General features: G+C 40.4%; 2 protein-coding genes across 3 annotated transcripts; one reads left to right on the plus strand and one right to left on the minus strand.

Annotated features, from left to right (window-relative positions):
* The first annotated feature begins 9,315 nt into the window (after positions 1-9,315).
* MYPN (myopalladin) lies at positions 9,316-103,663 on the plus strand. Of its 2 annotated transcripts, XM_007524165.2 has the most exons (20): positions 9,316-9,652; positions 18,575-19,477; positions 32,592-32,767; positions 36,738-36,789; positions 40,572-40,686; positions 42,520-42,591; positions 51,676-51,817; positions 54,629-54,652; positions 57,024-57,140; positions 68,901-69,273; positions 76,091-76,672; positions 77,448-77,586; positions 86,357-86,578; positions 87,168-87,317; positions 88,830-88,912; positions 90,905-91,031; positions 93,481-93,688; positions 97,770-97,935; positions 98,471-98,604; positions 103,348-103,663. In XM_007524165.2, exons 2-20 carry the CDS (start codon positions 18,576-18,578, stop codon positions 103,515-103,517), a joined length of 3,954 nt encoding a protein of 1,317 aa, XP_007524227.1. In that variant the 5' UTR covers positions 9,316-9,652; position 18,575; the 3' UTR covers positions 103,518-103,663. The 2 variants fall into 2 exon arrangements, with proteins under 2 accessions (XP_007524227.1, XP_060050675.1); XM_060194692.1 differs by lacking the exon at positions 18,575-19,477 and having other exon boundaries at positions 9,322-9,652.
* A 14,232-nt stretch (positions 103,664-117,895) lies between these two features.
* On the minus strand, positions 117,896-119,893 carry ATOH7 (atonal bHLH transcription factor 7). The gene is made up of 2 exons (XM_060194785.1): positions 118,973-119,893; positions 117,896-118,010 (listed from the first exon to the last, which is right to left on the minus strand). The coding sequence occupies exon 1, from the start codon at positions 119,623-119,625 to the stop codon at positions 119,167-119,169; it is 459 nt and encodes a 152-aa protein (XP_060050768.1). The 5' UTR covers positions 119,626-119,893; the 3' UTR covers positions 117,896-118,010; positions 118,973-119,166.
* Positions 119,894-144,179: the final 24,286 nt, after the last annotated feature.

Genomic DNA, 144,179 nt, shown 5'->3' on the forward strand with positions numbered 1-144,179 from the left:
TTTTGGAAATATTATAAAATATATATATAATATAAACATATTAATATTAATTAATTAATTAATATTAATATTAATTAATTAATTAATATTAATTAATTATTTAATTTATTAAATAAATAATATAAAATATATTTTGGAATATATTAAAGGAAACCTGACCAGGTTTCCTTTAATTTTTTTTGCACAGAATTTAGAAACATGAATATTTGACTACTTTCATTTGGCATGAACAGACAGAATCATTCTTTAATTCTGACTCAGCGACTTACTTATTGTGTGACATTGGACAAATGTCTAAGCTCTTTCTAAACTCCAGATGGTTGTAAATTGTTGAAGAAATACATAAAATAATGTACACTGTCCATAAAGAGCTTAACAGTGTCTAGCATGTAGCTAAGTAATGTTGACTTCTTTCTCTTTTTAAAAACTTTAAAAAATATTTATTTATTCTATTTGTTGCCCTTGTTTTATTGTTGTAGTTATTGATGTCATTATTGGATAGGACAGAGAGAAATGGAAAGAGGAGGGGAAGACAGAGAGGGGATGAGAAAGATAGACACCTGCAGACCTGCTTCACTGTCTGTGAAGCGACTTCCCTGCAGGTGGGGAGCCGGGGGCTTGAACTGGGATCCTTATGCTGGTCCTTGCACTTTGTGCCATTTGCGCATAACCTGCTGCACTACTGCCTGACTCCCCTTTCTTTTTCTTTTTTTAAATTTTTATTTATAAAGAGGAAACACTGACAAAAACCATAGGATAAGAGGGGTACAACTCCACACAATTCCCACCACCAGAACTCCATATCCCATCCCCTCCCCTGATAGCTTTCTTACTCTTTATCCCTCTTGGATGTGAGGGCGATCTGGCTGTGACATCTGTCACCCCATGATCTCCAGGGTGGATTCTTTATCCCTCTGGGAGTATGGACACAGTGTCATTATGGGGTGCAGAAGGTGGGAGGTCTGGCTTCTATTATTACTTCCCCACTGAACATGGGCATTGACAGGTTGATCCACACTCCTAGCCTGTCTCTTTCCCTAGTGGGCAGGGCTCTGGAGAAGCGGAGCTCCAGGACACATTGGTGGGGTTATCTACCCAGGGAAGTTTGGCTGGCATCATGGTAGCATCTGGAACCTGGTGGCTTAAAGAAGAGTTAACATGTCAAGCCAAACAAGTTGTTGACTAATCATGAACCTAAAGGCTAGAATAGTGCAGATGGAGATTTGGAGGTCTCTGTTTTGTAGATAGTTAGTAGGCCTATTTTAGTTAAATTCCAAAGGGCCCATGACTATTTCTTTAAACAGTCATATTAACATGGTGAGAAATGGTAATCAATAATACAATTTTAAGAGTACATACATGATACTGTTTTAGATTCAGTAATTTAATATTGGTCACAGGATGCTCTTTAAAAAAATTGGGAATAGATTTTCTTCTTGCTAGTAATACTTCCTTAAAAGCATACAATTTGATAAGGTCTATAGATTCAGAGCACAAAGGAAGCTCACTGCAGTTTCTTGGAACCAACATAATAAAGTTTTAGTCTCATTACTGCGACATTAAGGGAAAAAACCTTAAATATCATATTAACTGATTTTATATTTACTTTAATGTATTGACTATATTCTTAGTTTTGCTTCAAATAAGGGTGTTTCTGCATATTAACATGCATCCTGTGTCTAGCTATGTTATGCATTCCTTATACTCTGTTCATTAAAACTTGGCCATTCTTATCCTTCCCATCTACTCTAAAGAAAAAATAAGAAAGTCTGTTTCCTTAGTCCTCTTAGTCATTACCCACCCCCACCATCCCTCCAGGCTAAGGACACCGTGCAGACGGAGTTATTAAAGTTGATCTGAAAGAGCAATGTGTTCTGAATGGCTGTCCCTGGAGCTGCCACAGAACCCGGGAAATGCCCTTCGTTACTTGGCAGGGCAGTATCACATTTCCTTCATGCTGCTTTCGTGACTGACACAAGTTGAGCAGTCAGACTCTGGACCTCAGCTCGTCCTGGTTGATTGAGAGGATAGTGCTTTTTCTAAAGTGGATAGCAACAAATTTACTTTTCCAGATATTGATTTTACATCAGTATTCTGTTTACATTTTTTAAAGTTTTTTTTTTTTTTTCTCCTCCAGGGTTATTGCTGGGCTCGGTGCCTGCACCATGAATCCACCGCTCCTGGAGGCCATTTTTTTCCCCCTTTTGTTGCCCTTGTTGTAGCTTCGTTGTGGTTATTATTATTGCCCTTGTTGACGCAATTCATTGTTGGATAGGACAGAGAGAAATGGAGAGAGGAGGGGAAGACAGAGAAGGGGAGAGAAAGACACCTGCAGACCTGCTTCACCGCCTGTGAAGCGACTCCCCTGCAGGTGGGAAGCCGGGGGCTCGAACCGAGATCCTTACGCCGGTCCCTGCGCTTTGCGCCGCATGCGCTTAACCACTGCGCCACCGCCCGACCCCCGTTTACATTTTTTAATGAATTAACTGCTGAACTTAGGGTTTTTTTGTGCATTTTAATTTTTACAATCATTTTCAAACATTTAAATGAAAAACAAATCTCATATGAATTTAATTGCATTTCTCAAGTATATTATACTATGGGATTTGTGAAAGAACATATATATGCATATATCTATCTATATCTATCTATCTATGTATCTATCTTTAGGAATGGTCAAGAACTTGTCTGATGTATCTTTTTCATTCAAAATTAATAGAAAAGGGCCTGGGCAGTGGTGCACCTGGTTAAACACACATATCACCATGGGCAAAGACTGGGTTTAGAGGCCCTGCTCTTCAGGGAACATTTCATGAGTGGTGAAGCAGGTTTACAGGTGTCTCTCTTTCTCTTCCCCTCTTTATCTCTCCTCTCCTCTCAGTTTCTCTCTGTCCTGCCAAATAAAAATAGAAAGGAAAAAATGGCTGCAGGGATAGATGAGTTTGTAGTGCAATGCCCCAACAATAACCTTAGTGGAAAAAAAATTTTAATTAAATTAATATAAAATACAGACTGTCTCTAAAACTCACAACACATATGTACACAGACACACACACAGACACACACACATCTATGTTTTTAGAGATGGTCAAGAATTTGGTGTATCTTTTTCATTCAAAATTAATAGATGAAAGAGGATCTTTTGAGGACTTATCTCAATATAAACCTATGAACTTCAACAAAACTTGTTGAAACTTTGGTATGTGGAATCAATTTCTTTTAAAGAATTAAAATCCATAACAATATGTGAAAATAAAAAATACAAAATTTGATATGAATCCACTAGCACCGAAATTCTGATCTGCTTATTCTCCAAGTGAAGACTTCCTCTGTCATAGATCTTCCAGATTCCTTGGCATCCGTGTGGGTTGTCCCAGTGTGAGTAAATGGTTTCTGTAGCTGAGTGACTGAATTAAGTTAACAGCTGAGGGCAGACGCAGGATCATGTTCAAACTGTAATAAATACGTTTTGGGTTGACCACTCAACTTTATGGGAGAGGATTAGACATGTACCCTTTGTTTGCTTATTATTTACAATTTTTTTTTCTCTCTCTCTATATATATATATGTATAAGTGACAAGAATTACATTCTATAAAGTAAACTAGTATATCTGAACTAGGAAAAAAAATCTCAACTAGTAGGTTTTTGTATAACACACAAAACATTTATACTGAAGCTAAGTGTAACATTTATACTGAAGCTAAGTGTAACATTTATACTGAAGCTAAGCAGGATAGAGGCTGCATTATTTGGGAGCAGAAAGTAATGAAAAAAAAACCAGCAATAGAATGTGAGTTTCATGTAATGTAAGGTATTTGTTGGATATTACTTGTCTACAATACTTATTTCCACTATTTATTCTACTTTATTTTATTTTATTTACCACTAGTGTTATTGCTCAGTGACTGCACAAAGCTCTTGGCAGCCTTTTCCCCCCACATATTTGATAGGAGAGAAACTGAGCGGGCAGAGGGAGATAGAGGAGTGGGGGAGAGACAGACAGACACCTGCAGTACTAGCTTCACCACTTGCGAAGCTTCCCCCACACAGGTGGGGAGTGGGAACTCAAACTCAGGACCTTTCACTTGGTAACATGTACTGTTAACCATCATGCCACTGTTCAGTCCCCCTATATCCGCCTTTAAAAAAAATCCAAAACTTTTTTTGTTGTTGTTTATTTATTGATTAGTAAGAGAATGAGAAAGAACCAGAAGATCACTCTGGCACATATGACACTGGGGAGTGGACACAGGACCTCATGCTTACAGGCCCATCACTTTATCCACGATGCCACCTCTGGGTCACTTGAAACATTTGGTATACAGCTTGTATTTGAAAATGACATAATTGGGTGAGATGAGATAGCATAAAGGTTATGCCTTAGGCTCCAAGGTCCCAAGTTCAATTCCCTGTACCACCATAAGTCAGAGCTGAGTAGTGCTCTGGTAAGGAAAAAGAAAAAGAAAAAAGAAAAAAAAAGCCCTACTCAATAACTATTAAGGAAGGAAGGAAGGAAGGAAGGAAGGAAGGAAGGAAGGAAGGAAGGAAGGAAGGGGGAGGCGGGTGGCAGCACAGTGGGTTAAGCGCATGTGGCACGAAGCACAGGGACCTGCATAAGGATCCCGGTTCGAGCCCCAGGCTCCCCACCTGCAGGGGAGTCGCTTCACAGGCGGTGAAGCAGGTCTGTAGGTGTCTGTCTTTCTCTCCCCCTCTCTGTCTTCCCCTCCTCTCTCCACTTCTCTCTGTCCTATCCAACAACGACGACAACAATAATAACTACAACAGCAATAAAAAATAAGGGCAACAAAAGGGAAAATAAATAAAATTTAAAAAAAATTTTAAAAAGGAAGGAAGGAAGGAAGGAAGGAAGGAAGGAAGGAATGAGGGAAGGGATCCAAGAGATGGCACTAAAGCATGAGGTCCTGAGTTCAGTCCCCAGCACCAGAGTGATGTCTGGTTCTTTCTCTCTCTCCTCCTATCTTTCTCATTAATAAATAAAATAAAAAGAGAAAAAAAGAGAAAATGTTACAGTAACAATGAAAAAAAAGTTAACCGGGGGAGTCGGGGCGGTAGCGCAGCGGGTTAAGTGCACGTGGCTCAAAGTGCAAGAACTGGTGGAAGGATCCAGGTTCGAGCCCCTGGCTCCCCACCTGCAGGGGAGTCGCTTTACAGGCGGTGAGGCAGGTCTGCAGGTGTCTGTCTTTCTCTCTGCCTCTCTGTCTTCCCCTCCTCTCTCCATTTCTCTCTGTCCTATCCAACAACAACAACATCAATAACAACAATAATAACTACAACAATAAAACAACAAGGGCGACTAAAGGGAATAAATAAATATTTTAAAAAAAGTTAACCAGGAAGTGATGCTGAATTCTGAAGTAGGAGGTCCTGAGTTCAATCCCAAGCATTGTATGTGCCAGAGTGATGCTCTGGTTCTCTTTCCATTCTCATTAATAAACAGATCTTTAAAAAAAAATTAGAGAAATTTCTATTCATAAATTCTTTGACTTCTTCTATAGCTTTAAAAAGATTTTAAAACAATTTTAATTCTTGCTAATTATTCCTAATTTTACTGCCTAGATAACTCCATATTATCTTTTCATGTGTCTCCTCACACCTCAGTATTTTATACTTTGGTGAAAGGTAGAATACGAGACTTAATGTGGTAAAGCTATCAGGGCAGTGAAAATGTGTTCCCTGTGGAAAGTCAAATTGTAGCACATTTAATTTGCTACCTGAAAGAGAGACTCAGCTTTTCTATATACTCTTTCTAAGACCTTGTAGCACCTATGCTGATTATGCATCAAGACCTTAGTTTTGTAGCATAAGGAAATCCTCTCCTTAAATAAAACATTAATGTTACAGACCGGGAGATAGTGCAGCGAGGCAACATGCCACACTTGGATGCATGAGACCCCAAATTCTGTCTCTGCCACCAAATATGTGAGGGTGATGCTCTGTTGTTTTGTCTGTGTTTGTTTGGTCTCTCTGCTCTTTCTGTTCTGGTGTGTTCTCTTTCTCTCTACTCTTTTTCATTAATAAATATTTTAAAAAGAAAACACCAAAGCATCCACACAGAGAGAAAATGCAGAGACAATGTAGTATTTGCACAATATTAGACAAGAGAGTAACTGACCCTCTACATTGAAGGTCTGGATTTTTGCAGTAATGAGAGTATCTTCTTCACACCATTGACTTGATTTTGTGTCCATTTTCTTCCCATAAGAGTTTTTTTTTAATCTACCATATTAGTTTAAAATATTCCTCACATCAAATTAAGAAGACATCACACATCAAAAGGAAATGCCAGAAGGGTAAAAAGGAAACCCAGTAACTGGAAGAAGATAATTGTACATCTGACAAGGGGTTGATGACCAACATACATAAGCAAAGGATGCCACTTAACAACAACCACAAAAACCCAAGTCATGCAATAAAAAGTGGGGACATGATCTGAATAGGTAGTTTTCTAAAGAAGATATATGGTCCACCAGACATTTAAGAAATGTTCCACTTCACTTATTATTAGAGAAATGAAAAATTAAGATCACATTGGAATTCCACCTTGCACCTGTAAGAATGGTATACAACAGCAAAACAGAAGGCAACGAGTGGTGGAAGAAGGGGAAAAAAGGGGGGAAGGGGGGAGAGAAAGAAACTCTGTTACACTGTTGATGGGGGTGCAAACTGGTACAGCCTCTGTGGAAAACAGTTTGGAGAGTCGTAAAGGAAATAAAAATGGACTGGCCCAAGAGGTGGTGCAATGGATAAGGCATTGGATTCTCAAATCTGAGGTCTTGAATTCAATCCCTAGGATTGTGTGTGTGAGAGTTTTGCTTTGGTTCTCTCTCTTCCCCCTTTCCTCTCTTGCATTAATTAATTAATTAATCTTTCAAAAAATAAAATGGAAATACTTCATGATCCAGTCATGCCACTCTGAGCATATATCCAAAGAACATGAAAACACTAATTCAAAGGGTTATACACAACCCTATGTTCTTTTTTTAAATTCCTTTATTGAGGAATTAATGTTTTACATTCAACAGTAAATACAATAGTTTGTACATATGTAGCATTTCTCAGTTTTCCATATACAACCCTATGTTCATAACTGCATTGTTATGAACAACCAAGGAATAGAAGCAATCTAACTGTCTACTGATAGATGACTGAGTAAAGAAATTATGGGATATATATTCAACAGAATGATACTCTGAAATTTAAAGTACTGTACCCTTCAAGACTTAATAAGTAGAGGCAAAGGCAATTACTTGATGGTTTTACTCATATGTGAAAATATAGACATTAAAGCACACAAACTTGCAACATATATACACATTTGGATATATATCTAAACTATCCCTCAGACTTTGTGAGAATTATGGTGATTTTGGGCTTTATGAAGGCAAAGGGGACACAGATAGCTGGTGGTGGGCATGGTGTTTAGCTATACTCCTGTAATCTTATAATTCTGCTTTTAAAAAATTCATTTATTAGTGAGAAAGAAGAGAGAGACCAGAGAATCGTTCCAGTACATTTGATATTGAAGATCAAGTTTAAGACCTTGTGCTTGAGAATCCAATGCTTTGTCCTTTGCACCACTTCCTGGGTCATTTCTTATAATCTTATAAATCACTATTAAGTCTCTACTAAGATAATAGTTTCTGACTAGTGGTCTGGGAGGTGGCGCAGTGGCTAAGGCACTAAACTCTCAAGCCTGAGGTCCCGAGTTCAATCCCCGGCAGCACATGTACCAGAGTGATGGCTGGTCCTTTCCTCCTATCTTTCTCACGAATAAATAAATAAATTCTTTTTTAAAGAATAGTTTCTGATTATTCTTTTCTGATAAGGTTCATTTAAACTAATTTGTTTTAACAGGTCAGTGGTTATTCCTCTCCATTTTCTCTGTGATCTCAAGTTAGCATTTAACATTCATTATCTTCTCTACTTTCGCTTGCCTTCTGGACAATTAAAATATGCTCAGCTTGGGACTGGCTGGTGGTGCACCTGGTTGAGCCCACACATTGCCAGACACAAGGATCTGGGTTTGAGCCCTTGCTCCCCACATACAAGGGGGATGCTTCATGAGTAATGAGGCAAGTCTGCAGGTTTTAATTTTTCTTTTCCCTTCTTTAATTCCCCATCTCCTCTCAATTTCTTTCTCTGTCCTATAAAATAAATAAATTTTAAATAAAATTTAAAAAAAAAGAAAGAATGGCCACTAGGAACAGTGGATTCATAGTGCCTGCACTGAGCCCTAGTGATAACCTTGGTGGTTAATTAATTAATTACTTAATTAATTAACAATAAAAAAACATTCAGCACAAAAGCATTAGACCTGAGTCTGTGTTGAGTCTGGGTAGTGGCGTACCTGACAGAGCACACATTACCATGGGGAAACCCAGGTTCAAGCCTCTCCTCCCCACTTGAGGGAGGGACGCTTTGTGAGTGGTGGAACAGTGCTGCAGTGGTTTCTCCTTTTTTGTATCATTCTCTATAAAAAGTAATAAATAAATAAATAAATAAATAAGACATTAGACCTCAAAGTCATATTTGTTTTTCATGACCAAATTTCCCAAAGTGTATAATGTTACAGGAGAATAAATTTTTCATTAGTTGAAATTAAGGTTTTTGGAAATTTATTTATTTACTTATTGGATAGAAACAGAGAGAAACTGAGGGGGGGAGAGGTAGAGAGGGAGGGAGGCAGACACTTGAAACTCTACTTCACCACTTGTGAAGTTTTCCCCTACAGATGGGGACTAGGGACTTGAACCCAGTTCTTACGCTCTGTAATGTGTGCGCTCAACTAGGTGAGCCACCTCCTGAACCCGGTTCTTGAAAATTAAGACTTTGGATATATATTTAAAATAATGCCATTGGGGGAGTCGGGCGGCAGCACAGCGGGGTAAGCGCACGTGGCTCAAAGCACAAGGGCCGGCTCGGTTTGAGCCCCAGCTCCCACCTGCGAGAAGTCCCTTCACAGGCGGTGAAACAGGTCTGCAGGTGTCTGTCTTTTTCTCCCCCTCTCTGTGTTCCCCTCCTCTCTCCATTTCTCTCTGTCCTAGCCAACAACGACTACATCAATAACAACAACAATAACAACTACAACAATAAAACAACAAGGGCAGCAAAAAGGAATAAATAAATTTTTAAAAAAAATTATGTCATTTTCTTTGACAGATGGAACATAGAGTGACACACTTAGTATTACCCCCAACTATGAATCAATCAACAACTGGGGTTTCTAGTTATCGGTCAAATTCCATAGGTAGAAAAATTGATTGGATCCCTCACCCTGCCACCTCCCATAGGTGCTGTCCTAAGATGGAATCCCTTTACTCAGTATTCTCCTGTCCAATCAGGTGGAATGTTTCACAGGCACATGGTTTATACAGCTCAAAATAACTTGGGACCTGTGAGCTGACAAATGCTCTGGCCCCGGTGGTGACAGGTTGTCCAGCTTCTTACAGCCATCTTCACTGAAACTAAGGTTAACTCCTGAGTATCTGTGGACGGCTTCTCTCTACTTCCAAGGGCGTGAAGAATTTTCTTATCCTCCTGTGCTTCCATCTAGAGGTTCTTGGATAATTATCATCACGGTGGAGTACATAGGTTGGACATCCTCATCTGGGTCAACTAAAAAAAGAAAGGTAATAGCCATATTTAAGTTCTCAAGTGTGTTTTGATAACAAGGCACTGACAATGAGAAAAAAAAAATTAAAGACATAACTACTGCTGTTTAGAGAGAAGCCTAGAATAACTTTTTAAATTATGTATGACAGGACACAAAATTATGTGAAGTATGAAGTCTTTGGCATGTGAAGATTTTGTGGATTGATTAGACTAATAGAAATCACAACCTGCTTGGGTCTGAAGGGTAAATATTTCGATAGAGGGAGTCTATATTGTGTATATTGCAGTCTAGTAACATAATGATGTTTGTGTGAAAATATATGTACAGTTTGCTTATTTCCTTTTAATAGAAATCGAATCTAAAAAAATGACTCCATCATTAAAGACTTTCATTTAATTTTTTTATCATGTAAATGGATATGCTTTCTATATTTAGCATTGGGAGATCAGCTCCCTGGATTAATGTACACAACAGCTGCAGAAAGTCTTGCTCAAAGGACATTGCTGCTTCTTTCTCCTTTCCCTCCCTTGCTCACTATCTCTCTTTTTCTCCTTCTCTTGCTCTCTTTCTCTCTCTCCTTTTTCAGCTGCATCAGAATGACACTTGAGAACCAGTGGCAAATGTTTGGCTTGATACATTGCACTACGAGCAGTACTTAAATGCACATTTTGAAGTCTATTTTAAAAACCATATAAGCAAAGGGGAGCATATCTTTGGTTAAAAATCTGTATTTATACCTCACAAAAGTGAATATTACAGTAATAGTGTGAAGATACTATGTTATCTTAACAAAATATTTTTATTCATACTTGTTAAGGACACTAGTGCCAATCAATGCAAAAGAAACAAAGTAGATATCCAATTATCTCCTCTTAAAAAATTTACTTTATTTTGATGAAAAAGAGATATAGAGAGAAAGACACAGGAAGACCAGAACACTGCTGAGCTCTGGTTTATGGTGGTGCTGGGGATTGAATCTAAGACCTTGGAGCCTCAGGCATGAAAGTCTTTTGCATAACATAATGCTGTCTCCTCAACACAAAAAACTTACAATTCGATTGCTTTCACATTGGTGAGGATGAAGTAAATGCTACATGTCTTCAACTAAAATTTTATATTTGGGAGTAAACAAATTATATACATTGCAGAATCTTTTAATAATGAGTTGTGAAAATACAATTGGAGGGGGAAACCATTTGGATATTATTCAAATTCTGGATGTTTGTCTGCATTCTACTTATAGAATATAGCTATGGCTACTGGAATTTATGATCATGTGTTAAAATCCCAATATTCCAATATATAATTTAGAATGCAGACTGCTACATGTTTATGTTATATTGTACAAGGATAATGTTTCTATTACAATGTATTTTAAAAGCATATATTCAGTGGAAAGGAGTCAGGACCACATTTCATGAACACAGAATTTCAGTGGTTGTTTTTTTTTTTTTACCCAAGCAAGGCTTTGGAATTTATGGTATAATTTTTCAAATTCACTTTTTAATAGGAGGACAACTTATAAATCAAATTTCATTGTAAGAGGTCTTTCATGAACTGAAGCTAGTATATGGAGAGATGATAGCTGTATTTCTGAATGTTGATTCTTTTAGTAGTAGGAGTAATGAACTCACCTCACTAGTCTGAAAGTATGAAAGTATGAGACAAATGACACTGCTAAGAAATTATTTCCTTCATTGACAACAAAGTGCACTACCACCTGGATCCAAAAATGAAAATATTAAAGAGAATGAAGAAGAATAAAATGTTAATATTTTCTTATTTAAAATGAATCTGTGTGTTTGGGAAGGTGACTCAGTGGTCAAGCACAGAACTTGCATGTGTGAGGCTTGCTCAAGTTCAATCACCTGCAATGTATTTGTAGAATGCTGTTCTGATACCCTTCTCCCTCTCTCCCTCTCATTCAATCAACATATAAATAGTTTAATGAATCTTTAAATTGATGAGAATTGACAATCCCATCTTTCTTTTGGAATTTTTATAAGATTTTTAATATATATATTATCTATTTACTGGATAAAGACAGAAAGGGGAGATAAGGATAAGAGGAAAAGAGAAATATCTGCAGCACTATTTCACCCTTCATGAAGCTTACCCCCTGTAGATAAGGAGCAGAGGCTTGAACTCAGGTCCTAACCCATGGTAACCTGTTTGTTCAATCAAGTGCGCCACCACCTGATATTTAAAAAGTAGTTTGTACTCAGCTTTTCAGGACTAATTCCAGGACTAATCCTATGTAATAGGATTTGCTTCTTATCTCATCAAAAGTTTCTCCCCGAAGAACTCAATGGTTAGCCCTTCCACCCCAATATACTGTTCTTGGTTTCTTAAGGAAAGAGATAAAGGGGAAAGGCACTACAGTATCACTCCCCCATTCAGAGTTCCCCTAGTGCTGTCTATGAAACTACCATACAGTGCTGGAGCTCAGACCCAGGGTTCAAGCACAGGAGGACATGAATTCTATCTAACGGGCTTTCCCCAGACCTTAGTCTATATTCTTTATTTTATTTACTTATTTATTGCCATCAGAGAGTTCAGTACTTACATGACTCCACCACTACTGATGGCCACTTTTTTTATATAGTGGTGAGAGACAGAAAGAGATAGAGAGGGAGAGAGGCAGAGGGAGAAGATGAGACAACATAGCACTGCTCCACTGCTGGTGACACTTCCCTCCATGCAGGAGCTCTCATGTGGTGACCCAAGGCTCAAAAGCAGGACCTTGCACATGGTGACATAGATGCTCTACTGGATAAGACACCTTCTGCTCCTTTTAAAAAAATTCTAACAACTGATTTAACCGTGTTTTATAAGATTATACAGTTTCAGGGGTATGACATCAAGCCCATACCTGGTATAAATCACCACACCATTGGCTAAAGTTCTGCACTTAGCCCTAGCGTAAGTAACTAATACAGTTCTCATAAAGTCTAAGCGACAGTTTGATAATTTTTTTCTTACAAGTTAATTTACTTTAGTTCTCTAGACTCCACGGATGAGTGAAATCATTTGATATTTGTCCTTCACCTGTTTATCTATTTCACTTAGCATACTCAACTCCAGTTCCATGCATATTATTTCAAATTATATAATCTCATCTCTTTTTTTTTTTGCCTCCAGGGTTATCACTGGAGCTCAGTGCCAGCATTATGAATGCACTGCTCCTGGCAGCCTTTTTTTAATTTTCCATTTTATTGGGTAGAACAGAAAGAAATTGAGAGTGAAAGAGGAAATAGAGAGAGAGAAAGATAGACACCTGCAGACCTATTTTCACCTCTTGTGAAGTATCCTTCCTGCAGGTGGGGAGCTGGCCATTAGAACCAACCCATCCTTGTGCAGGCCCTTTCGCTTAATACTATGTGTGCTTAACCAGATGTGCTACCTCCTGGCCTCCATAATCTCATCTTTTTTTTTTAAGTTTTATTTATTTATTTATTTATTTGGATAGAGACAGAGAGAAATAAACAGAGGAATAGGGAGGTAGAGAAGGAGAAAAAAACAGAGAGACAACTGCTGCACTGTTTCGCCACTTGTGAAGCTTCCCCCTACAGGTGGGGACCAGGGGCTTGAACCTGCAACCTTGTGCACTGTACCATGTGCACTCAGCCAGGTGCACCACCACCTGACCTCCTAATCTCATCTTTTTTTTTTATTGCACAGTAGTATTGTATTCAATATATATATGATAATTTCTTTATTCAGTAATCTGCTGTTGGGTATTTAGGTTGCTTCCATATTTTGCTATTGTAAAGAATGCAGTTATGAACATAGCATAAGATCAGGTAGGGAGACTGGGACAGGAAGGAGCTTGAACAAAGAGAATATGTACAAAGATCTAAAGATCTAAGGCAGCAGTTTGCTCATAAGACTACATGCTGTTGCTGTTTTCAATAAAAGTAAATATGTTGGGTTAACTATAAACCTAGAATTCAGTTTCTCTTCGAAGTTTACCCTTGGAAATAGTCATTTCACTAGTTCTGTTTCCATTTTTTTTATCATGGCATGTGTCTATAGTTATTATTCTATCCTAGTAACAGTAGAAACTACTATATATTGACTTTTTACTAACTGCCAAGCACATTTAGTCATTACTTCAGCCTGTGAGATGGCTACTGTTATTGTTCCAGTTTTATAGGTGAATGAACCGAGTTATCCTGAGGTTAAAGTCAATTTTTCAAGTTTATACAGAGAGGCTATGTCAGAATTGGAATGAAATTCACCTAACTTCAAAGTGTCAGGTAATATATATATATATATATATGTATATATATATATATACATATATATATGTATATATATATATATATATCAGTGTAAGTCACTAAAGGAATCACTTATTTTGAACCTGAATTTTGTTATAATAATTTTTGTGACCATGAGTACCAGAATAAGCACACATTTACATCTGAATTGACTTCTTCAGAAAAAAAATCTAGTGGCAGAATATGTACTTACATGAATACTTTCTTCTGGATTTCCACCAGAAGTATACACATTTTGAAAGTTTGTCAACATTAACATTACCTGTACCTAAATCTTGTTTTTTTACCAACACGTGTGAGTGCCCATTATGGTGGCTGACACTGTTTTAAAAGATTTGATTTCATGATATTACTAGCCCTTGCTTCCCCAGGGAATCAGTACTGTGTATTACAGGTGATAAATCCAAAGATCTGAGAAGTTAAATATTTTTCTGAAAGTCATACAACTACTGAGAGGTAAAACCAGAATCTGAAGCCAGATCTACCTAATCCCAAGGCCAATGCTTATTGCATGTTGCCTCAAGATAAAAATTATCTTGAGCATGAAACAGCTCCTGGATTTGAGCCTCCTCTAGCCACCACAGTGAGAGCACCATGTAAGAATCAGGAGGCTAAAACTTGGGCCAGGAAGGCAGCTGGATTTTCTCCCTTACACTGTTTTTTTTTTTTTTCTTAATGAGTCACAGAAAAAGTACATTAACACACAATGCACACTCATGTGCAATTAATAGAAGGCCTTCTTGATTTATAAAGCGCTTAATCTTCCCCCTTGTAGATTTTAAGATTTATTTTTTACTTATATAATAGAAAGAGTTTTACATGAGACCAGAGGGAAGAGGTGGAGGGGAGAGAGCACACTCCAGTATATTTGGTGCTGAGGATCCAAACAGGAACCTCAAGCATGTAATTCCAATATCCTATAGATGAGCCATTTCCCCATTTTTTTTTAAATTTCTTTATTGGGGAATTGTTTTACAATCAACAGTAAATACAATAGTTTGTACATGCATAACATTTCCCAGTTTTCCATATAACAGTACAACCCCCACTAGCTAGGTCCTCTGTCATCCTTCTTAGTTAGATCTGTATTCTCCCCATCCACCCACCAGAGTCTTTTACTTTGGTGCAATACGCCAATTCCAGTTGATGCTCTACTTGTGTTTTCTTTTCCGATCTTGTTTTTCAACTTCTGCCTGAGAGTGAGATCATCCCATATTCATCCTTCTGTTTCTGACTTATTTCACTTAACATGAATTTTTCAAGGTCCATCCAAGATCGGCTGAAAACGGTGAAGTCACCATTTTTTATAGCTGAGTAATATATATATATATATATATATATCACAACTTGCTCAGCCACTCATCTGTTGTTGGACACCATTTCCCCAGTTTTAAGATATACAGAAATCCAAACTAACTTAATAAAATAATTGATCCACAAATGAGACTTGATATATATATTCCAAATCATCTTAGAGGGAGACATAATGGTTCACGGGACAGTTGTTTATACATAGGTTCGATTTCTTATCTTTTATTAATAGAAACACTATAGACTTTGGTGTCCTAAAGCAATTATAAATTGAATATATACTAGGGCCATGGAGAAGGAGCCCTAAAGCAGGCTTATAGATACCACTCAGATGCTTGATTAACCCCTTAACTATCTTTTTCAGAAACATAGCGCTACTTTTGATTAAAATGTAGTGCTACCCTTCATTTTTAATCAGCATGTCAATTACATTTTCAGATACCTTGTGTTACATATCTTTAGCTGTTCTACACAGTTAATACGTAAATGAGACCATTATTCAGTTCATACAGCTATTACATTTTACTTTATTTTATTTATTTATTTATAAAATGGAAACACTGACAAAAACATAAGATAAGAGGGGTATAATTCCCACCACTAGAGCTACTTATCCCATCCCTTCCCCTGATAGCTTTTCTATTCTTTAACCCCGTGGGAGTATGGACCCAGGGTCATTATGGGGTGCAGAAGATAGAAGGTCTGGCTTTTGTAATTGCTTCTCCGCTGAACATAGGCAATGGCAGGTCAATCCATACTCCCAACGTGTCTCTCTCTTTCCCTAGTGGGGAAGGGGTCTGAGGAAGCAGGGATCCAGGACACACTGGTTGGGTCATCTGTCCAGGGAAGTCCAGTTGGTACCATGCTAGCATCTGGAACCTGGTGGCTGAAAAAGAGTTAATATATAAAGTCATACAAATTGTTGATTAATCACGAACCTGAAGGCTGGAATATTGCAGATGAAGATTTGGGGTCTCCATTTTGGAAATAGCTAGCAGGTCTATCCTAGGTACATTCCAAAGGGCTAATAACTAATTAACTAATTCCAAACTAATAACTTTATTAGTTTTTGCCTGAGCGTGACATTTGATATGCAGGTGGACCCAAGTTGTTGTCTGGAGAGATGATGTCATGGCTGGAAAAGGGGCTAGAAAGCTGGATCAGGGAAGAGAGTAGCTCCCAAATATGGGAAAAGTGTATTAATATTGTTGACTGTAAACCCCATCGATCTGACTTGTGGCCCATATTCAGCATAGGAGCCTATGTAGCCTCTACATCCCTATAGGTTCGTATCTGTTACATTTTCATAAATGATTTGGTATGTCGTTCAGTGCTTCATTTTTATTTGTGTTTATTTTGGCATAGCCTGGATTTCTCACATGTATGATTTCAGTCTTCTTGGGACACTTTTTTACTCAGAGAAGCAGAGAGCAGGGAAGCAGAAGACAGAAAGGCAGATATATCATAGCACCAGAAATTTCCCCAGTGCCATGGTATCAGTCATGTGATATTGGAGTTTGATTCTGGCCACATGCATAGCAAGGCACTACCCTACTTACCTCTTTGGCTCTAATGAAATTTATAAGTAGTCATATAATTAAATTTAATTATTATTCAACTCTTTAATAAACTATTTTGTTATCCTGGATATGGCTCCAGTGCTTGATAGTTTCATATATACTGTGATGAATATCTTTACAGGTAAATCTTTGAACCCATTCAACAACTTTGGGTTTTCAATGAAACTTTTTAAAAATACAAAAAACTTTACCCAAATAAATTGCTCCAGAAGTGGTAACCTCAGGCTGTATCAAACACACTGACAAATATTTTGCTATAGATGATCTTCTTAACTATTGCTGTCTCAGTGTGACCACCTGTGACGCCAGTTTGCACTCGGCATGAGATAGCACTCTGAAAGTATAAGAGGCTAGGTAGCTCCGAGGAAGTCTTGTTTGTGATAAATGACATTCACAAATCCTATGAAAGGAAAAGAGTGGACTGAGATTCTTTTGCCATAGAGTCTTAAAGACAGAAGAGTTTTAGGAGATTACTTATTTCTTCATCTTCCTAGAACAAACCCCAGCACACAGTAGGAAAGAATAACAAATACTCTATATTTCCACTGCCATCTCTAAGTGATTGGTGGTAACTGAAGGAGTGGAGTATTAAGACAGTCAAAGCCAGTAAGAAGAGTACTGTAACCAGTTAGCTGCCTCTGTTAAGGAGAGAGCAAAATACAGCAGCCTATGGGTCATAACTTGACATCCTCCAGTAAATATGTGAACGAATAAGTCGATATAACGCTAATTATATAAAATTTATTTTTGTTTCCAAAGTCCCTAGTCCAGGGAACACTGAAATAAAACTGTTCTACTATTTTCTTAAACTCTAAAATGCATTTTAACTGATAATCTCTTCATATAATTATTGATAAAAAACCAAAAGCCAGGAAATGGGTATATATGAAAAATGTCTTACCACTTACTTCACTCCTTGCCTCACTTATCTTTTCTTAACCAGTGTTAACTTAAGAGATGTTTCAAAACCACAGTTTAATTCCTGTCTTAGTAGTGATTACATTAGTTCTACCTTATTTGAAAAATCTAAATCATTTCTCAAGAACATATCAAATCTATAAACATCATTGAAAGTATTTATACAACATTTGTCTCCAGTCAAAAAAACAAAGGAATTATTTATCTGTATAAGCTTTTTTTATTTGTATAAGCTTGATCAAGCTTTTATTCTCAGTAACTAGATGAATCATGTCAATGTCTTCTCATTTTTATTATTTTATTACTTTCAAGGTAAAAGGGAGAGGATAAAGAGCAAATCTCTGTGTATGGGCACGTTGGTATAAAGCCAGAACACTTTTACAGATATTATTAAAATGATATACAGAAATTATAGTTAATGCTACTGAAGCTATGGCATAGCTTTCATAATTATACTTTCACATAAAGAATTTACTGAAGTCCCCACCTGCAGAAGACAGGGGGTAGGGTCTCACTAACTTAGAAGCAAAGCTGCAGCTGTCTCTCTTTCTCCCTCTCCTTCCCCTCTCAATTTCTCTCTGTTTTTATCAAACATATAAACGATGTTTTTAAAAAAGAATTTAATAAAGTGATTGCTACTCATATTTTTATATTAAATTTCAGGGAAAATCTTCCCCTATTTCTTTTATAATTTGAAAATTATCTAAGTTTTTTAAATTTCTAAGTGTCAAAATTGGGCATTTTTTTCATTTTGAGTTTTAATATCTTAACAATTTATCAGTCTGAAATATAGACTTGTTCTCTAGAAATGATCCAACCTTTTTTGCTATTATTACTCTGTGACAGCATGCAAGACGACAGCATAGAAGCCTCTACTTCCATATCTCAACTTCTAAGAGAGAGCTATTTAGCTGAAACTAGACATAACGGAAACCATGAAAGGAGTCTAGCAGAGCCTTCCTCAAATCCTTTCCATTTTGGCGGTCCTTCTATAGCTGCTGAAGGAGGCGGAGGCCAAGATGACCTTCCAGATCTTTCAGCCTTTCTGAGCCAAGAAGAATTAGATGAAAGTGTCAATCTGGCAAGATTGGCCATCAACCATGACCCTTTGGAGAAAGCAGATGAAGTTCAAACTAGAAAACGTCTGTCCTCTGAGCAGACGAAACGCCCATCTAAATCAAGTTTTGACCCTAATTTCTGCCAAGATAACTCTAGAAGTTCTGTTAACTCTAATGAGAGCCATCAGGAAGCAAAAAGACCACAATATAGCTCTGAAACCCAGTCGAAAAAAGTGTTCTTGAATAAGGCTGCCGACTTCATTGAAGAGCTGTCCTCCATTTTCAAAGCTCATAGCTCCAAAAGGATTAGACCACGTGCTTGCAAAAACCACAAGAATAAATCGGAATCTTCAAACAAAGTTGTGCAGGGAAATAACTCCAGCTTCTCAGACCTATCAGAAAGAAGAGAAAGAGCTTCTGTCCCCATCCCTATCCCTGCAGATACCAGGGATAATGAAGTGAATCATGCCCTTGAACAACAGGAAGCTAAGAGACGTGAAGCCGAGCAGACTGCCGTTGGAGCAGCTGGTGGAGACACCAGTCCAGAGTCTTCACCGTCATCTTTGTACTATGAAGAACCTCTGGGGCAACCTCCTAGGTTCACTCAAAAGTTACGGAGCAGAGAAGTTCCAGAAGGCACCAGAGTGCAGTTGGATTGCATAGTGGTAGGAATTCCACCACCTCAAGTAAGGTAAAAATGTCCTATTACTAGTATTTAGCTTTCCACATGCCGTGACCTTTCAAAGAGTTATGGCTTCAAAAATTATATTTGACTTTGAGAAAAACAATCTAAAGTATCACTACTGAGTAGAACTATGTACTAGCCATACATGTAATTTAAAATTTTCCAATACCCACATTTTTTTTTAAGTTTGAAGTGAATTGGGCTGGCAAAATAGACCACCTAGATAGTGTACCCACTTGGTCATGCGTGTTACTCAGGTTCAAACCCGGCTGCCAGGGCACTGGAAGAAGCATCAGTGATAATGGTATATTTCCCTCTGTCTCTCTGTTCCCTCCTTTCTGTCTGAAAGGAAAAGTCAGCTTGGAGTGGTGAAGCCCTAGTGATGACAAAAATATATATTAGGGTGGATTAATTCTTGAAATATATATTATGTAATCAATGTGTTAAAATATTATCATTTCAACATATAATAGTATCCTGAGAGGGATACTATTAAGTAGCATCTATCTGCCCAGTCTAAGTCAATGAGTAAGTTATGATATACACACAACTTACTTAAATTAGGAGTCCTGCAAAACCCACAAATTTCTGGACATAGAGGAAATTTCCCTACTCAAATTTCCCTGAATCAAACTAGATCATTTCAGGACTCAGTTTCTCCATTCTTGACTCAGACAATCTCAGATACAAATGATTGCTTTATTTTCTAGTGAGAAAAATTAGATACTTGTCACAACTTCCCCACTCCAAATCAACGTAATTCTGTATTCATCTACAAACTACGTAGTCAATTACAAATTTAACAACGGAAAAAAGAAAAGACGTTCATATGTAGCTTTGCTGTGGTAATACTAATTTTACCTGTGAGGAATTTTACTGATTGAATTCATGTCTATAGTTTAATCACTATTTTGGTGGCAGGAAATTAGTAGTTATTCACTAAATATTTCCTGAATGAATTACTAATTTAATTCATGACTGCAATTAAGAAAAAAATGGGGGTAGGGGAGTGACATAGAAGTTTATCTATAGTGATAAGGCTCTCTAATCTTAAAAGCACTAAATTTTTAGCTATTAGAAAAAGTTGTGTGTGTGTGTGTGTGTGTGTGTGTACATTGTTACCAGGAGCAGAGGAGTCAACTTGCAGGCACTGAGTCCCAGCTATGGCCCTGGTGTCAAAAACAATCATTTTTCCACATGTTGCTGATTCACAAATTAATTGGGTAGAAATTATTTTGTTTTTATCTAGGATACAAGCTAGGATCTTATATATTATTGAAGTTAGCACTTTTGAAAGCTTATTGATCTTAGACACAGCTTTATTGGAGGATTTGTCTTAGAAAATGAAATATATTCATATAATCACAGATGAAAGAGTCTGCAGGAATTTGCAGCAAATGGTCATGATCCCTTTTTATATCCTGACTCCAAATTCTTTTCCCAGGAATGTACAGCTGGGCCATACTGAGTAAGTTTGCTTGTATGCAACCGTATGAAGCCACACAATTTACCTTTTTTTTTTCTTTTTTTTCTTTATTTAAGAAAGGAGACATTAACAAAACTATAGAATAAGAGGGGTACAATTCCGCACAATTCCCATAACCCGATCTCCACATCCCACCCCCTCCCCTGATATCCCTCCCATTCTCCATCTCTCTGGGAGTCTGGATCCACGGTCGTTGTGGGTTGCAGAGGGTGGAAGGTCTGGCTTCTGTACTTGCTTCCTCGCTGAACATGGGTGTTGACTGGTCGATCCATACTCCCAGTCTGTCTCTCTTAGATGATATAGAAGAATGTAAACATTGTGTAAATAATTATAGGTCATACGTAATATAAAATATCTAAGAATAAAAGGCAATTTTTTCATTATTTAAGAGTTCTTCCTTTAGAAAAAAATCTAGATGCCTACATTCATTCATCAAATATCAAATGGTTGTTAGTCACGATGTACTGTTGTAGGCACTAAGATTAAAGCTGCAAACAAACAAACAAAAAATTCTCACATTCATGGATCTTAGAGTCTAGTAAAGAAGACAGGTCATAAGCAAAATCTCTACAAATAATTGTATAGTTTACATAATTGTAATTGTGACAACGGTTATAAAGAAGGGTGCATATTGTAAAGAGAATGAAACTTTCAAAAATGTTTATTCAGCATTCATTTTTTATAAAAGACATCTTTGTGTATTTTATGAAATTTTCTTTTCTTGTTTATTTGCAAGAGTTTTAAAAATAAGATGATTATGCCAATCACATGACATGTGTTCTGAAAATCAATTTGATTTATCTTTTTATTTTAGGTATGGTCTTTTTGGGTGATTAGATGTTCTTGACTCTAGTGTTTAATTTGTTAATTTCCCCTCTATTTTATAGTTGTTGTCTGGGTCTAGTTTAAATGTTTTCTAATCTCAAAGTTATAAAGATATCCTTGTATATTGTCCCATAAAAGACTTAACAATTTTTGCCTTTCAATTTAAGGTTGTTTTTTTATATATATTTTATTTTATATATTTAGGGTAGAAATAGAGAGAAATTGAGAAGAAAGGGGGAGAGAGAGACACCTGCAGCACTGCTTCACCACTCAAGAAACTTCCTCCCTGCAGGTGGAGGGACCAGGGGCCTGCACTGAGTCCTTGCATATTGTAACATGTGTGCTTTACCAGGTGTGCCACCACCCAGCCCCAATTTAAGTTTTTGATAAATTTAAGTTTGATTTTGTGCATAGTACAAAGGAGAGAACCCATTTTAAATTTATTATTGCATAGTCAATTATTCCAGTTTATTGACAAGTAGATTTTTCCCCACTGACCTATCATGCCAACTATATTATAAAGTTCTATAACTATACAGACTTAGTTCTGTGCTTTTTGTTATTTTTTTTCTGTGGCTAAATTATCTTACTAAATTTCTTATAATCCTTGATCTTCCATATTTTCATTTTAAAGATTTTTGTCTCTACTTTTATTCTTTTTAAAATTTTTTAAAAAAATTTATTTATTCCCTTTTATTGCCCTTGTTGTTTTATTGTTGTAGTTATTATTGATGTCGTTGTTGTTGGATAGGATAGAGAGAGATGAGAGAGGAGGGGAAGACAGAGAGGGGGAGAGAAAAAACAGACACCTGCAGACCTGCTTCACTGACTTCCCTGCAGGTGGGGAGAGGGGGGCTCGAACCCAGATCATTACTCAGGTTCTTGCGCTTTGCGCCACGTGCACTTAACCCGCTGCGCTACCTGCGCTACTGTGCGATTCCCAGTCTCTGTTTTTATTCTACAACATAAATTTTAGAAACGTCTTGTCAAACTACTCAAAAATTTTTCTAAATCTATTGAGATATTTAGAATTGTTTCTATTTTTAATTTATTTTATTAGTGATTTAATATTGATTTTCAAAATTATGGGACAACAGGGGGTGTAACTCCACACCATTCCCACCATGAAAGTTCCGAGTCCCCATCCCCCGCATTGGAAATTACAGTAGCCCTCCCAAGGAGAGGTGTTTCTATGTATCTTTCTTCTCTTTCTCACTCTCTCAAAACTTGTTTAAAATTTGTGCTGTGGTGGTGGCTGAGGGCTGCTTACATGTGTGAGATGCTGGCTCTAGTCCCCAGCAACATGAAAAACGTAGTAAAATATAGGCATATCCTCCCCCCACAACTTATACAGCCACCATCCATGAGTAAGCTATAGTTACCTGGCATACTGGCAAACTTCAGCTTTCTTTAAAACTCTGTAACTGTCAAACAGGACATCCAAAATATTTAATTGCATCATCAAATCTAATATAACTGAGTCCCAGTGGAAGACATCTACTAATTGTTTAGTATCCAATACACACCAGTTGCATTCCATATATGACAAATGGTGAGAATGTCACCAATATATGAAATTGACAAGTATGAGAATGTCAGTAATTGCACTGCCTTTCGGCTGTTTCAGGCTCTACTTAGCTCTTCATTTAAGAGCTCAGATGTTATTAGACAGAACTGGTTGAAGGTAACTCAAGGAAAGGTCTTTTCTGACCACCACCACCCTGACCCCCCAAAAAAAACCTCTTGAAAAATGAAAAAGAAACAGACCTGAGGGTACAATAATCCTGATTTGAATCCAGTCTTCTAACATTCATATTACATTTTCTGAATAGCTATGACAAGCCACACACTGTGTTAAAGGCCATATAAACAAGTGGCAAACAAAACAAACTTGACAATCTCTGTCCCGTGGCTGGCCTTTATTTTCGAAATGAACCTACAAATGAGTATATAATTATAAACGATGCAGGTTCTGGGAAGCAAACAATCAGGACATTAGGAGAGTGAATAATAGAAGGTGAGTAGGAACATTGGAAGGGCTGGGTCAGGGTTAAAGAGAGGTTCTGACTAATCATTCTTTTAATGAGCATTACCACTGATGAGTCAGAGTAACGCATTTAAATTACATTTAGAGTCACTCGTGGGTTAAAACACTGAATCATAATACTTATGAAAACCATATTTTTGTTTAAGTATTAACCTAATAGCAGAATGATGATATGCATCCAAAATATTATGTCTGGAAAAATTGTCTCATTAGTGTCTACATTTCCAGAATTAGTAGCCAAGTGGATTAGCAGAACTGACAAGCTATTCTTTTTTCTTTTTCTTTTTTTGCCTCCAGGGTTATCACTGGTGCTCAGTGTTGGCACTACAAATCCTGGCAGCCATGTTTTCCATCTTATTGGCTAGGACAGAGAGAAGTTGAGAGAGGAAGGGGAGACAGAGAGGGAGAGAGAAAGACAGACACCTGCAGGCCCATTTCAGCACTTGTAAAGCGTCCCCCTGCAGGTGGGGAGTGATGATGGGGGACTCGAACCCAGTTCCTTGCACTAGTACTATATGTGCCCAGCCCCCCTTGACAAGCTATTCTTAAAACCTTAAAGTTAGATCTTTATCATTTGAGGCCTGCCCTACTTTCCCAGATCACTGACTCTTTTTTCTATATCTAAACTACTATACTTTTATTTTAAAATCACTTGATTGAGAAAATATTGGTTTCTGAGACTTTTGCTGTTACAGAGGCAGCGTCCCATCTCCCCCAAGATAGTTGTCAACACACCTCAGCCTCCGTAACAATGTCTGCCATGAGACATTTGGCCTCCAACCCACTTTCAACCCCTACACACCACTCCCGTTTTGAACCCTTGGAGCTTGTAAAGTATATCACACTTGATTAAAGTTTCATTCTGTCTTTTACCTTGCTCTATTACTTCATCTCACTGACTCATTTATTTACTTGCCACGAAGGTTATCACTAGGTCTCCATGTCTGCACTATGAATCTACCCTCCCAACAGCCTTCTTTCTCTTTCTTCCTTCCTTCCTTCCTCCTCTCCTTCCTTCCCTTCTTTCTTTTTTTTTTTTTTCTTTCTATTTTATTTGATAGGAGAGAAATTGAGAGGAGCTGGGTGGTGGTGCACCTTGTTGAACACACATGTTACTATGTGCAAGGACCCGGGTTAGAGGCCCTCCTTCCCACCTGCAGGGGCAAAGCTTTGTGAGTGGTGAAGCCAGGCTGCAGATGTTTCTCTCCCTCTCTATCACCATCTTCCCTTTGGACTCCTGGTTGTCTCCATTCAGTAAATGAATAAAGATAGTAGAAAATTATTAAAAAGAGAAATTGAGAGAGGAGGGAAAGTTAGAGAGGGAGAGGTAAAAGCAGACATCTGCAGGCCTGCTTCACTGCTTGTGGAGTGGAAACGTCTTCCTGCAGAAGAGGAGTGGGGCTCAAACCTGGATCCTTATGCATAGTCATGTGTGTGCTCAACTGGGCGCGTCACCACCCAGCTCCTCACCAAATCGTTTCTACTGAGCCGTGAAACGTGTCAGGCACCCACTGCCCTTCTGTCGTAAGGATTTGGCATTCTAAAAACATGCATCTGGACAGTATTTCTATGAAAGCACTCCCTCACATGGACAGCTGTTTCAAGAGAATATGTTTTCTATCTTACCCTCAGGTGTCTCCGGGGTAACTGGATAAATTTTTATACTTTTTTCAGAAGGCAGGGAAATTATTTTTGAGTGGGTCATGGCATTAAAGTCAGAGTAGCAGTTACTGACTGTTCTTTGGGCCTGGTTGACACCATCCTGGCCGTGTAAGAGAGGATAAAAATGTTTCTGACAGAGAGCTTGGGCATTTGAGTCATTCCACTTATCTCTTTCTCCCTGTTTAGTTGCTCATAGATGTTTCCATTCTTTTTTTTTTTTTTTTTTTTTTGGTAAGGAGGAGAAACATTATATAAATGTTGAATAAATGAGATACACCTATAATATTTATATATGGAAAAATATTTGTTTGGAAATAGCTATTTGTATTTATTTTATCAAATTAATGTGAGGGGCAGCAAGAAAGGTTGCCTGATAGTGTGCCTGCTTTGACACATTTATGAACAAGGTGTGAGCCTGGCCTGAACTCCACTGGAAGAAGCTTTGGTGCCGTGGTATCTTTCTCTTTCTCCTTATGTCTCTCTGCTTCTGTCTCTGTTTTCCTATCTAAAAATAAAAAAGTGGCTTAGAGTAATGAAGCTCTGGTGACGACAACAACAACAATGAAATAATATGGGTGCCTAAAAAGTCAAATAATACTAAAGAACAAACCACTTTCTTTTTCTTTCTTCTTTTTTTTTTTGTAATTTCCTACTTTACTGCTAGATTTTTTCCCAAGCCATTTTATTTTTTAATTTAACTAACTAATTAATTAATTTTACTGTTGCCTCCATCTTTATTGCTGAGGCTCAGAGCCTGCACTACAAATCCACTAATCCTGGAGGCTATTTTTTCCCTTTTGTTGCACTAGTTGTTAATCATTGTTGTTGTTGTTATTATTGCTGTCTTTGGATAGGACAGAGAGAAATGGAGAGAGGAGGGGAAGACAGAGAAGGGGAGAAAAAGATAGACACCTGCGGACCTGCTTCACCGCTTGTGAAGTGACTCCCCTGCAGATGGGGAGCCAGGGGCTCAAACCAGGATCAAACTTTGAGCTTCCCATCATGTGCACTTAACCCGCTGTGCTGCCTTCCTGCTCCCTCCCCAAATCATTTTATTGGAGGGTTAGTTGACACTTGGCTACAATTTCTCATCTCCCCACAGTAGGTGTCTTCAAAACACTCTCACCCCCAATTTCAGTCCTTTTTCTACCATCAGATACCTTAATCCCAATGCCCTTTCCACCACCTTCCATTCCTTCACTTCCCCAAGTCCTTTGCTTTGATGCAATACCTCAAGGTCTCTCAACACTATGCCAGGATTTCTCAAAGGTTTTGTTCCCAGGCCTCTTTTACAGTGAAAAAAACTATTGCGCAACCTGAGAGGTGGTACAATGCTTGAAGTGCTGAGCTTGCAAGCATAAGGCCCAGAGTTCAGTCACAGGAGTTATATACTCTCTCTTTCTCCTCTATTTCATAAAATAAATAAAATTTCTACAAATTATTGAAGCCCACAAAAGATTTTGTTTATGTGAGTTAATCTACAAATGTATTAGAAAATAAAACTGGGAAATGGTTTAGATATTTATTTCTCCTTTTTTGTGTAGTTCTTGGGAATGAACCTTGCATATATGCAGCACTGTTTATCAGGGCCCCAGGTTTGATTTAAAAATTTTTTATTTCTTTATTTTAATGAGTGACAAAGAAAGATTCACTGAGAGAAACATACCAGAACACTGCTCAGCTCTGGTTTATGGTGCTGTGGGGGACTGAACATGGGATTTTGGAGCTTCAGGTGTGAAAAATTCTTTTTTCCTAACCATTCTGCTGTCTCTCCTGCCTAACAGCTTCTTTATCATTCTTTAATTCAGAGAGAGGCAGGAAGAGAACAAGAAGGAGAGACCGGAAGGAAAGACACCTCAGCAGCCACCATCATCTATGGAGTTCCCCTGGTTCATTCCATGGTGCTTTCGTGGGCTGTGAGGGCTTAAGCCCAGGGTCTGTCTCGCAGTAAGGCGCGCATTCTACTGGCTGAGAGCCATCTCCCTTCTATCTTACTCATTTTAAAAAAACAATACCAAACACACTAAAATATATCATTTTCATTTTTAATTGATTAATTATTCTTTATTTGATAGTATGGACAGAGAGAAATTGAGAGTGGAGGGGAAAATAGAGGAGAGTAGATAGCATAGTGGTTATGCAAACAGACTCTCATGCCTGAAGATCCAAATTTCAAGCTTCAGTCCCCTGCACCACCATAAGCCAGAGCTGAACTGTGCCACAACTGGTTAAAAAAGAAAAGGAGAGAGTGCGAGAGAGACGCGTCTGCAGCACTGCTCTACTATCTGTGAAACTTCCTTCACCCTGCAGGTGAGGGCTGGGAACTTGAATCCCCTCAATCTGTTTGCCACTTTCTTTTTTTCTTTAAGATTGTATTTATTTACTAATGAGAAAAATAGGAGAAGAGAGAGAGAAAGAACCAGACATCACTCTGCTACATGTGCTCCCCAGGACTGAACTCAGCACCTCACACTTGAGTCCAGTGCTTTGTCCACTGTGCCACCTCCTGGACCACTGTTTCCCACTTTTTTTTTTTTTTGGTCCCTATTCTTTTTTTTTTTTTTTAATTTTTTTTATTTTCCCTTTTTGTTGCCCTTGTTGTTTTTCATTATTGTTGTAGTTGTTGATGTCGTCGTTGTTAGATAGGACAGAGAGAAATGGAGAGAGGAGGGGAAGACAGAGAGGGGGAGAGAAAGACAGACACCTGCAGACCTGCTTCACCGCCTGTGAAGTGACTCCCCCGCAGGTGGGGAGCCGAGGGCTCGAACCGGGATCCTTATGCCGGTCCTTGAGCTTTGCGCAAGTGCACTTAACCTGCTGTGCTACCGCCCGACTCCCTGTTTTCCATGTTCTAAACCACCTCAGAGCTACTATTATCTCCCTTCCCAGTCTTTAGGTCCTTGTACTTTCCTATTTTTAAGAAAAACAATCAAATCACCTTTACTTTATGTTTTAAGAGTATATCCAGAAGAGGTTCAAGATAAACACATATGCTCAATATTCATATTTGACAAAATGCTCATGATTTGTTTTTAGAACTGTACAGACCCCAAAGGTTCGTTCATATAAGCTTCTTGGGGGCCTTGTTGAAATAGTTGCTTTCATGAGCTGGGGTCATTGCATAAAGGTTATCTGAAAGACTCATGGCAGAGGCTCTCAGGTTCAAACCAGCACTACCATAAGCCAGAGCTGAGCAATGCTCTGGTATCTCTCTCTGTCTCTATCTCTCTGTCTCTCTCTGTGTGTCTCTCTCTCCATATATGTATCCTTGCATATCTCTCTCATTAAACTTAAATATTTTTAAAAGAAATATATGCTTTGGGAGGTCCTTATCACTTTTCTTAATCTGAACGTATTGGCACAGAACTTGATGAAGCAAATAACGCAACATCTATACAATATTATCAGGGTCTATCAGTGGTGCACCTGCTTGAGTGCATATACTGTCATACTCAAGGAACTCAGGTTCAAACCTACAGGTGTCCCTTCATGAGCGGTGAAGCTGTGCTGCAGGTGTTTCTCTGCCTCTCTCTCTCTATCTATCTATCTATCTATCTTACCCTTCCCTCTCAATTTCTTTCTGTCCTAACAAAATGATAATTTAAAAAATGCAAACAGTGACCTCCAGAGTAGTGGATTTGTCATACAGGTACTGAGCTCCAGTGATAATTGCTGGCAATATACTTATATAATCAATTCTTTCCATCAATCTGCTTTTCAATAAACCCAATATGTATTTTCTGAGTACCAACCCTATACCAATGCATTGTTGTAGGTGCTGGGATTATAATAGTGAATCAAGTGGGAAAAATTCTCTCATGAACTTTGCAAGCTAGTAGGGGAAGGTAGACAGTAATATAAACTGGTATGTAAGATCATTTCAGATAATGCTAAATACTGTGAACATAACAAAAATAGATAATGTGATTGAGGATAAGTGGGCTATAGAGGAAGAAGTGAGGAGGGCATATTTGAGACAAAGTCCAACTGATGAAAAGATTCTGCCTTTGTAAAGATCTGGGGGCCAGGGGCCAGGTGGTAGCGCACCTGGTTGAGCGCACATGTTACAGTGTGCAAGGATCCAGGTTTGAGTCCCTCGTCCCCACCTGCCATGGGGAAAGCTTCACAAGTGATGAAGCAATATTGCAGGTGTTTCTCCGACTTTCCCTCTCTACCATCCCTTTCTCTCTTGCTTTCTGGCTGTCTCTATCCAATAAATAAAGATAATAAAAATTTTTCTTTAAATATATGGGGGAACAAAGACTACCAAAGTATGAACATCTTAATGTGGAGAAATACAAAACGTGTTCATGGAACAGTAAGAAGATCAAGGTGGTTGGAATTTTATGGAAGGACTGTGAAAAGGAGTCCAGAAATCAGGGTGAGAAAAGAAGATTTGGGTGTCAGCCCAAAGAGAACTGCTCATTGAAAGTATGAGATAAGGAAAGAAGGGCTGAACACACACAGAAGCTGCACTGGGTATTGTCGATGCTTCAAAAGAATAAAAACCACTCTCGTGGTGGCAAGTGTGTGGAATTGCACCCCTCTTATCCTACTGTCCTGCCAACCATTATTAAACCAAGTTGTTGTTTTTTTTAAAAAAAAGTTCTGTCCCTGCCTTCAAATAATTTATTAGCTAATTAAACAAGACAAATTCTCAAGATACCAACCCATAACACCTTATTTCTCACACAAAAGTTGATGCTCTATCTGCCTTATTTTTCAGGCTACTGTTAGGACTGTATCTGTGTTGTCTTGAGGTTCCTTTTGTGCCAATAGTCTTTCCCAGTCTCCTTAGAGTTGCGTATTGTTTCACTTGGTAACTGTACTGGACTTTATTTCACCATTCCCCTATAAAGGAGATTTGGAGTATTTTCAGTAGCTGCTATTTGGTACTTACCATTTTGTTGGTATGAAAGTGTATCTGTTTGATAGTTTCCCACAAGTGGGGTTGTTTGGTCAAAGGTTAAATGCATGTATAATTTTAACAGATATTACAGTATTCCTTTCATATGAAATTAGGCCATTTTACATTTCTACTAGTCTATTATTTAGCCTATTTCAATTTGCTTCATGTACAACAGTATTTCTATGTAGTTATAGTGTCTTTTTCTCTTATTATACAACTCTGCACTCTAAGCTTTATTTTATACATTAATTCATTTAAACTATTGACAATAAATTATGTCACAATAAAATTTCTAACTTCGAGTATATAGCATAGCCTACAAAAACAGACATGTTTACATAGCAATTGTTGGATTGATAATTTTTCTTTTTTTTCTTTTGTTGCCCTTGTTATCGTTGTTGTTATTATTGTTGTTATTGCTGTCATTGTTGGATAGGACAGAGAGAAATGGAGAGAGGAGGGGAAGGCAGAAGGGGAGAGAAAGTTAGACACCTGCAGACCTGCTTCACCGCTTGTGAAGGACTCCCCTGCAGGAGGGGAACCAGGGGCTGGAACTGAGATCCTTACTCGGGTCCTTGCACTTCACACTATGTTCGCTTAACCCGCTGCGCTACCATCCAGCCCGGGATTGAGAATTTTTTCTACTCTACGATGTTAAAAAAAAAAAAAAAAAAAAAAAGCTATATGCCTTTAGTAGAAGGTATACTTCAGTTTTTGAACTGTGATTTTTTTTTCTTGGACTAGCACTCTGCTGTATAATATACTCTCTCACAATGCCAAGCAATGGCAGAAAGTGCCAGCTCCCATTCAACAAAAGGATACAGACTCCCATCAGCTCTTCTCAGATTCCACCGGAAATGAGACAAATTGATGAAGGTTTCACTCTAACATCCCCATCATCCTACAATTAATTTTACTTCAAATCTTCAATCATTCTTTATACCCAGTGTACATCCCTCTGTATTCATTAATGGTGAAAACCTGGATTGTCACTATTTTTCTACTTTCAACGTTGTACTTAATAAATTATGTGATCTATTCGCTATTTTATTATAAATTGGGCTTGTAGGGGCCAAGCTGTAGTGCACTGGGTTAAGTGCACATGGTACAAAGTGCAAGGACCACAGCATTCTAGCCCCTGGCTCCCCACCTGCAGGAGGATGCTTCACAAGTGGTGAAGCAGGTCTGCCATCTTTGTCTCTCCCTCTCTATCTTCCCCTCCTCTCTCAACTTCTCTCTTTGTCCTATCCAACAACAACAACAGCAACAACAACAATAATGGAAAAAAGATGGCTGCCAGGAGCAGTGGATTCATAATGCAAGCACCAAGCCCCAATGAGAACCCCGGAGGCAAAAATAAATAAAAAATAATAAATTGGGCTTGTGTTAGTTGTTTTTTTTCCAATTGTAGGTTAGTGTAGGTGTTCTGATCATGTGTAAGTTAAGCAAGTATGAACTACGGTGTTCAGTAGGCTAAATGTAGTCACTGTCTTTTTCAGTATACTACTTTCAACCTTTTATCAAGGCATAACCCAGCTTTAAATTGAGGAAGGGTTCTATTTAAGTTATTCTTTTTTAAAATTTTTAAATTATATTTATTTTCCCTTTTGTTGCCCTTGTTTTTTAAATTTTTTAAACATTTGAATTTATTATTGGATAGAGACAGAAGTTAAGAGGGGAGAGATAGAGAGAGAGAGAAACAGACAGACACCTGCAGCCCTGCTTCACCACTTGTGAAGCTTTCCCCCCTATAGGTGGGGGAGCAGGGGCTTGAACCCAGGTCCTTGTGCATGGTAATGTGAGCACTTAACCAGGTGTGCCACCGCCTGCTCCCCAGCCCTTGTTGTTTTTATTGTTGCTGTTGTTATTGATGTCATCGTTGTTGGATAGGACAGAGAGAAATGGAAGGAGGAGGGGAATACAGAGAGGGGGAGAGAAAGACAGACACCTGCAGACCTGCTTCACCGCCTGTGAAGCGACTCCCCTGCAGGTGGGGACCCAGGGGCTCGAAATGGGATCCTTATGCCGGTCCTTGCACTTTGTGCCACGTGCGCTTAACCCGCTGCGCTACCACCCAACCCCCTGGTTTGTTTAATGTTTTAACTCTTCAGTTTTCTTCCTGAGAATACCTGAATTCATTATCTCATTAGCTCTCACACTTCAGTTACGCCCAATATTTCCTTCTTTTCAGGTGGTATTGTGAAGGCAAGGAGCTTGAAAATTCCCCGGATATTCATATCATTCAGGCAGGAAATCTGCACTCCCTGACCATTGCTGAAGCCTTTGAAGAGGACACAGGTCGCTATTCCTGCTTTGCTTCTAACATCTATGGGACGGATTCAACTTCTGCTGAAATTTATATAGAAGGTAAAGCGAACTGTTAGAGCACTATTATGACAAGTTTAAAACAGGCAATTTTTATTTTGGGTCTACTCTACCACATATTCTTCTAAGCAGTGAAGGTGTAGCAGTTAGCCAACCAAACAAACAAAACCTGCATATCATATGCCCTTAGGAACCCAACACAGCCATCCAAAAACATCTGTGTACACCTATGTTCATAGCAGCGCAATTTATAATGGCCAAAACCTGGAAGCAACCCAGGTGTCCAACAGCAGATGAGTGGCTGAGCAAGTTGTGGTCTATATACACAATGGAATTCTACTCAGCTATTAGATATGGTGAATTTACCGTCTTCACCTCATTTTGGATGGAGCTTGCAGGAATCATGTGAAGTGAGATAAGTCAGAAAGAGAAGGATGAATATGGGATGATCTCATTCAGACAAAAGTTGAAAAGTACGAACAGAAAGGGAATCACAAAGCAGACTTGGACTGGGGTTGGTGTGTTGTACGTAAAGGACTCTGGGGGGGGAGGATGGATTTTCAGATCCTGGTACATGATGGTGGATGGTGGTGAAGGAGGACCTAGGTGGGGGATTAGAAAATCAAAAAATAATAAACCTGGACTCACTGTAAAGGTAAAGAAAAAATAGGTGAGGGGCCACCTGGTTGAGTGTACACGTTACAGTGCACAGGGTCCAGGTTTGAGCCCTGGGTCCCCACCTGCAGGGGGAAAGCTTCACAAGTGATGAAGCAGTACTGCAGTTGCCTCTCTGTCTCTCTCTCTCTGTCACCCCCTTCCCTTTCTATTTCTAGCTCTTTCTATCCAGTAAATAAATAAAGATACATTTTTAAATTTTTTATAGTAATTTATTTTCCCTTTTGTTGCCCTTGTTTTTTATTATTGTTGTAGTTATTGTTGTTGTTATTGATGTTGTCGTTATTGGATAGGACAGAGAGAAATGGAGAGAGGAGGAGAAGACAGAGAAGGGGAAAGAAAGATAGACACCTGCAGACCTGCTTCACTGCCTGTGAAGCGACTCCCCTGCAGGTAGGGAGCCAGGGGCTCGAACCCAGATCCCTACGCCAGTTCTTGGGCTTAGCCCCACGTGTACTTAACCTAGTGTGCTACCACCCTACTCCCAAATAAAGATAATTTTAAAAAAGAAAAGAAATAGATGAAAAAAAAACCCTAAATATTGGGATGTTTGAAAAGCCATCAAATGTTCTTGCATAGAAAAGCAGAAAATGATGTCATGACTTTTTTGACAACCCAATGTATATTATTACAGGGATACATAGGTGCCTTCCAGGTGGTGGTGCACCCAGTGGAGTGCACACATTACCATGCGCAAGAACCTGGGTTCAAGTCCTCATTCCTTACTTGCAGTAGTGGGGCAGTGCTGCAGGTGTCTCTCTCCTTCCCCCTCTCACTTTTTCTCTGTCCTATCAAATAATAATAATAAAAAAAGCCCTTTAGAAAATATATAGAGGGACATACAAGCACTATGAGAGAAACAAAGCAAGAAAAAGAAATGGTTATATATGTACACATTTGTGTGTGCATGTGGTGTGTGTGTATGTTTAAAATTTTAGATATGTTGGCTAGGGAAAAAAAGATTGATTGATTGATTTTACCAAAAGCACTGTTAAACTCTAATTTATGATGGTGTGGGAGATTGAACCTGGGACTTCAGAGCCTCAGGCATGAAAGTCTTTTGAATAACCATTGTGATATCTCCTCCACCTAGGGGGAAAAAGCCTTAACCAAGCAATATTTGAATGAAGACCTGGAGGAAGTGAGGGAAGATACTCAAGGGAAAAGCAGGCTAGGCAGAAAATCAGCAAGTGCAGTGCTTCTAAAGTTAGAGCATGCCTATCCTAAGGTACAGAGTTGAGTCAACGTGACCAGCGTGGATTTGACAAGGAACTAAGTAATAGACAAGTTAGAAATTCAAATTACGTAGAGGTGAGGGAAACAGAAACCATGTCAGCCCTTGTGAGTCATTACAAGTACTTGGGCTTTTATACTAAGAGAAGATCTGCAGGATTCCGAGCAGAATCATAACATAATCTGACTTAGATTTTAACTGAGTTACTTTAGCTTCCAATTAAGAATGCACTGCAGAAAGTCAAGCATGGAAACAGAAAGACCATTTGGTAGTCTCAAAAAAATTTTTTATATTAGTCACCAAACTTACCTAACTAGGAAGAAATCAATGTTCCTTACATCTGTCTCTTTTTTTAATTTTAATTTAATTTTATTTTATTTTTTGTCTCCAGGATTATTGCTGGGCCTCGGTGCCTGCACTACAACTCCACTGCTCCTGGAGGCCATTTTTTCCATTTTGTTGCCGTTGTTGTTATTGTTATTACTGCTGTTGTTGGATAGGACAGAGAGAAATCTAGAGAGGAGGGGAAGGCAGAACAGGGGAGAGAAAGACAGACACCTGTAGACCTGGTTCACCACTTGTGAAACGACACCACCACCCCACCACCCCGACCACCACCCGCAGGTGGGGAGTCGGGGGCTCCAACTGGGATCCTTATGGCCAGTCCCTGTGCTTTGCCCCTTGTGCTTTTCACTCGCTGGGCTACTGCCCGGCCCCTTTCCTTACATCTCTATTAAGTTTTGTTCCTATTATCTTATCCTCTGAAATTTGAGTGGAGAACCACTCTTTAGGACTTAGATCATCTATAATACCTTATCTATACCTTAGTTTTAGTACTTACAATTCTATAAACTAGATTGTAAAGTCAAGACCAGCTCATTCTTCCTTGTATCTCTGTGACCTGGCAAAGCCCTATATACACAGCAGGTGTTCTATAAACAGTAAGAGAGTAAATACATGAATATAACATACTGTGCTATATACTTTTTCTTAAAATTTTAAATTCCAGTGCCTCCAATATTTATCTCTATTGTATCTCTCTGTAATTCACTATCTTTTTAAAAATTTTATTTATTTATAAAATGGAAACACTGACAAGACCATAGGATAAGAGGGGTACAATTCCCACCACCAGAGCTCCGTATCCCATCCTCTCCCTTGAAAGCTTTCCTATTCTTTATCCCTCTGGGAATATGGATAGAGGGTTATTATGGGGTGCAGAAGGTGGAAGGTCTGGCTTCTATAATTGCTTCCCTACTGAACATGGGCATTGACAGGTCGATCCATACTCCCAGCCTGTCTCTCTCTTTCCCTAGTGGGGCAGGGCTCTGGGAAATCAGAGCTCCAGGACACATTGGTGGGATCATCTATCTAGGGAAGTCTGGTTGGCATCATGTTAGCATCTGGAACCTGGTGGCTGAAAAAGAGTTAACATATAAAGCCATACAAATTATTGATTAATCATGAACCTAAAGGCTTTGCAGATGAACATTTGGGGGGGGGGGGTCCTCTGTTTTGGAAATAGCCAATAGGTCTATTTTAAGTATATTCCAAAGGGCCCATGAGTTTATTGAGTGAATCCAGGACCAAAGCTCTACTAGACTGCTGAGATTGGACTGCTGTTTTTTTTTTTTTTTTCTTTATGGCAGAATTTCAAACACCTCCCCCTCCAAGATAAAGTATAACTTGTTAATATTAGGACTGGCCGGAAGATTATCCACCTACATCTACAATGTTTGGGATTCACTGCAGTCCTTTCTTTTATTTAATCTGTGTAGGCTATAAACAAGAGGATTTACAAACACCACAGCTTGTCTGCTAAGAATGTTCTTTAGTCCAATGGCATCAGCAGGTGTTTTACATACTCCAAGAGAACTTGTGGAGTTTGGCCTGTCTGCTTTGTAATTGTAGCACTATCACTAACGAGAACTTTGAGCAAATTCTTCAACTACTTAGAGTCTATTTGGGTGTTGGGGTGTGTAAAGCTAAATGTTAACATATACACTCACTGAATCCATTTACTTCTACAGGTTTTCAAATACCTAGAAACAAGCTTAAGAAATCATCAATTAAAATTTTTATATCTTATTTTAATTTTTTCAGGAGTTTCTTCTTCTGACTCAGAAGGGGACCTTAATAAGGAAGAGATGAATAGGTAATTCCAATTTTCTACCGTACAGCGTTGACATCCTCAGATTCTAGAGAAAACTACTAATGGATCAGTGGAATTTAAAGAAAGCAGTTACAGTGTTAACCTAAAAAAAAAAAAAAAAAAAAAGCAACTAGGAAAAATTAAAGGGCATTCTCCTTTTTGCCTAAGTCTTGCCCCACAAGGTAATGTTAGTACTCTCAGTGTTTTTAAATGAGTTATCACCTATGAAATGTAATCGTCTTAAAGTTACAGAGTCAAAACAAATAACCTAGTGGTTTGAAATTTTTTATGACTGAACAATAATACCCACAATGTCACAGTATTTGGAGGTTCTAAATTATACTTACAAATGATCTGGGCAAGTCATAACCCTTTAACTAAGCAATTAGACTGAAATACCAAGAAAAATCAGAATGTTCATTGCCATCAGGAAGTTCACAGTCTAGTAGAAGAAAATCTATAGCAAGGAATGCATAGCAAGAACATAGGCAGTAAGAATGATAAAGTCTCAGAATGTGCAGTACTTGGCCCAAAAGAATATTTGTTGCTTGGAAAGGAAGAGAGGAAGAAAGGCTTCACAGAGTTAATGACCTTAATCTGAGTTTTAAAGGAACAATACATGGACACCCCAAAGCAAGGGAGGCAAAAGCATTCCAAGCAAAGGAGCTGTGGACAAAATGGGATTTGAGAACTAGAAACAGTCAAAACAGTCAATCTAAAATGGTGTTCAATCTAAAAGCTTATCTGAACCAAATGGCAATATTTGGAAGACTGGTTGAAGAGCTGTTAATTTTACTGGCCTATTACATCCTGCTCTTTAAGAGCAGAAATCTTTCTTCAAAATCCTTTCTGTATTCCTACCTCACAACAATGATTTTCTTTTAGTTCTTTTTTAATTGTGTTAGTGATTTTTTTTTTATTGGGAGGGCAGGGCCTACTTAAGAGAGTGGGAATAAATACAATGGATTTCCAAGCTGGAAACCCTAATTTACTACCTGTGTTAGTGATTTAATAGTGATTAACAAGATTGTAGGATAGTAGGGGTACAACTCCACATAATTCCCTCCACCAGAGTTCTGTATCCCATCCCCTCTATTGGAAGGTTCCCTATTCTTTATCCCTCTGGGATTATGGACCAAAATTCTTTATGGGGTGCAGAAGATGATTCTTTTAGTTCTTTGCAGATATGAACCAGAATAGATGACATCTTCCTTTAAATCTCATTTTTATGACTTTATTTCAATTCCTTCTTTTTCTTCCTGTCTCTTTATGCCATTTACTTCTCTTTTTTTAAAGTATTTTATTTATTTTATTTTTGAGAGAGATGCAGAGAGAGAAACACCAGAGCATTGCACAGCTCTGGCTTATTGTGGTGTGGGGGATTGAACCTGACACTTAGGAGTCTCAGGCATAACCATTATGCTATCTACCTCTGCTCCCATTGACTTCTTTATAAGTCTTCCTATCTACTTCATCCTTCTTTGTCTCCTTGACAGTCTTCAAGCTACACTCAGTTATTCTTTTTTTTAGTAGTCTTTTAAAAATATTTATTTATTTATTCCCTTTGTTGCCCTTGTCTTTTTATTATTGTTGTTATAGCTATTGTTGTTGTTGGATAGGACAGAGAGAAGTGGAGAGAGGAGGGGAAGACAGAGAAGGGGAGAGAAAGATAAACACCCGCAGACCTGCTTCACAACTTGTGAAGGGACTCCCCTACAGGTGGGGAGCCAGGGGCTCAAACCGGTATCTTTACGCTGGTCCTTGCACCTTGCTCCACGTGCGCTTAACCCACTGCGCTACCACCCGACTCCCTACACTCAGTTATTCTTTGAAAGTTAATTCTGACCGTACCATTTCCTTGACTTTAAAAGGATTATTATCTATGCAAAAAATAAAAACCAAACACACACCAAGCAATGATATTAAAAAGAACACCTTAACAAAGCAGATAATGAGTTCAGTAGAGCTTTAGGTAAGTTTGACTTCCCTAGCGTCCTCCACGCCTCCACTTCAGGCTCGTCACACTGCTGCATTCTCTCTTATACAATGTACTGTTCATTTTTACCCTCTTGTTCAATCTTTTCATTTTACTAGGAATGCTCTATCTCCTCTGCTGGAAAATTTCCATTTATTCTTAAAAGTCCAGTTGAATTCTATAATAAGCCACATATGTACATAAGCATATGCAGATACACTGGGCTGGACCTGTGTGTCATATGACCATATATATATATATAGCTAGTATTTTATAATAAACTCATCATACCCTTCTCAATGCTCTCATAACATAATGGGTATGAACTTTCATATATCAACTTAATAAGCAAGAAATACCTCATTTGCTTATTTTCCTTGAATCTATTTGCCATAGTTAGGGTTTAGCTTTAGTTGTGTGTAAGAGACTTAACATAAACATCACTTAAGTGAGACAAATATTTATTTCTCAGATACATAGAAATATGGATTTGGCTGGTAAAAAATGGCTCTATGTTCTACTTCCAGTCTGATTGGCATTTTCTGCTATAACCACAAGTATCCCAGCACTGGATGAAGCTTTGGTTCTGTGACCTCTTTCTCTAGCTGCCTATTTCTCTATCTCTGTCTGTGTCTCTCTCTACCTGGAAATGTTATCCTGGAACAGTGAAGCTTTAGTGATGATCAAAATAAAAATCTAGTTTTAGTGAAGTTTAGGAAATACAGACTTTATTTGGAATAGCCATGTAATTAAGTCAGGGATTCTATTATTGTAGAAGGAAACAAAAGCCTTGCAGACACTGGCAGTCTTTACAAAATTCTCCTTCAAGACTCCATTCTGCCTGATTGGGGAAAAAGAAATCGATTTCAGTCAGTATTGGATGTTATTTCACTGACCATGGTTATACAAAGACCCCCAGGACATATAGAAAAACAAAGACCACCCTAAGAATCTTACATGAATTTGACCTTCCCCAAAACCATACATGATAAGAATTCTTAATTCTCCATGTTAGAGTTAAAGAACCTAGGACAGAGATAGATAACACCTAGACAAGTAGGAAGCCATCTTGTCATTTATCATCTCCTACCACAGGTCATGGGTCCTTGTCCCAAATCTCAGATTTCTTTCAAGTCTGATGCTTTGTTGCTGCTTGACTACTGAAATCTTTAGCAAAGCAGGAGCCCTTTAACCAGAGGAGTGGCCATCCCTTCTGATCTCAATTTCTCCCTCTTATTAAATTAACTGACAAGAACAAAAGACCTGCCTCTTATTTGCAACAAAACTAAAATAATCATTCCTTTTGGCGATCTCTCCAAAATTATTTCTGATTCTTTTGCCTTTGAATAATCTCCTTAATTTAATTTTTTTAGACTTTAAGAACTCATTGACTCAGGTCATGGCTACTTTCTGTCATTTCTGTCATTTTCTGTCAAAATTCTGGAAGTAAAAAATTTAAAAGTCTGGCCTCTTACTTGAAATGGGGAGGAGAACTGAAATAGGGAGGATAAGTGCAAAAAAAATCTAAAATATTATCTTCTGCACATGTCTTGTCATAACACTTGATAAATCAAAGTGCAAACAACTAACCCTAAGACTGGAATGGCTTTACATACATCATCTTTGTGTTTCCTTTTCTCTATAAAGTATTTAACAAAGAAGCTGTCAGTAAACATTTATGAAATGAAGATAGATGAATTAAGTTTTTATTACATCCAGCTCAACTATAGAAATGATGATATTCTTTGTTTTGCTGAAAGAATTGTCACAAAGATGGATCTGTCTTATCTATGTTTTAATCATTTCTCAGATTCCAGAAGCCAAAGGAGATGCCACCCCCTCTCGCTACCTCTGCAGTCATTCCTTCAGCAGCACCACAAGCCCAGAATGTGGCGGTCCAGCCCACCGTGTCAACCCTCCAGCAGGTATAAAAGTTTAAGTGCTCCACTCCCATTTTAAGAATGCCAGGTCTGGAGAGAAAACTCACTGGGTCTGATGCATGCTATACCAAGTAGGTAGCCCAGGTTTGAACCCTAGCACTACATGAGAGTACCACGGTGGGACCTGGGGAAGCTCCATCCTGTGCTATGACTCCCAACCTTCCATATACATGAAAATGTTGTTCCTGGGAGTCCGGCGGTAGCACAGTGAGTTAAGCGCACGTGGCACTAAGTGCACGGACCGGCTAAGGATCTCGGTTTGAGCCCCCGGCTCCCCATTTGCAGGAGAGTCGCTTCACAAGCAGTGAAGCAGGTCTGCAGGTGTCTTTCTCTCCCCCTCTCTGTCTTCCCCTCCTCTCTCTATTTTTCTCTGTCCTATCTAACAACAACGATATCATCAACAACAATAATAACTACAACAAAAAAACCAAGGGCAACAAAAGGGAATAAATAAGTAAATATTTTTTAAAAAGAAAAGAAAATGTTGTTCCAATATCATTAAAATTGTGCATGCGCGGAGTTCCAACCATAGAAAAATAAGCGCTTGTTTTTGTTGTTCAGTGTAAGGAGAAAATATAAAAACAGAGTTGAGAGGTACATATGAGAAGATGCATCCATTAGAATGTAAGTTTTAAACAGCATTTTATTTTAAAATTATATATATTTAACAAAATGGCCAGGGAGTTGACTCAGCAGTAGTGTGGAGAACTTGATGCTAGAGCCCTGGTTTAATCCCAAAACTTTAATCTTCCAAAGCTGTGTTCTAATGTCTCTCACACGCTCTCTGTCTCAAGATCATCAAATATCTTTTTTTTTTTTTTTTTTTTTTTTACCAGAGCACTGCTCAGCTCTGGCTTATGGTGGTACAGGGGATTGAACCTGGGACTTTGGAATCTCAGGCATGAAAGTCTCTTTGCATAACCATTATGCTATCTACCCCTGCCAAATATCTTTAAAATGTGGCTTACAGAGGAATGTTTTACATGCAATGAAAATCAATATCCTTTGAAAGTATACAGTTTGATAAACTTTTACAAATGTACAGAACTATGAAGCCATCACTACAATAAATACTGTATTGAAAAGTTAAAAAAAAAAAGAATCTAAGTGAATCACAAGGTCCAGGGACTGTGACAGTCAGGGTTATCATATATATATATACTTTTTTTTTAACCAGGGTTATCATGTATGGCATATTTGTGCTCCCCTCTGTTGTAACTTCACCATGATCTGAGGCAAAAGGATTCCATCATGATAATCACGTTGTAACGCTGACATATCAGCAGCAGCTAATATTGCTTTAGAAATGTACTCTCTAGCTTTATAGGCAAGTTTCATAGAAAACGAAGCTCTTTACACATTTATCTCTCATCTTCTAACTCAATGAAGGTTACTAATTTCATTTAGATAAGATGCCAGTCTCACACTGACCCAAGAATATGAGCCTCAGTTTCATGGTTCTGCCAAAAAAAAAAAAAATTCCACTTTATATCAAACATCTCAACACTTTATATGTAAGATTTATTAGTTCCCAAGATGTGATCTGTAGCACCCTAAGAGACCCATGGAACTTCTTTAAAACTTTAGGGTTACAGCACACAGGTCTACATGAAGGAGCAAGAAGATGGACAACACAGATTTACTACAACCATCGCGTAGAAGTAAACTGAGATCAGTCTAAAATTTGATTTCTGTGATTTATAGATGTGGGAAACACAAGTCTTTTGGTTTTAGATTAATATCACACACCAATTCTACAGATGTGTTTATCTGTTTGACAATCTCAGTGACAATGAATCTACTGTTGGTTCCCTTCAGAGTCAGAGCCCTACCAACTATTTGCAAAGCCTGGATGGAAAGCCCATCATCGCAGCTCCCGTGTTTACAAAGGTAACCATGATGTCGCCTCTTTCTGCCATCACTTTAAGCATACAGCAAGTTGCAAGACTTAACTGATTTTTGTCTCAGGAGCATGATCTCTTATAGCACCATAAGTATAAGTGTAAAACTGTAATCTTGTAAACTATTATTAAACCACTAATATTAAAATATATTTTAAAGTACTAAGTACAAGATTCGATTTTGAAATTTGAAGTAACTGCTATCATATGTCTACAAAACTCCAGAGCTTTTAAATGTTGTTGTTTTTTAAAGGTTTCTTTTCATTTAATAGTGAGGAAGAGAGAGAGAAAAACAGAGTATTACTCTGGATCATACAAAGCTGGGGAGTTATTATTTCTAATAATAGTTTGTGTGATGAGAGAAATCTCTTCCCTACTCTAGGATGGTCACAATGATCTCTGTGGTCACCTAACTGCTATTAAACAGAGTAGCTATTCCTGTGTGGTTTCTAACCACTTGTCACTCCAGCGCTTTCTCTGGACTTTCAAAGGAATTGGGTTCCAAGTACTTATTTTTGGTGCTCAAGGAGATGAAGTTAAAAGTTTTTATGAAACTTAACATAAAGCCTTACTCTGGGACAAAGAACTGTTCTATCCATAGTATCTATCAGTTATTACGGTGTCAGATTCTGAGTCATATAATCTTCATGTTTACAACTGGAAAGTCCACTCAGGTGCTTTCATTTATACATTTAAAATAACAAGGGAGGCTGAGAGGTTCACCAAGGTGCTGAAGATCACGAGACTAGCTGGTGACAAAATCTGGACTGACATCAGTTTTCTCAATTCTCAGCTTATTATTCTTCCATTTGTATAACCTAAAACTTTGTTTCTATGTTATGCAAAATAATGATATCAATAGCAAAAAAATCAAGTCACATTGGTTTTTAGTGTTTTGTTCATTTGTTTGTTTCTGAAGACCAAATGGATAGAATTTAAGCCTGGATCTACAGTTTGTCATTTATATGAACCCCAAATGTATGCCCAAAGAAATTTTATCTTCTCAGAAGCATGCATTAGTCTAAAGGAATAGATCTCAATCGGGGTTCGTTTTACCCTTCAAGAAACACTTAGCCGGCTTCAAACTCCCACCACCCACCCCCTGCAGGAAGAAAGCTTCACAGGGTGAAGCAGAGCTGTAGTGTCTCTCTGTTTCTCTCCCTGTCTCTCTCCTCCTCTTAATTTCTGGCTGTCTCTATCCAATAAATAAATAAATAAACACAAATTTTAAAAAAAGGAAACAGTCCATGGTGCATAATGGTGGGAAAAGACTGAAGTTGGGGAGGGGGGGGAGAGTGCTCTGCAGACACCCCTCTCAAGGGGAAAAGAAACTGTACCCATGTGTCAACAGCCATACTGTAAACCACTAACCCTTCAATAAAAGTGATTTTAAAAATTCAAAAGAAAAAGAAACAGCAATAACTGGAGATATTTTTGGTTGTCACAATGAAAGGTGAACCTATTAGCACTCGGGGACACTGCTAACCTTACCCAGTGAATGCAGAGGAGGACAGCTTCCTAAAGCATCCACACCCTGAGGCTGAGATATCCTAATTTAGAGAAAAATGGCAAAAAAAGAGAGTATATTTTCCTATGAGTATTAATTTTATTTATTTATTATTTATTAAATATGTATTAGATAGAAAGTGAAAGGAAAGAGAAGATAGAGAGGGAGAGAGAGATACCTGCAGCACTGTTTCATTGCTTGTGAATTTCCCCCTCTGAAGGTGGGGACAGGCCTTGAACCTGGGACCTTTCACATTGCAACATGGACATTCAATCAGGCACATCACTGCCTGGCCCCAGTAGAGTATTAATTCTAAAGGAAAAGATAAAGTCACAACTTCCCCCAGAAGCATTAATCTCCCCCCCCCCCCCCCCCAGTGAGTGCTCAGTTCTGGCTTATGGTGGTTCTGGGGATGGAGCCTAGGACGTTGGTGTCTCAGGCATGAGTGCAAAAGGGTGAATTTTAGAGAAGTTCTACTATATTCACCCAAGGTGGCTCTGCAAGATCAAACACAGTCTAGAATGAGGCATGTTCTTCATACCCGTGATTGTTTGCCTATTCTTCTTCTTCTCCTCCTCCTCCTCCTCCTCCTCCTCCTCCTCCTTCTTCTTTTAACCATACCGCTACTCTGACTTATTATAGTGGTTATGGGAACTGAACCTGGGACCTTGGTGCCTCAGGCATGAAACTCTTCATGTAATTGTTAAGCTATTTCCCCCTGCCCCTGGGCAAGCATCTTTATGAGAAACAGATGTTTCTTGGTTTCTCAGGCTCGTTTCTTACTTGCTTTTGAAATTTTACATTTGCTAATTTCCCCAAAAACTTGAAGCAGAAAATAATGTGTTGTAAATTGGTAGATACAAGACCTTGATTAGTTGTAGAAATGGGTGCGTGGGTTGGAGGAGGAGTGTTTAAAATATAGTTAACAGAACCACCTCTAATTGTCTTGTGTTCCATTGCTAAATTACCTAGCCTTAAAACAGAGCTTAATGGGGACTGGGTGGTGGTGCACTGGGTTAAACACACATAGCACAAAGCTCAAGGACCCGCTAAAGGATCCTGGTTCGAGACTCTGGTCCCCACCTGCAGGAGAAAAGCTTCACAAGTGGTGAAGCAGGGCTGCAGGTGTCTATCTCTCACCCTCTTTATCCTCCCTCTTCTCTCAATCAATTTCTGTTCTACCCAAAAAAAATCGTGGTAAAAAAAAAAGTGGCCTCCAGGAGCAGTGGATTCATCGTACAGGCACTGAGCCTCAGCGATAACCCTGGAGACAAAGCAAACAAACAAAAAACAGAGTTTAAGTGGCCCAGATGCCATGCTCAATTGTTACATCCTAGAGACAGTGCCCTTCAAACTAAGCCACAGACTAATTTATATCAAGTCCCAATTTAAGTCTCTTCTTATCATCCGTACAGCCAGGTACCAGAGAGGCATCTCTATCTCCACTACATTTCAAATCTTCCTCGGTGCTTTGCCTTCCTTTCATCTGGACCACCTACTTTATATCTTTTCCAAAGCATCTGACACAATAATGGAGCTGTTTGTTTTCCTTCTTACAATATTTTTATTTATTTATTATTGGATAGAGACAGAGAGGAATTGAGAGGGAAGGGGAGGATGAGAGAAGGAGAGAGACAGAGAGACACCTGCAGCCCTGCTTCACCACTTGTGAAGCTTACCCTGCCCCACGCACCACAGGTGGTGATGGGGTAAGCTTGTTGACTGTAATGTGTGTGCTTAACCAGGTGCCTCACTGCCTAGCCCCAGAGCTGTTTATTTTTCTCTCTCCCTAGGACCATAAAAGCTATCTCTAATATCTAAGAGTCCATAAAGGTAACCATAAGTCCAATGGTTACTTATTCCTTATAGTTATATTTTATATATTATATTTATACAATGATTATAGTAATAAGTTTAACTGTTTTTGTAACTCAGATTATCTCCTACATTGATACTCTGGCAGATATATATACCTTTGATAAGTAAAAATGAAAAAGTAGTCATGAATTATTGTTTGCTGGCTTGCTTTTGTTTTCTCTGGTTTGTGGTGTGGGGGAATTCATGAGACCCAGACACTGAAGTTTCCTTCTGTAACCATTATGCTATCTCCCCCACTCATGTATATTTCTGTTGGGTAAAAATCTTTTAGACCATTAAATCCACGGTGGAAAAACAGCCTTGTAGTACAATAACTCAAATTTTTATTAGGCTTTCTCAGCCCTTGGGATATGAGCTTTTGTCCCCATAAATGGGATTAGAATTGCACGGAGGACGTAGGGAACTGAGATAGGCTATGGCTCAGATTGCAGCGGGACTTATCAGCAACCTTGTGCTTAGTCAGTGAGGGCAAGACTGAGGTCATAATCACTGCCACTGTCTTTAGTGAATTTCTGAGTCAGAGTCACTGATGACAGTAATCACATGACTTGAGCTGAGACAACTGACTATTTTCCTATGTTTGCTCAGGTCATTCCTGGTTTGTTTACTTCTGTAGAGACTTCCAGAATTCCAGCTCATTCTCTATAGTGCCCTACAATGTGGCAAGAGGCTTTTTCTTTTTAATGAATTCCTGTGCCTCCTTTAGTGATAGGGAAATACTGGTGCTGTTTTTTTCTTTTTTTCTCTCTCTTCTTTGAAAGAAGGGTAAAATAAATAGGTGTACTGTCCAGCAAGAACTGGGATCCCATAGGCTAGTTCACTACTGTAGTCACACATGAACTTTATGTTAATACAATTCTTTAAGGAGATAATTACCCTCCATCCTCTAGACAAAATCAAAAACTCACCCCGTCAGGGCTCACACTCCCTGAGTCTGAAAAGACAGTGGATCAGATTAGATTCTTGCCCCTTTTGCTGTTCCTCTCCCAGCAGCTGCTCTGGCAAGCTTTCAAGGCTCCAGCAGCCATGGCTCCAGCTGCTTCAGCAGTAATTTGAACAGTGTAAGGGGGCAGGGGAAACGAGGATTTTGAGAAGAGCACTTCATTATGTAATAGCAGAGGCAGGAAGCCCTGAAATAACTGGACCTGTGGCCGGATCCAGATTTCTGAAGATTATATTGGCCCCTCCCCAACCCAACAATTCCAAAGATTGTAATGACTCAACTGTTACACGGGGCATCTGCGACAATCGAAGGACAAAAGGGTCTTCAATCAAATAGTTGGTTTTTCTTTTTTTATTTTTATGTATGTATGTTTATATGTATGTATGTACGTATGTATTTTGCTCAGCTCTGGTTTATGGTCATTGAGGGATTGAATTTTGGACTTGGAGCCTCAAGCATGAGACACTCTTTGCATAATCATTATGCTGTCTACCCCTCACCTCAAATAGTTCTTTTATCAATAAAAACCTCTGTATTTCAACTTCAACCTAAAGCACTGTTCACTTTCACTTACTGCATCTCCCAAAGTAAAAATAACAGCTGTATTTTAAAAAGGAATACAATGACATCTTTTAACCAATAAGAGAGATTTTTTTTTCCTCAAGGATATTTCTGTATTATAACCACAGGTTTGAACCTCCTTAATAAGCAGGAGCTGTGTCCTTTTAAGATGGCATGGTTATAGTCGAGTCTGCACATAGCATGTCATTAGGAATAGCCTAAGAATGTGTTGAGCATGGCACCGTTTGTGCTCAAATGGTGTAACTGGTTTGGGCCCTGACATGCAGTTATGGGAAACAGATTCTTTTCATGAGACTTTTGTAGAAAAGCAGTTTCAGGAAATAATAACATTTACTAAGTGATTTTTAAAATGATCCATGACATCTCCTTTACTCTTGATGATATGTCACAATGGAAGAAGCTTCTATTTCATATCCTATTGCCTTGTATTACAGCATGTTACTTTGAAACAATGGGCATGTTATGAATACTAAAACACTTATACTTTGCCTGGACTCTCATTTAAAAAAATGCAGGTCTTGTTCTTGACAGTGTGAGCAATAATAGCCAACCAACATATATATATATATATATATATATATATATATATATATATATATATATATATTAGGAATATTGACAAGAATAAGAGGTGTATAATTCCACATAATTTGCACCACCAGGACTTACTTCCCAGCCCCTTCCTTGAAAGCTTTCCTATTCTTTAACCCTCTGGGAGCATGGACCCAGAGTCATTATGGGGTGCAGAAAGTGGAAGGTCTGACTTCTGTAATTGCTTCCCTGCTGAACATGTGTATTCACAGGTCAATCCATACTCCCAGCCTGTCTTTCTCTTTCCCTAGTGGGACCAGGCTTTGGGGAAATGGGACTTCAGGACACATGGTGGGGTCATCTGCTCAGGGAAGTCAGGTTGGTGTCATGGTAGCATCTGGAACCTGGTGGCTGAAAAAGAGTTAAGATATAAAGCAGAACAAAGTGTTTAATAATCAGGAACCTAAAGGCAAGAATATCACAGATGAAGATTTGGGGTCACCATTTTGGAAAAAGGTAGTAGGTCTATTTTAGGTATATTCCAAGGGGCCCTTGACTTTACTAGTTTTTGCCCAAGCCTGACATCTAATATGGAGGTGGACCCAGGTTATTGTCTGGAGAGATGGTGTCATAGTTGAAAAAAGGACTAGAAAGCTGTATCAGGAAAGAGAGTAGCTCCCAAATAAGGAAGAAGTATATAAATATTGTTAACTGTAAACCCCATCTATTTAATCTGGGGCTCGTATTCCACACAAAAGCCTAAGTAACCTCCAACCAATGTTATTCTTAATTGTAAGCAAGATATTTTCACAAGAAAGTCTTTTTACAAACAGGTTTTTGATGTAACTTCAGCAACTGAAAATAGCTGAAGTTCAGTAGCTGAACTGAATTACAAGCCATGCCAAAGCATAGGTTAGCCCCATTCTTCTTCTGTCTAATTTATAAATGTGCCATATTTTATTTATTCTATTTCTCTATCACCATCTTTTTGTGTGTGTCTGATTGTAGATGGATTTGGTCTAGTTTTCTGACTTTTTTGCTCCAACAAAAAAAATGAAACTCCATTATGGGTGAATTTCAAGGAGATATCTGAGTTGCATTGAAGTTTTCGATCAGCAGCTGTGTCACCTCAGACTTGAATACCAGGGTCCATACAGGTCAAAGGCTCAGCCCTGGGCACCACCACATCTCAGAGCTGAGCGGCGCTCTAGTCTCTATGTAGATCTATCTCTAGCTATCTCTCACACAAAAGAAAATAAATCAGTCTCTTAAAAATAGAGTCATATTTGTAATGGTGGAAGTACCACTTATTGTTATTTTTTAAAAAATTAATCAGCCCCCAAACTTCAACATGGAATTTGCTTAGATATGAAAGTGATATTTACCGACTTCCAAGAGCACCCAATATTCATAATATTTCTTAATTTCACTACTGAGAACATTTCCTAAATGTTACTAAAAGGTATTATTTTGGGTAGACAAGAAATAAATCTGATTTTTTTTTTTGACCAAATGACTCTCAGACACTACTCTGAATTATAGGCAAATAAATTTAGGGATGAAAAAATAACATTAATGCTCAAAAGCAAAGAAAGAAACATTACTAAACTTTGGCTGTGGCTGGAAGGTTTCACAGAGGCTAGAGTGCTATCTCTAAAAGTATGAGGTCCTCAGAGGGCTCTGAACTCCAATTCCATCAAGACCCAGAGAGAGTAGAAGGGAAAAAGGAAGGACATTTGGGAGGACTAATAGCTGTAGGTGTGACTTAGAAAGAAAGAGAAGGCGGGACCATGGGGGGGGGGAGGACAACTATATATATAATATACATAATTATAGAAATAATAACCCATGTCTGTGACCTTTGGAGAATTACTGCAATTTCCAATGGAGAGAATGGGGACACAGAACTCTGGTAGTGAGAATGATGTAGAATTATATCCTTATTGTCTCATAATTTTGTAAATAAAAATTAAATTGCAAATTTAAAAAATAGGCATAAAGTCCTGCATTCAGTACCTGTCATTGCATGTGCCCAAGTGATGTTCTGGTTTCTCCTCTCTCTCTCTCTCTCTCCCTCTCTCTCTCCCTCTCTCTCTCCCTCTCTCTCTCTCTCCCTCTCTCTCTCCCTCTCTCCCTCTCTCTCTCTCTCTCTCTCCCTCTCTCTCCCTCTCTCTCTCTCTCTCTCCCTCTCTCTCTCTCTCTCTCTCCTTTCCTTCCTTCTGTCCTCCTTTCTCTCTCTTGTGTAAATAAATAAATCCTTAAATAAAATAAACTGTGATATATTTCAACAGAACCAAGAACTCATAAGGGAAGAATCAGCAAAAGTGAAAAGTGGTTTGGTGTCCAGTGTCCTAGATGGAAGGAAACTATTTTATAGTGGGTGAAGGGTGCTGAATATATCCTGGGAAACGTGAAAATGTACCCTCGTGACAAGTGCTGTATATCAGCATTTCCTCAATAAGATGATAAAATTTAGAAAACTTTTCCATTGGCAAAAACAAAACATTAAATTTGTGCTATAGCACCCCCTAGTGGTGACAATACTAACACCCCTTATAGCTAAAGCCAGGTGGTTGTTAACTTGTTTTCCTCAAAGGCTATATGTATGGAAAGACCACACACAAAATATTATGAACTACTCAGACAAAAGCAGTAAAAAAAAAATTCACAAAGTATTTTTAGGAATAAATGACAACAGCAAAAAAATTAAAATAAAAACAAAACCAAAAATCAAAATAAAAACCACCACCAAAAATTATATATATATATACATTTTTTTAAACTTATAAAATGGAAATACTGAAAAGACCATAGGAAAAGAAGGGTACAATTCCACACGATTCCCACCACCAGAACTCCGTATCCCATTTCCTCCCCTGATAGTTTTCCTATTCTTTATCCCTCTGGGAGTATGGACCCAGAGTCATTTTAAGATGCAGAAGTTGGAAGTCTGGCTTCTGTAATTGTTTCCCCGCTAAACATGGGTATTGGCAGGTCGATCCATACTCACAGCCTGTATCTATATTTCCCTAGTGGGGAAGGGCTCTGGGGAAGCGGAGCTCCAGGACACATTGGTGGGGTTGTCTGTCCAGGGAAGTCTGGTTGGCACCATGGTAGCATCTGGAACCTGATGGCTGAGTAACGAGGCTCAAGGGTTGACATTCCACACCTGACGTTTCTGGATGCATTCCAAAGTGAAGCATGCCGAGGTGGTACTTGCTACATTGATTTGGTCGAGATCAGCAGATGCAGCATCAGTTAGTAGGAATTGAGAGAAGCATACAGGAAAGTAAGCCCCATCCTAGAGGTTCCAGGACTGAATTCTCCAAATTCTTTGCCCAGTATTTAATGAATTTGTCTGCAAATTCATTAAATACTGCAATAGAGAGGAAAAACTGCAATAGAGAGGAAAAACAAACAAACAAAAGACACAAACAAGCTTCATACCGGCTTACATGTTTCTAATCTTCAGAAAGAGACCAATGTGCATCAAAGAGCTGAAATTGCTGGAAATGTAGATTTGGAGAAAATTCAGAAGTGGAGGTGATGGAATCTTTTTCTAAAATTCAACACTGTAACAAGATCCAAAAATGTAAACTTGTTGAGTTCTAACACTATTCTTCTCATTACAGATGTTACAAAATCTATCAGCCTCTGAGGGCCAGCTGGTTGTTTTTGAATGCAGAGTCAAAGGATCCCCATCTCCTAAAGTTGAATGGTACAGAGAAGGAACCTTGATAGAAGATTCCCCAGATTTCAGGATTTTACAGAAAAGTAAGTTGATGCTTTACTTTCATTGTTTTTATAGTTGATAGTTGATTTTTATAAGTTTATTGCATACATTTTGCAACCTTTAAAGTTAATAAAATAGAGTAAGAAAGAATAAAATTAAAAATCACTTGTAACTATGCTTGCCAGACTGATATTATTATTTCAGTGTATAGTTTCCAAAAAATTTTTCACAGACGTTTTTCTTTTTTTTCCACAGACATTTTTTTTTAACCAAGGGTTTCATACGTGCACAATATTGTCAAGCAGCCTCCCTGACCCAACTTGTCTTTTCTACAAACTTAGAAAGAAAAAGAGGGAGATTGAGAGAGATGAACAGAGAGAGGAAGAAAAACCAAAGCATTTCTCAACCATAAATTTTCCTTTTAGTCCATATGGTCCCAGAGAGTGAGCCCAGGTTAAGTGCACACATTATAGTACGCAAGGACCCAGGTTCAAAGCCTGGTCCCCACCTGCAGGGGAAAACTCCATTCATGAGTCATGAAGGAGTGCTGCAGGTGTCTCTGTTTCTTTCCCTCCCTATCTCCTCTGCTCTCAATTTCTCTTTGTCTCTATCCAATAATAAATAAATAAAATACTAAAGAGGGAGTGAGTGTCCAGGGCCTCATGCATGGCAAAGCATATAATCTATTGGACGAGCTGTCCCCTAGCCCTCATGCATTTTTAAAGAAAAATAAAGCATATTATTGGTTTTTTGTAAAGTGATTTTTTGAATTCAATATTTCAGGAACATCTTTCAATGTGAATCTAGATGACTCTTACTTTAAAAATAAATCAAAGGGATTGAAAAGTTATTTACCGGGAGTCGGGCTGTAGTACAGCGGGCTAAGCGCAGGTGGCGCAAAGCACAAAGACCGGCATAAGGATACTGGTTCGAACCCCGGCTCCCCACCTGCAGGGGAGTCGCTTCACAGGCGGTGAAGCAGGTCTGCAGGTGTCTATCTTTCTCTCCTCCTCTCTGTCTTCCCCTCCCTCTCTCCATTTCTCTCTGTCCTATCCAACAACAACAATAATAACTACAACAATAAAACAACAAGGGCAACAAAAGGGAAAAAATAAATATAAAAAAATAATAAAAATTAAAAAAAAAGAAAAGAAAAGTTATTTACCCAGTAAAACATAGTTTGTCATGTGTGAGGACCCAGATTTGAATTATCCCCTCCCCCTCTCTGTCTCTATCCTTAGCTCTCTGCTTGATATGGCAAGGGGTGTGAGGGGGACAAGAGTTCACTGGAAGCAGTGGAATCATGCTGTCACAGAAAAATACCAGTAGTAAAAAATTAAATTATTTTTTTTTAAAAACTCAACACAAGGTTAAGAGATAGTTCACTATGTAGTACAGCCTCTGACCATACACAAGGTCCTGGTTCGAGCTCCAGCAGCTGATGGAAACACCATGGACAATACTAGGAGAGCTCAATACAGTGCTGTGGTATTTCTCCTCTTTCTCTCTCTCTGTCTCTGTCTCTCTCTCTCTCACTGTGTGTGTGTGTGTGTGTTTATTATGTCTATTTGTTGGATAGAGACAGCCAGAAATTGAGTGGGAAGGGGGAGATACGCGGGGAGAAAGAGAGACACCTGCAGCCCTGCTTCACCGCATGCGAAGCCTTTCCTCTGCAGGTGGGGGCTGGGGGCTTGACCTAGGTCCTTGTGCACTGTGACGTGTGCTCAGCCAGGTGCGTCACCACCTGGCCCATATCTCTCCCCTTTCTACTTGCTTCTCCCTCCCCTTCCTTCTCTCTTCTCTTACTTCTCGTAAAACGAAAATAAAAATTGAGCCCAAGAGGCTTCTCAGCAATATCACACACATGTAAATCCCTGTGTGCACTCCTCAACACCACAATAAAAAGAAGAAAATAGTGAACCAAGTGCGGTCACTTTTATGTTTATTTAACCTTCTGTTGTTAAACTTTAAATCATTCACAATTTTAACTATTAAAAACTATGTTTCAATGCTTGGGAAAAGAGAATAGTCTTGGGAGTCGGGCTGTAGCGCAGCGGGTTAAGCGCAGGTGGCGCAAAGCACAAGGACCGGCATAAGGATCCCGGTTCGAACCCTGGCTCCCCACCTGCAGGGGAGTCGCTTCACAGGCGGTGAAGCAGGTCTGCAGGTGTCTATCTTTCTCTCCTCCTCTCTGTCTTCCCCTCCACTCTCCATTTCTCTCTGTCCTATCCAACAACGACAACAACAATAATAACTACAACAATAAAAACAACAAGGGCGACAAAAGGGAATAAATAAATAAAATAAATATTAAAAAAAAAGAGAATAGTCTTTGAATGTGCATAGGATAAATTCGAGTGCTATAAGAGTTACTGTAAAATCATATTGTTTTCAGATTTTGTATATGTATTACCAAAATCCCACCCCAAAAGTTGAATTTAGAATGATCAAATAATTGATCATTCAGTCTGATGCTTAAGAGAGCGGATGAAAGTACTATTAATAATTACATATGTATCCTAGGGGTGAACCAGCTCTGTCCCAGTTGAATTGGACACATTGACTTAGCTGTATATAGTCTACTGTAACCAGCAATATATGCAAATACCTTTTGCCTCACAACTTTACCAACAATAAATAGTACATGCTTTCTTTTAAAAATAAATGGCTGAAGGCTTGAACCCAGGTCTTTGCATATTACAATGTGTGCACTCAACCAGCTGTGCCACCTCCCAGCACCTCAAATTTCTACTAAGTATACAAGAGAGCATTAAATTCTCTAGGAAATTTCTGATGAAACTATGGACTCTCAATAAAAATAACTGCTCATAATCTTTTCTTTTTCCTTTTAGAACCTCGATCCATGGCAGAACCAGGTAAAGACTATTTCAACTTTAATTTATTAGTATGTAACCAGTGATTTGGTATATACAATAGAATATATTGAAATCATAGTTGTCAACAAAACATTTAAAATAACTTTTTAGAAAAGTGATTCAAAGCAAATCTACCTATTATGATAGGAGGAGAAAATATTTCAGGATTTCATCCAATCCAGATTTTTCACTGAGAAACTCCATACACAAAAAATTTCAGAGTTACCCCAATAGGTCCCTGCCCAGAATAAGTCCCAGAATATTTCCCCAGCTCCATCATCTAAAATATCACAATCAGAGAACTTTTCCTTCCACCTGAAAATACAGAACACTTTATTTTATCATATGGGTATAAACATAATGTAGATGAAATTGCCAGATTGGTTTTTGGAGGGTAGGTTGCTATAAAACAAGACTATGGGTTTTTTGTTTTTATTATATTTATTTTTTCCTTTATTAGGGGATTAATGTTTTACAATTGACAGTGAATACAATAGTTTGTACATGTATAAAACTTCTCAGTTGACTATGAGTTTTTAGGAAGGAAAACAGAAACATATAGGCCAAAGACTCAGCAAAAGAACAAAGACATCAACACTTTGGTTTTCCGTAGTTTAGAACTCTTTTTTACTAAGAATGGCTTAAACAATAAGAAGAATGTGTTCTCATATAATTCAATGCCCTAAGGAAGTCTTAAGATTCATTAGTTTAGCATCTCAGAAATCACTGACACATAAATCTCTTTTCTATTTTTCATTCTATCATTTTTGGAGCATCCTCTTAAATTAGTTCTACTCAGATACCCAAGATGACTGCCACAGTTCTGGAGGTACATGAAGATAATAATATCTGGAAAAAAAATAAAAGGGGGGGGTGGGATATAGCATTCTCACTTGTCCTCACTATAGAGCAAGGAATACTTTCCCAGAAATTCCCTTGAAGACTTTCCTACCATCTCCCTGACTAGAACTGTCAGTCACGGGCCACCACTTAGTATAAACAGTGATAGAATTACTGGCCTAGGCCAGCTTGCCTCAAAAGACATGACCATTCCAAGGAGGATGGGCAGTCTATGGATAAGGAAGAAGGAAGATGAATTACTGAGTAGTTATTCAATATTATCTGCCATTGTTTCCTGTATAGGTCCCCTCGAAGTTGTCTAATTCAATTCAGTTAACATGAAGTACTGAGATAGCAAGTTTCTCCTAGTACAACTATGTATGATTAGTTTTAAACTAATATGTTATATATAACATGTAATACATATAATATGTATGTATTACGTATGGGGTGAAAGAATTTCTTTTTATCACTTTACTGAGGATAATGGTTGTGCTTAATTAATTTAATGTCAGTTCTACTGAGGTATAACTGGAGAACATGCCACTTGCTATCTTATACCTCTCTTTATTAACTGCCAGGACATATATGTAGAGGCGCATAGATAGTTAAATGTAGGCTACAATCATATGACTTTATCTTGGAATCACTTTTTAAAAAAAATTTTTAATAGTTATTTATTCTCTTTTGTTGCCCTTTTTTTATTGTTGTAGTTATTATTGTTGTTGTTGGATAGGACAGAGAGAAATGGAGAGAGTAGAGGAAGACAGAGAGGGGGAGAGAAAGACACCTACAGACCTACTTCACCGCTTGTAAAGCGACTCCCCTGCAGGTGGGGTGCCGGGGATTCGAACCGGGTTCCTTACGCTGGTCCTTGTGCTTCGTGCCACCTGTGCTCAACCCGCTGCACTGCCACCCGACTCTCTGGAATCACTTTTAGAATGAAAGAGAGATCATGCTGTGTATATGAGTAATCCATAAGAACTGATGTGACATTACAAAGAGAGAAATGCACTTTACTCTTCTATCGCTGAAAATTTCAAGTTATTCTATAGCTAACAACTATTAGTTTGGTGAAATACTTTTTATTATCTGGTTCTAATGGTGGCCTTAATTTAAAATCACCTTATTGTAAAGTTCCCCAGGGAAATAAGAAGAGGTAAGGATTTAGAAAACATTTTATTTGTCCTTAATTTCACACAAACCTCCTTTTGCTTTGACTACTAATTTGTCTTTGTAATTTTTAAGTTTATTGTTTCTCAATTCTATATAAATTGATAACATAAAACAGGAAATAATCCAGGGGGGCTGGATCATTTTGGCAATCATCTATCTATATGAAATTAGTGGTTTCCTTGACTCACTTAGCCTGCTAATCATTTCAAGCTAATAAGTTTTGGATTAAATATTTCCAAAAAATTTATGTAACAGCCTTTCATAGTGACGTTGGTAGTATCACTATCTAATATTGGGAAATCCCATTCTCTTCCCATAATTAATCTGACAACTGCCTTGTTTTGCCTGCATTCAGAAGAGATTTGTACTTTGGTCATTGCTGAAGTGTTTGCAGAAGATTCTGGATGCTTCACATGTACTGCAAGCAACAAATATGGTACAGTGTCAAGCATTGCACAGTTAGATATAAGAGGTAAGGGCTATTTATTCTATATTTTTCTTTTTTATTTGTGATTAATAGTGGGTTATAAGACTGGGAGGTTACATTGTATAGTTCAGTACCACACCCACCACCAAAATTGTGTCTCCGCCCTACAGCCTCCCAAAGATAACCACCAAAATTCCCACAAAGTCCTAGAAACCAGGCTTTTGTTTGTTTATGGGTTTTTTTTATTTTTGCAAATTCATGTATATCACTTTTTTTTTTTCTGCCTCTGGGGTTATCGCTAGGGCTCGGTGTGAGCACTACAAATCCACTGCTCCTGCAGCCATTTTTTGGATAAGACAGAGAGAAATTGAGAGGGGAGGAAGACAGGGAGAAAGACAGACACCTGCAGACCTGCTTCACCACTTGTGAAGTAACCCCCTTTGCAGGTGGGGAGCCAGGGGTTCAAACCCAGACCCTTGTGCGGGTCCTCACTCTTTGTACTATGTGCGCTTAACCCAGTGTGCCACTACCCAGACCCTCCCCCGCCAACCATGTTTGTCATTTTTCTACATTCCACATCCAGTAGTTGTTTTTTTGTTTGTTTTTTTTTAACTTGAGCTCTGCTCAGCTCTGGTTTATGATGATGCAGGGAACTGAATGTGGGACTTTGGAGCCTCAAACATGAGAGTCTCTTTTGCATAGTCATTATGCTGTCTCCACCTCCCCCAGTAGTTGTCTCTTATCTCTTTACTCTAATTTCACTAAGCATAATTACCTCCAGTTCCATACAGTTTGTCCCAAATTCATCCATTTTGTCCTAATATCATCTTTTCTGATTGCAGAGCAGTATTCCATGGAATAGATATCCCATAACTTATTTGGCCAGTCATCTGTTCACGGGCATTTAGGCTGCTTCCAGTCTTTGGCTATTGTGGATAATGCAGCTATGAACACAGGGGTGTATATGTCCTTTCTAATTTGTGTTTGTGTGTTGTAAGAGTTCTCTAAATTCATTATGAGAATGCAGAGTTTGCATTTCCTTTTACTTATTGAAGCACTGCTCCACCACTCATGAAGTTTCCCTCCTGCAAGTGGGGACTGGGAACTTGAATCCTGGTCCTTTTGCATAGTAATGTGTGTGCTCAACTGGGTGTGGCATCTTGTGCACTGTAACATGTGCACTCTACCAGATGTGCCACTGCCCAGCCCCCATGTTTCACTTCAGCTGCTTTTCTTTTCTTTTCTTTTCTTTCTATTTTTCTTAAAACTGTTTATTTATAAAAAGAAAACATTGACAAAAGCCATAGGATAAGATGGACTGTTCCTACTCATGACCACAGAATGTGAGCTCAGATCTAGAGGGATGCAGAAGTCACACAGGCTCCTAAGCTAATTATGGGCCCCAGATCACATCTTTTCTTTCTTTTTGCCTCCAGGATTATCACTGGGGCTCGGTGCCTGCACTACGAATTCACTGCTCCTGGAGGCTATTTTTCCCATTTTGTTGCCCTTGTTGTGGTTGTTATTGCTGTTATAGCTGTTGTTGGATAGGACAGAGAGAAATGGAGAGGGGAGAGGAAGACAGAGAGGGGAAGAGAAAGACAGACACCTGCAGACCTGCTTCACCGCCTGTGAAGCGACTCCCCTGCAGATGGAGAGCCGGGGGCTCGAACCAGGATCCTTAACCTGGTCCTTGAGCTTTGCGCCACCTGCGCTTAACCCTCTGCGCTACCACCCAGCCCCTCAACTGCTTTTCGTATGGATCTAGCTTGACTCTCCTAAAAGATTTAAATTATTGATGAAAAAATTTTATTTTATTTATTTATTATTGGATAGAGACAGAGAGAGATTGATATGGGAGGGGGAGATAGTGAGGGGGAGAGACAGAGAGACACCTGCAGCCCTCTTCACCACTTGTGAAACTTCCCCCCTTGCAGGTGGGCACCAGGGGATTGAACCTGGGTCCTTGCATACGACAGTGTGTCTGTCTAGCCAGGTGCACCACCACCTGGCTCCTGAAAAAAGATTTTACATTTATGTTTTTAAAAAAATATTTTATGTATTTATTAATTTTATTATCTTATTTGTTTATATATTTTGGATAGAGACAGAAAATGAGAGGGAAAGGGGGAGATAAAGAGACACCCGCAGCCCTGCTTCACCACTCCTGTCTGTCTCCCTCTCTATCTCCCCCTTTCCTTTCGATTTCAGACTGTCTCTATGTAACAGATAAATAAAGATAATAATAAAAAAATTAAAAACAAAAGAGAGGGGAGAATGAGATAGAGAGGGTGGGAGACAGAGAGACACCTGCAACCCTGCCACCACTCATTAAGCTTTCCTGCTGCAGGTTGGGACTGAGGACTTGAACCCTGGTCCTGGTGCACTGTAATGTGCGCACCAGATGCACCACCATCTGATCCCTTATTATTGTTTTTTTATTAATTTTTATTTATAAAAAGGAAACACTGACAAAAACATAGGATAAGAGGGGTACAACTCCCCATAATTCTCACCACCAGAACTCACTTCCCAGCCCCTCCCCTGATAGCTTTCCTATTCTTTAACCCTCTGGGAGTATGGACCCAGGGTAAGTGAAGAACGTGCAAGGTCTGGCTTCTGTAATTGCTTCCCCACTGAACATGGGCATTGGCAGGTCGATCCATACTCCCAGCCTGTCTCTTTACTTCTCTAGTGGAACGGGGCTCTGGGGAATTGGAGCTCCAGGACACATTGGTGGGACTGTATGCCCAGGGAAGTCCAGTTGAGATCATCTGCCCAGGGAAGTCCGGTTGGCATCATGGTAGCACTGGAACCGGGTGGCTGAAAAAGAGTTAACATATAAAGCCATACAAATTGTTGAACAATAATGAACCTAAAGGCTGGAATAGTGCAAATGAAGATTTGGGGTCTCCATTTTGGAAATAGCTAGTAGGTCTATTTTATTCATATTCCAAAGGGCCCATGACTTTGTTTTTGCCTGAGCCTGACATCTAATATGTAGGTGGACCCAAGTTGTTGTCTGGGGAGATGATGTCATGGCTGGAAAAAGGGCTAGAAAGCTGGATCAGGGAAGAGAGTAGCTCCCAAATATGGGAAAGGTGTATAAATATTGTTGACTGTAAACCCCATCAGTTTGACCTGGGGCCCATATTCAGCATAGGAGCCTATGTAACCTCTACATCCCTGGAGGTCCAAACTCGCATTCTATGGTCATGAGTAGGAACATTCCGAGTTGTACCAATTTAAGGACCCATCTTCTTCAGGTGGTAGATAGAATATGTTTTCCACCCCTCCTTTGGAGGATGGAACATTCTTTACGATTGTTGATCCACACTGAATGCAAGGTCCTCTAGGGGACCCTAAAGTGGTCCATCATGTAGTTCCTGACGGAGATGACCAGAGATAATGGAGAGGGGGATCTATCTGAGGTCTAGGCTCATCGTATCTGTGTGGGAATCTCAGGACTCCCTGACTAGGGCCCCAGCTGATGGGGTGGCCTGATAGTGACTAAAGAGTCATCATTAAAGTATACTAGTATCTTGCCCTTATTCAGCTTTTGTAGTCCTTACTTTGATAAGGTTAGCTTTGGAGTGACTGAGAGAAGTGTAATAGGAAGTAGGTGAGGAGGGTATCTAGATCTAAGTAAGAATTATTTCATTAGGTACTTTAAGGTGTCTTTTGAGGTCTTTCTACTTGTTTGCTTCATTTATTGACTCGCTGCAGACTATGGTGCACATTTGCTTTCAGGTATGTATTTTGCCCTGATTTATGGATACATGTGAATATATGCTCTATCTCACTGGGCCTGGTCTATATCTAGGTTTGAGACTTTGTTAGGAAGTGCACCACCCGAAATGGAATTAAGGAGTCCTATGAGAAAGGAAAGGTCTCACCCAAGTAATGATGCTGAAGGACTGGCATTCCAAGCCTGACATCTCTGGACACATTCCAAAGTGAAGAATGCCAAGGTGGTACTCATTGCATTGAATAGGTTGGGATCAGCAGATGCAGTATCAGTTGGTATGAATTGAGGGAAGCATGCAGGAAAGTGAGCCCCACCCTAGAGGTTCCAGGACTGGGAGAAATTTGGGCTTTTAGAGGAAGCAGGAAATTCCTACTGTCTTAGGGTTTAAGAAGGCAATAGATAGCTATTGCTATAATCAAATTAGTTGGCCATTGGGTAGACTTTGAAAATCCCATTGTTAGGATTTTCTGTATCATACATGACCTCACCATAATTTGTTCTTTGATTATATATACATATATATATATATATATGTATCTTATAAAGTAATATATATATATATATTATAAAGTAACACCGCTGGTTGCTTCTGCTCTCTTGGTCTAAGCTTTTAGAAGAGTCAACGTTTCAAAGACTCAGCCTATAGTCTGTGCATTAAAAAGTTTGAGACATTCAATCAATTTCCCCCCTCTCATATTAATTAAATAGTGATTTATATGACCACAAGTAAATAGGAGTGTACATAAACACCATTCCCACCAATAAAAGACTGTGTTCCATCCCATCCTCACCCCTCTCTCCCCAGTGAAGCTGAGCAACCACCCTCACCCTCCACTCAGATTTTTACTTTGGTGCCCTACTCCAGATTCAGTCAGATCCTGCTTTGAGTTTCCCTTTCTGTTCTTCTTTCTCAACTTCTGTTTATGAGTGGGATCATTCCATACTCGTCTTTGTCTTTCTGACTTAACTCACTTAACATAATTTTTTCTAGCTCCATCCAAGATGAGTTAGAGAAGGTAGGTTCATTGTTCTTAATAACTGCGTAGTATTCCATTGTGTATATATACCACAGCTTTCTCAGCCACTCATCTGTTGTTGGGCACCTGGGTTGCTTCCAGGTTTTAGCTATTATGAATTGTGCTGCTATGAACATAGATGTACACACATCTTTTTGGTTGGTGTTATGGAGTCCTTGGGGTATATCCCCAGGAAAGGAATTACTGGGTCATATGGAAGGTCTATGTGAGAGTTTTCCAGACTGCTTTCCACAGAGGCTGGACCAATTTACATTCCCACCAGCAGTGCAGAAGGGTTCCTCTGTCCCCTCAGCCTCTCCAGCATTTGTTGCTGCTGTCCTTTTTGATGTATGCCATTCTCACAGGGGTGAGGTGACATCTCAACGTTGTCTTTATTTGTATCTCTCTGACAATCAGTGACCTGGAGCAATTTTACATGTGTTTGTTAGCCTTTTGGATCTCTTCTGTAGTGAATATTCTGTTCATATCTTCTGCCCATTTTTGGGTGGCGTCATTAGCTTTTTTGTTGCTAAGTTTGCTGAGCTCTTTGTCTATTTTGGTTATTAGTCTCTTGTCTGATGTACGGCATGTGAAGATCTTCTCCCATTCTGTGAGGGATCCCTTTGTTTATGTGATGGTTTCTTTGGCTGTGAAGAAGCTTTTCAATTTGATGTAGTCCCATTGATTTGTTTTTGTTTTAGTCTTCCTTGCAATTGGATTTGTATCATCAAAGATGTCCTTTAGGTTTAGGTGGGAAAGTGTTTCACCAATGTTTTTCTCTAAGTATTTGATAGTTTCTGGTCTAACATCCAGGTCCTTGATCCATTTGGAGTTTATTTTTGTTTTTGGTGAGGTAAGGTGGTTCAGTTTCATTTTTCTGCATGTTTCAACCCAGTTTGCCAGAACCATTTATTGAAAAGAGCCTCCTTCCTCCATTTAATACTTTGAGCCCCCTTATCAAAGATTAGATGTCCATAGGTGTGGGGATTTAGTTCTGGCCTTTCAATTCTGTTCCACTGGTCTGTGTACATATTTTTGTTCCAGTACCAGGCTGCTTTGATAATGATGGTCATATAGTATAGTTTGAGATCTGGGAGTGTGATGCCTCCATTTCTGTTTCTTTTCCTCAAGATTGTTTTGGAAAGTCTAGGTGTTTTCTGGTTACAGATAAATGACTGCAATTTTTATTCTATTCTCTTAAAGAAGCTTGGTGCAACTTTGATGGGTATTGCATTAAATTTGTAGATGGCTCTGGGGAGAATATTCAGTTTGATGATATTAATTCTTCCAATCCATGTGCATGGGATGTCTTTCCATTTCTTGGTATCATTTTCTATTTCTTTGAATAGTGACTCATAGTTTTCAGTATACAAGTCTTTCAATTCTTTGGTCGGGTTTATTCCTAGGTATTTTATTGATTTTGCTGCAACAGTGAATGGGAGTGAATTCTCGATCTCCTCTTCTTGAGATTTAGTGTTTGCATAAAGAAATACCACTGATTTTGTATTTGGATTTTGTAGCCTGATACCTTGCTATATTGCCTAATAACTTCCTGCAGCTTTCTGCTGGATTCTTTAGGTTTTTCTATGTATACTATCATATCATCTGCAAATAGTGAGAGCTTGACTTCTTCCCTTCCAATCTGTATTCCTTTGATTCCTTTTCTTGCCTGATTGCTATGGCAAGAGCTTCCAATACTATGTTGAAGAGTAATGGTGATAATGGACAACCCTATCTAGTCCCTGATCTGAGGAGGAATGCTGTCAGCTTCTCTCTATTGAGTATGATGTTGGCTGTAGGTTTGCTATATATGGACTCCACTATCTTGAGGAATTCCCCATCTGTCCCCATTTTTTGTAGTGTTTTGATCATAAATGGGTGTTGGATTTTGTCAAAGGCTTTCCCTGCATCTATTGAGATAATGATGTGGTTTTTGGTTTTGCTTTTATTTATGTGGTGAATGACATTGATTGACTTATGTATATTGAACCAGCCTTGCATTTCCTGGGATAAATCCCACTTGGTCTTGATGAACAATCTTTTTGATATACTGCTGTATCTGGTTGGCTAGGCTCTTGTTCAATTTTTTGGCATCTATATTATTCAGAGATATTGGTGTGCACTTTTCCTTTTTTGTTGTGTCCATATCTCCTTTTGTTATCAAAGTGATGTTGGCTTGATAGAAGGTGGAAGGGAGTGTTTCTGTTTCTTCAATCTTTTGGAAGAGCTTTAGAAGTATAGGTATTAACTGTTTCCTGGAAGTTTTGTAGAATTTGTTTGTAAATCCATCTGTTACAGGACTTTTGTTGTTGGGAAGATTCTTTTTTAAAAAAATATATTTATTTATTCCCTTTTGTTGCCCTTGTTGTTTTATTGTTGTAGTTATTATTGTTGTTGTTATTGATGTCATTGTTCATAGGACAGAGAGAAATGGAGAGAGGAGGGGAAGACAGAGAGGGGGAAAGAAAGATAGACACCTGCAGACCTGCTTCACTGCTTGTGAAGCGATTCCCCTGCAGGTGGGGAGAGAAGAGTCTTAATAACTGTTTCAATTTTTTTGTCTATGATTGGTCCATTTAGGTTTTGTAGTTCTTCTTGGTTCAGTTTTGGAAGGGTATATGTTTCTAGCAATTCTTCCATTTCTTCCAGATTCTCTAGCTTGGTGGCATATAGTTCTTAGTAAAAGTTTTGCATGATTTTCAGGATTTCTGTGGTATCAGTTGTGATGTCTCCTCTATCATTTACAATTCTATTTATTTGAGTTTACTTCCCTCCACCCTTTTTTTTTAGTGAGTCTTGCTAAGGGTTTGTCAATTTTGTTTAATTTTTCAAAGAACCAACATTTGGCTTCATTAATCTTTTGTATGGTTCTCTTATTTTTTATGTTGTTTATTTCTGCTCTAATTTTAGTGATTTCCATCCTTTTGGCTGCTTTAGGGTTCCTTTGTTTCTCTTCTTCTAAGTCCTTAAGGCATGCAGTAAGGTCATTTATTTGAGCTTTTTCTTGTTCTCTAATATGTGCTTGTATGTTGGGGATTACGCCAGCTCTCCCCCCCTGCTCCATGCTGCATTGCTTGATGCTGTGGTCTATTTACATAATCGTTGTTTTGCCTGAGACCCGCCCTGCCTGCATGGCATTGGTTTAATCCCCATTGGTTAGATGGAAGCTTGCTACCTTCACGCTCTTTGTTTCTCTCTCCACCCCCTCTCCTAGCCATTTCCTTTTCTGACCTGCCACTTCCATTTCAGAAGATATAAAGGCAGTTTTTTCTAATCAATAATGATATTATTACATTGCATTCCTGCTAAGCCACAAGTTCCTGGTTCCTCTCCTGCTTTGCTGAGTACACAGCAGCCCAGGTTAGCTCTGGTCGAGTTCTCTCCCCCACGACGCAACCCGACACTTTTATGGCTATGAACTTCCCTCTCAGTACTGCCTTAGCTGTGTCCCAAATATTTTGATAGCTTATGTCTTCATTTTCATTGAATTCTCAAAACATTTTGATTTTTTCCTTGATTTCCTCTTTGACCCAGAAGTTGTTAAGAAGTGTACTGTTGAGCTTCCACATTTTGGGACTATTACTAATCTTTTGTTGATTGTTAAGTGTTAGTTTAATTCCACTATGGTCTTAGAAGATGCTTGGGATGATTTCAATGCTCTTGAATTTGCTGATGCTGTCTTTGTGGCCTAACATACGGTCTATCCTTGAGGATGACCCATGTGGACTTGAGTAAAATGTGTATTCCAGTTTCTCGGCATGAATGACTCTGAAAATGTCCAATAGTTCTAGTTTATCTATCTCTTCATTTAGCTCCATTATTTCTTTATTGATTTTCTGCCTGGATGATCTGTCAAGTTGAGAGAGTGGGGTGTTGAAGTCCCCTGCTATGACTGTGTTACTGTTAATATATTGCTGTAGCTCTTTCAGTAGACATTTGATGTATTTAGATGGCTTCTCATTGGGTGCATAGATGTTAATAATTGTGAAGTCCTCTTGATTGACTGATCCTCTGAGCATTAAGAAGTATCCATTCTTATCTTTTTTAATCTTATCTATTTTAAAGTCTATCATGTCATATATGAGTATAGCTGTTCCTGCCCTTTTTTGTGGGCCATTGGCTTGTATGATAGTTTTCCACCCTTTCACTTTAAGTCTGTGTTTGTCTTGTTGAGTTAGGTGGGTTTCCTGTAGATAGCATATTGTTGGGTTATGTTTTCTGATCCATCTTCCTACTCTGTGTCTTTTAATAGGTGAATTCAGGCCATTGACATTTATTGATATCAAAGATTGATGATATTTTAATGCCATTCTTGTTGAGTTTTAGAGTGTTCTGATAGATGGCCTATTTATGGTGGTCTGACTGTTTATAGGAGACCTTTCAGAACTTCTTTCAGGGCAGGCTTGGTAATAATTGATTCCTTCAACTGTTGCTTGTCTGAGAAGGTATTTACGCCTCCATCTAGTCTTAATGACAGCCTAGCAGGATACAATATTCTTGGTTGAAAGCCTTTCTCATTGAGCACTTGATAGATATCTTGCAATTATCTTCTGGCCTGTAGTGTTTGTGTGGAGAAGTCTGGTGCTAATCTTATGGGATTTCCTCTGTAGGTGACTCTTTTTTTTCTTTTGCAGCCTTCAGGATCTTTTCTTTATCCTTATTCCTTTTCATTCTAAATATAATGTGTCTTGGTGTCTTTAAGTCTGGGTTAATTCTGTTTGGGATTCTTGAATCTTTATGTCTTTGATGTTATCTAGACTAGAGAAGTTTTCAGCTATTATGGCCTGGAGAATGCTTTCTTCCTCTCCCTCTCTTTCTTCCTCTGGTAAGCCAACAATGCATATATTGTTTCTCTTGAAGTCATCCCATAGGTCTCTGTTGTTGTTTTCAGTATCTCTTAATCTCTTTTTGAGATCTCTTACTTCTTTTTTAGTTGTCTCTAATTCATCCTCAATCTTGCTTATTCTGTCTTCAGCCTCATTGATTCTATTCTCTCTCCCTTCTACTGTTTTCTAGAGTTCATCTATTTTGTTCATCTGTTCTGATACTGTTTTAGCTTGTTCAGCTAGTTGTATTCTTAGCTCAGCTATTTCAGCTTTAAGCTCTCTAATAACCTTGAGATAATTAGTGTTTTCTTCCAGAGTCTCATTTGTTGTTCCTGTATTTCAAATTACAATTCTTTACTCACTCCTGTGATTATTTCCTTAGCTAATGTTTGGATATTGACCTCTATAGGATCCTTTCTTTATCCTTACTTCTTTTCATTGTAATTATGATGTGTCTTTGTGTTTTCAAGTCTGGGTTGATTCTGTCTGGGACTCTCTGGGCTTCTTGAATCTTAATGTCCCTTCTGTTGTTTAGGGCTGAGAAGTTTTCTTCTATATTTTCCTTAGAATGTTTACTTCCTCTTCTTCTCTTTCTTCTTCTGGCAGTCCAGAAATGTTACTTCTGAGATCATGCCACATGTCTCTGTTGTTGTTTTCAGTGTCTCCCAATCTTTTTTTTTTTAGCTCTTTTACCTCTTTCTTAGTTTTCTCTAGCTCATCCTCTAATTCTGATTTCTGCTTCTGTTAGTCTGTTTTCCCTTCCCTCAGCTTCTTTTTTCAGTTCAGTTATAGTATTAGCTTATTATGCTAATTGGCCTAAGCACGAATAGACAATATGCAAATCTACTGTCCACTATAAATTCCAGAGATAGCAAGAGGAGAAAGGAAAGGAGAAAAGACACACACACACACACACACACACTCCACTCCAAGTCAGATTTCTTTCACAAAATAATTAACAAATGAGTGTCAGTGAATTCTGAAAGCAAAAGGAAGAAGAAAGAAAGAAAGAAAGAAAGAAAGAAAAGCAGTGAAAGGAAAGAGATTTTTTTTTAATTAGCTAGGTGGAGAGAATAGAGAGAGAGAAAAATAAGTTTCTCCCACAGTGAATAGCACACCCAGTCACCTATCAATGCAAAAAGCAACCACAGTTAATTTTGGTCAACCTGAAGAGGAGGGAAAAGGGACACATGTACATAATAATAGTACTAATAAAATAAAATAGGATAAAAAGCCCTAACAGTCAGTCTGCAGCTTGGACCACTCCAGATTGGCTGCATGCAGCCTGGTGACCTTCCTAAATGATGTAAAGACAACCAATTATAATAAGTATTAAAAAAAAACAAAAAACCTCCAGCTAAACTTTTCTAGACAGGGCTGAAGCCCAGATTGGTCAGGTATTCTGTCACTCAAATAGAGCTTCAGCCCACTTCAAAAAGAGAAAAGAAAAAGAAAAACAGGCTTGGAATGACACCCCCTGCTGAGCCGGGAATCTTGGTAAAGAAAATAGCTCCACAGGAAGCCTGCTAGGAGCATGTGGTCAGCCAGTGGGGGCTGGTTTTGGGGTGGAGGGGAAGGGTCAGTTCAGAAATAATCAGGTTTCCTTTGTCCTTTATGACCTCTGTTTGCCAGCCCAATAGTGGGTTACAGGACTCTTTTTTGGTGTCACCCTTACTTTCCCTTACCATCAATGGCCCAGAGATTCTACCTTCTCCCGAGAATCCCAGGTTGAAAGGTACTTCTTTTAGGAGCTCACACCAGTTATTGTCTCCAAGTCTCCATCTTGGCTCTGCCCTTATTATTGTTTTTTGTTGTATGGGATTACAGAGTACCACTCCACATCACACCCATCACCAAAGTTCTGTGTCCCTACCCTCCCACCTCCCAAAGATAACCACCAGAGTTTTCGCAGGTCTTAGAAACAGTTTGCTTGCTTCTGTTTTTGTTTTGTTTTTGCAGGTTCATGTGTGAACTTGGTCTCTTCTATAAACTTGTAATACTCTTCAACATAGTACCTAGAATTTCAGTTTAGTTTCTGACCTCTATCCTTAAGATTCTTTAATACCTCCGTAGGTCCTCTGCACTTTCCCAATAGCACACCCTCCTCATTGGAATACTTTCCCACTCATATACATTCCCCAACTCAGAGGTGCCACCCTCTCTCAGTCCTGGGCTGGGTCAGGTTAACACTCAGAACCTATTATTGTCCCTTCAGCAAATGAGGACTTCAGCAATCATGGGTCTCTTCACTCAGCAAACTCCGGCATCAACCTGGCTGCTTCTGGGCATCAGCCCTCCCCACCCAACCCAGTGCCTCTATCTATGGAGCAGCCCCCTAAACCCAAACTTGAAGGGGTTCTGGTTAACCACAATGAGCCCCGGTCCAGCTCGAGGATTGGACTCCGTGTGCATTTCAACCTTCCAGAAGATGACAAAGAAAGTGAAGTAGCCTCCGAGAGTGGAGTGGTCAATTCCAACCAGACCAGGCCCAATTATTTCCAGGAAAGATTCAATGGACAAACAACAAAAGTCTCAGAACCTTCTTCACCAATCAAAGAACCCCCTCCAGTTTTGGCCAAACCCAAACTGTAAGTAAAAAAACTAGAATGGAAAACCAATAGTACTTGTGAACTTCTCTGAGTTCTTCTTAACAATAAAGGAGCTGAAATGGAAACTATAAAATCAGAAAAGGAGAAATTAGCCGCATTGAAAACTATAAGTCCTTATATCAATATAAATGTACTATCGCTAGTATACCTATTGTTAATATTGTTGTACCTAAATCAACTCAAAAATATGCTTGTCTAATATTAAGGGGCTATAGGTACTTCTTATAAAATCCTTTTTTTTTAAAAAAAATTCTATTTATTTATTTTCCCTTTTGTTGCCCTTGTCTTTTTATTGTTGCTGTAGTTATTGTTAGTGATGTCATCGTTGTTGAATAAGACAGAGAGAAATGGAGAGGGGAGGGGAAGGCAGAGGGGGGAGAGAAAGACACCTGCAGACCTGCTTCACAGCCTGTGAAGGGACTCCCCTACAGGTGGGGAGCTGGGGGCTTGATTCTTACGCCGGTCCTTGAGCTTTGCGTCAAGTGCGCTTAACCCACTGCGCTACCGCCCAACTCCCTAAAATCCTTTTTTAAAAAAGAATTTATTTATTTATTCATGAGAAAGATAGAAGGAGAGAAAAAAACAGACATCACTTTGGTACATGTGCTGCCAGGGATCAAACTCAGGACCTCATGGCTGAGAATCCAATGCTTTATCCACTGTGCTACCTCCCAGACAACCATGAAATCCTTTTTTGTATGTATAAGAATTGTTGTTATCATGGGGGTAGGTAGCACAATGGTTATGCAAAGAGACTGTCATGTCTGAGCTCTGAAGTCTCAGGTTCAATTCCACACCACCATAAGCCAGAGCTGAGCAGAGTGTAGTAGAAAAAAAAAATGTTGTCTATGATTTCATTCTTATATTCCCATTTCTATTTGAACTTAAGGTTTTTTTTTAGTGTTTTTAGGTTGCTGTTTGCCATTGCTAGTAACAACAGTGGAACTTATAGAAGTCTAGTGGGATGAAAGAAGTCATGATTTTAGATGAATCTCAGAAGCTTGAGGTGGTTGTCACCTAACTCTTTAGATAGTCTCCATCGGATTCCTGTTGCGGTGTTTAATGTTCGTTTGCATAAAGCAAAAAGAGAGAATGAACTGCTATTACACACAGAAAAATAATCAAAATTATATTTATAATTACATAGGCCATCAAATATCAACAGTCCAGTTAACTGTAACAGCATTCCCATCTATCATTGCTTCTCAGTGCTGACCACAAAGATACTCGTTGAAAATAGTTCATATTGTATAGTTTCCTATTCTTGTCACTACTACATTAGGTAAACTTCTGAGTATAAAATTAAATGTTACAAACATGCCTCTTAGCAGGTTACACCCAGAAGTGTGCCAGTCCCTTAAAGTTCTTAAGCTGGAAAGAAAGGAAGACATTATTGTAGGTATTGTCAGACTTGGGAATCAAACAAAGCATGAGGAATAACTAGAGATTTGTAGGCTAGGATCACTTGGACCAGCCTCTGCCTGCTTCACTGTCTTGAATACTTCCTCGTCTGTCTGCTCCATTGTTCTCCGTTTGACTTGTTAGTTTGGTATGCTCCCTTTTACACCACGATTTGTGTCAAGTCCCACTGTTAACAATCCTCAGCTACTGAGTTCCCAATTCCAGTAGGTCCAGGCTAACGGGTTGAATTTACATTTAGAGGATTTACATTTGGAGGAAAGGGTGAAATGGATCAAATCAGAAGTGTGGGTGATGGCAGTTCTGAGAGAAGGGAGTTATGGTAACAGATAACCCAAAATAATCTTCTTGGGATTCCCTAAGACCTCCTCTTATGCAGGGACTGTCTGGGGACTGTTAGATGTGCCATCAAGATTAATTTTACTAATAGCTTGTTATAGGGGGGGACCCAAATAGTGGGCTAGATACGTGAGGGTTTATTTTGTCTTAGATAAAGAAGTTAGATGGGGGGACCAGGCAGTGGCACACTTGATTGCACACATTACAATGCACAGGACTCAGGTTCAAGTCCCTGGTCCCATCTGCAGGGAGAAAGCTTCACAAACGGTGAAGCAGGGCTACAGGTGACCCTGTGTCTCCCTCTCTATCTCCCCACCCCCTCTCAATTTCTCTCTGTCTCTATCCAATAATAAATAAATAAAAATAAATAGAGAAAGAAAGAAGGGACAGAGGGGTAAGGAGAGGGGGAGAGGGAAAAGGAAGGGGTGAGAGAAAGAGAGATAGAGGGAGAAGAAGAAGGGAAGAGAGATAGGGAGAGAGAGAGGGAGGAAGAGAGAGGGAGAGGAAGAAGGGAAGAGAGATAGGGAGAGAGAGGGAGGAAGAGAGAGGGAGAGGAAGAAGGGAAGAGAGTTAGTGAGGAAGAGGGAGAGGGAAGGGGGAGGGAATATAGAATATAGAGAATTAAAGCATATGAACTTGAAAAGAGAAAAAATATAGTTAGCCCACATTTATGACCTTGGGATATCTATGGTAGTTACTGTTGGAGCAAGGTGGGGGCCCAGAACTTTGGTGGTGGAAGTGGTGTGGAATTATAGCCCTGTTATCTTATAATCTTGTAAATCACTATTAAATCACTAATACAAATCATTATTTAAAATTTTTTTAAATATTTATTTATTTATCCCTTTTGTTGCCCTTATTTTATTGTTGTAGTTATTATTTTTGTTGTTATTGGTGTCATTGTTATTGGGTAGGACAGAGAGAAAGGGAGAGAGGAGGGGAAGACAGAGAGGAGGAGAGAAAGATAGACACCTGCAGACCTGCTTCAGTGCTTGTAAAGCGACTCGCCTGCAGGTGGGGTGGGGAGCCGGGGGCTTGAACCAAAGAGTAAGATGAAAGCCAACAAGAATAGGGGCCCTATGGTGAAAAGAAGCTAGGATGTCTACTTTAGGTATGCTCTTAGGAGCTAAGGACTGGAGTAATCTTTGCTTGAGCTTGATAGCTAACATAAAAGTAGACTAGAAATATTATCTGGGAGGATGATGCCAGAATTGAGAATGGAACTTGAGAGTTTGGTTAGGGCAGAGAGTGATCCCAAACTTGAAAAAAAAAGTATATATACATACAGTTAACTGTCTACCACACCAATCTGACCTAGTATTAACGTGTATTAATAGTTACCACTGGAGCTCATATAACCGCTGGGTCCCTGTCAGTTTAGGCTCACAGTTCATGGTCATAGCAGGGAACATTGTAGGCTGCACACATTACAGGACCAATTCTCAAGTGGAAGAGTACCCAGACTCTCTTCAGAGAGTGGGCCGTCCTTAGCATTGCCTGCTATAGTGAGGGTAAGGTGCTAGGAGGCCCACAAAAGGGTTAATGAGGGCATTGGATATTACCCTTTTTAAAGTCATGATTCTTTATCCTGACTGTTCTCTATAATACAGAGCTTTAAAAAGAAATTCTGGGGCCGAGGGTATATAGCATAATGGTTATGTAAACAAACTCTCATGCCTGAGGCTCCAAAGTCACAGGTTCAATCCCCTACATCACCACAAGCCAGAGCTGAACAGTGCTGGTAGGGGAAAAAAAAAAACATTTTTTTTCTGTCTCCCATCCTAAGTAAGTTATAATCTCTCCAAGATTATTTTAATGTGCAGGCAGACTTGAAACTACTAGTTTGGAGAACTACTAGTTTGGAAACTACTAGTTGGAGAACCTAAATTACAAAGTTTTTATTATCCCTCCACACCCAGCTGAAAAAAATCACAACATTAATTAACACTTAAAGTGAGTGAAATATCAGACGACAATCAGAATATACTGGGGAAATTTATGCTTTAGGGACAAAGGTTCCTTTAGAACAATGCTTCTGAATATGAGATACGCTATCTACATTCCGCCCTTCAACACGAGATAAAACACAAGAATCTCCCAGAGCTTGGCTGTTTTCACTTTGACCTCACCTGACAACTTGCTAGAAATGCAGACTCTCAGATAGCACTTCAGACTTACTGAAACCAGAATTCTGAGGGTGGGGCCCAGAAATATGTTTAACAAGCCCTCCAGAGGAGTCTGAGGCAAGATAAAATTTAAGAAGCAGAGGCATGATAAAATGTCAGAAGCACTGGCCTGTATTTGAAAAGATGATAGTAACTATGCCTGGCTTCTTTCCCAGGCCACTGACTGTCTGGGAAGTGACTCCTAAATCCACAAAGTTTATCTTCTATGTCTCTGGGTGACTCTAATGTTTACCCAGGAAGTAGCCACTGTTAAAACCATATCTAAAAGCTGACTGCAGAGACATTTTTACTCAGACTAGCTATTCTAATATCACTTTCTTGAGGAAATACTGATTTACATGATTTTTGTTGTCACAGGGTACATTTTCACATTTCCCCAAAATAGGTAGCAATATGTTTGTTTCATCCTTGCCCTGATGTAATAAATAACGTAATCCAGTTATTTTAAATCCCTCTGAAACAAGACTTTAATGAGATGAAAAAGCCAATTCAAATAAAGACACATTGTTCCCAAATGAATTCTTCTAGATTCTTAAACAATCAAAACATTGTATCTCATAGATCCATTGATGCTTAAATTTTGTGAGACTCTAGGGCTGGGGAGATTGCATAGTGTTTACGCAAAAGACACATGCCTGAGACTCCAAAGTCTCAGGTTTGATCCAAGCACCACCATAAACTAGTGTTGAACAGTGCTCTGACTAAACTAATCATCATAATAAACTTCTATATCTGAGTATACTTCATTTAATAAAAAGGACTAGATCTAATGTCATAACTAAAATGTCATTTAAGGTCTTTGTTCTCCCAGCTTAAACACTCATTTACAGTGGGGGTAGGTAGCATATTTGTTATATAAAGAGACTTTCCTGCCTGAGGCTCCAAAGACCCAAGTTCAATCCCCCACATTACCATAAGTCAGAACCGTGCAGTGATCTGGTAAAACAAACAAACAACAACAAAAACCCTCTGTATTTCTTTTTTTTAATTTATTACTATTATTTTTTATTTGATAGAGAGCCAAAAATTGATAGGAAGGGAGAGATAGGGAAAGAGACAGAGAGACACCTGCAACCCTGCTTCACCACTTGTGAAGCTTTCCCCCTACAGGAGGGGACTGGGGGCTTGAACCCAGGTCCTTGCACACTGTAATGTGTGCACTCAACCTGGTGTGCCACCACCCAGCCCCCTCCCCTATATTTCTTAAGTACATAGACCATGGTAATCTTGAAACACCACCATCTCTCCCTTGTGGGTCTTTCTCTACCTTACTCTTTTATTATTATTATTACCAGAGCACTGATCAGCCCTGGTTTAGGGTGGTGTGGAGGACTGAACCTGGAACATTGGATCCTCAGGCTTGAGAGTCTCTTTGCATAACCATTATGCTATCTACCCCCTAAATCTTTTTTTTTAATTGTTTATTTGTTATTATATAGAGACAGAAACTGAGAGTGGAGGGGGAGATAGAGGTAGAGAGAGACAGAGAGACACCTGCAGCCCTGCTTCACCACTCGTGGAGCTTTCCCCCTACAGGTGGGGACCAGGGGATTGAACCAGGTCCTTGCACATTGTAATGTGTGCACTAAGTCAGGTGCACCACCACCTGCTTCCCCATGTTACTCATTAGTTACTTGCTCAAGGGTGCATTCTCCTAAAAGAAAAGTTTGATAGTTTTGAAAACCTCATGTATATATGATTTTTAGACTTTTTTGTTTGTCATTTTTCTTTTAAAAATAGTTGTTTGGGCAGCCTGAGAAGTGGCACAATGGATAAAATATTGGACTCTCTAGCATGAGGTCCAAAGTTTGACTCCTGGTATCACATGTGTCAGGACAATGCTCTCTTTCTTCACATCCTCTCTATCTCTTCTCTCTCTCTCTCTCTCTATCTCTATCTCTCTCTCTGTCTCCCTTTAACAAATAGATAAATCTTTTACAAAAGTAACTATTTTGAGAGAAATTGAATAAGAAATGTAATGCTTCTGTAGTCTATATTCCTAAAGTAGACAACTAGTCCCAGTTTGAACTTTCTCCTTTTAAGAACAAGAAAAGTGTGGTCCGGGAGGTGGCGCAGTGGATAAAGCACTGAATTGTCAACCATGAGATCCTGAGTTCGATCCCTGGCGGCACATGTACCAGAGTGATGTCTGGTTCTTTCTCTCCTCCTATCTTTCTCATGAATAAATAAATAAATAATTTTTTTTAAAAAAAGAACAAGAAAAGCTTGAGGCAATGTTTATAATTAGGGTGACATATTACTTATCATTCAAGACATGCCATTATTGAGCATGAAATAGCACACTATTAATTATGCCAGGAAAATAGGCATAAACCAGAATTGTCTTGGACAAATAAGGATATATGGTCAACTAATTTATAAATATTTGTTGTGAGGGGAAGATGAGAAGCACTAAGACACATCCATGTTAAGGTTTACCTCTAAGTGGGGCAAAGTGAAGAATACAGCACATTGACTCAGAGACTTCAGTATCCTTCAGTAGTTGATGTCATTGTCTAGTTCAATACCTTCTGTCTTCAAACTGAGGCCCTTCTGCCAGTCTCAGAACTTTGAGCATTCCCAACAAGAAGAATGCTGTCTTTCTTTCTTCCTCCTTTCATTTCTTTTTCTTCCTTTCTTTCAACTTTTAACCATTCTAAAATTGCCCTGCTATGTTACACAACTCCAGGCCACAAACTAAACAACCCACCAGTGATAAATTAGCTGATTTCTGTTAACGCTGCCTGTTCTTATTCAGCATAAAATCATAAACAGACTGTATGCGTGTTTTCTGAAGGGTGAGGCCAGTAGTAATGGATTTCCCTCTCTCCTCACTTCTGTTTTGTGTATAGCGATTCCAGCCAGCTACAACAACTCCACAACCAAGTCTTACTGGAACAACAGCAATTGCAAAGTCCCTCTCCTTCATCTCCAAAAGAGTTTCCTTTCAATACAAGTATTTTGAACTCCATTGAGCCCTCTGCGGTGACATCAACTGGCAAACCAGTGAAGACCCCTTCAGCACAGACATTCAGTTTGGCCCGGCCAAGGCATTTCTTCTCCACAAATACCATCCCAGCAACTGAGTCCCCGTCTAGTTCTCCAGTGTTCACCCTGAACAGCACTCCTCAAGCCATTCAGAGGACAGTAAGCAAAGAAAACCTCTTCGCTTCTCACCCTTCTGTACAAACCAAACCTATAGGAGGTGTTTCCATCCAGAATGATCCACTCGCTCCAGCTCCAACAGAGCCAGCGCAATCACCATTTTCCATCTCCGGTGGCAACCAGTTTCAGCCTCACTGTGTGTCCCCAACTCCTGTCTCTCCCACCAGCCGGATTCAGAACCCAGTGGCTTTCCTCAGCTCGGTTCTACCTTCCCTCCCTGTCATCCCACCCACCAACGCCATGGGGTTGCCACGAAGCGCACCTTCCACGTAAGTACACCGCCCATGTAACAGGGATTTCTCGAGTCAAAACACATCAGTTGAGAAGGAATAGATCTGGGACAGTACCCTTGGTTAGTAGATTCCTACATAACCCTGTCTTGGATGAAAATAGAATGTTAAAGGCCTTAGAATAAAAGACATAGTTACTTTATGTAATTTTAACAATTTAATAAGAACCATAAATAGAAAATGTCATCCTGGCTTCTTGTTATCATCATCTTTCTAAGATAATCTTTTTTACAATGCCAATTTTAAAAGTAATTTATTTAATTCTTGTTTTATGTTATTTGATTTTTTTTTAAATGTCTTTATTGGGGAATTAATGTTTTACTTCGACAGTAAATACAATAGTTTGCACATGCATAACATTTCCCAGTTTTCCACTAAGATAATTTTGTGTTTGTTTGTTTTACCAGAGCACTGATCAGCTCTGGTTTATGGTGGTTCAGGGGATGACCCGGGGACTTCGGAGCCTCAGAACCTCTTTGCCTAACCATTATGCTATCTACCCCCACCCCATAACTTACTTTCTATATACTACTTTTCTATTTCCATAACCACATAGAATATTTCTGCAATCCACTATTCTAAAACTAGATCTTGAAATCTGAAAACAGATCTCTGTGTAGTACTCAACATTCACACAAAATTCCCTCCATGAGGGTTTCATAAATCCGGGTGTCTAGTTATCCATTCATGTGTAGCTCTTCATACACTGACCAGTACTTTTCATGGATGGATCAGGTGTGAATTTATTTTGCAGGCCATCCCAGGGACTAATGAAGAAAAATAGAAAGTCTCCCCAAGCAGTGAGTGATGATTATATTCGTGAAACTAAGAATGCTGTAATTCTAGACTTGGGGAAAAAAATGAATTTCGGTGATGTTAAATCAAATCAACAGGTAAGCTCATTAAGCTGAATAGTTTGTTGAAATTTAAATTGTCCCATAACAATAAGAAATACATAGTTTGGTTGTATGGAAAGGAGAGAGATGCAATAAGGGCAGATGTGTGGTCAGGGGAGGTTAATTCAAAACAAGTTTCCTTCAACTATGCAAGTGGGAGTGTCCACTAGAGGTAGGAAGTTGTAGCAGAATACAGCTCATAATAGCTTTATCAAAATCCCGTGTAGGCAGTTGTAAGGGACAATAGCAGTTAAGGAAATCACATTCCATATCCATTCCATTCCCTAGAGAATGCTACTGGGGCTCCATGCTCAGCTGAGAAGCCAGGATTCACTAAGACAATTTAGGATTATAGAAGGGACACTGAAATCTCTGGTCCATGGTGAGGGACTGAAAGTGAAACCTGTGTGGTTTATTGGGACTCCATTTTATAAATCTTATATCTGAATTATTTACTTATTTACTTATTTATTTATTTATTTTGCTTGCAGAGTTATGGTTGGGCTCAGTGCCCCATAGTCCCTGGTGGCTTTTTTTTTTTTTTCCATTTTATTCAGTAGGACAGTTTCGGGGTGTCTCCCTCCTTCTCCGACAGGGTGTACTCCAGGGGAAAGGTAACGGGCTGGTTCTTTCTCGCTCACGACAGGGGTGACACGAAGTAAAAGACACCAGGGGACTCTTAGTGTGAATCTAGAATCTGAGTCCTTAGAGTCCCAGAATCCTAGAGTCCGTTTATTAGCAACGTGGACATGAGTTAAATAGAAAAGCAATGAAGTTAATTATTGTTGAAATATGACAGAAATTACAGGTTTCTTAACAGTCAGCATGCCCCTAAGGTAGGGGGCTGGTATGACAGGAATTGATGAGATACAAGACAGTTATTTTCCATAACACAAGCAACTTAATTATCCAAAGGTATTTGAGAGAAGCATAGGGGTTAAACCCGTAGGGTGAGACAGAGAGAAGATGAATATCAAAAGGCCATATAGTTTGGCATTTCTCTTGTCTGGGGTCTGAGGTGTGTGATGAAGTGTGTGATAAGGTGTGTTCTTCTGTGATCAGAAGGTGACTTTGAATGAGTGAATCTGCGGCCATGTGGCCTGCAGTTAATGGAGGGAAGTACTGGGGTATCTGTGGGCCTGAGAGTCAAGAAGGAAAGAACCACGTCTGAGTTTCCCCCCTTATGCTCACCTCGGTTGAGAGAGACTTACCAAGAGGTTATCTTCTCAGACCTCCATCCAAAGATGGGGGTGGTTCTCCCTAAGCTCTATCAGGCTCACACATGTTCCCAACATCTCCTCCTAATTTCTTTAATTAATGAACAGTGTTTATGGATCAATGTCAGTTAGAGCATTTCTTTCCTCTAAAGGAATACGAGTGTAAGGGTGAACTGAGACTCTCTGTACTGTAACATTAATTATGTCATGTATGCGTTTCTTGAGGAATTGAATGAGGCAAGGAATAATCAGCGATAGAGCTACCATAGCTAGCAAAGGGCCTAGGAGAGGTAGAAGCCAAGCAGTTAAAGGAGAAGAGAACCAGGAGTTAGTACCGAAAGAGGAAAAGGAATTCTTAATATCACAGCTAAGTTTGTGCAAGATATTAACATTTCGGTTTTACAAATCTAATTTCATTTACAAAAGAAACAACATTTTTCTAGACAAAGATCACACTATTTAGCATAAATCAAGTCCAAACCATGGCAGTTCTGGAGTACCACCTTGGCAAGGGAGTTCATCTGTCTCTGGAGAGGCTCCAAGCTGTCCGAGGTGAAGTCAAATGGACTGTCGAAGTTGATTTTCAATGTGTCCAGCAGCATAGAGAGATTGTTCCAAAGTCCACCAGCAAGTTTAAGGGATGCAGTCAGTTGATGTGATGTCCAAGGGAAGAAACAGCAAGTCTGGTCCTCTGGTGGGTCAGCGCCAGCTGATGAAATTCTTCTTCTTCATAGCGGGTCAGCTGTGGAATAAGAAAAACTAGGAGGCAAGGACCAGGTAGAGAAGAACTGACACGAAAATTAGGTCAGCAGAAAGAGAATTGGGTAGGCTGGTGAGGTTAGCTGGAGTATATACTGGAATGGTGTCTTTTAATGGTAAGGACTTGCCAACAGGGACTCTGTGGATTTTCCAAGAGCAGTAATGTCATCCACCATAATAAAAGGAAAACAAACATTCCAGCATTGGAAAAAGAAAAAAGAAAAAAAATGTGTCTCTATGACTATGTGTCTCTATAAATTGGGTGGCTTTGTCAATGAGATATAATAAATGGACAATTCGGATTTCTGTAAATATTAAGAAGGTTTAGTAAAGTTACTTCATTGATACTTTAGCCAACTGAATACTGGGGGGGTGCATTCCCCTTCTTTTTTTATTAATTGAGCTTAAGGGTTATAGTTTTTCTTGTTTGAGCTGTAGCCCACATAAATTTAGAAAAAGTACCAACTGAGAAAAAAAACTGTTTACCAAACGTGGGCAGGTGAGTTACATCAATCTGCCAGAGAGCACTGGCTTTTATCAATGGGGACTAGTCTTCAAATTCTGCATAGCAGGATCTTAATTAAACAAAGTAGGAGCCAGTAAAGTGCTCTCACTATGGCAGGTCAAGCGTTAAAATTTAAGACGTTTGTAAAAAAATGAAAAAAAAATTTTAGGATATGAGTGACTTTAAAAGTCATCACACACCCATAAATAAAAAAGAAAAATGTTTAGCTTTAAATCTTACCATATGAGCAGTCGGTTCTTCATCTGTAGATTGTACCTATAATTATTTACTTAAGAGAAAATAATGTGTACCAAGTTAGAAGTTTAATGGTTAGAATTGGCTTGAGTTCCTTCATATGATTTTAGAAGGCTCTTTATTAAAATATACCAGTATGTTATAGAAAGTCAATACCTAATGTGTTGACATGATAAAATGTTTACTATTTTTTTAATCACTTAATTATAAACTTAGTTTGTTAGAATCTTTGTTTATCACAAAGCTTATCACACCCTTAGGGCAGCTATAAACAAGGGTGGTACGGTACACAATTGATCTTTCACTTAAAAAGCTAAGATAAACCTCATAGCTTAAATGTTTAAAAATAAATTTTTACTGTTACATTTATTTTAGATGACAATATTAGACTAAATAATTTTGTTGAATCACATCTGCCGAATTAAAAAAAATTTATCAGGCCAGGAATATCATGTTTAACCCTTTGTTCCTGGCAAGGCCACTGTTCTACCCTGACTGGGTCATTAGAAAGCCATTCTAGGTGAGGGGTTTCGTGACGAACAGTGGCGTTTAGAATTGGGGGTGCTGGTAAGATTTAAAATTTTCACCCTCGTGAGAGAGGCGCCCTGTAGAGGGGTCAGAACAGATAGTCACATTTAAAGATTCTAATAAATCTCTGCCCAATAGGTTAGTGCTGATGTAAGCGATCAAAGGGCGGAAAAGTCCAGTAGTCCCATCAGGATCTTCCCAAACAAGTGGGTCTTGGGTCTGAAAGGCCTGTGTAAGGCCGCCCACCCCATGAAGTCTAGGTCCAGGGAGGAGATTCCAGTGCCTGGGCACCTCCTTCTGTCTTAAAATAGTTCTGTCAGCTCCGGTATCAGTCAGACATTTAAAAGGTTTTTTGTCAATCAGGAGTGTCATAATTGGGTGACCTCGTTCAATAACGGGTAGTCCACAATACTTCTGGCTCTGGACTAGCACCTACCCTTTCCAGCTAGCTATCTTTATCCTGGGTCCTCTCGTGGACTGAGTGCTCTCCCTTATGCTCAGCAGGGAGCAGTGCAGGGGGCAGCGGACAGGCTCCCTGGCTGAATGGAGGCGTGATATCTACAGAGCATTTTATTATTTCCGTATCTTTCCCTCTTTCAGGGGCTAAGGGTTGCCCCAAATCTAGTTTAAATCTTTGTCAAAGTGTGGTAAAGGTGTGCCATCTTTATGCGTTTTAGAACAACACTCTTTTCTCTGATGATAGCCCTTCTGGCACCGAGAACAAAGTGTCTTAGCTTTCTGGTTGCCAGATGGGGTGCGGGGTCCCTGTTGCCTTTAAAACACAGGTTACGCCAGTGCCCCTCGCGACCGCACTGAAAGCAGGCTCCCTTCTGTTTATCTAGGGCAGCTGCAAAAGCTTGTGCCAAAGTGGTAGCCTGGTGAGTGCTGGACCCTATCTCTTGAGTGGCTAAAATCCACTGACTTGGGGTCTCATTTTTTAGAGACAAACATGCCTGACGGAAGTATGGAAGCATTCCTTCCCATACTATAGTTTTTAATAATAACTGACGGGCATTTGGATCAGAAAATTTTCTCTCTAGGCTGGCCTGTACTCTGGTGATAAACTTAAAGACTCGTCTCGTTCCTGGCATAGGCTAAGTATAGGGGCAGGGCTCTCGCCTGTAGGTGGTGTTAATCGGTCCCATGCCTCCATTGCGCAGAGGCGCACCTGGTCAAAGTAACCGGGTGGAAACCTGGCCTCTGCCTGAAGAATTCCGGTGCTCAAGCAGCCTGTGCCAAATAATGCATTCCAATCTGGCTGCCCTTCAGTATTTCTACGGGCTTGCTGCAAACACTCATCCCGAAAAAATGCTTCCCACTGGAGAAAAAGTGGGCTAGGCAGTACAGCTCTCATAATATCTCTCCAATCTTGGGGTGTATTTAAACTTTGTAGATAACCCTGGAGAATAGACTTTGTCCAAGGGGAATGAACTCCATCTTCCCGAATAGCGATTTTGAGTTCTTTTAAATCAGAAACTGCATAGGGGTACCAGGAGCTAGGTTTCTGCCTGTTTGGGACCAAATTTACAGAGTACGCACTAAGCTGTCCCAGGGAAAACTGATCTCTTAGCTGGCATAAGTGTTCAGAGTCTGTCATAGCCACTTTTGGAGTGACAGGGAGCAGTGAGGTAGTTGGAGCAGGAAGAGGAGGGAGAAGGGCGGTGCACAGGGTCTGTGCAGGTGGCTGTGGATCCCGCAGCTGCCTTTCATTTACTGGCATGTCCTGCGGCTCTGGCACAGCCAGAATCACTGGCGCGGGCGATAGCGCCTGTTGTGCCGAGGGCAGCGGCGCTTGTGGGAGTTGTATAGGTTGTGGCAGTGATGGCAATGAAGCCGTGGGCGCCTCTAACTGCGCACTGGGTGCAGCCGGCGGTGACAGACATGGCGGCTGAATCGGAGGTGCCTGTGCCTTCGGAGCTGGCTCTGTTACTGCCCAAGGCGGTGATACAGGCAAAAATAATGCTTGTGGTCCAGGGGGCAACACCAGAGATGGTGGCCTGGTCCATGCAGGGAAGGGCAGGGGTATCTGAGGAGGAGGCGGAGGTGGAGAGGAAGGTGCAGAGAATGGTGGAGGGAGAGACGGAAACTGCAGAACAGATTCTTCAGATTCTGCCCTTTCTGGAGAAAAAAGCTTAGACTTAGCCAAGAGAGCAACCTGATCCCTTAATTCCTGAATAGCAGTCTCAAGGCTAGCCTCTTTTTTAGTATCTGATCCTTTCAATTCCTTTAAGACTTGCACTGGGGGTGCCAGAGTGGCCCCGCCCTCCAGCTACTTGGCTGAGGGAGAGCTGTCCCTTTTCTCTGGTTCCTAAGCAGATGCTGCGCACTGTTTTAATGTAGCAATGATTGCCAGGAACTGAACATCTAGTTCTCTTAATCCTTCAGCTTCCTCCTTGCGGGCTAAATATGCCACACAGGCCCATGACTCTGGGTCATAGATATGCTCTTTCCTAAACCAGGGGGCTACATGAATCACCATATTCCAAAATCGTAGGGCCTGTTTCTTTGATAGCTTTAACGCTCTGGTAGCTAACAAGTCTCGAAAGCACTTAATTGGAGGGTTGAAAAAAAATTCCCCATGTCAGTTTAGCTCAGAAATTAGGTGAGGGTCTAGAGCAAATGTTACAAAATTTGGATAGGAGGGAAGATTAGGTCAGACCCGTTAAGATTCAACGGGGGAAGAATACTCAGTTTCTCAGAGCCTGGCCAGGGTTCTGTTCCACTGAGGTTCTCCCTCTGTATCCTCTCCACGAGCTTCCCTGGAGTGTGAAAAGATAGGGAGAAGGAGATAAAGATCACAGGGGCTCAAATGAGAGCCTTGGGGTTACCTTTCCGTGAGCTTCGCTATATCTTCTTGATTTCCTGAAGCCACGGTCCTGATCCCCTCAGTTGGGCCAGCGTTTTTCAACTGGGTGAAGGCTGATGCCTGATGGGCCGATTTTCCTCTTGAGGTCGGGAAATTCTGCCCCACGCTACGGGCGCCAGATTTCAGGGTGTCTCCCTCCTTCTCCGACAGGGTGTACTCCAGGGGAAAGGTAACGGGCTGGTTCTTTCTCGCTCACAACAGGGGTGACACGAAGTAAAAGACACCAGGGGACTCTTAGCGTGAATCTAGAATCTGAGTCCTTAGAGTCCCAGAATCCTAGAGTCCGTTTATTAGCAACGTGGACATGAGTTAAATAGAAAAGCAATGAAGTTAATTATTGTTGAAATATGACAGAAATTACAGGTTTCTTAACAGTCAGCATGCCCCTAAGGTAGGGGGCTGGTATGATAGGAATTGATGAGATACAAGACAGTTATTTTCCATAACACAAGCAACTTAATTATCCAAAGGTATTTGAGAGAAGCATAGGGGTTAAACCCGTAGGGTGAGACAGAGAGAAGATGAATATCAAAAGGCCATATAGTTTGGCATTTCTCTTGTCTGGGGTCTGAGGTGTGTGATGAAGTGTGTGATAAGGTGTGTTCTTCTGTGATCAGAAGGTGACTTTGAATGAGTGAATCTGCGGCCATGTGGCCTGCAGTTAATGGAGGGAAGTACTGGGGTATCTGTGGGCCTGAGAGTCAAGAAGGAAAGAACCACGTCTGAGTTTCCCCCCTTATGCTCACCTCGGTTGAGAGAGACTTACCAAGAGGTTATCTTCTCAGACCTCCATCCAGAGATGGGGGTGGTTCTCCCTAAGCTCTATCAGGCTCACACATGTTCCCAACAGGACAGAGGACAAGGAGAGACAGAGAGGAAGAGAGAAAGATAGACACCTGTTTGTAAAGCATCCCCACTACAGGTGGGAGTAGGGGCTCAAACCCGGGTCATTGCACATTGTGCGCCTAACTGGGTACACCACCATCCACCCCCATATATCTGAGTCTTAAAAATCTGTCTTCTCGGGGAAAACAAAACAGAGTGGCATAGTCCAATGTTGGTGAACCAAGGCCAACTTGAAAAAGACTCTTGTAGATAAATCTACAAAAGAAGCAAAAATATCTCATTAAAACATTGGCCAAATCACTAAACAGAGAGTTTTCTAAAGAAAAGATACACATAGGGTAGCAAGTGGTCGTGCACCTGGTTGAGTGCACATGTCACAGTGCACAAGGACCCAGGCTCAAGCCCCTGGTCTCCACCTGGGGGGGGGGACGTTTTGTGAGTGGTGAAGCAGGTCTGCAGGTGTCTCTCTTTCTCTCTTCCTCTTTATCTCCCCTGCTTCCCTTGATTTCTGGGCGTCTCTTTCCAATAAATAGATGCAATAAAAATTAAAAAGCAAGAAGCACACATGTTACAACGTGCAAGGATCCAGGTTTAAGTCCCTGGTCCCCACCTGCAGAGGAAAAGCTTCACAAATGGTGAAGCAGGGCTGCAGGTCTCTCTCTCTCTCTCTCTCTCTCTCTCTCCCCCCCCCCCACGGCTTCCTCTCAATTTCTGGCTGTTTCTATTCAACAAATAAATACAAATATTTTTTAAAAAATAAGAGATACACATGACCCACAGACACATGAAGAAATGCTCCACTTCACTTATCATGAGATAAATGCATATTAAAACTACACTGAGATGCCATCTCACCCCTGAGAGAATGGCTGGCATCAACAAACCAGGAAATAACATGTGTTGGAGAGGTTATGGAGAAAAGGGAACTCTGCTACATTGCTGGTGGGAGTGCCAACTGGCACAGCCCCTTTGGAAGACTGTGTGGAGAGCTCTTAAACAAATAGAAATGGAATTACTTTATGGCCCAGCAATACTACTCTTAGGCATTTATCCAGTGTACACTCAAGCATTAATTCGAAGGGAGATATGCACCCTTATTCACACAGCCAGAGTGGAAGCATCCTAAATGCCCACCATCAGATGACTAGCTAAAGAAGTTATGGAATATCTATTCCATGGAATACTCCTCTGCAACCAGAAAAGATGATATTGCATCCTTTGGGACAAAATGGATGAGGCTAGCAGTGATTACGCTTAGCAAAATAATTAAAAAAGACGAAAGACAACTACCCGATGGTTTCACTCAGATATAGAAGCTAGAGATCTGATTTACATCAACTTGCCAAAAAAAAAAAAAATCCAAACAAAACAGAAGTGAGCAAACTATAAGACTCATGAGAACTGTGGTGGTTACCTTTGTGAGATAGGAGGGTGGGGATACAGATTGTGACCTTTCAATCTTATAACAAACTATTAATAACAAATAACAGATAAAATATAAAATAAAATAGTGATCAGGTTGTGGTGCTCCTGGTTAAGCGCACACACTACAGTGCACAAGGACCCAGGTCCAAGCCCCTGGTCCCCCACCTGCAGGGGGAAAGCTTCACGAGTGGTGTTTTTCTGTCTCTCTTCCTCTCTATCTCCCCCTCTCCTTTCAATTTCTCTGTCTCTACCCAATCAAAAAAAAAGATTTTTAAAATAAATAAAATAAAAATTGTCTTCTCAAGTTCTATTTTAGACACTATTCCCTTCCACCCTTAGAAACTGACATGTTTGCCATTTTGACAGGAATACAAAATTTCAAATTTTGAGCAGAGGCTGATGAATGAAATAGAGTTTCGTTTGGAACGAACTCCTGTTGATGAATCGGATGATGAAATCCAACATGATGAGATCCCTACAGGCAAGTGCCTTGCTCCTGTCTTTGACAAAAGACTCAAACACTTCAGGGTCACCGAAGGCTCTCCAGTCACATTCACCTGCAAAATTGTTGGAATACCAGTCCCAAAGGTAAGGGGAAATGACCTATCAGTTGGTTAATCAACTGTACAGAACTATAGACAACACTTTCAAGAAAGTCTGGATTGGACTCTAATGTATCCACAGTGGGAACAAAATCAATTATCAGAGGGCTGGTGAGATTTTGTTTTCCCCTGGTAAGTCCATTGCTTGGCCAGGCACACAACCCGGATTCAAGAACTTGACCCCTACAGCACTTGAAGACATTTTGGTCTCTCTGCTTCCTCCTTCTTCTCCTCTTTCCCCCCTACTTCCCCCTTTTCAGTTAAAAAACGTTCACATTGAGGATTAGCAAAACAGTTTACCCAGGAAGGTGACTGTTTGGCCTTGTGCTTGACTGAAGTTTGAGTCCAGCCCACATGGTACTAGGTGAAGTTTTAGAGCTGTTGTGTATTCCCCTCTTTCCCTCTCTATCTGAAAAATCTAAAATCAAACAAACAAACAAACAAAAATCCCCTACAATAATAATTAAAAAAAGACAGAAAGAAGAAAAAGAAAGAGAAAAAAGATATAAAAATTAGCAAAGTCCAGATAATTTAACTTGAACGGATATATTCTCCTTAATTATCTTTCATTTCAGGTTTACTGGTTCAAAGATGGGACACAGATTTCAAAGAAAAGTGAGCACTGCAAAATGAGGCGAGAAGAAGATGGGACTTGTTCTCTGTACATTGACTCCACCACCAGTGATGATGATGGTAACTATACCATCATGGCTGCCAACCCCCAGGTGAAGATGCAGAGTTCAGCTGTACTACCATACTGCATTCTAAGGAAGGCATGATTGATGTCACAATGAATGAGACCTTGAAACATACTAACTACTAAGGATTTCTGAGGAAAATAAATAGGAAGCACTGTGATTGTGTGTGACTTGAACACTGTTATCACAACCTTAAAGAACAGTTAAACAGCCTTAAAGAACCACTGATCAGTTGGTTGTTCAATGCCTAAACCTTTATCAAAGGACAATAGTCCTATTCGCTTTTTTCTGTTTACTTCCCAGACCTAATGGGATGTCTTATATTTTTTCAACCTATTGACTCTGTAAAAGAGCCTATAAATCCCTCTATCAGGAGTTGGGCAGTAGCGCAGCGGGTTAAGCGCAGATGGTGCAAAGCGCAAGGACTGGCATAAGGATCCAGGTTCGAGGCCCCGGCTCCCCACCTGCAGGGAAGTCGCTTCACAGGCGGTGAAGCAGGTTTGCAGGTGTCTGCCTTTCTCTCACCCTCTCTGTCTTTCCTTCCTCTCTCCATTTCTCTCTGTCCTATCCAACAACAACAATACCAATAATAATTACAACAATAAAACAACAAGGAGAGCAAAAGGGAATAAATAAATATAAAAAAATTATTTAAAAAGTTTTAAAAAATCCCTCTATCATAGAATAATTTGTTCCCATCCTTCAGAAAATAAGCAAATTATTCATAAAGATTTGCAGTTACTTACCACATTCACAGTTTCCCCCTTTTTGGGTAACAGTTGCAAAGTTGCAGTCTTTCTGAATGAGTGCAATATATACCCCCCCTAAAATATAACAGAAAAATATCTCAACTACTATTAGATGGGAAACAGAACTTTAATTTCTATTCTCACCATTTTTCCTATTAAAATATTAGTTTTGAAGGTAATCTTCATTGAGGAAAATATAAAAGAATTTTATCCATATGGCCGCAAATAATGTCATGGACATACTAATTCATTTTGAGGTCTGGGAACCGGGCAGTGGCGCAGCAGGTTAAGCGCACATGGCACGAAGCACAAGGGCCGGTGTAAGCATGCCGGTTTGAACCCCCAGCTCCCCACCTTCAGGGGAGTTGCTTCACAAGCAGTGAAGTAGGTGTGCAGGTGTCTATCTTTGTCTCCCCCCTCTCTGTCTTCCCCTCCTCTCTCAATTTCTTTCTGCTCTATCCAACAACAATGACAGCAATAACAACAATAATAACAACAACAGTGATAAACAACAAGGGTAACAAAAAGGAAAATAATAATAGTAAAAAAATATCTGTGGTTTATTTCTCAGCATAACAATGAAAATAATCACGGTATTCTTAAATACACTTCTCCCTTGACTATTAACAGTGATTTTAGTAACATTATATTGTTTACACAACCCCTCTCCAAAGAACATTTGTAATAGTTAGACCAAAGGTTTATAGTGTTCTTGTTCAGAAACAGTTGATATAAGTTGAAAAAATGTTGAGCAATCTTTATTTTATTCTCATTATCTTCTACTCCTCAGGGGAGAATCAGCTGTTCTGGACACTTGATGGTTCAAAGTTTGCCCATTCGCAATAGACTAACATCTGACGGCCAGTCTCACAGGTAAAAACAATAAGACTCTCCCTTCTCTACCACTCCCCAAGTGTCCAACCACTACAATAAGCACCAAGGGTTTTGGATACACAAACTGTAAAATGTAGTTCTCTATCTGTATCACTAGCATCACTTGAAAGTTTATTGCAAATGCAAAATCCCAGGTCCCAGTCTAAGTCTTCTGGATCAAAATCTACATTTGAAGAAGATCCCCAAGATCCACCAAAGCAAAGGACTCTGGGGAAGGAAAGCAGGGAGGGGGCTGAGGGGCAGAGCTTTGGGGCTTTGGTGCAGGATGGTGGGAAAGGACCTAAGTTGGGGGCTGGAGTGTTTTGCAGACACCTATCACAATGAGATGAGAAAGTCTACCCACGTGGCAACAACCATACTATAGACCATTAGCTGTTACCGCTAACCCTTTAATAAAATTATTTAAAAAAAAGATTCCCAGGTGATTAGCACATTAAAAATTGAGAAACGGGAGTCGTGCAGTGGCGCAGTGGGTTAAGTGCACGTGGCGCAAAGCGCAGGGACGGCGTAAGGATCCCGGTTCCTCCCCACATGCAGGGGAGTCGCTTCACGGGCGGTGAAGCAGGTCTGCAGGTATCTATCTTTCTCTCCCCTCTCTCTCTGTCTTCCCCTCCTCTCTCCATTTCTCTCTGTCCTATCCAACAACAAAGCAACGTCAACAATGGCAATAATAACCGCAACGAGGCTGCAACAACTAGGGCAACAAAAAAGGGAAAAAATGGCCTCCAGGAGCGGTGGATTCATGGTGCAGGCACCGAGCCCAGCAATAACCCTGGAGGGAAAAAAAAAAAAAAGAAGAAGAAAAAAAAATTGAGAAACAATAGATTGTAACACACTTTTAATGATTAAAAAATTTAGTTGTACCTATGCAAATAAGAGATAAAACTTTTAATTATTTATTTATTGGATATAGACAGAAAGAAATTGAAAGGGAAGTGGGAGATAGAGAGGGAAAGAGACAGAGAGACACCTGCAGCTCTGCTTCACCAATCGTGAAGCTTTCCTCCTGCAGGTGGGGACCAGAAGCTTGAACCTGTGTCCTTGTGCACTGCAATATATGCTCTTAACCAGGTGCACCACCACCTGGCCCCAATAAAACTTTTTTGCATTAAATGACCATCTTGTCTTTAAGAAAATAAAAGCCTTTAATGATATGTGTATACAGATCAAAGATTTTGTAATTGTCTCCTTAGCGATAGACTTTCTTCCACTCTGACTTTGCTAACTATCAATACAAGAATAACGAGAATGACTTTCCCTTGAGTCCTAAGGTGCCACAGAGTCCTTGTAAAACATTCCGTAGTGCTGACATGGCTGAATTCAATCTGACTTACCAAAGGAACGGAAACTGTGACCCATATTTCAGATACAGTATTACACTACCATCACAACTATACCTTTGCTTTGTGTTTATTTTTCTTCAAAGACCACTGTTACTGTTGATTATTCTTAAGCAGTTTTATTTTATGATAACTTTAATATTCTACCATAATTGCCAGGTTAAAGTTTACTGCTTAGAGACATAGAGATTACAGCTGATTTGTCTGGGCAATAAACAGGACCTCTCTTTTGGCACTCATCTGAGGGTCAGATTGAATACTGATTTATTTGTTTGCTAATTGAAACTTTTGAATAGCCGATAAATTCTAAGTCAAGGAAAGCTGAGCTACTTAACCCAGAATGACTATAGAGGAAGGAGCAAGTGCCCTTTTATTTGACTACAGATCTCACAAGATAATCCTACAATGTGACTTTAATACCATCTTGTTTTTGGTTTTTGGTTTGTTTGTTTTTGCATCAACTCCACATTTTATATATTGTTTGTCATTTATTTATGGTTCCTCATTACCCTTCCCACTCACCCCACAAATCTAATCTCCAGATCCTACTTGCCTGAATGTCCATAGTCTGTTATCCTAAGTTTGCAAAACGGTCTCTATATTCAATGCCTGAACGTGCTCGTTGTTACAGAGGAAGGTCCCGAATGCAAGAAAGAGACAAAGAGCCCCTTCAGGAACGCTTTTTCAGACCACATTTCCTGCAAGCTCCTGGGGACATGGTAGCTCATGAAGGACGACTCTGTCGACTGGACTGTAAGGTAGATTCTAGCACCCATTCTTGCCTCTAGATCTATTTATATTTTGTACTTGTTTAAAATTCCACTTTATAAGAAAATTTATTTCACTTTTTAAAATGTCTGTTTTATGAGGGAAAGAGAGCAGAACTCCAATCTGTTAAAGGCAGTGCTGGGCATCAAACCTAGAGCTTCATGCATGTAAAGTATATATTTTTACCCGCTGAGACACACACCCAGTCACTATTTGTACTGGGTCAAGGGAGGGCAGAATACAGAACAGAGAGACATCATTTTTTCCCTCACAATGCCCTTTTGAAGCATTTAATGCCAGTCAAAAATATTTCGTGAAATTAAATCCTTTATGTCTCAATAAAAATTATATTGTTGGGAGTTGGGCGGTAGCACAGCGGGTTAAGCGCACGTGGCGCAAAGCGCAAGGACCCTCGAAAGGATCGGGTTTCCAGGCCCCGGCTCCCCACCTGCAGGGTCACTTCACAAGCGGTGAAGCAGGTCTGCAGGTGTCTATCTTTCTCTCCCCCTCTCTGTCTTCCCCTCCTCTCTCCATTTCTCTCTGTTCTATCCGACAACAACGACATCAGTAACCACAACAATGTTAAACAAGGGCAACAAAAGGGAAAATAAATATTTTAAAAAATTTTTAATTGTAATATATATACATACATATATATTATAGAATAATCTGAGGGGTGGGGGGACAGCATAATGGTTATGCAAACAGACTCTCATGCCTGAGGCTCCTAAGTCCCAGGTTCAATCCCCCACACCACCATATACCAGAGCTGAGCAGTGCTCTGGTGTTTCTCTCTGTATGTGTCTCTCTGCATCTCTCTAAAAAATAAAATAAAATAAAATTTCTTTAAAAAGAAAGAAAAGGGAGTCGGGCGGTAGCGCAGCGGGTTAAGCGCATGTGGCGCAGAGCTCGAGGACCGGCATAAGGATCCCGGTTAGAGCCCCCGGCTCCCCACCTGCAGGGGAGTCGCTTCACAAATGGTGAAGCAGGTCTGCAGGTGTCTATCTTTCTCTCCCCCTCTCTGTTTTACCCTCCTCTCTCCCTTTCTCTCTGTCCTATATAACAACGATGACATCCATAACAACAACAATAAAAAACAAGGGCAACAAAAAGGAAAATAAATAAATATATAAAAAAATTTTAAGTATAATAATCTGTATACACACCTCTACATAGTCATAGGAGTAATCAGAAATCGGAAAGTGATTTACCATATTAATGCTAATTTATTACCTTTAGATATTCAGCATTTCAATTCTTTTTTTTTTTGCCTTCAGTGTTACAGGGTTATCGCTGAGGCTCAGTGGCTATACTATGACGCTCCTATAGCCATATATATATTTATTCCAATCTTTTTGGATAGGACAGAGAGAAATTGAGAAAGGAAGGGAAGATAGGGAGAGAGAAGAACAGACACCTGCAGATTGTTTGTGAGGCAACACCCCCTTCCCCCCTGCAGGTGGGGAGCCTCGTGCTCCAACCAGGATCCTTGCAATCCATACTATGTTCGCTTAACCTAGTGCGCCACTGGCCACCCCCCCACTCCACCCCCCACCCCACCCCCCCGTTTTAATTCTTTCACCAGAAACTAAGTTCAGTTGAATAATTAAGATATCATTAGTGGGAGTCTGGCAGTAGCGCAGCAGGTTAAGCACATGTGGCTTGAAGCGCAAGGACCAGAGCAAGGAACCCAGTTCAAGTCCCCCGCTCCCCACCTGCAAGGGAGTCGCTTCACAAGTGGTGAAGCAGGTCTGCAGGTGTCTTTCTCTCCCCCTCTCTGTGTTCCCCTCCTCTCTCCATTTCTCTCTGTCCTATCCAACAATGACATCAATAACAACAACAACATCAATAACAACAACAACAATAACAACAACAATAAAAAACAAGGGCAACAAAAGAGAAAATAAATAAATAAAAATTTAAAAAGCATTAATATAAAAAACTATAGACAAAAATGCAGAATGTTATGGAAAATTAAATACAAATTAGTAAGGGCTTGAGGTTAAGCTTTTGTAGAGTTCATTTCTCTAGACCATTCTTGTTCTCTCACTAACTTCTGCCCTAAACGTTAAAAGATATATGTAGTTACAATAGACGGTACAGTCTGAAAGCGTTGATTTATACCTGCCCTTTCTTTTAGCTACCTCTTGCTTTTTTAGGAATATAAACGACAAACTGGTTCTGAAATTGATGCTGCAGGCCTATTCATCCAGTTAACATATCAAGTCTTATTTATCCCAGACTAGGATATAGTTGTGATGTGAGTTGGGGTTAAAATGCTATATGGCTTAACTTTATAAGGCCAGACCTTTTTTGTCCTGATGCCCTACAGAAAAGAGTGCTTTCCCTCTTTCCTCTCACTTGCTGGTGCCAGATGAGGATGAAGAATTGAGCCACCAAATAAATGTCATTTGCCTTGGCTATCTTGTTTCTTATTAGGTGAGTGGCCTACCACCTCCAGAGCTGACATGGCTACTTAATGGCCAACCGGTACTACCAGATGCCTCCCACAAGATGCTGGTCAGGGAGACGGGAGTTCACTCTCTACTCATTGACCCACTCACGCAACGCGATGCAGGAACCTACACTTGTATTGCCACCAACAAAACCGGGCAGAATTCCTTTACTCTGGAACTCACCGTAGTAGGTAAAGTTTGCTGCTTGAGTATGTAAAAATAATTCCCTTCAAAGTTGCTAACTGGAGCATGGCGATAGTATAATGGTTATGCAAGACAGCTCACATGCCTGAGGCGCTAATGGCCCAGTACTGAGCAATACTCTGATTAAAATTTTAAAAATCAGCAAAGTTATTGCCTGATCTGCAGATACTTTGATAGGATGTCCTAGTACTTTACCTGAGCAATTCTAACTTCAGTTTCTCCTTTCTCTACACTGCTTTAGTATGCTACAGCATAATATTGTTCCTTGTGCCTATTATGCATAAATGAATGGAAATTACTGGGTCAGAGAGCAACAGCTCACTAGGTTGGACACATGTCTTGTAACTAAATTCATGTTTCATTTATTTATTTATTTATTTATTTATTTATTTATTTATTTATTGGATAGAGACAGAGAGAAATTGAGGAGGGGGAGAAATACAAAGGAAGAGAGAGACAGAGACTCCTGCAACCCAGCTTCGCCGTCCACGAAGCTTTTCCTCTACAGGTGGGGGCCGGGGTCCTTGTGCACTGTAATGTGTGCGCTTAACCAGGTGCGCCACCTTCTGGCCCCACCGCTCACTTTCAGTTTTTTTTTTTTTTTTTCCTCCAGGGTTATTGCTGGGCTCGGTGCCTGCACCATGAATCCACCGCTCCTGGAGGCCATTTTTCCCCCTTTTTGTTGCCCTAGTTGTTGCAGCCTCGTAGTGGTTATTATTGCCATTGTTGACATTGCTTTGTTGTTGAATAGGACAGAGAGAAATGGAGAGAGGAGGGGAAGACAGAGAGAGAGGGGAGAGAAAGACACCTGCAGACCTGCTTCACCGCCTGTGAAGCGACTCCCCTGCAGGTGGGGAGCCAGGGGCTCGAACCGGGATCCTTATGCCGGTCCCTGCTCACTTTCAGTTTTATAGTTCGTCACTCCTGGCTTCTCTTCCAAATCCTAGTCAAATTTTGACACTTTCATCAAGAACCCCTTTACCTGAAGGGCTCTTCTGTGCCCAGGAAACTCATATTCATCCTCTCCCCCCCCACCCCTTTTTCTCCCTACCAGAGCACTGATTAGCTCTGGCTTATGGTGGTGTAGGGGATGAAACCTGGGACTTTGGAGCCTCAGGCATGAGAGACTCTTCGCGAAACCATTATGCTATCTACCCTCACCCCATACTCATTCTCTAAGATTTAATTCAAAATTCCACAACCAAGGCACAGTGGACCCACTAGTTATGTTCTTCTCTATTTTTATTGCATTTAGAAAAAGGAGAGACTCTTAGAGTACTTATGGTACTCTTAGTATTTGTTTATTCTTTACCACCTTAAAGAAGCCATGAGCTTGTATGATAAGAGATTCTGGCCTGTTCTTCTGTATGTCACTCGTGTCTGCCTCAGTACCTGTATCATATGGAAGTGGTCAACAAATGATGAGTTGGTGACTAAACTTAAAAACCTCTTTACAGGGAGTTGGGCAGTGGCGCAGTGGGTTCAGAGCACGTGGTACAAAGCACAAGGACTGGCGGAAGGATCCCAGTTCAAGCCCCCCAGCTTCCCACCTGCAGGGGAATCACTTCACAGGCGGTGAAGCAGGTCTACAGGGGTCTATCTTTCTCTCCCCTTTTCTATCTTCCCCTCCTCTCTCCATTTCTCTCTGTCTTATCCAACAACAACAACATAAATAGCCATAACAATGTTAACCAACAAGGGCAATAAAAGGGAAAATATATAAATAAATGTTTTTTTAAAAGAACCCTCTTTACCTACTAAGGTAGCATAAACAAAAGCACTGTAAAGCTTATAGATAAGGACAGCAAATTATTATCACCTAGAAGACAGTAGTCCGAACAAAATTGAATTTCAGAATGTACAAAGTCTAGTACTAAGCTTCTCTTGCTATTTCCCAAGTGCGGCCATTGAAGGGAATCAGAGTGACCTAGCATATGAATCAGCTCTTTAGATCAGTGGCTGTTTTCCCAGTATATTTTATTCTTTCCCTTCCTCCCCCTCCAGTCTTAATTTCTTTTCACCAACAGAATAAGAAAAGCTCATTCTTCAAGGATATACTGACTATAGAACTTTACTTTCCCTCACTACTTTGCTCTGGACCTCTGTGGTATGAATAATATGTACATTGATCTTTTTAAAAATATTTATTTATTGGGTATTGGAAGGAGAAGGGGAGATAGAGAGGGAGAAAGACAGGCACCTGCAATACTGCTTCACCACTCATGAAGCTACTACCCCTCCCCTGCAGGTAGAGGCTGGGAGCTTGAGCCCGGGATCTTGCACATGGCAACATTTGTGTGCTAACAGAGGAACTACTGCTCAGCCCCTACTTTGATTTTTTTTTTTTTTTTGTCTCCAGGGTTATTGCTGGGGCTCTGTGCCTGCACTATGAATCCACTGCTCCTGGAGGCTATTTTTTTCCCTTTTGTTGCCCTTGTTATTGTTATTATTATTGTTGTTACTACTGCCATTGTTGTTGGATAGGACAGCGAGAAATTGAGAGAAAAGATGGGAAGACAGAGAGGGGGAAAGAAGACAGACACCTGCAGACCTGCTTCACCACTTGTGAAGTGACCCCCCTGCAGGTGGGGAGCCAGAGGCTCAAACTGGGATCCTTATGCCAGTCCCCTGCACTACCGACCGCCCCCCCACTTTGGTTTTTTAAAAGTCTTTTTAAAAGTATAACTAGTGTGAACTTTGGTGGTGGGTATAGTGTGGAACTATAGCCCTGTAATCTTATAAACTTGAAAACCATTATTAATGCACCAATTAAAGAAGTATATATTTTTTAAAAGTCCTGGATGTGTGAGATTCAGAATAAAAGTTGATGAATAAATAATACTTGTGAAAAATAAAGATAAATGAGTTTATTCAGCATATAAATATGCAATTGATTACAGAACTCTTAAAGAAAACCCTTTAGGAAAAAAAAAAAAGAAAACCCTTTAATTCTGCACTTATCATTTGCATACCATGTGTGAGACCTAGATTTATGTTATTTTATTTATTTATTTATTCCTTTTTTGTTGCCCTTGTTTTATTGTTGAAGTAATTATTATTGTTGTTGTTATTGATGTCATTGTGTAGGATAGGACAGAGAGAAATTGAGAGAGGAGGGGAAGACAGAGAGGGGGAGAGAAAGATAGACACCTGCAGACCTGCTTCACTGCCTGTGAAGCGACTTTCCTGCAGGTGGGGAGCTGGGGCTTGAACCGGGATCCTTATGCTGGTCCTTGTGCTTTGCCATGTGTGCTTAACCCGCTGCACCTAGAGACCTAGATTTTTAAGTGTGATCTCTCAGGAAATATGAACAAAATTTCTTCATCTTCTTTTGTGATGATTTCTGGAGCTTGTCAAGGCTGTGAAATTCTCTTAGAACTATGAAAAATGTTCTAAATCATAGACACAGTGTGTGGGTGCCCACTCTGCTAAACTCCAGAGCTGTAAAGAGTCTGAAGCATGAACCGCAGGTACTTACTGTTAAAATATCAATATCTCTCTGGGGCCAGGCAGTGACATATCTGGTTGAGCACACACATTACCGTGCATTACCCCTGGTCCCCACCTGCAGGAGGGAAGCTGCAAGGATCTCTCTATTCACTTCACTTCTCAATTTCTTTCTATCAGATAAAAAATAAAATAAATATTTTTAAAAATAAGAATGTTTCTTTTTGTTGCTGCTGTTCCCATCAACCACTGGGGCTTGGCTCCACTATTTCCTGGTGGCTATTTTATTTTATTTTTCATCTTTTAAAATTTTCTTTATTGGGGGATTAATGTCTTACAGTTGACAGTAAATACAGTAGTTTGTACATGCATAACATTTCTCAATTTTTATTTCATTTTATGTTCAAACTGAAGATAAGAGTGAGAGGGGCAGGAGGAAGAGAGAGGTAAGCAGAGAGAGAGAGAGAGAGAGAGAGAGCTACAGCACTGCTCCGCCATTGGTGAAGCCTCCCTCCTGCAGATGGAATGAGTAGTTGAACCTGTGTCTTTGCACATTCTAATCTGTGGACTCTGCCGGATGAGCTACCACCTGACCTCAGGAATGATTCCTCTGTCCTTCAGCCAAAGAGGTGAAGAAAGCACCTGTGATTCTGGAGAAATTGCAGAACTGTGGTGTTCCAGAAGGCCACCCGGTAAGACTGGAATGCCGTGTGATTGGCATGCCTCCACCCGTGTTCTACTGGAAGAAGGACAACGAGACCATCCCTTTCACCAGAGACAGGATCAGGTACAGTCCTACCCACGTTCAGAAGGAATTCCAAACTCACTGGAGCTTGTTGAGTCACACACTCAATCTACAGCCTTTTGAATCTGGCGTATCTTACTTAGAACAATGCATCTGAGTTTTGTCCGTGCGACTGTGCGTATCAAATATTTATTTCAGAGCCCAAAATTCTGGGCAGGACTTAAGCTTTGCCATGCACGTGTCTGTGGTTCAAGCATCACATGAGAGTGCCACAGCACCAGGGGAAGCTCTGGTGTTAGGGTATCTGTATCTCTTTATCTGAACGAATAAAAAGAATCATTTACAAGTGGTAGGATCATGTATTGATGAGACTCCAGCTCTGTGAAAAAGAAAGAATTTATTTCACTGTCGCTGAGGAGTTAAGTGGCCCGTTCAAGGGAGGAACTGAACTCCTCTTCATTCCCCCACTAGAATCAGAGGGGAAGGCAGCACCGCGCTGCTTAATTTGTCACAAGTCCTAAACTAGGTCATCTCTGCCCTCTAGATACAATATGCACATTTTGTTTCTTTTCTCCAGCATGCACCAGGACACAACAGGGTACGTCTGCCTCTTCATTCAGCCAGCCAAGAAATCAGATGCTGGATGGTACACACTGTCGGCCAAGAATGAAGCCGGCATCGTCTCGTGTACTGCTCGGCTGGATATCTACGGTAGTGTAATGGCATGAGTTGAACATTTACGAATGACAGGCAACTGAAAAATGTTTTCAACAATAGCCATTGTGCATTTCCTTAAGCCGGTCCTTGTGCTTTGCGTCACGTGCGCTTAACCTGCTGCGCTACCGCCCAACTCCCTGTGCATTCCCATAAATAACTTGGTTAGATTATATTTTACTGCTAGAATATGATTTCTAAAAATCTTTTCATCCTAGTCACTTTCATATTTTTACAGCTTCCAAAACAATTTAAAAAATGATTTCTAATACTAGGAATTACAGTTGCTTCAGAATACATATGCATTTATACTCTGGTCAGTCAGCATCTTCACACTGTTCCCTTGCTGCCGTGGGTTACCCACTGGGACTCCACACTGCCTGTCCCACAGCCATATCTCCACCCACCAGAACTGTCCCAGCCCCATTAATTGGCTATTTCATTCCACCATTATTGGTCCCCATCCCAACTAGTCAGGCTAATGATAGAGTATAGTCTTGGACAGGGGGTAGATAGTATATTGGTTATGCAAAGAAGCTCTCATGTCTAAGGTTCCAAAGTCCCAGGTTCAGTCCCCCACACCACTGTAAGCCATAGCTAAACAGTGCTCTGGTATAAAAAACAAACAAACAAACAAATGCAGTCTGATTAATAATACAAAATGACATTTGTATAATGACATAATTTACTGAGTGGTAACCCCTAGATCACCCCAAACCCAAGAGATTATTGTAATAATTACTCTCATGTAAATGCTGAAGAAACCTAGTTGAGAAAATGTTAAGTGACTTCAGCTGGGTGCAAATCCAGGTACTTGTCCTTTCCCTCTGAGTCCTGTTTCTATTTTTTTTTCAATTTTATTTATTTATTATTGGATAGAGACAGAGAAAAATTGAGAGAGGAGGGGGAGCTACAGATGGAGAGAGAGAGAGACACCTACAGCCTTACTTCACCACTCGTGAAGCTTTCCCCCTGCAGGTGGGGACTAGGGGCTTGAACCCAGATCCTTATGCACTGTAGTGCGTGCACTTAACCAGGTGCACCACCACCTGGCCTCGTTTCTAATTTTTCAGTAGGATTTAGCAAATTACTATCATTTTTAGAAAATGCATATTATTAACTTATGATGAGAGCTAGAGCATCATTTTGGCACATGTAATGCCATGGATCAAATTTACAACTTTATGCTTGAGACTCCAATACTTTATCCACTGCATCATACAAAACAACCCTGCTTGGCATATTCTTGTACTCTTCTATAGAAATTTCAACACTGACTGGTATTTTTGGAGACATGTCCCTTAACCTAAAATACTAGTTCTCTTTATTTCTCTTCCTAATATTTTAAATTTTAAAAAATATTTTTACTGAGGGTCTGGGGGCTAATGGTTTACAGTTCAGTGGTTGACACATAAATACAATTGCTTATCTTTCCATGATAGATGTCTAGGTGTCTGGAAGACACTCATTCCCCAAACTAGGTACCCTCCTCCCATCAGTCACCTGGACCCCAACTCCCCTCCTCTCATTCCTTTCCCTCCTTCTTCAGAGTCCTTTGTTTCGGTGTAATACAGTACACCCAGTCCCAGTTTAACCGTATGTTTTCCCTTACTGTCCCTGTGTCCTGTCAGTGCGGTCACACAGTACTGGCCCTTCTCTTTCTGGCTTATTTCACTCAACATGATACCTTCAAGTTCTGTACAAAATGTATTGATGTTTGTTACTCACTACTAGTTTAATATGATTAACCAGAAACAGAGACATGATCCTGCCTATAACCTGAGGTTCCTGCTCTTTATATATATGTGCCAGGCATCTCCTTTTTTATTGTATCAAGAAGGGGACTCGGCATGACATTTCCCCTAGGTCTGATATTAGAAGGAAATATGAAGCTCTCTGGTTACTTTTTTTTATCCTTAAACTTGAAAAGAGGGAGTCGGGCGGTGGCACAGGGACCGGCGTAAGGATCCTGGTTCGAGCCCCCGGCTCCCCACCTGCAGGGGAGTAGCTTCACGGGCGGTGAAGCAGGTCTGCAGGTGTCTGTCTTTCTCTCCCCTTCTCTGTCTTCCCCTCCTCTCTCCATTTCTCTCTGTCCTATCCAACAACGAATTGCATCAACAAGGGCAATAATAATAACCACAACGAAGCTACAACAAGGGCAACAAAAGGGGGAAAAAAAATGGCGTCCAGGAGCGGTGGATTCATGGTGCAGGCACCGAGCCCAGCAATAACCCTGGAGGAAAAATAAATAAATAAATAAGTAAATAAATAAATAAACTTGAAAAGAAACTCAGCTGTGAGGGAAGTTGGCTCTAATGTGTTTTTTTCCCTTGTAGGGCTTGTGATGTGTTTCTTAATCTAGCCTAAGTCCTCTAGGTATTTTCATGTTTCACCATGTCAAAAGGAAATAAGTCTTTCAACTAATAAACTATATCAGTAAGTCCTGAAACTTATGAGTCTTTCTTATTTATTGATTGATTGACATCAGGGTTATTGCTAGGGCTTAGTGCTCACAAGATTAATTCAGGGTGTCCATTTTTCTTTTTCTTTTATTTTCTCTCTCTCCCCTCCTCTTTTCTGGATAGAGGCAGAAAGAACTTGAGAGGAAAAGAGAAAAGGAGATACCTACAGGGCTGCTTGTGAAGCCTCCCCCAGCTCCCTGCAGGTGGGGACCTGGGGCTTGAACCCGGGTCCTAGTGTGTGGTATTGTACACATTCTTGTGGGAATGCCATCGCCAGGCCCTGAAACTGATGACTCTTGACCCACTTCTGTTCTCCTACGTCCAGGCTCACAGTCTAGGCCCACTCTTCTTAATTCTTGTCCTGACTCTACAACCTATAAGAGGCACTATTTCCTCAGAGGCGATTTGGGAGGGGTGATGGAGAGCCAAAGTTAAAATCAATCAATCCCATACACTCCCACTCCTTCTCAAATATAAATCCCTGGAAACCTAATCAGAAGATTATTTGCAGGACCCCAGAGACAGTTCACCAGGTAGAGAGCACCATACCAGGTGATAACACCAACTGACTTTTTTTTCTCTAGAGTCATCACAGGGACTCAGCCTTTCTTTCTTTCTCTGAAATTAAAAAAATAAACTAAAAATATTGACCCAGGAGCAGTGAATTTGTACATACAATAGACCCCCTGCACAGTATAAAAAGAGAGAAGAATGCTTGGTAATTTCTGAATCAAACAACAGGGAGAATTGCACAGTCCAGTTACATAGCTTACTCAGGTCACATTCAAGCCTAAAGATAATGTCTGCTTAAAACGAAACCTTTGTTTGTTTGTTTGTTTAACCAAAGCACTGCTCAGCTCTGGCTTACAGTGGTTTGGGGGACCTCAGAGCCTCAGGCATCAGACTCTCTTTGCATAACCATTATGCTATGTCTGGGTTGCATTGCGGGTGTTTCTTCCCGGGCACGTGCTCTCTGGGTTGGAGAGAACTCGACTGGAGCCAACCTGGGCTGCTGCTTACTCAGTCGGGAGAGAGACCAGGAACTCGTAGCAGAGCAGGAACACAATGCAATGCCTTTATTGATCAGAGACAACGCCTTTATATATATCTTTAACCGGAAGTGGCAAGTGGGAAAAGGAAATGGCTAGGAGAGGGGGTGGAGAAGAGTGAAGGTAGAAAGCTTCCATAGCAGGTGCTGCGAAGGTTCTAACCAGTGGGATTAACCAATACCCTGCAGGCAGGGTGGGTCTCAGGCAAAACAATGATTATGTAAATAGATCACAGCATCAAGCAATGCAGGGGAGCTGGCGTAATGCCCAACAATGCTGTCTACCCCCACCCCATGAAACATGGAAACATGGTGAACATGGAAACTTGAATACACTCTTGCTCTTCTCTGAACCATAGTTGATTACACATAAGTAACTTTTTTCCATTTTCTCCTTGTGGCTCATCAGGACCTGGTTAGGGTGCTGGGCAGACTATAGCTGATTAGGGTGATAAGGGCTTGAGTTAGGTACTTCTCAGAGGACTGGCTTCCATTCCCAGAGGTTTCTTATCTCTCCTTTCCGAGGTGTCCTCCCTGGAAAACTGCAGCCCTTATTACCCTGCCCCTAGCATACAGCTTGAAATTCATTACATGAATACATGGCCATGAATTTACTTCAAGAAATCATACAAGCAACCTATTCTCCCTTTTATAAACCCAGATCTGACTGGATTGCAGTGATAGATTTTGGAATTAGAAAATTAAAAGGTTACCAACCATTTTCTTATTCCTGGCAGGAATAAGAGTTGTTGTTGTTGTTTGTTGTTTGTTTTTAATATCTTATTGGAATTATATATTCAATGAGTAATACATTGTGAAATGTCTATCATAAATACTAAGTATGACATGACTTCACTCATCAATAAGAAATGAGTATTTTTAAAAAAAGAAATGAGTATTTTATATTACTGATTTAATGGTGACTTACAAGCTTCTAAAACTGTAGGGGTATAGTTTCATATTGCATCTACCAACAAAGTTCTGTGCCCCTCTCTATCTCCCACCCAAAGTTTATTGTTAGAGTTCTCAGCAAGTCTTAAAGACAGGTTGTCTGCTTCAGGGAAGGAGAGATCATATTGCTAGTTTACAAATGAAACATTTCAGACCCAGATGTATTGCAGTGCTTTACTGAGTCCCACAGAGAGTGCTGGACTAGACACAGAGGCACCTCTGCAATGCATCTACTGCTGCGGCCCTTTGACTGTAATGCCTGTGTGATCCATTTTCCAGCTCAATGGCACCAGCAGATTCCACCGCCCATGTCCATTCGGCCCAGTGGCAGCCGCTACGGATCCCTCGCTACAAAAGGACTTGACATTTTCTCGGCCTTTTCCTCTGTGGAAAGCACAATAATGTATTCATCCTCTTCTCGGAGTGTGGTAGAGAGCGATGAACTTTAGGAAAACCTGGCTTCCTGCTGTGTAAAGAGGTGGACTGTGGAGGAGGAAGGGCATCTCCACAAGTTGAATTTCAAGCAACAGGATTTGAGTAAGTTCCCACACTGCTGGACCAGTAGCAACAAGTGCTTTGAATAAGTTAGCTGGAAGCTCTTCAAGCATCTGCTAGGGGGATGGGGGGGGGGGCGGGGGGAATCTGGGGCTTTTCTTTCTTTTCTTTCTTTCTTTCTTTTTTTTTTTTAAGATTCTAGCCAAAAAATAAAGGGGGCAGGGAGAAAAAAAAATACAGATGAGCCAAAGAAGTCCTGCCATCTACTACTTTGGGGAAAAGCTCACATGCTCTCCTGCCTTCTGCTGTGTTAAAGATGCTTACACTGTTCCAGGAGCAATTAGGGGCCATATGCCTGGGATGAGAGGAGTTAGGCAGTCGTGAGTGTCAGGAACTCACCAAACAATGCAAAGGAAAGAGGAGAGGAGAGGAACACTACATCACTTTCTCTGATTGCATCTGGAGCAGTCATTTTGGTGGATTCGTCAAATCAGTGTCTACTTAGCATTAGGAGATCATGCCATGCAACCCACGTATACGGAGAAGTACTTGTGATTTGTTTCTCCTGGGTGCTCAGAACCACATAACTGAGTGCTGACATTGGTTTCTGAGATACAAAACTTTCACTAAAACCCTGAATGTTGCATAGTACATTTATTCTCTATCTAAAACAGGGTTCCATCTGCCTTTCTGCACCATTTTCCTATGGATTTAGTGATGAGTGTTTTTCTTTCTGGCTTGATATTATAAATCTAAAGGGTTGCTAGTAAATCAACCAGAAGGAAATCTTCTATGGAGTCACTTTAAAAATTACTAGCTTCAATTGTCAGTTGCAAAATATGCAAGAATTATTATCATCTGACCACAAAATGCAAATCCTTCCTCTTTGCCATCCCTACCCTCACCCACCCCACCCACAAAAAAAAAAAGTCCGGAATTGTATTAAACAATGAGGAAAGAAGAGGTGCAAGTGAGGAGATGGAAGAGCGTTGATTTCACTTCCTCCCAGCAGAGCAGTGGTGTGGATCAAGTTCTTAAATAACTGAAGTACTTTGATCGAATCTCATACAGAAAACATACTAACTGGGGGAGTGGGAGAAAAGGGGAATACACACCTTTATTCTAATTCACAGATTCAAAAACTGTCCTTAATTTAAAGAGATTTTTAGACTAAAATTCATGGAGTGTCACCAGTGCTGAGAAAAAAAAATGCCTTGCACATAGGAGATTGTCAGTAAATATTTGTTTAGTGAATGGATCTTACACTAAAGGAATGTACAACTCACACACCAGTCCAAAAGCATCCTGAGAATGGTCAGAACAACATAGTTTGCTGCAGACTCACCAGTGAAATGAATTGAAAGTATCTGTTATCAATTCCCTATGCTCAGTGCCATCAGACTTGGGTTTGCTCAAATGAATAAATGTAAGTTGTTTAGAAAGGCATGAAGTTTTCTTCATTTCAAGGTAGGGGCTTCAAGCATGAAAATAAGTTGATTCACTCAGAAATAATTTTTGTGTTAGGGCTATGCGACTTGCTTTGGGAAGTACAACACTAAGATAGTCTCTGCCCTCAGAGAGTTTATGATCTAGTGAGAGAAGCAGAATGCAAAGTAGAGTGCTGCTTCTTGGGAAGAGGAATCCACTCTGTATCAAAAGAAGTTTCTACTACTCTTCATCCTATGTTTTTCATAACTCTAAACTCATCTTAATCTTTTTCTATTTTTATTTCCTAGTGTAAGAAAACGCCATAGATTAGATCCTTATGAAAGAGTGTTTTCAGTCAATTAGTCTATGGAGTCAATAGACTTTTTTTCCTTTTTATGCAAATACAACAGTAGAAATGTAAACATATGTATGAAATAGAATGAATTTCATACAAATTGTATCCTGTTAAATGTTTTATTTCTGTATTAACTTCTACGGTGGAAGCTTGTATTATCAAAGAATACTTCTAGCTCCAGGATTTCTTCTCTGCAAGTAATTGCACACTCCTAAAATATATTTCTCTAAACCTCAGACAGTTCTCTCGTGAAAGGATAGATTTCATCGAGACATCTAAATATTTTAAATCTGTTAATGGTCAGTTCAGAATTTTGGTCATTAGGTGGCGCAATCTAACATAAAATATAGCAAGCTAAAAAAGATCCTGAAATTTGCACTATTGGCATAAGTCAAAACAGACTTTCTCAACCTCAGTATTAGTGAAATTTTGAGCTAAATAACTCTTTGTTGTGAGGGACTGTCCTAAGCACTGTAAGATGAGAAGACTTTCCTCAGCAACTCAAACTGTTTCCCAACATAGCCATAAAAAACTTCCCTAGGAAGTGGAACACCCCTTTGTTGAGAATCACTTTGTTAATGAACCAGAGTCCTACTTTAAAAGTTCTAGTAGAGTTCAGTTACACTGATGGGAGGGGTGGGGGGGGGGCATTTGGGTTCAATATATCTCAAATGGCAGAGTTAGCATCTTCCCTTTTTTTTTTTTTTCTAGCATCTTCCCTTTCATGATTACATATCAACCTATTTCAGTGATTTCCATTAATAGCCTCATCATATTCCTAGTACTTTTTTTTTGTTTGTCTAAGTCAATTAGCTAATCCTATCCATGCTAATATTATTTCTTTTATATTCAGGCCTTCTCCCCACCCCACCTCCTACCCACCCCCCAGTCTCCCCCTACACACACACACACAAACACACACACACAGAGTTCCCCAGTTCAGACTTCACTATTTTCTTAAACCTCTTCATTACTTGCAACTTCAACCATAATGAGAAACTTTTAACCGGTTTTGCTGCCACTAGTCTCTCTGCTGCTTCATCACATCAAAATTCAGCCCAGATCTCAGCAGTAGATCCATCTTCCTGAAGTGCTGCTTTAATCCTCTTGTTCCTCTGCTTCTCTGGAGCCAGCCCAGGTGCCAGCTGATCTACTCTGAATATTCAAGAATATCTTAAAGCTTTTTATCCATTCTTCAAAATGCATGCCTGATGTGTGAACAAACTATGTATATGGTTTTCTTCTGCTTCCATAGGGAAAGCTATCCCGTAGTCTCCACTTACAGAGATCTTGCCTTTTCCTTTCTTTTCTGACTCTCCAGACACCAATCCAATATAATTCTACTTTCCTTGAAACTTTACAGCAATTTTGAGTCTGGAAAAATAAAGATTCCTTTGGACAGTGTTTCATATAAACAACCTGCCTGCACGAGAACTTCTTCCCCTACCCTAGCCCTGTTTTGTACATACTAGATTTTAATTACTGTGGGTGCAGTAATTAAAATTACTACGCCATTATTGATTTGATAGAGACTCAGAAATCAAGAGGAAATGGGAAGACAGAGAGGAAAAGACACATAGAAATAACTTGCAGCAGGGAGTGGGGCGGTGGCACAGTGGGTTGAGCGCATATGGCACAAAGCACAAGGACCAGTGTAAGGATCCTGGTTCGAACCCCCAGATCCCCACAAAAAACAAACAAGCAAAAAAAAAAAAAATTACTACACCAAAAGTTTGCCATGTGCGATATTCAGAGTATGCACTCAATTATTTCTCTAAATTGAACTGAAAAAGTCAGCGCACACACATTTACAGTGTACAATGAACCAAGTTCAAGCCCCCGGTCCCCACCTTCAAGGGGGAAGCAGCACTACAGGTTACACATTATCTCCTCCTTATCTTCTCCTTCCCTCTCAGTTTCTTTGGAAAAGCACTTTTCAAAGTCTCCCAGGTAATTCCAATAAAGAACCAAAGTTGATAAGAGTAATTTCAGAACTTACTTGCAAAGGCCCAAAAGGATACAGATGCCATGCGGCTGTAGCATTGACACTGGTAAAGAACGAGCACCTAGTGCATATGCCTACAAGCAGAAGAAAAGCAGGAACCCCGCATCTTACTACTGTTGTGCTGTGTGCATTAGACAACTAACATTCACGAAGACCTCAGAGAAAGCTCGATTTTTTGCAAAAATGGACCACAGATAGAAGGGAAGGTAATGCAGTTCATCTGCGACCCTCCCCCCTTCTTCCTTTTAAAATCCCATAAGCACTCTTCTTTCCAAACAAATGAAGGGCTTTCCACAGCTTGCTCAGTCATGGAAATAGGGACTAATGGTGAAATGAAAAAAGAGAACATGGTATTATCAGTAAATTATCTTTTTGAATCGTAACGGGACTCACCAAAAATTTTAATGAGAATCGCCAAGTAGAGGCATTGTTTCAGTGCACCTTTCGCTTTCTATGAGTCATTTAACTTTTGTAAGACTCCAATGAGAAATTAAGTGGTCAAGAAACTGATAGTGCATAGAACTAGAATGATTAATGACACTTTGCATGTCAAATCAGTCCCAGCTATTTTTTTTTTATCTTTATTAGGTAGAGGCAGCCAGAAACTGAGAGGGAAGGGGATGAGAGAGAGAGAGAGAGAGAGAGACCTGCAGCAATGCTTTACCACTCGCAAAGCTTTCCCCTGCAAGTGGGGACTGGGGGCTTGAGCCTGGGTCCTTGCACATTATAACATGTGCGCTCAACCAGGTGCGCCATCACTTGCCCTCCCCAAGCCAATTTTTGCAATAGATTATTAATTTGGATCATCCTCAAATGATAGATTTCCTTCCATAATTTCACTTATAAATTGGATATATATTTTCTTCTTTTTTAACCATAGCTCTACTCAGCTGACTTTGGTGGTATTGAGAAGTGAACCTGGGACCTCAGAGCCTGAGGCATAAAAGTCTTTTGCATAACTATTAAGCTATCTCCCCATCCCCAGTAAATCAGTGATTTAAAATCTAGGTTATATATTTTACTTATATATACTCAGTGCTAGATTCCTCTAAGAGTCCAGAAAAGCCCTTTCAATTTGTGAGTTATAGTATCTATTACACTGAATTGGATTATGGTCCCAAGGACACAGCCAATAAGAAAAGAAAAACTCCTTCCTCCTTCTTTGGTGTGTTCATGATATATCATAGCTAAGGAGTTGACTAGTCCATTCTACAGACATTCCCCATTCTGTACTCCACCCTTCTCCCCAAATGCCCTGCAACCTATGACTGATAATTCTTCTGCTTCAACCCATCTTATCTCATCCTTTCTCAGGGTCTGTCAGCATACTTCATGCTTCAAAATGACCTAATTCTATGATTATGCTAAGTGGAGTAAGTAAGAAGATGAAAGACAACTACTGGGTGGTTTCACTCCTAGTGTAATCTAGAGAACTTGAGCCTAAAAATAAATAAATAAATAAATAAATAAATAAAGCAAGAAAACTGTAAGACTTGTGAAAATTTTAGTCGTTATCTGTGGGAGCTAGGAGGGTGGGGATACACAATGACCGCATCCCAGCTCCACGCATCTTGGCTTTATGTTCAGAAGAAAACTAATTGAACACATTCTGAATGCTTACGTCTTTTTCTTTTCTCTTCTTTTCTTTTCTTTTCTTTTCTTTTCTTTTCTTTTCTTTTTGCTAGAGCCCTGCTCAGCTCTGGTTTATAGTGGTGTGGACGTGGGACTTTGAGTCTCAAGCATACGTCTTTTTGCAAAACCATTATGCTGTCTACCCCCATCTCTTTTTTTTTTTTTTTCTTTTCCTTTTCTCAAAGAGAGAGAGAGAGTGAAAGAGACCACAGCTTCCTTCAGCGTGGTAGGGGCTGGGCTCACACTCGGGTCTTACGCATGCATGGCAAAGCAGCACACTTTCCAAGTGACCTGCTACACCAGGCCACTTGACAGCCTTTTAACTTCACAAAGGTGTTTTAAACTTTAGAAAACACTTGGTATCCTACTCCTATCAACATCTAGTCAATAGAATTGCTGGAAAATTAAAAATAACTGATAGTAATTAGACTGTGAGGGAAAGTTCTCACTAAGTCCATCTTTCCTCCTACCCACACACTCCCAAAGGACCTTCCAAACTGAGGTCCTGGCTTGAGTTTATTTGCAGATGAGCTTTTTGTAAGTTGCTTATCTACTCAAGGCAAATTTACTTATGACCTTTCTTCAAGGTCCCTTCCAGTGTCCTTGAGTAAACTGGACTCAAAGTATTTCTGTTAATGGTTAAGTTGAAAATCCATGTGCCTTACACTAAGATGAACTAAGAGTTACTCAGATTGCAATAGAGTTTCTTGAATCCTTTTTTTTTTAACCACTAATTGCCTTTTCTTGTTTTTAAGTGAATCAGTCTTTTAAAAAGTTAATTACTGAAGCATTGTTTGAAGAATGCCAAGCATCGCCTAACGTTTGACAATGCAGTGGTCATCGGTATGCTAAAAAAAGTTGCTAATACCATGTTTTCAAAAGTCTGTGCTGTGCAAAAAGAAAAAAAAATGCATATTGGTTTAAAAAATGTTTGCCTCTTATTTCTGCCTAATTATGTTAGCATATTTGGTACTAAACAGGCTGTCTTTTGCTAATACGTAAATAATGGTCACCTCTAACTCCTAAAACCAATAGCCTTGAAATTGCAAGAAATAGAAAAAGAATACACTTTTCAATCCTCTGAGGATTATACCATAAATGCTACTAGTAAGCACACAGAACATGGCTGCCCTATAAATCCATTCAAACACTACCTTCCTAAAATATTGTCCACGCCTGACTGACTGAACAGAAAATGTTTCTCTAATAATAGAAATTAAATTCTTTGACAATAAATATTTGACTGCAGTAAATGTACCTTTTCTTTAAATACAAAAAACAGTTCAGGGCCGGGTGGTGGCACACCTGGTTGAGTGCATATATTACAATGTGGAAAGACCTGGGTTTGAGCACCCAATCCCCACCTGTAGGGGGAAAGCTTTGCTAGTCTGGAGAAGCAGGGCTGCAGGTCTCTCTCTCTCTCTCCCTCTCTCTCCATATGGAGAGAGAGGGAGAGAGAGAGAGATCTCCTCAATTGAGATATATATCTCCTCAATTTCTGGCTGTCTCTATCTGATAAAGATAATATTTTTTTTAAAAAGTCACCAAAAATAGTTCTAGTTAATTCATTTAAATATTATGTTTTATGATAATTAAAGTGTAAACATATACTTGAGGGGCCAGGTGGTGGTGCACCTTGTTGAATGCACACATACCGTGTACATAAGGAAGGACCCAGACTCAAGCCTCTGTACCCACCCACAGGGGGGAAGTTTCACAAGCAGTGAAGCAGTGCCGACATCTCTCTCTCTCTCTCTCTCTCTCTCTCTCTCTATTTCTCTCTCCCCCCCCTTCTCTATCTCCCCTCTCCCTCTCCTCTCAATTCCTGTCTGTCCTATCAAATAAAAAATCTATATTGTATTTAAATGTATCTTAATTATTTTTACTCAAATTCTATAACTATGTGAGTTGTAACTTGGCTAAATATCTCCAGAGCAACAGAAATATAACTAGGTTTTAAGTTTCTCAAAATATCCAACAAATTCAGTGAACTTCTCATACTGTTCTTTGCTCCCACTGTTTAAAAAAAGAAAAAGAAAAAGCAGGGGGCTGTGAACATAGCGAGTTAAGCGCATGTGGTGCAAAGCGCAAGGACTGGAGGAAGAATCGGGTTTGATCCCCCGGCTCCCCACCTGCAGGGGGTCACTTAGCAGGCGGTGAAGCAGGTCTGCAGGTGTCTGTCTGTCTCTCCTCCTCTCTGTCTTCCCCTCCCCTCTGGATTTTTCTCTGTCCCATCCAGCAACAACAACAGCTATAACAACAATAACAACCACAACAAGGGCAACAATATGGGGAAAATGGCCTCCAGGAGAAGTAGATTCCTAGTGTAGGCACTGAGCCCCAGTGATAACCCTAGAGGCAAAATAAATAAATTTAAAAGTGAGACTTAAAGATGGAAAAGATGGGGTCTGAGGCAGCACTTCACCAATCTGTATTAGAAAGTATTGGAGATACAAGTGTAGTTTTGTTCTAAGAAGTGTTCATAATTTGAAGGGACATATGCACCCCTATGTTCATAGCTGCATTTTTCACAATAGCCAAAGAGTGTGAGTAGCCTAAATGCCCATCAGTAGATGACTGGCTAAAGAAGTTATGGGATATCTATTCCATGGAATACTACTCTGCAATCAAAAAAGATGATACTGTGTCCTCTAGGACAAAATGGATGGCACTGAAGGTGACTATGCTTAGTGAAATAGATGAAAAGGTATGGCTTCATTCATATGTGGACTCAAGAGATTTGATACACATGGACTTGAATTAAAAACAAACACCAGCCCCCGGCTCCCCACCTGCAGGGGAGTCACTTCACAAGCAGTCAAGCAGGTCTGCAGGTGTCTTTCTCTCCCCCTCTGTCTTCCCCTCCTCTCTCCATTTCTCTCTGTCCTATCCAACAACAATGACATCAATAACTACAACAATAAAACAACAAGGGCAACAAAAAGGGAATGAATAAATAAATTAAATATTAAAACAAACAAACAAACAAAAATCAGAAGCAAGCAAACTTTCTAAGACTTGTGAGAACTATGGTGGTTCTTTGTAAGGGAGGAGGGCTGGGATACAGAACTTTGTTGGTCGGTGTGGTGTGAAACTATACACTATACGTAGTCTTAGAATCTTATAACCACCTATTAATCACAAATAGAAAAAAATTAAGAAAAAAAGTGTTTAACCACCAAAAACATGAGTTATTTTCATACAGCAAGGCAAGCAAATTGCTCAATGTTCCAAAATTAAAGAAAAAAAAATCTGGTGTTTCTATACAGATTCAGTGACTTATCAACAAACTAGAGAAAGATTCTTATAATTTCCCCACAATTGGTGGTGCAAGAACCTAGTGACCTATGTACTAATCTTGACTCTACTGATGACTACCAAGAGACTACAAAATGTGTATGTAGTGTAAATAGCTTTGCTGAGTATTTTAAGTTAAAGCCCTGAAATGATTGACATGAGGTCAATCATTTGTAAGTATGTTTTTAACACAATATTGATAAATTAACTTTATTTTTTAGATCAAATTCTGACACTGGACTTAAAAATGAACTTTTTTTTTCGGACTGTTATTTCAGAGAGTTCCTGTTTTCTGACTAATTTCCACTTACTTTTTCCAGCCTTAAGTATTAAGTTTCTTGACTTTTCTATCCTTTTACTTTAATTATGTCTCTGATGAGATAAAAAGCTATAAAGTACTTAATTTCATAAGAAGAGCTCCTTATTTCTAGGAATTCTTAGATAAATTCTAAGGAAGATTTTAATAATTCAGATAACTTTCATAGCATTCTTCATTTTTCTGCAACTGTTCTATATAAATTCTGTATGTCTGTAAAATTTTTTAAAAAAGAGTCTGAGAACAAAGGTAAGATAAACAAATAAATACAGGGAGTCAGGCGGTAGCACAGTGGGTTAAGTGCACGTAGCACAAAGCGCAAGGACCGGCATAAGGATCCCGGTTTGAGCCCCCGGTTCAAGCCCCGGGCTCCCCACCTACAGGGAAGTCGCTTCACAGGCGGTGAAGCAGGTCTGCAGGTGTCTGTCTTTCTCTCCCCCTGTCTTCCCCTCCTCTCTCCATTTGTCTCTGTCCTATCTAACAATGATGACATCAATAACAACAATAGTAACTACAACAATAAAACAACAAGAGCAACAAAAGGGAAAATAAATATAAAAATAAATAAATATGAAGAGTTCATATATATTTTTTATTTTTACCAGAGCACTGCTCAGCTCTGGTGTGTGGCAGTGCCAGGCATTGAGACCGTGACCTTGGAGCCTCAGGCATGACAATCTTTTATGTAGTCATTATGCTGTCTCCTTGGCTGGAGTCTATTTTTAATAAGTTAAATAAAAAGGCAACAGATTTTTTTATTCAAAGAAAATGTTTTTCTCCAAATTAGGTAGCTAATTTGTTTAAAGGTTTCACATTTCTCTGTTATCTGACTGCTTTGTTGCCCTTAAGAGGGTAGCATAATTTCAGTGCCAAAATTTCTTCTTCCAAAATAGTAGGGTTTTTTTTTTTAATCTGAAGAACAATAAAATTAACTCAAGAAATATCCTATCTACTTTCTGAAGGCAAATTCCAAGATTTATTTCAGCACTGGCAGCATGTCTTAAGTGATTTCTGACTACCTACACTTGAAGCTAGTGGGGAAAATGACTCCACAGATCACAGAGAAAGAGAAAAGAAGTTCCCATTTCTCTCTTCTGAAGCAATTCAAGCAACTTTACTGTACAGCTCTAGACCCTAATGAGGAAAAGCTCCATGCTAGACTTTCAATGGACTTACATTGAAATGAGTCATGCTTAGTATAGGAGGCAGATATGAGCCCTCAAAAAATGAACTCACACATGTGAGGAGTTACGGACTATAATGCTTCTCAGTCAGTCAGCAGAATCACCTACAGAGCCTCTTGTTCTTTTCCTTTCTCTTCGTGTATAAATGCATCCCACTTGAAACCCCACAAGGTTCACAAACATGGTATGCTTCCAATTTAGGGGCCTTGAGCCAACTTATTTTCTCATACATTTTTGGAAATTGAAATACTAATAAAAAATAAAATACATTACAGTAGCCATTTTGAAATCCTTAAATCATGTGAACTGTTTATTTTGTCTCAATTACTAGAAAACAATGAGTCAAAAGAACATGACTTCTTTTTATTCCTTTGCATTCTGCACGTTAGATAATCTGTGGGACTGAAAACTAGTCACTGCCTTAACTGAAATGTTTGTGAGCATAACTGCATCCTTGTAGAGAAAGTGTATGTCACTGTACGGTAGCAGATCACACCATCTCCATGACACTCATTGCTGTGTTCTAGTCATACTTTCTTAAACATGTTTGGAAAGTTACTATTAGAAGAAAAGAAATAAGAATTAAGAATCAATATTCAATTCAGCCTGGATGTTTTAAATAGCAATTTAGAGAATGCAGTGGACTGTTTATTTGTTAAATAAAGTATTATTTATTCTCAATTAGTTACTGCGTCTCTTTTTGTATGTTGGTCTCACTTGGTGACTTAGTGAGATGAGTAAGTTCTTGTTCTCTAATGGTTTTCTTCCTGCTCAGGCATTTGTTGAATACATTATCGCTATTGCAGTCCAAAAGTCCTGTGATAATTAAAAAAAAACACTTTTTTAGTACTATTTTTTTATTGGGGAATTAATGTTTTACATTCAATAGTAAGTACAATAGTTTGTACATGCCTAACATTCCCCAGATTCCCATATAACAATACAACCCCCACTAGGTCCTCTGAATCCTTCTTGGACCTGTATACTACCCACCCACCCACACCCACCCCAGAGTCTTTTACTTTGGTGTGATATGCCAATTCCATTTCAGGTTCTACTTGTGTTTTCTTTTCTTTTTTTTTTTTTTTAGGCCTTTTTTAGATATTTTTTTTAATTTTATTTATTTTATTTTTGAGAGAAATGCAGACAGAGACACAGAGAGAAACACCAGAGCACTACTCAGCTCTGGCTTATGGTGGTGCGGGGGATTGAACCTGGGACTTAGGAGCCTCAGGCATGAGAGTCTGCTTGCATAACCATTATGCTGTCTCCCCCGCCCGTGTTTTCTTTTCTGATCTTGTTTTTCAACTTCTGCCTGAGAGTGAGATCATCCCATATTCATCCTTCTGTTTCTGACTTATTTCACTCAACATGAATTTTTCAAGGTCCATCCAAGATCGGCTGAAAACAGTGAAGTCACCATTTTTTACAGCTGAGTAGTATTCCATTGTGTATATAGACCACAACTTGCTCAGCCACTCATCTGTTGTTGGACACCTGGATTGCTTCCAGGTTTTGGCTATTACAAATTGTGCTGCCAAGAACATATGTGTACACAGATCTTTTTGGATGGATATATTGGGTTCCTTAGGATATATCCCCAGGAGAGGAATTGCAGGGTCATAGGGTAGGTCCATTTCTAGCCTTCTGAGAGTTCTCCAGACTGTTCTCCACAGAGGTTGGACCAATTGACATTCCCACCAGCAGTGCAGGAGGGTTCCTTTGACCCCACACCCTCTCCAGCATTTGCTGCTGTTACCTTTTCTGATGTATGACATTCTCACAGGAGTGAAGTGATATCTCATTGTTCTCTTGATTTGCATTTCTCTGACAATCAGAGACTTGGAGCATTTTTTCATGTGTTTCTTGGCCTTTTGGATCTCTTCTGTGGTGAATATTCTGTCCAAGTCCTCCCCCCATTTTTGGATGGGGTTATTTGTTGTCTTGTTGTTGAGTCTCGCAAGTTCTTTATATATGTTGGTTATTAAACTCTTGTCTGTTGTATGGCATGTAAAGATCTTCTCCCATTCTGTGAGGGGTCTCTTGGTTTGGGTAATGGTTTCTTTTGCTGTGAAGAAGCTTTTTAATTTGATGTAGTCCCATAGGTTTATACTTGCCCAAAACACTTTTTTTAATATTTGTTTATTCCCTTTGCTGGTCCTTGTGCTTTGCGCCACGTGCGCTTGACCCGCTGCGCTACCGCCTGACTCCCAACAAAACACTTTTTAATGCTTGTGCCCCTCAGTAAATTAATGACTAGAGAGAATGGGTCTACATGTGAGAGGGTTACTTGTGTATTTAATGGCTTTACACTCTGAATTTTCTTTTACCCATAATGAATAGATATCTTTTTTTATATTTATTCATTTTCCCTTGTGTTGTCCTTGTTTTTTCATTGTTGTAGTTATTATTGTTGTTGTTATTGATGTCGTCTCTGTTAGGACAGAGAGAAATGGAGAGAGATGGGGAAGACAGAAAGGGGTAGAGAAAGACAGACACCTGCAGACCTGCTTCACTGCCTGTGAAGCGACCCACCTACAGGTTAGGAGCCGGGATCTTTAGGCGCTTTGCGCCACCTGCGCTTAACCCGCTGCGCTACCGCCCAACTCCCATGAGTAGATATCTTTAGTGATACCTGAGCAAAGAGTAGAGTCTAGTCAAATTGAGTACAAAATAACACTTTGCTTCTACTACATGTCAAAATTCCGATGAACTGGGTCTTTACTGTGGAAGGTCCATATTATAATATTAACCCTACCTTAAAATACACCATCTGGCTATATCTAGCAGAAGCTTGAGTTCTTCATTAGTATAAAAGTCACCTCACAAAGGTAGTGACTATACTGGATATTTTTTTAAATAATCTAATAATTCTTAAGACATATTAATACAACGAATGGAAAGTCAGTATAACCCACTTTTGGTGATGAGGTTAGTAATGTAGGAAAGATGGTCTGAGTATTTATCAGTCCTGACAACCCACTAGAATCATATAGGGAATGTGTTTGGTTTTGGGTTTTTTTTTTCCTCCAGGGTTATTTCTAGGGTTCGGTACCTGCACCATGAATCCACTGCTCCTGGAGGTTACTTTTTCCCGTTTGTTGCCCTTGTTCTTTTATCGTTGTTGTGGTTATTGTTATTATTGATGTCGTCGTTGTTTGATAAGAGAGAGAGAAATCGAGAGAAGGGGAAGACAAAAAGGGGGAGAGAAAGATACACACCTGCAGGCCTGCTTCACCGCCTGTGGAGCAAAACCCCACCCCCGCAGATGCGGAGCTGGGGGCTCAAACCCGGATCATTACGCTGGTCTTTGCGCCATGTGCGCTTAACCCGCTGCGCTACCAACTGACCCCCAGGAATGTTTTTTGTAGCATAACATTTAACAGACAAAGGTTTCCCCCCGCCCCGCCCCGCCCCGCCCCGCCCCGCCCCGCCCCTTAGAGAGTAGGCCTAGGGAAAAAAATGGCATAAAATCAGAATCTCATTGTTTTAGCAGAGTGGGATATGGTGCAGTGTATGAACCCTTGAACTCTCAAGCGTGAGTTCCTTTTTTTATTGAGGGGGTTTATGCTTTCCAATGCAGCCATTGTCACATGCATAGAATTTCATAATGTACCCGGCTCGCACAGTTCTCTTCCAGCCCTGCCTCCCCCCACTTGCCCAGAGTTCCTTGCTTTGACTCAGTACACCATGCCCAGTTCACGTTTTGCTTTGTTTTCTCCCTCCCTGCCCCTAATTATTAGGTTCCACTTACAAGCGAGATGATTTGATAATTTGTCTTTCTCTTTTTGCCTTATCTCACCTAACACAGCATGGCTTTCTAAGTTCAGCTTCTTCTCTACCCTACCTCTATAAATAAATAAGTCCTTTTTTTTAAAATCTCGTTGCTTTCATGAAATTGTTTGTCCTCGCTAAGAAAGTTATGCTGCAGCCCAGAAGGTGGTATAAGCGTATGAAACATTGAACTCTACATCTGAAGGTCTCAGGTTTGATCCCTTGCAACACATGTGCCAGAGTGATGCTCTGGTTCTCCCTTTGTCTTGCACATAAGTAGATAATAAAGAAGTAAATAAATAAGTCTAAAAAAAAAAAAACAAAAGGCACTGCTAAGTTAATTAAGTACAAATGAGATATTGAGTATTTATTCTATGCAAACCTCTGTAGTTAAAATACATAGTAGAATTTTCTTTACAAGGTATTTGTAGCCAGAGAGCAGGCCAGGAAGCCAACCTAAAAAACAAACAAAAACCTAAGAGTACACTTTTGACACCTCTAATTAACACATTTTTAATATAGTGCTTTTTTATTCATTTGCTAGCTCCACAAACTTGCTGGTGTGATTAATAAAGTTTTTTAAAAAGTAAATTCAGAAGATAGTGGTAACCCAGTAGAGAGCAAGGCAGATCTCCTGGATCTTGACATCAGCTCAAATATACACTGTATCAAAGAGTGTGGGCAGAAGAGTCTGGTCTCGTCATTTCTAGCGCTGCGTTGCCTTCTAGACTTTATTATCTACAACATGTTGAAGTCTACGGGGAAACATAGGACTAGCTGATTCGTTGTGTTAACATTAAAATAAATACTAGTTTGATTAGCCTAACCTCTTAAAAATATATTTCTAAGTCGACATAAAACGACCTAGACAGCCTGTCTTTTTTTTTCTTCTTCTTTAAGAATTACAAAGCAGTATATTTGTCAGTTGGTGGGATGAGATTTAAATATTCCACGTCTTCATTCTGGGAAGCACTCAACAACATCATTTCCAAACAGGCCTGGAAGTGCCATTAGGAAGTTAGCAAGGCACTTGGCATAAAAAAGAAATAACTTATTTAAAAAAAATACCCACGTTTTTGTTTATATCTTACAAAATCTATGCTTTAATAATGCATACACATCTCTGAAAAATACAGACCACTCACGCCCATGTACTGTACAAGAAAAAGGGTGTCTAACCATTCCATGCATGCAAATACAATGCACTCAATATAAATGCATTTACACGACAGTCAGGGAATCATCTTCGATACACACAAGTAATAGGTCATGTAATTTCAACAGAACAGGAACACGCTTACAAAGGGATTATTTGTCTGAGGACCCAAACTGCAGAATATATAGCCTAACCCTACTTTTCCTTAAGATTGTCGTTCCCTCAAACGACCATTATTTTTACAGAAATTAAAACCACTCACAAGACGCATTCGTGAAATCTACAAAGTACTGACGAAGAGACAAACAAAGTCAACAAAATGATCGCGTCTGTGTTACTGGGGAGGCGACTAAAAGCGACCTGAAAGCTTGCTCGGTGCGGCCACAGTCCCTGCTGGGGAGGCCGCGCGTGCAGGCCTGGGGCCCGGGGCAGCTTATTCCCGGGGGCTCTGGAGCCTCAAGTGGCCATGTGGAAGGGCTCGGGCTGGAAGCCGAAGAGCCTCTGGCCACAGTGCTCGCTGTCGCCGGGCAGCTTTGCACCCGCGAACGGGAGGTAATGATCTCGGTTGAAATGTTCACAGTGGAGATCGACCCAATCCCGCTCCGACCCTAAGCGCTCGGCCTCCGCCAGGATGCGCGTGAGAGCCATGATGTAGCTCAGCGCCATCTGCAAGGTCTCGTACTTGGACAGCTTCCTGTCCTGGCCCCACTGCGGCACCACCCTGCGCAGGCGGTCGAAGGCCGTGTTCAGCCCCTGCATGCGGCGGCGCTCGCGCGCGTTGGCCGCCAGGCGCCTGCGCGCCGCGCTCTCCAGGCGCCCCGACCCGGCGCAGGCGCCTGCGCAGTCGGCGCCGCCGCCGCAAGGGAGCGGGACGCGCGCTCCCGCCGCCGAGTGGCCGGGCTTGCAGGACTTCATCCCGGGGCCGGGGGCGCCGCGCCGCGCCGCTCCGCTCCGCTCAGGCCGTGCGAGTGGTCGCGTCTGTGGAGCCGCTTGCCGGCGTGACTCTTCGAAACAAATGTGTCATCCAAAAAAAAAAAAAAAAAAAAAGCAACTTGCGTGGAGTCAGAGTTTCCGGAGGGGGTGCAGGACTCTACCTGTGCCCCGCACGATGAGCAGACTGACGTTTCTTCCCCTGCCTAAATTTAGGGGAAACATGTCGATGAGAAGGTCATTTTCCCAACGTGCCCACGCTGAAAAGAGAGAGAGATTACTATCGACTGTAAAACATGAATCCCCTAATAAAGAAATAATACTTTTAAGGGGAAAAAAAGCAGAGAGAGAGAGAGAAAGAAAAGGGAGCCTTGGTGGAGTAGAATTTGGTGTGTCCGTTTCAAGGGTGACTTTTCCAATCCGCTAGGAAGTCTTAGGTTTCTTTTCAGGAAGATGAGATCTTTCCCGGAGCTCGGCTAGGAAAAGATGACCTTTTCCGCAGGAGCTGTGGGAGAGTGCCTGTCGGGTCTTGGAGGGAGGAGAATTTATCGCGAAGGGCTGAAGGGGGAACAGGTGGCGGCAGGTGGGCGGGCGTCCCTCTGCTCCCGTCTCAGCACCTTCCCACCCTGGGAACTGCGGGGGGCAGGGCGGCGGCGCACAGCAAAACCCTGACACACAGCCTTCTTCAGCTGCCCAAGTTCCTCCGGAGCTCCGTCCAACATGAACACGCCATCTGGAGTCCCGGGCTGTCCCCAAAAGAATAACAGGGTGAGGGTGGGAGAGCTCGCTCCATCTTTTCCCATATCATTGGGCAGTTTACAAAATCAAAAACCTCATCGAAGTTAGTTGTTGTTGTTTTGATGTATTAAAGATCATTTGTGTGAACCTCGTTTGGGAGAGTAAGACTAAGTACAGGTTTAGTATAAGAAGATTTGGGGTTTGCCAAAATGTGTTAATTTTGGATGTTGGTCATCCAATGGAGTGAGATTTTTAATTTTAGTCACAGTGTAACTTGGGACAGATGAGCAGGTCTTAACAGTACTGTGGAAATAATGTTTCCTGGAAATAAGGTGTTGTAATGCATCAAAAGATATTAATGGTATATCAAAAGGGGAATAGATTGCTTTAACTATATTATTAGATTGTATGAGTCCAGATATTTAAGTAAATTAACTCAGACTTTATACTCCATTTTCCCTGAAAATGGTTCATAAATGTTTTTAAGACAAACATTAAGGTGACAATAATACTAATGGTGATGCGAGCGCGCGCGCGCGCGCGTGTGTGTGTGTGTGTGTGTGTGTGTGTGTGTGTGTATTTAAAACAGAAACATTTAAGTAATTTATAAAGTTTTAAAATTAACTCCTGATGGAAAAATTTCACCCACATCATAAAACTTTAACTATTTCATACCACTTGGATTTTTTTTAGTTGTGTTTCTGTCCTCAGAACTACTAGTGTAGCATGATTTCCACCATTTGAATGGTGAACTTATTTAAATAGAGAAACCACTCACTTAATTCACTCTCATCTCTGCTTCTTTCTGGCTCTTAAGGAAGAGTAAAGTGGCAAAGAAACCAACAGAAGTAGATTCAGACCAGAAGTATTTCTGGATTCCTCAGGAAACACAAGTGTGTTCTTTCTCCTGTAGAGAAGTTCATCATGTTCACATTATTCTCACATTTTTGTGAGATATTTTGTGATGATTCCATTACCAACAATCTCTCACAGATCAGGAGTCTTTAACGTTGACTTGCTTCCCCCATTTCCTTGCTCTGAAATCTTATTGTTTGTCCTGACTCCAAGCCCTGTTACCCCATAAATAGTTGATTAATCCCCAGCAGAAGCAATGACAATGAAATGAACTTGAGAAGCAAGAAGACAATAGGATGTAATTTAACATTAATGACCCCTAGCATGGCAGATGTTTAATACAGACTTTTGCATGAGGTCACTCAGTTCTGTAGCTCTGAATTTTGACAGTATAGGTCAGGAACACCAGTCTTAGGACAAGAAAGAGAAAATATTAAACATATATGTATATTTAGTTTTTGTGGAAAACTCTCATATTAATGCTATTTTTCCCTCATACTCATTTATTTTGTCCCCTCCGACCCAAGGAAACCCCTCTTTGCTACTCTTTGGAATATTTCTCTACAAAACAGACTCTGAACTTACTCTGGACTTTATGTCCAAAGTGCCAGTATGTATGCTTTTACAGACCTTATATTCAGGACTGATAAAATTTAAGCTTATGCATGAATCACATTCAAAACATAACTTAGAAAGAAAAAGAAGATTCCAGTGTACTCAGAGTACAACAGTATTTTACAATGGAAACTTAAAACAAACTAGCAGATATATAGGACATGAAATTGAAACAAATATACAGAGAATTCCTCTAATAAAGGGTAATTAAAAGGTATTTAGCAATTCATTCTCCAGATGTATTCTCCAGATACATTCTCAGGGACAATATTTTGACTACAAAAATGCTTTGGGGAGAAGAGTGTAATTGTCAAGCAAGTTAGAAAAACATCTGCTGGGGAGTCGGGCTGGTAGCGCAGTGGGTTAAGTGCACTTGGTGCAAAGCGCAAGGAATGGTATAAGGATCCTGGTTCTAGAATCCCACTCCCCACCTGCAGGGGGGTTGCTTCACAGTGGGTGAAGCAGGTCTGCAGGTGTCTATCTTTCTCTCCTCCTCTCTCCATTTCTCTCTGTCCTATCCAACAACGATGACATCAACAACAAAAACTACAACAATAAAACAACAAGAGCAACAAAAGGGAATAAATAAATATTTTTTTAAAAAAAGAAAAACATCTGCTATCTCCTACGTGGAGAATTGTGATGTAAAATTGGCATTGTTTCTGAGAAGTACTAGCATAAAGATATATATTGAATCCAATATTTTCGAGACCTTTTTTTATTTAAAAAAAATTTATTTCTGGGGGTCGGGTGGTGGCGCAGTGGGTTAAGCGCACGTGGTGCAAAGCACAGGGACCTGCATAAGGATCCCGGTTCTAGCCTCCGGCTCCCCACCTGCAGGGGAGTCGCTTCACAGGCGGTGAAGCAGGTCTGCAGGTGTCTGTCTTTCTCTCCCCCTCTCTGTCATCCCCTCCTCTCTCCATTTCTCTCTGTCCTATCCAACAACGAACAACATCAACAATGGCAATAATAATAATCACAACGAGGCTAAAACAACAAGGGCAACAAAAAGGGGGGGAAATGGCCTCCAGGAGTGGTGGATTCATGGTGTAGGCACCGAGCCCAGCAATAACCCTGGAGGGGGAAAAAAATTTATTTCTAAGAGGGAAACAATGACAAAACCATAGGATGAGAGGTACAACTCTACACAGTTCCTACCACCAGAACTCCATATCCCACCCCCTCCCCTGATCTTTCCTATTTTTTTTATTATTCCCTTTTGTTGCCCTTGTTGTTTTATTGTTGTAGTTATTATTGTTGTTATTGATGTCTTGTTGGATAGGACAGAGAGAAGTGGAAAGAGGAAGGGAAGACAAAGAGGGGAGAAGAAAGACACCTACAGACCTGCTACACCGCTTGTGAAGCGACTGCCCTACAGGTGGGGAGCCGGAGCTTGAACTGTGATCCTTCCGCCTGTCCTTGTGCTTCGTGCCATTTGTGCTTAACCCGCTGTGCTACCACCCGACTCCCAGCTTTCCTATTCATTATCCCTCTGGGAGTATGGACTCAGGATCATATGGGATACAGAAGGTGGAAGGAAGGTCTGGCTTCTGTAATTGCTTCCCCACTGAACAGGGGTGTTGGCAGGTCGAGTCATACTCCCAGCCTGTCTAGACCTTTTTGAACAGACTACTCCTAGAAAGCCTTTTTTAATTTTTAAAAAATATTTATTCCCTTTTGTTGCCCTAGTTTTATTGTTGTAATTATTGTTGTTGATGATGTCATCATTGTTGGATAGGACAGAGAGAAATGGAGAGAGGAGGGGAAGACAGAGAGGGGGAGAGAAAGACACCTGCAGACCTGCTTCACCGCCTGTGAAGCGACTACCCTGCAGGTGGGGAGCCGGGCCTCAAACCGGGACCCTTAAGCCGATCCTTGCGCTTTGCGCCACCTGCACTTAACCTGCTGCGCTACCACCCAACTCCCCCTAGAAAGCCTTTTAACAAAGATCCTTGTACATGCTTTTTCAAACCTACCCTAGAAAATTCCACTTATTGTATAGGAGAAGAGATTGAGATCTAGACACTAGACACTATGCTCAAAGGCATTAAGTAGTGAAAAGCCTGAATTAAGACGAGAAGCCAAACCTCAATGTGTCCTTTTAGAGACTTTAAAACAAAGTGATCCGGGAGGCTGTAGAGCACCTGGTTGAGCACACCTTACAACGTGCAAGGACCTGCAGGGTGAAAGCTTCGTGAGTAGTAAAGCAATTCTGCAGTGTCTCTGTCTATCTCCCTCTCCTATCCCTCTCAATTTCTTTTTTTCTTTTTTAAATTTTTTTTATTATTTATTTTCCCTTTTGTTGCCCTTGTTTTTTTTTGTTGTAGTTATTATTGTTGTTGATGATATCGTTGTTGTTAGGACAGAGAGAAATGGAGAGAGGAGGGGAAGACAGAGGGGGAAAGAAAGATAGACACTTGCAGACCTGCTTCACCGCCTATGAAGCGACGCCCCTGTAGGTGGGGAGCCAGGGCTCAAACCCGGATCCTTATGCCAGTGCTTCGCCCCACGTGCACTTAACTCACTGCGCTACCGCCTTACTCCCTTCCCTCTCAATTCCTATCTGTCTCTATCCAATAAATAAAAGATGTGTGTACATCTATGTTCATAGCAGCACAATTCATAATAGCTAAAACCTGGAAGCAACCCAGGTGCCCAACAATAGATGAATGGCTGAGAAAGCTGTGGTATATATACACAATGGAATACTATACAGCTATTAAGAACAGTGAACCCACCTTCTCTGACCCATCTTGGATGGAGCTAGAAGGAATTATGTTAAGTGAGCTAAGTCAGAAAAATAAAGATGAGTATGGGATGATTTCACTCATAATCAGAAGCTGAGAAAGATGAACAGAAAGGGAAACTAAAAGCAGGATTTGACTGAATCAAAGTAAAAACCCTGGGGTGAGAGTGAGGGTGGATGTTCAGCTTCCCAGGGCGGCAGGGTGGGGGGGCTGGGGGGGTGGGACACAGTCTTTTGGTGGTGGGAATGGTGTTTATGTACACTCCTATTAACTTGTAGTCATATAAATCACTATTTAATTAATATGAGAGGGAAAAAATGATTGTATGCCTCAAACTTTTTAAAACACAGACTGAGTCTTTTTAATACATAGGCTGAGTTTTTGATATGTTGATTGTCTTAAAAGCCTAGACCAGGGAGAACAGAAGCAACCAGTGGTACAGCTATATACAAATAATGTCAAAGGACATAAATATGGTGATGTTGTATATGATACAGCAAATCCTAACAAAGAGATTTTTCAAAGTTAACTCAATTGCCAAATAATGTGATTATAGCAATAACTATCTATTGTCTTCTTAACCCTAAGACAGCAGGATCCTCCCGCTTCCTCTATAGAGCCTTTATTTCCCCCAGTCCTGGAAACTCTAGGTTCTAGGACTGAGGGATGCTTCTCTCAATTCATACCAAATGATATTGCATGCACTGATCCCAACCTGATCAACGCAAGGAGTACCACCTCAGCATGCTTCACTTTTCAGACTGTGTCCAGAGACGTCAGACATGGAATCTCAACCCTTCACCCTCATTACTCGGGTGAGAACTTTCCTTTCAGAGTATTCTCTAATTCCATTCCAGGTGTTTCACTTCCTAACGAGGTCCCAAGGCCTAGATATAGACCAGGTCCCATGAGATAGAGCATATGTTCACATGTATCCATAAATTAGGGCAAAATACATACCTGAAAGCAAAAATGCACAATAGTCTTCAGCGAGTCAGTATAAAGTTCCTAATAAAATAATATCTCATTAGACTTAGATACCCTCCTCAACTACTTCCTATTACAGTTCTCTCACTCACTCCAAAGCTAACCTTAGCAAAGCAAGGACTGCAAAAGCTGAATAAGGGCAAGAGACTGGCATACTTTAATGATGACTCTTTAGTCACTATCAGGCCACCCCATCAGTTGGGGCTCTATTCGGGGAGTCCTGAGATTCCTAAACAGACATGATGGGCCTAGACTTCGAATAAATCCCTCTCTCCATTGTTACTGGTCATCTCTATCAGGAACAACAAAGTAGACACCTTTGTGGGCCCCCATAGGACCTTGCCTTCAACTTCGATCAACAATGGTAGAGAATGTTCCATTCTCTGAAGGGAGGATGGACAACATACTCTATGCTACACCTGAGGAAGATGGGTCAATATTGGGGCACCTTGGAATTTTCCTACTCATGACCACAGAATGTGAGCTCAGATATACAGGGATACAGAGGTCACATAGGCTCCTAAGCTGAATATGGGCCCCAGACCAAATCAAATCGATGGGGTTTACAGTCAATAATATTTATACCCCTTTCCCATATTAGGGAGCTACTCTCTTCCCTGATGCAGCTTTCTGGTCCTTTTCTAGCCATGACATCATCTCCCCAGACAATAACTTGGATCCACCTGCATATCAAATTTCAAGCTCAGGGGAAATAAAAATCTAGTATAGCCACAGGCCCTTTGGAATATAACTCAAATATGCCTACTAGCTATCTACAAAATGGAGGACCCCCAACTCTTCATCTGCACTATTCTGGCCTTTAGGTTCATGATTGGTCAACAACTTGTTTGGCTTTGTATGTTAACTCTCTTTCCAGCCACCAGGTTCCAGATGCTAGCATGGACTGACTTCCCTGGACAGACAACCCCACCAATGTGTCCTGGAGCTCCCATTCCCCAGAGCCCCACTCTACTAGGGAAAGAGAGAGGCAGGCTGGGAGTATGGATCGACCCACCAATGCCCATGTTCAGTGGGGAAGCCACTACAGAAGCCAGACCTTCCACCTTCTGCACCCCATAATGACTCTTGGTCCATACTCCCGGAGGGATAAAAAATAGAAAAGCTATCAGAGAAGGGGATGGGATACAGAAATCTGGTGATGGGAATCGTGTGGAGTTGGACCCCTCTTATCCTATGGTTTTGTCAATGTTTCCTTTTATCAATAAGTAATTTTTAAAAATGGAAATTTCCAATGGAAGGGAGGGGATACAGAACTCTAGTGGTGGGAGTTATATGGAATTGTACTCCTCTTATCCCAGAATCTTGTCAATCAGTATTAAATCACTTAAAAAAAAAAAATACTGACATGCGACTCAGTTCATAGAGTGCTGAGCTTGCATGCCTACGGTTCCTGGCTCTGGCCCCCAAACCATCTGTACCAGAGTTCTGACCTTTTGCTTTCCTTCTCACATATAAAACCCCATACCCTCCCCTCTCTGTAAATAAATCCTTTATTAAAAGGAACATAAGGTGGGCAGGGTTAATAATGGTTATGCAGAGACTCTTGTGCCGGAGGCTCCATAGTCCCAGGTTCAATCCACTGCACCCTCATAAGCCAGAGCTGAGCAGTGGCCTGATAAACAAAAAAGAAAAACAAAAAACATAGGAGGCTGGGTGGTCACACACTTGGCTAAGCACACACATTACAGTGTGCAAGGGTTCAGGTTCAAGCCCCTGGTCCCCACCTGTAGGGGAAAAGCTTCACAAGTTGTGAAGCAAGGCTGCAGGTGTCTCTCTGTCTCTTTTCCCTCTCTTACCCACTCCCTTCTCAATTTCTCTCTGCTTCTGTCCAATAATAAATAAAATTTTTAATAATATTAAAAAGAAAACATAGGACGCTGGGCAGTGGTGTACGCAGTTAAGTGTACACATTACCATGTGTGGGAATAGAGAGCATAATGGTTATGTAAAGATACTCTCATGCCTGAGGCTCTGAAGTCCCAGGTTCAATCCCCCCTACCAACATAAGCCAGAGCTGAGCAGTGCTCTGGTTAAAAAAAAAAAAAAATGTATAAATATCAGTGCTCTCTTTGCTGATAGTAGAACTAAGCAGAAAAGTTAGGCAGTAAGTACGTAATTCATGCCATTAGGTGTTCAGAACAAAACTTTACCGTGCTATCGAAGAAAAAGAATGTCAGGGACAGAACACCTCTGACATCATCTTTGACCAAAGTCCCTTCAAAGACTACCCATCCTCTGTTGCCCAAACTCAACCCTCCTTGGCCATCTGCACTGTTTTTTCTCTCAGCCTCAAATGCGATTTCCAAGATATTTCCAACTGACTCCATTGTGTAACTCAGCACCTATTCTATCTGATATGTTACTTCCTTAGTTTTTGATTGGAAACTCCAGAAATGCTGTTTTTCTCTGCTCCTAGTTGTAGCCACAGCACCTAGAATTTTGTCTAGCATATAGTATGTGCTCAAGAAATGTTAGTTGAAACACAGAAGAAAAGGGAAAAGGATAGATGGAGAGACGTCACACACAAAGGGAGAGTAGGCATGGCTGCCCTAATTGTTATACAGCTCAGTTTCCTCCTCCTAACGGACCCTGTGGCGGGGAAATTCTGGCCTCCAAAAGCAGTGGCAACAGGTCTGCTGCTTCACGTCTGCTCGGAAATTGTGGTATCCGCTGTTTTGCGGTGAGCAGGTGGCTTACTTCCCCAAAGGATGGCTCTCATTACCATCCAAGTTGCAGGCAGTACCTGAGTCAGCACAGAGTAAAAGCCCAAAGGCCTCACAAGCCAGAGACCAGCAGCCACTGGCATAGGCTCAGCCTCAGGGGAAGTGTTTTCCATTTATTTCCGTTGGTAGTGTTTAGTCTCCTTGTGCAACTTCAGCAGCTTGACTGAACAAGTTATTCCAAATATCCAGACATCCAGATCTTTTGAGTCTAAGCTTATGTTCCCATTTCTCCTTACCATAGCTTTATTTTGCTTCTTGCTTCAGTTATATTCTTTTCGTTTTGTTGTCGTTGAGGTAATATGAATTTCAAGTATATAACTTTAACTGTCATTGTTTTTCATTTTTATTGTCTCCTTCTCCTCCTTCTTCTCTGTTGCCGCCAAGATTATTGCTAGGCTTGGTGCCTCCACATCTCTCCTGTTCCCAGAAGTCTTTTTCCCCCCTTTTTAATAGAGGATGAGAGACAAAAAGAGATAGAGGAAAAGAGGGGGGGAGATAGGAGAAACAGAGAAGCAAAGAGGAGGCCAGGTGGTGGCATACTGGGTTAAGTGCACATAGGAAGAAGCACCCCGGTCCCATGGCTGCCAGTTCTCAGCAACATCGCCCCGCCAGATATTCGTCGGGATGCGGCATCATCTAAGTTCATTTCCCACGTCTACGCTCGACCGGACCTGCCAATATACGCGGGTATCTTCGCCCACCCTGTCCAACGCTTGACGTCTCGTCACCCTATCTGGTCCCCTACGCCTACACTGAACTTCTGTTCCAGTCTCTTGGAAACAGAGTTGGCAGTCAGCTGAGGTCAAGAACAAACACCTCATCACAGACCCCTGCAAGCGTCAACCCGGCTTTGACCTGGCACGTTATGATTGGGCCCTCCTCAATCGCTATCGAACAGTGCGTCGCTATGTTCCATCGCTGGGGAGCCAGAGACGACCCGAACTGCCCCTGCGGCTACAGACAGACTATGACCCACATAGTCAACGACTGCCACCTCTCCAGATTCAAAGGAGGTCCCGAAACTTTACATCAGGCTCAACCTGACGCTGTTGACTGGCTACGGAAGAAGGGCAAACGCTAGAAGAAGAAGGAAGAAGCACAGGACCAGTACAAAGATCCTGGTTTGAACCCCCAGCTCCCCACCTGCAGGGGGATGACATTTCCCAAGCAGCGAAGCAGTGAAGCAGGTCTGCAGGTGTCTATCTTTCTCTACCGCTCTCTATCTTCCCTTCTCTATCTTTCCCTACCTTCTCAAGTTCTCTCTGTCCTATCCAATAAAATGGAGAAAACGGCCCCCAGAAACAGTGGATTCATAGTGCTGGCACCAAGCCCCAGCGATAACCCTGGAGGGGAAAAAAAAAAAAAAAAAAAAAACAGAGGAGAAATACTTATAACTCTGTTCTGGTGCTTGTGAAGCTTCCCTCTGTAGATGGGGACTACTACTACTCTAAGGGTGTTGTGAATACAGGACTAATACCTAGTAAACATTTAGTGTTTCCTGAAGGTGCTCATTTTCTATGGTGGTGATACTGATTTTGTATGTGTTAGGTCAGTAAACGTTTAGCAAGAAACACTGAAGTCAACAAAGTAGTAAACACACATTTACTGGATACACTGCAAAACCCAGATACCTAAAACTTGCCTGATTCCTCAAAGAACTTACAATCTATTTGAATCTTCAAACAGGAAATACATTTTTAAGAAAATGCCAAGCATACGTGTGTGTGTGTGTGTGTGTGTGTGTGTGTGTGTGTGTGTGTATGTGTGTGTGTTTTCCAGAGCACAGCTCAGCTTTAGTTTGTGGTATTACTGGAGATTGAATCTGGGATCCTTGGTGCCTTAGACATGAAAGTCTTTGTATAACCTTTGTGCTATATACCCAGCCCCCATAACAGTTTTAAATATTCACAAGAACAGAGTTTTGTTTTGTTTTTTTCCCAGTTTGGTCAACCTTATTTCTAGTGCCTAGAACAGTACCTACCTGGTACATAGTAAATATGTGTTGACTAAAAAATGAAAGTTAGTTTGAAACAATGAAATAAGTTGGCTGGAAAATATTTTTTAAGTAAATATTCATATGGTTACCAGTTTTGGATTCCGTCCAAAAGACTGCCTAGCTATCTAATTGGTATAATATGCAGTGAACTAGGGGTGACCCCCTCAGGTTAGCAGGAGGCTGTAGAGAAAAAATTTTAAAAAATAAGAATAGGGCCTGGGCTGTGCCTCAGACTATAGTAATCTTTTACGTTGTGGCCAAGAAAACTAAGGTCTATTGGTTAGACAGCTACACAGGATTGACTGTATTCAAAACCCTGCTTTCCATCTCTGTGCCCCCAGTGTCTGGGCAATGGCTGACAAATTGCAAATATTTAGTGAGCATGCTGAGACATATCCATCATGCCAGCTCACTCCAGCCCTACTAAACTGTCGGCACTGGGACTGGTAATCTGTAGGCACAGATTAGCCTATTTACATGAACTAAGTCTGAAGTTTCCTTGAACTGCCATCTCACACAGTGATTCATAATTAGTACCTAGTCCAGAACTTGATGTCAGATGTACCTGGGGGACCAGCCAAATGCCGCGAGATTTCATTGGCCTTACTACCTTTTCTCCAGTGTCACACACTCTCAGCCCCCTCCTCCTTAGGTTTCTGAAGGCCTTTGCTTTTCTTGCAACACAAGGTTAAGCTCTACTTTAACTTAAACACAGCTCCACACGTTTAAGACTTGAGCATTTCTAGCATCTTAGCTTTGCACCTGAGAACACTGGGCTGGATCCCAGTATTACTGATTTGTGCTGGATGCTTCCTGGTGATATGCAGAATACAGGGAAATTATTTCATGGAAGCTAAAGGTTTACTGCAATACTTGGTAATGTTAGGTCAAGAAGTAGCTGCAGAAGTCCATTATGAGAAACTTTCACCAATTTGATCTCCCAAATATCCACAGACTCGAGGGGGTCAGAGAAATTCCAGTGTTGGCTCTAATCCTCAGCACGCTTTCTCTCCTGCCACACTTTACCCAGAAGGTCAAGTTTGTTGGTTCGTTAAAGTTTGTTTCCCAACATGCGTCCTGACATGATTGTTCTTCATTAAAGAAAAGGAAATAGTGGCTTGAATAAGTCTATAGAGTTGTTGTTGTTGTTGTTTGTTTGTTTGTTTGCCTCCAGGGTTATCACTGGGCCTCAGTGCCTGCACTACTGTGAATCCATTGCTCCTGGTGGTCATTTTTCCATTTTGTTGTTGGCTAGGACAGAGAGAAATTGAGAGAGGGACTGACACCTGCAAACCTGGGGAGCCAGGGAGCAGAGATCCTTATGCACTTTGCACTATGTATGCTTAGGCTTCTATGAGCCTTGACAATGGTCAGGGCTCTTCTCACAATAGGATATTCAGAGTTTCCCAAATTATGCAGACACAGAGTTCTTAATCTCGGAGGATATCCAGAGGTCAATATCCACAGAAAACATTTCCTGGAGAATGCAAGCTGAGTCCACATGTTTACATGAAGAAGATTATCTTAAAACATTTTAGTGGGGGGCTGAGAAGGGGCTTAGTAACTCAGCAAGTGAAATACGCATCTTCCATGTGCAAGGTTCTGGGTACAGTTCTTCCCACTAGAAAAAGAAAACTGTGTTTGTTTTTTAACAACTGATTTAATTAATTTGTTTGTTTATGATGTAGTAGAAGAATGTTTCACATAAGAGAAAGAACATGAGGGAGAAGTCATAACACTGGTACATGTAGCACCAGGCCTTAAACCAGAAGGCCTAGGCATACAAGTCCTATTCTCTACCGGGTAAGCCCTTTCCCTGGTCAAAATATCTATGTTTTGGTACTCAAAAGTCTTTTAACTTATTATTTAAAAATTCAAGACCCAGCTACCAGGGGAGTGGCACAGTGGATAAAGCACTGGACTCTCTAACATGAGGTCCTGAGTTTGATCCCTGGCCTCCCATGTTCTAGAGGTCTCTCTCACTCTTATGCTTTTAAGCAAACAAATAAACAAATCTTTTAAAATTAAATAAAATACTCAAATCCCCTCCTCTACATTCTCATCATTCTCTTTTTTTAAAGAATTTATTTATTTATGGGAAAGATAGGCAGAGAGAGAGAAAGAAGCAGGCATCACTCTGGTACATGTGCTGCCAGGAATTGAACTCAGGACCTCATGGTTGAGAATCTAGTGCTTTATCCACTGCACCATCTCCCCGACCACACATTCTCATCATTCTTGTAAGTCCTGGAAACTTTTGTTATAAAGTTATTTGTGAGCACACAAACTTTCTAGTGGTGCCCAGGGTCATGTAGATGTGCTGAGGTTGGGTGCGCCTTCCAGGCTGGCGAGAAGGATGACCAGAAACTTACTGCTCATGTGGCAGCCAGCCCAGACTTTGTTATAAGGGAAAAGGAGCTGCCAGTACACAGAATGGCATCGGGTGGTCTGGGAGGTGGTGCAGTGGGTAATGCTGTGGGTTATCAGCCATCAGCCATGAGGTCCCACATTCAATCCCTGGCAGCACATGTACCAAGCAGAGTGATGTCTGGTTCTTTCTCTCTCTCCTCCTACCTTTCTCGTGAATAAATAAATACGAGAGAAAGGTAGAGTGAGAGGGAGTCGGTAAGGGAGTCGGTGAGGGAGAGGGAGAGGGAGAGGGAAAGGAAGAGGGAGAGGAAGAGGGAGAGAAAGAATGACATTGGAAGGTCAGATTTCCAACTCTCACCTAACCTTCAGTTTATTGCCTAAAGCCTGAATCACGTAGGGACATACCTGTCATTATCCAATCTGTTATCTGAGTGCTTCTGTTGTTGTGCAGTTACCTGGCTAAAGCAAGAGATTGTATCAGGCACTGTTAACCTTCTAGTGGGAAAACACAGATTTCTTTCATCTACTAAAACAGTGAAACTAGACCCATGGCAACCACTGAGTCACACACAGCCAGTGGATCCACTCAGAGCCACTGGGAGAAAGAAGCAGAAGCTTAGTCAGCTGAGGGCAGTGAAGTTAGCTGGACTTTTCCAGAGTTAGCCAGAAGGATTCTGGCTCTAGGACATATTGGTGTGGGCTGAGAGTTCAGCAATAGTGACAATGCTTATAGCTTCAAGTACATTGACCTACTATCCATCAGGTGGGATATTACTATGATTCATCCCTGGGCAGATGACCCCACCAATGCTTTCTGGAACCTCACTTCTCTAGAGCCTTGCCCCACTAGGGAAGCACAGAAATATGCTGAGGGTATGGATCAATCTGCCAATGCCTATGCCCAGCAGAGAAGCAATTCCAGAAGCCAGAACTCCCACCCCAAGAAGAATTTGGCCTATACTCCAAGAGGGAGGAGTGATAGGGGGAAATAAGCCAGAGGGCTCTGTATCTCCATCACCAGGACCTGAAGCATTTGTCACCAGGAATCCTTTTTTTTTTATTTACTTATTTATTTTCCCTTTTGTCACCCTTGTTGTTTTTTTTATTGTTGTTGTAGTTATTGTTGTTGTTCATGTTGTCATTGTTGTTGGATAGGACAGAGAGAAATGGAGAGAGGAGGGGAAGACAGAGAGGGGGAGAGAAAGATAGACACCTGCACACCTGCTTCACCACCTGTGAAGCGACTCCCCTGCAGGCGGGGAGTAGGGGGCTTGAACCGGGATCCTTATTCCGGTCCTTGCGCTTCGCACTACATGCGCTTAACCTGCTGCGCTACCACCTGAGCCCAGGAATCCTATTTTTATACCATAAACGAAAGGGAAGCAAATCTAAGAAGAAACAAAGGGAGTAGGCATTGTTTCTCTTATCTAACAGAGAAGAGGGGAAGAAAGACAGCTGGAAATAGTAACAGGTGTAGGGGCGACTTAGAAAGAAAGTGAATGGGAGTCGGGCAGTAACGCAGCGGGTTAAGCGCAGGTGGTGCAAAGTGCAAGGACCGGCATAAGGATCCTGGTTCAAGCCCCGGCTCCCCACCTGCAGGATGGTTGCTTCACAAGCGGTGAAGCAGGTCTGCAGGTGTCTGTCTTTCTCTCCCCTCTCTGTCTTCCCCTCCTCTCTCCATTTCTCTCTGTCCTCTCCAACAAGGATAACATCAATAACAACAATAATAAATACAACAATAAAGCAACAAAAGGGAATAAATAAATATTTTTTTAAAAAAGAAAGTGAATAAGGGAGTATTGAAAATATGGAAATATAGATATAAATATAGATGATATATAGATATAAATAAATAGTTATAGGATCAGCTCATGTCAGTCACCGTGGGAGAACGACAGCGCTTTCCAGTGGAGGGAATGGGGACACAGAAGTCTGGTAGTAGGAACCATATAGAATTATACTCTTATTGGGGCCTAGTGGTGGCGCACCTAGTTGAGGGCACATATTACAATTCACAAGGACCTGGGTTCAAGCCCCCAGTCCCCACCTGCAGGGGGAGAGGTTCACAAGTGGTGAAAGAGGGCTGCAGGTGTCTCTCTGTCTCTCTTCCACTCTATCTCCCTCTTCCCTCTCAATTTCTGCCTCTAATAAATAGATATAATAAAAATTAAAAGAATTATAACCTTATTATGTTACAATTTTGTAAATCAATATTAAATAACTAATAAAACAAAATTAGCTCAGGGGGCAGTCCAGCGGTAGCACAGTGGCTTAAGTGCACGTGGCACACAGTGTAAGGACCGGGTAAAGGATCCTGGTTCGAGCCCCTGAACTAGCTTAAAACTCCTGGTTCGAACCCCAGGCTCCCCACCTGCAGGGGGGTTGCTTCACAAGCTGTGAAGCAGGTCTGCAGGTGTCTGTCTTTTTCTCCCCCTCTCTGTCTTCACCTCCTCTTTCCATTTCTCTCTGTCCTATCTAACAACTATGACATCAATAATAACAATAATAATAACTACTACAACAATGAAAAACAACAAGGGCAACAAAAGGGAAAATAAATAAATATAAAAATATTAAATTAAAAAAACTATACTGTGAAAGGATCCAGGTTCGAGCACCTACTCCCCACCCGTAGGGAAGAAGCTTCTCTAGTACTAAAGCAGTGCTCTAGATGTCTCTCTTTCTCTCCTCCTCTATCTTCTCTTCCTTCTCAATTTTTCTGTCCTATCAAATAAATAAATAAAATAAATTTATAAAAAGTGTGCTACAGAGCCAGGAGGTGGTGCACCTGGTTAAGCGCCCATTACATTACACAAGGACCAAGGTTCAAGCCCCTGGTCCCCACCTGCAGGAGGAAAGTGTCATGAGCGGTGAAGGGCTGCACACTTCCCAACCTCCTCCTCCCCTCTCAATTTCTCTTTGTCTCTATCCAGTAAAATATATATATTTTTAAAATGTCTGCTAGTTTTTAGTCCTATTAAACATCCATGGAATTGCTAATATGACTTATTTAGATCTGTATAGCTTTAGTTTTATACTTATTTATAATAAAAATGCAAAATATCCAAATTTTATGGCCAAATTCTCAATCAACAGATAGTATTTTCTTTTTATATATTAAGTCTCTCATATATCTTTTATCCTAGGCTTTATGGCCTCCAATGCGTTAGACCTTTATTTCTTTTCTTTCTGTCTGTCTTTAATCTCTTTCTTTCTTTCTTTTTCATATTAGAACTTTCACTGTAGAAAAAAAATGTTGGAAGTTGTGTTTTTTTATTATGATTTATTTAATAGAGAGAGAGAAATAGGGAAGAAAGGGGGAGAGAGAGAGGAAGAGAGAGATACGCTGGCAGCACTGCTCCACTGCTTGTGAAGCTTCTCCCCTGCAGATGGAAGCAGGCAGCCTGAACCCTGGTGCTTTTGCATGGTAACATATGCACACATCCGTGTGCTCTACTATCCATCCCCAAAACTGTGAGTGTTCTTTGTTAATAAAAGTTTAATAAAATGGGAGTCGGGTGGCACGAAGCTGCAAGGACCGGTGTAAGGATCCTTGTTTGAGCCCCGGCTCCCCACATGCAAGGGTGAAGCAAGGTCTTCAGGTGTCTTTCTCTCCCCCGCTCTGTCTTCCCCTCCTCTCTCCATTTCTTTCTATCCTATCCAACAACGAAGATATCAATAACAACAATAATAACTACAACAACAAAACAAGGGCAACAAAAGAGAAAATAAACAAATATTGTTAAAAGTTTAATAAAATAAAATTTGAAGGTCAATCTTATTAGACTTCCAAGTCTAATAGCAATTTGCAAGAAATTCAAGGGACAGAGGAAGAACATATTAAGAGTTACCATCTGGAAGCCCACCTCCCCAGAGACCTATCCCACCAGGGAAGATAGAAACAAGCTGGGGGTATGGATTGACCTGCCATCATCCATGTCCAGCAGAGAAGCAGTTACAGAAGCCAGACCTGCCACCTTCTGCACCCCATAATGATCTTTGGTGCATACTCCCAGAGGGATAAAGAGTAAGGAGCCTTCCAATGGAGGGAAGGGGATATAGAACTCTGGGGGGGGGGGACTGTATGGAATTGTACCTCAGTTATCTCATCATCTTGTTAATCATTATTAAATCACTCATAAAAAGAAAGAAATAAAAATGTTACCACGGGAAAATCATCAGCAAAATCCACAATTAAAAATCTCAGCAAGAGAATTGACTGGTACGCCAACGAGTATGTTGCCTGAAATAAACAGGGGAACCTACGGGATTAGAATAAGGAGCTATGGGGGGCGGGGGGAGCGCAGCCAGTTTAGTGCACAAGGTACCGTGAGCAGGGACCCAGGTTTGAGCCCCTGCTGCACACCTGCATGGCAACACTTCACAAGTGGTGATGTAGGTCTGCTGATGTTTATCTGTCTTTCTCTCTCTATCTTCCACTTTTCTCTCAATTTCTCCCTGTACTATCCAATAAAATAGAAAGAGACAAAGAAAGAAAAAGAGAGGAGAGAGAGAGAGAAAGAGAGAGAAAGGAAAAGTAAGAAGAAATTGTTGATAGAAACGTAGGTTGGGGGGGCAGGCAGTAGCATAGCAGGTTAAGTGCACATGGCACAAAGCACATGGACTGGCTTAAGGATCCGGGTTCAAACCCCCGGCTCCCCACCTGCAGGGAGGTCGCTGTACAGGCGGTGAAGCAGGTCTCCGGGTGTCTGTCTTTCTCTCCCCTCTCTGTCTTCCCCTCTCTCCATTTCTCTCTGTCCTATGCAACAGTAACAACAAGGGCAACAAAATGGGGAAAATGGACTCCAGGAGCTGTGGATTTGTAGTGCAGGCACCGAGCCCCAACAATAACCCTGGAGGGAAAGAAAGAAAGAAAGAAAGAAAGAAAGAAAGAAAGAAAGAAAGAAAGAAAGAAAGAAAGAAAGGGGAGGAAGGAAGGGAGAGGGAGGGAGGGAGGGAGGAAGAAAGAAAGAAAGTAAGAAAGAAAGAAAGAAAGAAAAAAAGAAAGAAAAAAGGAAAGAAAGAAATATGGGCTGGAGATTGTGTAGCAGTAGTACACAGGACTTGAACACTCCTGTGTTGTTTTAATTTTCATTCTAAATCTGGTGATGTTAGGTGTAAAAGCAAGCAAGCAAAAGTTTTCCCTATACAACTGCTTCTGCTGATGAGCATGAAACCTGAATTTGTCTGACTACAGAATGTACCTCCTGGGGGCTGGGTGGTAGTGCAGCGGGCTAAGCATACACGGAGCAAAGCACAATGGCTGGCATAAGGATCCCAGTTCGAGCCCCCGGCTCCCTGCCTTCAGGGGGGTCACTTCACAAGCGGTGAAGCAGGTCTGCAGGTGTCTGTCTTTCTCTCCTCCTGTTTCTCCCTCCTCCCTCTCTCGATTTCTCTCTGTCCTATCCAACAACAACAACAGCTATAACAACAATAACAACTACAAGGGCAACAAAATGGGGGAAAAATGGCCTCCAGGAGGAGTGGATTTGTAGCGCAGGCACCGAGCCCCAGTGATAACCCTGGAGACAAAAAAACAAACATAGAGTTGGAACACTGAACATAAGGCTTTTGGAACTTCTATCTACTGCATCAGTGGCCAAACCTCCAGGCCTTGGGTAAATTATGGATAACCCCGCCATTAGTGCGACTTAGCTTAGCAGTCAGGCTCCAAAACTAGTCACAAGTAACAGATGGATTAAGAAGATACTAGGCTCCATTGGGACAATCCCGGTAGGATGATCCGAGTTCTGCCTTGCCCACTAGGGACTGTGAATTTGTGCAAGCAACCTTAAGATTAAACCCACCCGGGGAGGACATTGATTTCCAATTGGCATAGTTCGCCAGATGCTGTTCAGTCTAAGAACTGTTTGACCTTTACTAGTGACGCCACCTGTCCCTGGTTTTGCAGGGTGTGCTCCCAGCAGGGAAGGCCTCTTCGTGAATGCCTGCTGCTGGGACTTGGGCCGGAGGCTTGGTGGGGACCCATATGCTGCCTGGGAGAGGTCAGTCATCTCCTGGGGTGGATTTACCCTCTTAGCCAACACTAGGGTCAAGGCTGCTCTTGGGAGACTACAGATGCTCCTACGCCCAACTAATTAAATAGGTGGCCTCCTGCTACCAAACGGGAATGGGGGCGGAAAACCAGAAGATGCCTCATTGAACGAGGACCTGGGTAAGTAGCTCACCAGCCAGGCTCCAAAGGCACCGATGCATGCCTGAACAGTTTCTGATGGACGCTGGTTCTGTGCCTGAGACCTCGACTTCTGTTTCTTTTCAGTCCCTTCTGTATTCAAATTTTGTAATCCAAAACATTTGTCACAGAAATGACGCATTGTGGAGAATAAGTTCATTTGTTAATGAATCTGTCATACAGCCATTATTAAACACCAATTTGTGTTCAGATATTGAATAAAAGAGATTGCCACAGACACTGCTTTATTCTCGTGAAACAACCTGAAGATGGCTCTACTACCTTACATGCACGAGCACCGACACACAAACACACAGACAAGCACGATTAAAAGGCAGACCTCTCGATTCAAACTAAGTGCCTGTCTGAATTACCAGATCCCAAGAAGACTAAGCTTAGCTAGCTAGAAACTAAAATCATAGTTTAGCTTAATTAAAAAAAAAAAAACTCGTATAGTTTTTCAATTCAGACTCACTGGCAAGCTCTTAGTTACTCTGCTTTTCTGCTTTCCAGTTTGTTTTTGCTATAAATTATTTATAATGAGGAATTGAGATGCAAAAAGGAAGACAGGTGTAGTAATAGGAAAAAATTAAAATGATACTTAAGTCACAGTACTGTGTGGCCTTTTTGCCACCAACTTTTGACATTCTGATTAGAGCAAATGGTTATGCAAATCTAGTCAGTCGCTCAGTTCCCTCATAGCCAGAGTGCTTATGATTGTTTGAGAGAGGACTGTTGATAGTATAATTAAAGCTCTCCTGAAAATTAATTAGTAATTGGAGGATGGCTTCTAAAGATGCCCTAATTTGTGGGCGGCCTGGCACAGCTGTCCTTTTGTCCTGCCCGCCACCAGGACGCCTCATGTTTCCCATCAAGTATAATAAAATGTGACACCTGAGGTGAAGTGGAAGACAAAGGCTGACGGGAATCTCTCTCACCAAGGTCCCTTCCTTCTGGGTTTGTTCAGCTGAGCAAGTGGGGTTGCAAGGCAAATCCAAACAGGGAGCAAAGAACACTTGGGGATGAGGGCATATCGGAAACCGAATTTGGCATGAGTTGATAAATACTGATTTTACATTATAGGTACATTGTGCGGGAAGGTGGTATAGAAAGAGAAAGGCCGGGGGACAGGCAGTGACACAGCAGTTGTGCACATAGTACAAAGTGCAAGGACCAGGGTAAGGATCCGGGTTCGAGTCCCCTGCTCCCCACCTGCAGGGAGGTTGCTTCACAAGTGGTGAAGCGGGTCTACAGGTGTCTATCTTTTTCTCCCCCTCTCTGTCTTCCCCTCCTCTCTTGATATCTTTCTGTCCTATCCAACAATAGCAATGGCAACAATAGCAATAATAACAAGACGTCATAAAAAACCAACACAATCCCTTTGACTTAAAAGAAAGAAAATTTAAGTAAGTCTTCCTAAACTTCAAAAACAAAAACGTAGTTGATAGTCAAGAGACAAATTCCCTCAGAATCAACAAACTCCTTGGCAGTGAGAGAAACAGTGGGAGGGTTTTATTTGTTTGTTTCTCCACTCCAGCTGTCACTTTACTGAGGATGTGTCGATTGACAGAACTGTGGCTATCATGAGGGCATATCTTCACATTTAAGATAAGTATCAACACATCTCAGCTTCCATCAAACCATCCTTCTGTTCCACCATAACAACACAGATCTCCAAACTCCCCTTAGTGCTCTTCCCTCCCTCCTTATGAGTTGAGTCCTGAAGTTTTATTTTAAAGATGTGGAGCCTGTGGATAGATGACTCCAGTGCACGATGGCTGCTGGAGATCACCAACCTTCCCTGGTGCAAAATGGTGCTCCTCTTCCCCCTTTCTCCTCCAGGATTACCTATGTCTGAGATGGCAGTAATTAATGAGCTACTTAAAAGCTACCCCAGCCAGACTGTATCCAGTGTTTCCTAGCTTTATTAGGAAAACCTGAGAGAACCTGCGTGGTTAATTAACTGGTCTTCAGGTAGCAACTGAATCAAAGGTGTCTTGGGTACCTGAGAAACAGGGCTTTCCTCTTTCCTGAGGATCAATCAGTTCAAGATTGATGAAGGGCTGCTAAGGTCAGGCTTAGAAATACAAAACCATCTGCCAACTCTCTAGGGTTCGTACCTGCAGCAGAGCAATTTTAGAAGAACAGGTGTTCACTTTTAACTTACCTCTTCTTTTATTTTATGCTGAAATCGTGATTTTAGCTTTAAAAAAATGAGCCTGTCTATGGTAACTTAAAATAACCTGACCCAAAGGTATTGTGATAACCTCAACCAGTTCTTGAACAAAGCCATACACACAACTTTCTTCCTTGACAATGAATGACCACTCTGACCTCTGCCGAAGCTCTTGGCGTCAGCAGAAAACAGTAACAATACCTTGTCTCAAAGAGCTACTATAGAGTGAATTTGTGTCCCTCTCTCCAAATTCATATGTTGAAATCTAATCTCTAATTTGACAATATTGTTACAGGGGAATGAGATCCAAGTATCTCCTCACATTGTCTAGCCCATCATAGCGAGTTCCACAAAGAACTGAGGGGTGGGGGAGGTCAGGCATCACATACTTTATTTAGAAAAATGAAAGGTGGTCCGGGACGTGGCACAGTGATAAAGCTTTGACCTCTCAAGCATGAGGTTCTGAGTTCGATCCCTGGCAGCACATGTGCCAGAGTGATGTCTGGTTCTTTCTCTCTCCTCCTATCTTTCTCATAAATAAATTAAATCTTTAAAACAAAAAAAAAAGAAAGGGATAAAAGAAAAATGAAAGCACACATGCAGGTCACCCAAAGAGAATGGCCACGGGTTGATAAAGCTGAGAGCTCTTTTATCCTGACGTGACAACCTAGAATGAACTTAGTATGTTTAAAAGACCTAACTCTTCTATTGGTCCTGACCCCCAAATGAGAATTTCTAAGGTTTCCTAAAGGTTTTCTAAAGGTCTTCCTTTCTAAGCCATGCTACATCAGTCCCATAATAATTACTACTTCCTTGGGTGTTCTTGTCCCTTCCTTCTCAGTGGTGGAGTCAAAAGCAAATGGTCTGAGTGATAAAGGCCCTAAATCTCAGATAATTTCGCAATGTCCACATCTTACCCCTAACAGTATTTGATTAGGCTGTGGTGGTAGGGCCCTCATAGTGAGATCGTGTACTTTTTTTAAGAGACCCCATGTGAGGTGACCATAGATGAAAATGGAGAGGTTTGCTATTCCAGTAGCTTCTTCAGCTGTCAGAATCACTTATCAGTCAGGTCATGAGAAGCCACTGAAAGAACCAGGGCTTCCTTCAAGTCATCTCCACTGTCAGAATCTAAATCCCTAATTTCTGACTAGCCTGAGCTCAGTACCATGCCCACACTATAGTTTGCAGGGGTGGGTGGCATCTAGCTAACCACTTTGGTTTCCTTGGTGGAAGTCAAGCACTATTTCTTTGACTACTTACAATGAAAATTTAAGGTGCTGGAAAAATTGGTGTTTGGATACAGCATAACTCCAAATAAGTTTTCATTATAAAAAAAAAATAGTCTGCACCCAAGGAGAGGCCATCTAAATGTATCAAACATCTACTGAAAGAGCTACAGCAGTATATTCACAGCAACACAGTCATAGCAGGGGACTTCAACACGCCACTCTCTCAACCTGACAGATCATCCAGGCAGAAAATCAATAAAGAAATGAAGGAGATAAATGAAGAGATAGATAAACTAGAACTATTGGACATTTTCAGAGTAAAAATGGAGAATTCATCTTTACCCCATCTTGGATGGAGTTTGAAGAAATCATGTTAAGTGAAATAAGTCAGAAACAGAAGGATGAATATGGGATGATCTCATTCATAGGCAGAAGTTGAAAAACAAGATCAGAAGAGAAAACACTCAGCAGAACTTTGACTGGAGTTGGTGTATTGCACCAAAGTCAAAGACTCTGGGGTGGGTGGGGGGGAAGAGTACAGGTCCTGGAACAGGATGACAGAGGACGTAGTGGGGGTTGTATATTGTGTGGAAAACTGAGAAATATTATGCATGTGCAAACTATTGTATTTACTGTTGACTGTAAAACATTAATCCCCCAATAAAGAAATTTTAAAAAGAACTAAAAAAAAAAGTCATAAAATGTGTTTAATCAATTTCAACTAAAGAAAACACTTCATCTTGACAAGGGAGATAGCATAATGGTTATGTAAAAGACTTTCATACCAAAGGTTCCAAGAGTCCAGGTGTAATACCCATAAGCTAGAGCTGAGTAGTGCTCTGGTAAAAAGAAAAGGAGGGAAAGGAGGAGGAAGTAGAGAAAAAAAAAAATCTGTTACTTAGTTATTCTTGAGTTTGCCTATAACTCTGACTGGATGGTCTTGTTTTTCTCTGTCATAAAGCACAAGAACATGGATCCTCTCTCTGGGTTTAATAAACAAAGGTGTTTCCAGTCCCTAAGACTTCACAACTCCACACTCATCTGATGCTCTTTGATACAAATGAGCTATTGAGTAGTTTTGACTTCTGCTCTCGGTCTTTTCCCACTTTTCCCACTGATCAACACTCTCTGTTTAGCGGAAACTCTATACAGAAGTTTTCATGTGTGGAAAACAGAGAACTGGATTGAACAATTTTCCCTTTCATAGAATCTCACTATATTTGATATAGGAATCAAAATATTTTGATATAGGGATTAACATTGCAAAGTCAACCCCCTAATATTATATAAAATAGAGTTTATTTTGGCTCTCCTACAATTAGTGTTTTATTCTTGCAAGTCTCAGCAGCCCAGCTTGTTCTGCATATGGCTGCATGTTTAATTAATGATCCTTCTGTAAGTGTCTGCAATTAGCACCATGATGATTAATAAAATAACTCCTTTAAAGCTCCATTTAGCTAGCAGAACTGCACAATCAGGTATAATTAATTCATTATTAATAAATCATGGCTGATTAGCTAATCTGTTTATTACCAACACGTTACTAAACACCTCCCACCTGAGCACAGCTATTTTTCTAAATGGATAGAACTAGTTAAAAGAGGGAGTAGGGCAGTAGCGCAGCGGGTTAAGCGCATGTGGCGCAAAGCACAAGGATCAGCATAAGGATCCCGGTTCTAGTCCCCGGCTCCCCACCTGCAGGGGCATCGCTTCACAGGCAGTGAAGCAGGTCTGCAGGTGTCTATCTTTCTCTCCCCATCTCTATCTTCCCCTCCTCTCTCAATTTCTCTCTGTCCTATCCAACAACGATGACAGCAATAAGAACAACAATAATAACAACAACGACAACCATAAATAACAAGGTCAACAAAAAAGGGAAAATATAG

The sequence above is a fragment of the Erinaceus europaeus genome, chromosome 1, assembly GCF_950295315.1.
Source record: "Erinaceus europaeus chromosome 1, mEriEur2.1, whole genome shotgun sequence".
Lineage (NCBI taxonomy): Eukaryota > Metazoa > Chordata > Mammalia > Eulipotyphla > Erinaceidae > Erinaceus > Erinaceus europaeus.

Bases quoted from the DNA above. Each gene is read 5' to 3' on its own strand.
- ATOH7 (XM_060194785.1), bottom strand. From the start codon at position 119,625: ATGAAGTCCTGCAAGCCCGGCCACTCGGCGGCGGGAGCGCGCGTCCCG.
- MYPN (XM_007524165.2), top strand. From the start codon at position 18,576: ATGCAAGACGACAGCATAGAAGCCTCTACTTCCATATCTCAACTTCTA. The intron at 36,790-40,571 runs GTAATTCCAATT...ATCATTTCTCAG, and splicing joins AATAAGGAAGAGATGAATAG to ATTCCAGAAGCCAAAGGAGA. The intron at 40,687-42,519 runs GTATAAAAGTTT...GGTTCCCTTCAG, and splicing joins CCGTGTCAACCCTCCAGCAG to AGTCAGAGCCCTACCAACTA.